A 128913-nucleotide genomic window follows, 5' to 3' on the forward strand; every position below is an offset into this window, starting at 1 on the left:
GACAAAATAATCTTTTGCGACCATTGTTCTACCATGACTGATGTAGTCAAAAGACTAAACCAGCAAAAAGAGACATTGGTTCAAGAAAAAATGCAACTCTTGGATCAGGTGAAGACATTAGAACAAAGACTACAAGCATTAAAATTCGAATTGATGCAGTCTCAGAGTTCTCCATCTCAGAAAAAAATGGATGAGACGGGTGTGCATTCCCCAATGAATGCAATTAGACCCACTGTATCGGGTAAGGATACAGCTAGTCCGGTTCAAACGGTAGCCGGTAAAGACTTATCAAATCCGTTAATGGCTGTCACTTTGCCAAAAAGTGAAGACGAGGGATGTTCATCTCTCCAAACCAGACGGAGACTACCAAAGACACTTACGCAAGGAGCGACTTCTACAAGGAAAAGCACACTTGCAAAAAAGAAGAAAAATGAAAAAATAGAAAATATAGTAAAAGAGACACTAGAAAGATTTTTTCAGACAAAAGAAAAAGATAAATATATAGTCAAAGATCCTAGTCCAGAATTATCTCCAAGACAAGGGATGTCACCAGTCCATTCAGATTTTGAAGGAGAAGATATTAATTTTCAAGACTCGCAAATGATGTAGATTCAGGCATGAGTTTTGACTCAATTGCCCTACACAATTTAGACACTTAGATCAGTTAAAAAAAAAAAAAAAAGAGATTTGAAAAGACATGGTTAGACATGGTTCAGAAAAAGATGAAAGAAAAAGACAAAGGTGAAGTAGAGAAAAAGTCATGAAAGGAAAAGACAAAGTGAAGTAGAAAGAAAGTCATGACTTGGAAGATTTAGTTCGGTGGATCATGAGGACAAAGACATAGAAAAGAGAAACAAGGACATTAAAAAAATGACAAAAGCATCAATAATTAAAGACAAAGGTATGGAAAAGAGAGAGACAAGGACATTAGTCATCTTTTAGAAAAATGAGATGAGACAAGCTCAATAATAGAGGTAGAAGACTTTTGACTTTGGACTTTGTAATTTTTCAAGACACGTTGGAGCAATAATGTTGACAGTTCAGAAAAAAGAAGACCAGATTTTATTAAAGTAGCTGTAATAAAGTAGTAGTTTTATCTAGAAATGGGACAGCTCAGCAAACGGACAAAATTATAAAGTATCTTTTGAAAAGTTTCATGTGACGATGGGGCCCTAAGAGTACCCGGCTGAACTCAAAAGATTCTTCACAAATTTGAAGTCCGTCAGACCCCTATAAATAGCAGTGTTTTGCAGAGAAGGAGGGCATCAGAAAATTAACATCGATCAAGAAGCAAGACACAATCACCAAAAAAGCCTTCAACAAATTCTCTCACCAACCACTCCATATTCCTCTTCCCTTCCAAAAATGCCCCAACTCCTTTTCCCAATAAAATCCTTTGTAATATAACTTCCCTGTAAAATAGTTTTAATCTTTCCAGTAATTTTCTTTTAGTGTGAAGTAGTTTTTCGGGTTCCCCGAAAGGGAAACCTCTCTCCATCTTCAGACATGTAAGTTTTTATCTATGTTTTCTGTACTAATCTCCCTACTATGTAAATTATTTTATGTTCAATATTATGTTGAATTAAAATATTATGTTTGAGTAATTACTTACCTGTTGTTATGAATCTATTACTCTTAGTATATGGTTATTCTCTTAATTTCTTAATGAACTCGATGGATTAACCTGTAAATTCCTAGGTGTTTGAAAGGCCGTTTTAATGTCCAAATGATAAAAGGACGATGTTGGCCATGGTAACCGGGGTGTGGTTAAAGAAGACGGATATTAAGAACCAAGATTAAGAGAAAGAGATGAACAGTGTAATAAAGATTCATAACTAAACAGATTTATTTAAAAAAAAAAAAAAAAACGAAAAAACGAAAAAACGAAAAATATAAAAATTGGGAGAATAGGCAGAAAATAAGAAAAACACCTACATGATAAGAAGATTCAAGGAGTGAGGAAGTACCGAGTAGGATTGTTTAACATATAAGTAAAAACCACATAATATTGCTATTTTTCTTTCTACAAAAATTAAAACTTATATATTTAGAACTTATATATCTATTGAAACAAAAATATAAACCCCCTATCCCATTTTGGTATCAGAAAATTAACATCGATCAAGAAAGCAAGACACAATCACCAAAAAAGCCTTCAACAAAAAATTCTCTCACCAACCACTCCATATTCCTCTTCCCTTCCAAAAATGCCCCAACTCCTTTTCCCAATAAAATCCTTTGTAATATAACTTCCCTGTAAAATAGTTTTAATCTTTCCAGTAATTTTCTTTTAGTGTGAAGTAGTTTTTCGGGTTCTCCGAAAGGGAAACCTCTCTCCATCTTCAGACATGTAAGTTTTTATCTATGTTTTCTGTACTAATCTCCCTACTATGTAAATTATTTTATGTTCAATATTATGTTGAATTAAAATATTATGTTTGAGTAATTACTTACCTGTTGTTATGAATCTATTACTCTTAGTATATGGTTATTCTCTTAATTTCTTAATGAACTCGATGGATTAACCTGTAAATTCCTAGGTGTTTGAAAGGCCGTTTTAATGTCCAAATGATAAAAGGACGATGTTGGCCATGGTAACCGGGGTGTGGTTAAAGAAGACGGATATTAAGAACCAAGATTAAGAGAAAGAGATGAACAGTGTAATAAAGATTCATAACTAAACAGATTTATTTTAAAAAAAAAAAAGAAAAAATGAAAAAACGAAAAATATAAAAATATAAAAATTGGGAGAATAGGCAGAAAATAAGAAAAACACCTACATGATAAGTAGATTCAAGGAGTGAGGAAGTACCGAGTAGGATTGTTTAACATATAAGTAAAAACCACATAATATTGCTATTTTTGTTTCTACAAAAATTAAAAAGGGTGATAGGGGGTTATATTTTTGTAGAAAGAAAAATAGCAATATTATGTGGTTTTACTTATATGTTAAACAATCCTACTCGGTACTTCCTCACTCCTTGAATCTACTTATCATGTAGGTGTTTTTCTTATTTTCTGCCTATTCTCCCAATTTTTATATTTTTATATTTTTCGTTTTTTCATTTTTTCATTTTTTTTTTTAAATAAATCTGTTTAGTTATGAATCTTTATTACACTGTTCATCTCTTTCTCTTAATCTTGGTTCTTAATATCCGTCTTCTTTAACCACACCCCGGTTACCATGGCCAACATTGTCCTTTTATCATTTGGACATTAAAACGGCCTTTCAAACACCTAGGAATTTACAGGTTAATCCATCGAGTTCATTAAGAAATTAAGAGAATAACCATATACTAAGAGTAATAGATTCATAACAACAGGTAAGTAATTACTCAAACATAATATTTTAATTCAACATAATATTGAACATAAAATAATTTACATAGTAGGGAGATTAGTACAGAAAACATAGATAAAAACTTACATGTCTGAAGATGGAGAGAGGTTTCCCTTTCGGAGAACCCGAAAAACTACTTCACACTAAAAGAAAATTACTGGAAAGATTAAAACTATTTTACAGGGAAGTTATATTACAAAGGATTTTATTGGGAAAAGGAGTTGGGGCATTTTTTGAAGGGAAGAGGAATATGGAGTGGTTGGTGAGAGAATTTTTTGTTGAAGGCTTTTTTGGTGATTGTGTCTTGCTTTCTTGATCGATGTTAATTTTCTGATGGTTTAACATTATTTAAAGGTTCTCCTCCTGTTATAAAAACTCTTCTTCTAGGTACATTTTCTGTGCTAGTATCTATAGTATATTGTTCTCCTGTTGTTCTTTGAAATGGACTAGAACTAGATGCACTAGATTCCATTAATTCTTTTTGACTTATTATAGAGTCTATTTCTAGTTCGGCATCACTGTTTTGCATGTCTTCTAATATTTTATCAAAATCGTCTGATTTTCTTTGGTTTATCTGTTCTACTCTATATCCCCAATTATCAGTTCGGGCTTCACATAATTTAAAGTGACTTATGGTTTCTTCTATTGTTAATTCTCCTAACTTACATCCTTTACATTTAAAAAGCATATTTTTATTTTCTTTTTGAAGTCTTTTTGCTTTTTCTATAGCTTCGTCTACCGCAAACTCGTCTTGCATTAATTCTATATTCATAAAAGTTGTGTCTGCAATTTCATTTTCGTCTAAAGTACTTTCTTCTTCTATGTCTTTTTGTGGCATATAATTATAATTAGTAAAACGTACAGATGTCTCTCCCTTAGAATTAGTGTACATTAGGTGGGATTTTGGATGTAAAATCTTTTTTGTATTAAAATCCTCTAGATTCCATTCCATCCCTGCATATTCTTCAGGATTTATTTTTATAGGCTTTATTAGTCTTATTCCTTTATTTCCCATTATTTCTACTACATCTTCTACCTTAATTTTAAATTTTGTATTACTATTATTAGTCATTTTTCCTAGAAATCGTACGCATATTAATAAATTATTACCGTCACACATCTCTTCATATCCCTTGGTCTGTATTCCTATTTTTATGTGCTTTCCAAATTCTGCTAAATTCATTATAAAATCTGGGCTAATATAAAATATTCCTCCATTATTTGTCATGTCTACTTCCGTTAGTCCTATTATTGATTTTTTCATGTCTGACCATCTATCGTCATAAATTACTATTAAAACTTTAGTTCCTAAGTTCTTTCTAGTTAGTCCTTTTAATCCTACTACTATTAATCCCATATGCATTAAACTTCTTCTAGTATTTTTTATTTGTCTCACAGCTACTGGGTCTATTAAATTTATGGTAGTAATTTTATTTCCCATGGCTGATATTTGTTGTTCTCTATAATGTCTATATAATTGAGCTGTACTTGAAAACTGTCTTATATTATATAAAGTTTTTGGATTTAACAGTTTCAATTGGTTTTGTTGAAAAATTTGTATATCTCTATCTACGTCTATTACCTCACTTAACTGCTGATTATTTTCTTCTGGGGTTCTTCTATTTAAAATTCTTGATAAGAAATTATTACTTATTCTATTATCTGAAAAATTTACTCTTTGTCTTTCTTGCCTTTCTGATCCTCCTTCATTTCTTTGTCTAGTTGAAAGAAGGTCCATTTTTGTGGTTTTCTAAGTACTTTAACTTTATATTTTTGAGGTGTTATTTATACCTTTTTTAATTGGTCTATTAATTCGTCAACTTCTTTATTTTTAAACGTCTCTTTATTTTTTTTTCTCTTTGTTGTTCAGTTAACCACGAAATGCGTTCGTCTAATAATTCTAACCTTGATACTAATTTTTCTATTTTCTTTATTATTTCTAATATTAATGAAATTATAGCAGTATTCTGTTGTATTATTATTTGGTCCGATTTAGCGCTAGGTATATAATCTTTATAGTCTGCTGGTAAAGGTATAGATTTTTCTATTAATTTTGAGGCTTCTTCTTGAACTAATGTTGGTCTACTCATGAAAGAGTGATTTCTTTTAGTTCTGCTACTGTCTTTTTTAATTCTCTAATGTCACTAGTTAAAACTTCTACTTGTTGTGTTATTTTAGAGACTATGTGGGTTGTTTTTAGTTCTATTTCTTTTGGTTTTTCTATAACAACTTTAACTAACTTTTCTATTTCCGTTTTTGTAGGTAATTTTTCTAGATTAAATTTATTAACTAGAGTCTGAACTTTCTTTTCTAATTCTAATTCTTGTGTTTTTAAGTAATCTAGGTTTTGTTCTAATTTTTCAAAGGTTTTCTTTTGCTTAGTCTGAGATGTAGCTACTACTTCTAATATTCTAGTAATATCTTTATTATTTTGTTGTACTTTTTCACTGAAATTTATGACTAAATCTACTAATGTATTTAATTGTTTATCTTCCATATGTAATATATGATCTCCGTTACTAAAATTACACTTTATAATACTATGGTCTGTTAATGCTCTATACTTCTTTTCTGGGTATATTTTTAAGTCTAAGTATTCTAGATTTTTTAAGATATCTATCTCTCTAGCTTTATTTATTATCCTAACGGGATTTTTATTTTACAAACTTGTTTCTGATGTTCTATACTAGTTGTAAGTCTTTCTATATCTTCTCTTATACCGTGTAATTCCCAAGTTATAGCAGAGATTGTTTCTTCGTTAATCTGACTTTGTAAAAGTCTATTTTGTATTAGTGATGACAATGTTTCTGAATTTATTATCTCTAAATATGCACTTAGGGCTTTTTCTACTTGTTGATTTTCTCGTCTTTTCTTTATATCTCTATATAAATACCAATGATTAATTTGTATTTGTCTGACAAAGGGTAGTGTTCTCATACAATCAATATGGTCTAAATCGCTTTTGGTTTTTTAAAGTCTTTCTAGATTTTATATATCGTAGTAATTTATATTCTAATCCTGATATTATATCTATTAACTCTTGTAGTCTTAACTGGTTTTCTTTGGTACTGCTTAATTTAGTATATTCCGGATATAATTTTTCTAACTCTTGTTTTACAGCTAAATAATTATCTTTCATTACCAAAAAAAAATAAGTAAAACTAGTTTATATTTTTGTCTAAAATATGGGTTTAAAATACAGATTTAGGTCCAAAAATCTTCTCGCTCTGATACCAAAAGGGTGATAGGGGGTTATATTTTTGTTTCAATAGATATATAAGTTCTATATAAGTTTTAATTTTTGTAGAAAGAAAAATAGCAATATTATGTGGTTTTTACTTATATGTTAAACAATCCTACTCGGTACTTCCTCACTCCTTGAATCTACTTATCATGTAGGTGTTTTTCTTATTTTCTGCCTATTCTCCCAATTTTTATATTTTTATATTTTTCGTTTTTTCATTTTTTCGTTTTTTTTTTTTTTTTTTTTTTTAAATAAATCTGTTTAGTTATGAATCTTTATTACACTGTTCATCTCTTTCTCTTAATCTTGGTTCTTAATATCCGTCTTCTTTAACCACACCCCGGTTACCATGGCCAACATCGTCCTTTTATCATTTGGACATTAAAACGGCCTTTCAAACACCTAGGAATTTACAGGTTAATCCATCGAGTTCATTAAGAAATTAAGAGAATAACCATATACTAAGAGTAATAGATTCATAACAACAGGTAAGTAATTACTCAAACATAATATTTTAATTCAACATAATATTGAACATAAAATAATTTACATAGTAGGGAGATTAGTACAGAAAACATAGATAAAAACTTACATGTCTGAAGATGGAGAGAGGTTTCCCTTTCGGAGAACCCGAAAAACTTCTTCACACTAAAAGAAAATTACTGGAAAGATTAAAACTATTTTACAGGGAAGTTATATTACAAAGGATTTTATTGGGAAAAGGAGTTGGGGCATTTTTGGAAGGGAAGAGGAATATGGAGTGGTTGGTGAGAGAATTTTTTGTTGAAGGCTTTTTTGGTGATTGTGTCTTGCTTTCTTGATCGATGTTAATTTTCTGATGCCCTCCTTCTCTGCAAAACACTGCTATTTATAGGGGTCTGACGGACTTCAAATGCGGACTTCAAATTTGTGAAGAATCTTTTGAGTTCAGCCGGGTACTCTTAGGGCCCCATCGTCACATGAAACTTTTCAAAAGTTACTTTATAATTTTGTCCGTTTGCTGAGCTGTCCCATTTCTAGATAAAACTACTACTTTATTACAGCTACTTTAATAAAATCTGGTCTTCTTTTTTCTGAACTGTCAACATTATTGCTCCAACGTGTCTTGAAAAATTACAAAGTCCAAAGTCAAAAGTCTTCTACCTCTATTATTGAGCTTGTCTCATCTCATTTTTCTAAAAGATGACTAATGTCCTTGTCTCTCTCTTTTCCATACCTTTGTCTTTAATTATTGATGCTTTTGTCATTTTTTTAATGTCCTTGTTTCTCTTTTCTAAGTCTTTGTCCTCATGATCCACCGAACTAAATCTTCCAAGTCATGACTTTCTTTCTACTTCACTTTGTCTTTTCCTTTCATGACTTTTTCTCTACTTCACCTTTGTCTTTTTCTTTCATCTTTTTCTGAACCATGTCTAACCATGTCTTTTCAAATCTCTTTTTTTTTTTTTTAACTGATCTAAGTGTCTAAATTGTGTAGGGCAATTGAGTCAAAACTCATGCCTGAATCTACATCATTTGCGAGTCTTGAAAATTAATATCTTCTCCTTCAAAATCTGAATGGACTGGTGACATCCCTTGTCTTGGAGATAATTCTGGACTAGGATCTTTGACTATATATTTATCTTTTTCTTTTGTCTGAAAAAATCTTTCTAGTGTCTCTTTTACTATATTTTCTATTTTTTCATTTTTCTTCTTTTTTGCAAGTGTGCTTTTCCTTGTAGAAGTCGCTCCTTGCGTAAGTGTCTTTGGTAGTCTCCGTCTGGTTTGGAGAGATGAACATCCCTCGTCTGTTTCACTATATGTTTTTATATAGTCTGCTACTACTATTCCTTTCCAAAGATCTATCACTGAATTCCATCTTTGCGGGTCATGTGCTGCTATATTTAATATTTTACCTTTATTACCTCCTTCTTGAAGAATAATGGGTTCTTCTATAGGCATTCTTTTTCCTGATGGTTTAACATTATTTAAAGGTTCTCCTCCTGTTCTAAAAACTCTTCTTCTAGGTGCATTTCCTGTGCTAGTATCTATAGTATATTGTTCTCCTGTTGTTCTTTGAAATGGACTAGAACTAGATGCACTAGATTCCATTAATTCTTTTTGACTTATTATAGAGTCTATTTCTAGTTCGTCATCACTGTTTTGCATGTCTTCTAATATTTTATCAAAATCGTCTGATTTTCTTTGGTTTATCTGTCCTACTCTATATCCCCAATTATCAGTTCGGGCTTCACATAATTTAAAGTGACTTATGGTTTCTTCTATTGTTAATTCTCCTAACTTACATCCTTTACATTTAAAAAGCATATTTTTATTTTCTTTTTGAAGTCTTTTTGCTTTTTCTATAGCTTCGTCTACCGCAAACTCGTCTTGTATTAATTCTATATTCATAAAAGTTGTGTCTGTAATTTCATTTTCGTCTAAAGTACTTTCTTCTTCTATGTCTTTTTGTGGCATATAATTATAATTAGTAAAACGTACAGATGTCTCTCCCTTAGAATTAGTGTACATTAGGTGGGATTCTGGCTGTAAAATCTTTTTTGTATTAAAATCCTCTAGATTCCATTCCATCCCTGCATATTCTTCAGGATTTATTTTTATAGGCTTTATTAGTCTTATTCCTTTATTTCCCATTATTTCTACTACATCTTCTACCTTAATTTTAAATTTTGTATTACTATTATTAGTCATTTTTCCTAGAAATCCTACGCATATTAATAAATTATTACCGTCACACATCTCTTCATATCCCTTGGTCTGTATTCCTATTTTTATGTGCTTTCCAAATTCTGCTAAATTCATTATAAAATCTGGGCTAATATAAAATATTCCTCCATTATTTGTCATGTCTACTTCCGTTAGTCCTATTATTGATTTTTTCATGTCTGACCATCTATCGTCGTAAATTACTATTAAAACTTTAGTTCCTAAGTTCTTTCTAGTTAGTCCTTTTAATCCTACTACTATTAATCCCATATGCATTAAACTTCTTCTAGTATTTTTTATTTGTCTCACAGCTACTGGGTCTATTAAATTTATGGTAGTAATTTTATTTCCTATGGCTGATATTTGTTGTTCTCTATAATGTCTATATAATTGAGCTGTACTTGAAAATTGTCTTATATTATATAGAGTTTTTGGATTTAACAGTTTCAATTGGTTTTGTTGAAAAATTTGTATATCTCTATCTACGTCTATTACCTCACTTAACTGCTGATTATTTTCTTCTGGGGTTCTTCTATTTAAAATTCTTGATAAGAAATTATTACTTATTCTATTATCTGAAAAATTTACTCTTTGTCTTTCTTGCCTTTCTGATCCTCCTTCGTTTCTTTGTCTAGTTGAAAGAAGGTCCATTTTTGTGGTTTTCTAAGTACTTTAACTTTATCTTTTTGAGGTGTTATTTCTACCTTTTTTAATTGGTCTATTAATTCGTCAACTTCTTTATTTTTAAACGTCTCTTTATTTTTTTCTCTTTGTTGTTCAGTTAACCACGAAATGCGTTCGTCTAATAATTCTAACCTTGGTACTATTTTTTCTATTTTCTTTATTATTTCTAATATTAATGAAATTATAGTAGTATTCTGTTGTATTATTATTTGGTTGTATTCTGTTGTATTAATACAACAGAATACTACTATAATTTCATTAATATTAGAAATAATAAAGATTTATCTCCTTTAAAAATCAGAACACAAAAGATTAAAACAGTAAACAACTTAGATTTCTTAAGCTTGTTATCTAAAAGTGTTCAAACCAGGAATTCACTAAAACCAGTGATCTACCAGTAATTTGCTAAAACCAATAACTTTCCGGTAGTTTATGAAAACCAATTTCTGTTTATCAAAACCAAAAAACGTTAAAGACAAAAGTTAGATGAAACAAAAAATTTCCGAATCCACAAGTTTCTTGTGTGTCCTTAAGAAATCTAATCCTCTCACAGTTGTCAAGGTTAATGGATTAATTTCTTCCAGGATAGAACAAAAAACTATTCTGCGATAGCGACAATGCAAATTGCAGAACTTCAGCCAACTCAAATGGCGGCAGCAAATCACATCACACTTCGGTATTTTTGTTTTTGGAAAAATAATGCAGAGAAGAAGGGAGAAATTTCAGAATTTTCATGTTAGAATTTTATTAATTCTAATATGTGGCCCAATTATTGTAAAGCTCATACTAATATTTAATGAAGAATAAATCTCGTCCGTTAGATCGGTTACTTGATGGGCGTACCGGATTAAGTCTCAACCCCTATAAATTGGTCCTTCCTCCACCCATTAGGGTTACCACTTATTCTATATACTTTTTCCATCACTGACGGTTGTGGTAACGTAAGACTAGGGCAAGGAGGTAGAAATCAGTTTATACAATTAACGCTTCCGCTTTCGTGATAATGTCTTCCGCATCAGGTATGTTTTTCGTATTATCTCCATGTAAGATTATTGTGTTCAAGATCCTGTGTGAATTAAGTTAATCTTACATGTGGTATCAAAAGCTTGAATATTTGAACCAATAATCTTCGTATAAGAGAGACAATATTATGATATATTGAAACATGTGCTTACTGGAAAAAAAATCCGTAAATTAATATTAAATCAATTGATGATTGGATAATAAAAGGTTTTATGGGAATTTACCAATGTTTGTTTCTGGGCGTGAATTCTTTTGTGGTATTGTATATCCAAGATAGTGTCCGTTAGTAGGTCCGGTGACATTTATTGGGTGTTCTTATATAATCTTAATTTGATTTCTTATGATTGTATGGAAGCTGATTTTGTCCAATTAATCAATTTAAATATTTACGCTCAGCTAGTAGTTGAGTTATAAAGTTTTATCAACAAAGTCACTTTGCACATATTCTGAAACTACATTTTAGTTTCACATGATGTAATGATTATGGGTTATAATGTTATGTTTACTGTCTAAGTTTTTAGACCATTAAAGTGATGTTTTCATTATGAAAGATTCTGGAATGCATAATTTTTGCGCTTACACTTATGTGATTTAATTCTTATATGTACGATCATGAAAAGGGTTCTTTACATTAAGTGGTAGTGTATGTGTCTAAAGTTGTATAGTTTGTTAGTCACAAAAGTGGCCAAACTACAATGACTAATATTTACACATACATTATATTAATGTTAACATTATGCATGTACTAATGTTCATATAGTTTGTTAGTCATCAAAGTGGCCAAGCTAGAATGTTGAAAATATTCATATGCATAGAAAGTTATGATATTTATTTTATATGTGCATTTATGTAATATAGTTTGTTAGTCACCAAAGTGGCCGAACTAGTATGTTTGAGAAAAATATGCATACATAAAATTTTTCATTTACCCATTAAACTAATGAAATGCCAATTACTGAAAATAAATGGATAAATGGGCTTTCACTATTGCTAGAACTTAAGGATTTGCCCAAAGGTGAATCAATTATTTTATGAGTAGTGAACATAATGAGGTAAATTAATATTATTTAATCAAATATGTATTGTATATCCAAAGATGTCGTATATGTTTGATTGAAAAATTTAATTGCCTGTTAAAGCTGAAAATGGCATTTAAATTATGATAGTATCTCGTAGTATCACCCAAAGGAGAATTACGATATACTTTTATTGTTTTACTGAATCCACATTATTTTCTAATTTGTGAGCATATGTATATCTATTTTGCAGCTATTCCTCTTCATTCGCTTGCTTCATCTGTTACTGTGTTCAACGAATTGAACTTCTCTGAATGGCATGAACAAATCCAGTTCCACTTAGGTGTGATGGATCTTGACTTGGCTCTGCTGAAAGAAAAACCCACTGCTATTATTAATACAAGCAGTGAGGATGAGAAGTCTTACCATAAAGCATGGGAACGCTCTAATAGATTGAGCCTTATGTTTATGCGAATGACTATTGGCAACAACATTAAGAGTACTATTCCACAGACAGAAAGTGTCATGGAATACCTGAAGTTTGTGGAAGAACGTTTTGTTCTGCTGATAAGTCTCTCACTGGTACACTAATGGCTGAACTCACGACCAGGAAGTTTGATGGGTCGCGTAGTATGCAAAATCATATCATCGAGATGACTAATATTGCAGCAAGACTTCGGACTTTAGGGATGAAAGTGGATGACTCCTTCTTGGTTCAGTTTATTCTAAACTCATTGCCTCATGAGTATGGACCATTCCAAATTAACTATAACACTATTAAGGATAAGTGAGATGTTAGTGAATTGTCCAGTATGCTTACTCAGGAGGAATCAAGACTTAAGAAACAAGGAGGTCATTCTATTAACCTCATGGGTCAAGGAGCTGGTAAAGGACTTAAAGTGAAGGCCAACAAGTTCAAGAAGAAGAAAGCACCTGCTAAATTTCAACAGGATGCTCATAAGGAACTCAAGGTAGATGTGTGTCGTTTCTGTAGAAAGGAAGGACACTATCAGAAAGATTGCCCGAAACGTAAAGCTTGGTTCGAAAAGAAAGGTACTTTTAGTGCTTTTGTATGTTTCGAATCAAATTTAGTAGAAGTTCCAAATAATATTTGGTGGCTTGATTCTGGTGCAACTACTCATGTATCCACTGTGTTACAGGGATTTCTTACGATCCAAACTACAAATCCAAATAAGGATTTCCTGTTCATGGGAAATCGTATGAAGGCTCCAATTGAAGGCATAGGGACTTATCGTTTGATCTTGGAGACTGGACATCACCTTGATCTATTACAGACTCTTTATGTTCCTTCAGTTTCTAGGAATTTGATTTCTCTTTCAAGACTTGATGTTTCTGGATTTGATTTTAAGCTTGGACATGGATGTTTCAATTTATTTAAGAATGCTGTTTTTTATGGTTCTGGTGTTCTTATTTGTTATATCCCGTATTTTTGAACGTCGGATTATTTGCTGGGGTGGGGCCCACACATCGATATTTTTTTGGAACATGTGACAAGTTATATGAATCACATATGTAAAGTTAAACACAACTCATGAAGGACCCTTGTGCCAAATCAAAGTGGAAGCCCTCCAAACGAATATTTTTAAGAAAACGTTTTTGGGTGACCTGACTTTGAGGGGCAACAACGGTATTATAAGTTTGGAATTTGAAAAATTACCAAGAAATAGAAGTTGTAGATAATTGAATTAGCTTTCCAACCATAGGTCGTGGGTTCCCAAGTGACGTCGGTACAAGGAGATATGGACGTTTTAAGGTCGAAAGGTCAGTGGGCTAGGCCCAACTCGGGCCCAACCGGGTTAGGCTCATTACCCACACCCTTTTAAATGAAATTTCAGGTCTTTCTCCTTATTATTCATACAAAGAAGACCAGAAAGTACTGGAGAGAGAGAGAAAAGAGCATTGGAAAGAAGAAAAATCAATTTTGATCAAAATCCGAGCCCCAAATCCCGAAGCCCATGAAGACAAAAGTGTTGTATGTCGCGTTGTCTTCAATTTGAGGTAAAAATCAACCAAGAAGGAGGGTGATAACGTGGTGGCTGAATTCTTAAGGTATGGATAAGGCTCCTTTTCATTGCTAACAAGATTATTTAAAGTTTTAACGGATTAGAACGGGAAAAATAGCGATATAAATTCGTCCGTTGGTATTGTGAATTATGGAATGAGATTTGAAGAGAATTTTGGATGAAAATAAATGTAGTTAACTTGTAGAATGTGGAGGATGTTGCTATTGATGTTGTTAGTATTAATTTCGACTTCATTACGGAAATAAAAATTATGAAATAGCTATATGTGAATTGTTATGTTGGTTGGTGAATTTAGAAGGATGCTAGTCCATATTAGCATGAAAGATTGGTTGTTAAGTTGTTATGGAAAGTTTTGTGATTTTATGGTAAATTTATGTAATTATGAAAAATGAAATTGTTAAGGCACGAATTATGATTATTGTTAATGAAATTGGAGGATGAAAATGTGTTATGGATATTTATGTCGAAAATTAGAGGTTTCGGATGAATTATGGTTTTGGTGGAAAGTTTGTGTATTTTGTATATCTTGTGAATATATTGTAGAAATGATATGAAATGTTTTCGAATTATATTGTAGTGATCTTGATTAGTAATGAATATGAGCATGTTGGTATTGATTTGAAAATGCGAAGTCGGAATGAAAGCTATTGCATTATGTTGGAAAGAAGTCTAATTGTGACATATTGTGATTTGTAGTGATTGTTGTTGTTGTTGTTGGTGTTGTTGTTGAATTATTTTGGCCGAGTTGAATTCTCGGGGTATCATATTTATAGGGGAGGTGCTGCCGAAATTTCGGTAGACAAGTACTAATTCAAGATTGGATGCCAAAAGCTTTATAGTAACATTTGGTAGATGTGACCATTTGTAGGTTTCGGACGAAACGGGATTTGAGGTTTGGCGAGCGTAAAAGGCAAGAAAGGTATGTAAAGCTCCACCTTTCCTTCTCTTGGCATGTCCTAGATGTATTAGGTTTGAATTTGGACCTCGGGGACTACTCTACTCTTCGAAACCTGCGTCTAAACTTGTCCTTGTTCCATTAAGTGGAATTGAACTAATTATGTTGCAAATGGTTAGAAAAGTTGTCTAAATACCTAGAACTTGTGTAAATAAAATCCGATTACCTTAAAACCCTCATAAGCGACTCCATAAAGTTTATTACACATAATTTGTGCCCGCCACCTCGGTTGACCCGAGGCGGGCCCACTATTTCCGAATCCACTTCTATTGTGCTATTGAATTGTTTCCAAACGATATCTAAAGCAAACGCTTGGCTGCTCTTCTAATTCCTAAACGACAACTGTTTGAAATATTCCATTAAGTCCTATGAAATGTTTTGATATGTACCACGAATCCGGAAGTTCTGTTCTGACATAATCCACTGTGACATCCGAAAGGTATGCACTACGATTATCGTCTGACGTCTTTCTAATGATCTGTTGTTTGGGTTCTTCGATTGAGTCTGTGTAAATGTTTTTATACTTTACCCTGCATTTGGTTTCTCACTACTCTGCTCGTGGATGCCTCAATGCTTTTTTCACTGAGCCCGGGCCAGGATTTGTTATCAAGCGTATTCCACTGCATCGTTCGCCGTGCCTGAATGTGAGGGGGCAGGTATGACATGTACATGGGTCCGGAGTATGATGTGCCATGTACATCTATGTTCTGATGTTGGTGATATGATATGATATGATATGATATGGCCATCTGATATGTTATGATATGTTACGGAGCTATTCCCTACTCTGAAGTATGATGTGTTGTGGCGTCAGTGATGGGGTGGCGCCACGTTCTGTTCACCGAGTCCCGTATTGGGGCCGGATTTGATATATGTTTCTGCATACACTATTTATGTTTTGTAAGTATGAATTTTGATATTCTGGACTTTGCACTCATTTTCTGTACTTTCTGTTCCGGTTATGATTTTGTTTACTATACTTCATGCTTTACATACTCAGTACATATTCCGTACTGACCCCCTTTCTTCGGGGGCTGCGTTTTCATGCCGCGCAGGTACAGATACCCACTTCAGAGATCCGCCCGCTTAGGATATCTGCTCTGCTGTTTTGGAGTGCTCCTTTGTCCGGAGCCATATTTTGGTATAGACTTTTCTATCACATATGTATATGTTTATTCAGGGGTATGACGGGGCCCTGTCCCGTCTTATGTTTCTGTTAGTATTGTTTGTAGAGGTCTGTAGACACATACGTGGGTTGTGTATATATGTTCTGAGAATATGTATTTTGTGACGGCCTTATCGGCTTTCGTGCGCTACATCTGCTTATGTACGATAGCTTGCGACTTCGTTTGGCTTTTATATATGCGTATCTAATTTATATGTTGGTTTGGGGTTATTGGGTACGTAAGGTGTCCTGCTCGGACACGAGTCGCGGCCTACGGGGTTGGGTCGTGACATTATTGATGGTTTATATAAATTGAAACTCGATAATGTTTTTTCTGAATCCCTTCTTGCTATACATCAAAATGTTGGAATTAAACGTAGTTTACTGAATGAAAGTTCTGCTTACTTGTGGCACAGACGTTTGGGTCATATATCCAAAGAAAGGTTAGAAAGATTAGTAAAGAATGAGATTCTCCTGAATCTAAATTTTACTGATCTTGATATATGTTTGGATTGCATTAAGGGAAAGCAAACCAAGCATAGTAAGAAAGGTGCCACAAGAAGCACCCAGCCTCTTGAAGTTATACACACTGATATTTGCAGACCTTTTGATGTTCCATCTTTTGCTGGAGAAAAATATTTTATCACTTTTATCAATGATTTTTCACGTTATCGATATATGTACTTGCTGAAAGAAAAATCTCAAGCAACGGACGCCCTCAAAGTGTACGTCAATGAGGTTGAAAGACAATTAGATAGAAAAGTGAAAATCATTAGGTCAGATAGAGGTGGTGAATTTTATGGAAAGTATAGCGAATCGGGACAATGTTCAGGTTCATTTGCAAAGTTCCTCGAGGAACATGGCATATGTGCACAATATACTATGCCAGGAACACCTCAACAAAATGGGGTTGCAAAAAGGCATAATCGGACACTTATAGATATGGTTAGGAGTGTGGTAAGTAATTCCTCATTACCCAAAACTTTGTGGATGTATGCTCTTAGTACCGTTATGTATTTATTAAATAGGATTCCTAGTAAGGCAGTTCCAAAGACTCCTTTTGAACTGTGGAATGGAAGGAAACCTAGTTTAAGGCACCTGCATGTTTGGGGTTGCCCAACGAAGGCTAGAATTTATAATCCACATGAAAAGAAATTAGATTCTCGAACAGTAAGTGGTTACTTTATTGGTTACCCAGAGAAATCTAAAGGGTATAGGTTTTACTGTCCAAACCATAGCTCAAGAATTGTTGAAACCGGTAATGCAAGATTCATTGAAAATGGTGAAGTTAGTGGGAGTGTCTAACTACAAAGTGTGGAAATAAATGAGGTAAGGGTTAATGTTCCATTGCCCATGAATGTGCCTACTTCCACACCAATAACAAATATTGTTCTCGTTGTCGAAGAACACTTGGACAATATTGAACAACATTTGAATGAAACACTCCAAGAAGGAACTAACTCACAAATATCTGACGCAAATGAACCACAAACAGTGCCATTAAGAAAATCTCAAAGAGAAAGAAAATCGGGTATTCCAGACGATTATGTGGTTTATTTACAAGAGTCAGATTTTGACATTGGACTTAATAAAGATCCGGTTTCATTTTCACAAGCCATAGAAAGCACTGAGTCTGACAAATGGATTGATGCCATGAAAGAAGAGTTAAAATCAATGGAATACAACAAAGTCCGGGATCTCGTTGAATTGCCAGAAAATTCTAAAAGAATCGGGTGTAGATGGGTCTTCAAGACCAAGTGCGATTCAAATGGCAATATTGAATGATATAAAGCCATACTTGTTGCCAAGAGTTATACTCAGAAAGGAGGCATTGATTATAAAGAGACCTTTTCACCGGTCTCAAAGAAATACTCGTTAAGAATTATTATGGCTTTGGTGGCTCATTATGATTTAGAGTTACAACAAATGGATGTGAAACCTGCCTTTCTTAATGGAGACCTCGAGGAGGAAGTTTATATGGACCAACAACAGGGTTTCGAAATTAAAGGAAAGGTCAAATGGTGTGTAAATTAAATAAGTTAATATATGGACTTAAACAAACCTCACGACTGTTATATCCCGTGTTTTCACGCATTTGGAAAATTTGAAATATCTTGAATTTTTGAGAAATGAGGTCAAATTTGATTTTATTTGACATAGGAGTTGTGCATGAAGGAATATTAATGTGAAAGTGTCGGGGAAGGTTAAGGGCAAAATTGGAGTTTCGGAAATTAGTTTCGGAAATTGTAAAACAAGGATTTAAACCCATTGGGCCAAGAAAAGGGAAGAGAAAAATTTGGGCCCAACATTAAGGGGTGGCCGGCCAAATAGGCCCAAACACACCTTATTAATGAATAATTCTCCATGTATGAAATAAGTATATGAGTCATCTTCCTTTTTAGAAAGTTCAAGAATTGAAAAGAAGAACAAAACAAAGCAAAACAAGAGCAAAAAAAATAAAGGGTTTCGGGTTTGGCCATAGAATTTCACCCACCAAAAATCTTGCTCCTAAAATTTTTCTTTTGTGGTATTTCTACTAAGTTGAGTACCCTTTTCAACTTGGTGTAGTTGCTTTGGAGGAAGGAGCCCTTGTTTCATCAATTTGATCATATATCCAAGTGAAGAAGACTAGAGAAAAAGGTAAGGATTCATTCCTTTTTATTGTGTTATGAAGTTTTGTTTGTGTTGTAGTATGTGGGAATGAGTTGATTGTACGGAAAAATGGAAGTTTACCAAGTGGGTAGGTATATAGGCATGTGGCCGTGTATATATGTATGTGTATAATTATAATGTGTTGAATTTATATCATATTCTAGTTGTGGTTGGGGTGAAATGCATATTGGAAATGAAAGTTGAATGAATTTGATAGAAGTTGGAAAATAGTGATGTAGCCGTGGGGTGTCTTTGGTAGAATGAGAATGAATCAATTTTGTTTAACAAGTTAGTAGTGTTGATGTGATGTTTGCAAGGTATATGAAAGTAAAACGATATAAGTTTGTTATGAAATGGAATGTAGAAGTTTATGTCGTTTTAGAATGATTTTACGACATTATGAAAATGAAGTTGTTAAGTTGCAAATTATGATGAGTATTGATGAAGTTGGAAGCTAGAACCATATTATGAATATGTTTGTTAAAGATTAGAAGTTTTGAGTGAATTATGACTTTGGCGGAAAGTTGTATATTATGCATATCGTGTGTATAATTTGAGGAAACGATATGAAACGCTTCTAAACTATGTTGTGATGATCTAGTTTGATAATGAATGCGAAATCATTGAAATTGGGTTGGAAATTGAAGTTGAAATGAAGGTTGTGGCATTATGTCGGCAAGTAGAACTAGTTGTGCCATATTGTGTTTCTAATGTTTGTTGTTGGTGTTGATGTTGTTGTTTGGGTTGTTGTTGATGATTTTGAGCCGAGTTGAATTCTCGGGAGTGCTATATGTATAGGGGAAGTGCTGCCGAAATTTCGGTAGACAATTATGAGTTGAATTGAATTCGTAGCATCTATAACTTACAATTGGTAATTGTGACCATTTACAGATTTTCGACGAAACGGGGAGTGGGCTTGGATAGGCGTAAAAAAGCTCAAAAGGTATGTAAAGCTACCCCGATCCTTCTTTTGGCATGCCTAAGTGTATTAGAATCGGATTCGGGCCTCGAAAGACTTTCTGCCCATCGGAATCCGCAATTGAAAATCTCGCTTTTTCCTTCAGTAAGATTGAGCCCTTTTGGTTTGTATTCTTGAAAATCATGCAAACTTTCCCTAAACTACTTGGAAAGCTATAGAACGTCCGTAGAACCTTTGTAGGTGACCCCGTAAGCTTAACATATGTAATTCGAGCCCACCGCCTTGCTTGTCTCGAGGTGGGCCCGCTATTCCCGGTTTTGCCCTTATTGTACTCTAGTCTTACTTTCGAGCGATTTTTGAAAGAAATGTTTTGACTACCATTCTAATTACCTAACAAACATTGTTTTAAATATCCCATTAAGTCTGATAAATTGTTTTGACACTCGGAACGACTTCGGAAAGGTTATACTCTGTAATTCACTATGATATCCGAAACTCATTTATTATGATCCCTTCCGACTTCATTGGATCGGTTTGTCTCTGATATGCCTCATCGAGTCTATGGAAACATTTATGATATTTTAATTGCATTAGTCTCTCACTACTCCATTCGTGGATGCCCCAATGTTTCCCACACTGAGCCCGGGCCAGGATATGTTGTCAAGCGTGATCCTTTGCATTGTTCGTCGTGCCTCGATGTGAGGGGGCAGGTATACGCGTACATGGGTTTGTGGAGTATGCTGTGCCATGTACGCTTGTTCTGATATGATTTGCTATGGACATCTGATATGAGATATTATGTGACGGGGTTATGCCCCATTCTGATTCTTCTGTGTTGTGGCACCATCGTCGGGAGGGTGGCCACGTTCTGTCTGCCGAGTCCCTTGGCAGGGGCCGGATTTGATATGACATATGTTTCTGTATACACTCTGCATGTTTTGAAAATATGTATTTGATACTTTGGATTTTCTGCTCGCTTTCTGTACGTTCTGTACCAGTTATGATTCTGTTTCTGTAATTCAGGCTTTACATATTCAGTACATATTTCGTACTGACCCCCTTTCTTCGGGGGCTGCGTTTTCATGCCGCGCAGGTACCGACGACAGGTTTGCGGATCCGTCCGTCTAGGATATCTTTTCTGCCATTTGGAGCGCTCTTTTATTCAGAGCCATCTTTTGGTACAGTCTGTCACTTCTCTATATATGTATATTCTCGTTCATGGGTACGGCGGGGCCCTGTCCCGTCATATGATTCTGTCGGTCTGTTTAAAGGTGTGTAGACATGTTTGTGGGTTGGGGTCTTTCTGTACAGATGTGTGCTTATGTTGTGTTTGGGCGATCCCATTCGCCGCGGCGGCCGGTCCGCATATATTTAAATGTTGCTTTGTTGGCCCTGTATGGCCTTTGTTGGTATTTTCTGCGTGCAGGGTATATGGGGTAGTCCGTAAAACAAAGGAAACTCTGCCGAAATTTTTCTGGAAATTATCTAAATTTGAAATAAAGCCTTGTCGGCTTCTGCTATATACTAGAATGCGTTTGAGTGCTCAGATCGGGCACTAGTCACGGCCTACGGGGTTGGGTCGTGACAACGACAATGGTATATAAAGTTTAATGATACCATAACATCTTTTGGATTTAAGGAAAACACCGTTGATCGGTGTATATAGCAAAAGATCAGTGGCAGCAAGTTCATATTCTTAGTCTTATATGTTGACGATATTTTGCTTGCTGCTAATGATTTGGGCATATTACGTGAGACGAAAGATTTTCTCTCTAAGAATTTTGAAATGAAAGATATGGGTGAGGCATCCTATGTGATAGGGATAGAAATATTCTGTGATAGATCACAAGGACTATTAGGACTGTCTCAGAAAGGCTATATTGAAAGAGTTCTTGAGAGATTTAACATGAACAATTGTTCAGCAAGAGTTGTTCCAATTCAAAAAGGGGACAAATTTAGTCTCATGCAGTGTCCAAAAAATGATGTAGAACGAAAAGAAATGGAGTAAATTCCTTACTCTTCTATTGTTGGAAGTTTGATGTATGCTCAAACTTGCACAACATCGGATATTAGTTTTGCGGTTGGAATGCTGGGAAGATATCAGAGTAACCTGGGAATTGATCATTGGAAAACTGCAAAGAAAGTTTTGAGGTACCTGAAAGGAACGAAGGATTACATGCTCACATATAGAAGATCCAACAGTTTGGAAGTCATTGGATACTCGGATTCAGATCATGGGGGATGTGTTGACACTAGAAAGTCCACTTTTGGTTACTTGTTCCTATTAGCTGAAGGAGCAATATCGTGGAAGAGTGCTAAGCAATCCGTCATTGCTACATCCACAATGGAAGCAGAATTTGTGGCATGTTTTGAAGCCACAATTCATGCATTATGGCTGCGGAACTTTATTTCAGGACTTGGGATTGTTGACACCATTACCAAGCCGCTGAAAATTTATTGTGATAATACTGCAGCAATATTCTTCCCCAAGAACGATAAGTACTCCAAAGCTGCCAAACATATGGAATTAAAGTACCTTACTGTCAAGGATGACGTTCAGAAACAAAGGGTGTCACTTGAGTATGTTAGAACTGATCTCATAATTGCAGATCCGTTAACAAAAGGTTTACAACCAAAGACATTTAAAGAACATGCACATAGAATGGGTCTTAGTTGTACTTATGATTAATATTTACTTTATGATGTTTGACACTCTGAGCTCAATTATGTGTTTCTGATATACTTTAATGAATTTCCTGTTTCTCATAACGGTGTACACATTATTGTTTTGAGATATTACAGGATGAGTCTCAATGAGACATTATTGTGGACCATAATGTTAAATGTTTTATAACTTATGAACCTAGTATGATAATTTGTTAATGTTGTAGTATATGGAAGGGAGTATGTAGCACAAAATTATGTATAACCGCCATAACTCGCATTAGTGGTTCGTCATATTATGGTATGTATGATGGACAATATAGAAGAGATTTATTTTGTGCGCTACTAATGTTTTATGTCATTTAGTATTAGTGTTATGTGGTCATTGGGCCAAGTGGGAGAATGTTAGAATTTTATTAATTCTAATATGTGGCCCAATTAATGTAAAGCTCATAGCTAATATTTAATGAAGAATAAATCTCGTCCGTTAGATCGGTTACTTGATGGATGTACCGGATTAAGTCTCAACCCTTACAAATTGGTCCTCCCTCCACCCATTAGGATTACCACTTATTCTATATACTTTTTCCATCACTGACGGCTGTGATAATGTAAGACTAGGGCAAGGAGGTAGAAATCAGTTTATTCAATTAACGCTTCCGCTTTCGTGATAATGTCTTCCGCATCATGTATGTTTTCCGTATTATCTCCATGTAAGATTATTGTGTTCAAGATCCTGTGTGAATTAAGTTAATCTTACATTTCAATCTATAAAATCTGAGACAAGGCCTCTAAATTTATAAGAAGTGTGCAATCTAAAAGGTGCCTACCTTTTCTCATTACCCATTCACACCCAAAAATCCCGACATAATTTACTTCCACCAACTTTTGCAACCATATCATTCTTCGATGTAATTTGTTTGCATTCAACAACACTAGCTGAATTATTGATTAGAACTTTCGTGATAATGTCTTCCGCACCAGGTATGTTTTCCGTATTATCTCCATGTAAGATTATTGTGTTCAAGATCCTGTGTGAATTAAGTTAATCTTACATTTCAATCTATAAAATATGAGACAAGGCCTCTAAATTTATAAGAAGTGTGCAGTCTAATAAAAGGTGCCTACCTTTTCTCATTACCCATTCACACCCAAAAATCCAGACATAATTTACTTCCACCAACTTTTGCAACCATATCATTCTTCGATGTAATTTGTTTGCATTCAACAACACTAGCTGAATTATTGATAAGAACTTCAATGAATATCGAAATCATTCAAAACAGCCAAATATTAATCAAGACATATCTGAAAATGCAGTCCTCTATTTTTAGAAGTTATAATGACAGGACTATTTAGGTATTAGAGGAATTAATTATACCAAAAACTGTTACATACCCAGTGTGTGTAACTCTATAAGTGGGATCTGGAGTAGGGTAGGATGTATGTAGACCTTACTCTATCTTTGTGGGGTAAAGAGATTGTGTCCAATAGACCCTGGGCTCAAAAAGATGAATTAATAATAGTACTATAAAAATTGGTTTGACTTTACTGTTTGGTTTATATTTTAAATTTGCATAAATAATTCATACAACATAGAATGTTATGCATGGTATCATCAGCACCCTTTCAATTTAATTAAGCTATAAAGAATAGTTCATCTTTTTCCCTCATTTTTAGTACAAAGAACCTAACACTTGATAAAAACAATTTTCTACATTACAATCCCTGCATAGTTTCTCTATATTTATAATCCCTGCATAACTTAGTTTCTCTATATTTATAATCCCTGCATAACTTAGTTTCTTTGAGTTCCTTTGAGTTTTGGTATCCCTTGAACAGGTTGCTGAGCTTTTAGAGTCAACGAAAATGCCCAAAAAATAGACAAATAAATAATTATTCCTCAGTCCCAAATAAGTTGAGATCGACAAAATAAATTCCCACTTCTTCATATAAGTTGATTCCATATCATCATTAAAATAGAAAAGATAGATAAAGATACTAGTGGAAAAGTAAAGACCAGATTTCTTTATTTCCAGAAGAGCAGTAGAAATTCTTCTTCCTTGCTTTGATTGGATATACAAGATACAAGGAAATACAGCAAGGTTTTCTTCTTCCTTGATAGATAGAGGAAAATAACAAGTGGGGTTATTATTATGTTAGTAGCTCAGCACCACCTAGTAACAGTATAGCAGTGATACATTGGCATATATGGTGCACAATTATGCCACAGGTTCTAACACAACCAGTGCCTGCTTTTCTTCTTCTTCTTCCACTTCAACCATTTCTTCATCAATCTTTTCCTCTTCATGTTGTTTACAGTATCTGAATATTACTAGACATATGAATGCTGCCAATGATAAAAAAAAAAAAAAAAAAACACTCTTTAGTTCAATCCAAGGTAGGGTAACTTCCATTTGTTAGAAAAATGCTAATTGTATAAATGGCTTATGAATGCTGCCAAACCAAGAAAATACTTTTTAGTTCAATCCAAGGTAACAACAACCGTTTTTTAGAAGATGCTACATGGCTTAGAGAATTGGTTCAATCCAATAATGAATGAATTGGTCCACGAATTACCTGTGAAGATTCGTGTTCTGAGAGTGGTGAGGTTCCAAAATGCAGTCAATGCTGATGCAGCTATCATCTTCTTGTGAGAACAAGCACCCCAACTCTCCACCAACCGATATTTCATATAGTTGACTGTATATATCAACAAAATATGCACTTTCATTCATTAAGATGCAAAAAGTAGAAGCAATCATAATGTTTCTATCAAGCTGAAGCACTTATTTACCTTTACTAGAGATCTGATATGAATAAGAGGAATAAAGTTTTGGGGCAGTAAAACTGATGAAAAACCCTGTCAACATTGAACAAACACCAACAAAGTACTAGTTTCAATTGTTATGGGACTTATCATACTAATAATGTGTATATATTTAGGACAATTGAGTGATCTTACCAAGGGCACAGAGCCTCCATACAGTTATCAAATGGCCATACTCAGCTCCAATTATCAACACTGGCACTAACTAAAAACCACAGCCACATTTCCAATCAATTACAAGAATTCCAATTTTAACATACTTCTAGTGCTAAATTGTAAGTTCATAAACATACTTTGAGGGTCATAGCAGGTTCTCCTGAAAAAAGCTCTCTTGTTTTAGAAATTGCAAGATTTGCAGCTGGAAGTATCAATTTTCCCATTCTCAAAATGTCATCTTCAGTCAGCTGAAATTCGCGCTTTACTTCTGTACCACCATCTCTGCAATTTAATAATTCCTAAACATTCAGAACAACAGTGGGAAGAACATGCAGAAACTTAATAGTGTAAGGAATTTAAAAACTTTACCTTTGGCGAATCGAATGTGAGAAGAATGAAACAACTAAAAAAAGTAACCCCAATTGCGATACCATAGAAAAAATGCTGCAAATCAAGAATGAAACAAAAATGTCATATGGAATACTCTTCTCAATAAAAAAGAAAATGTGAGATACTGTATAGGAGAAGAAAATATACCTAAAAGTAACTCCTTTTGCAAAACAAGAAGATAAGAAACAGAGAGACCCCAAACCAAACCAAAGGCTTGATCTTGCCACATCCCTCCACATCACCAAATCACTTAAAAGTATCTCAGTTCTGTTTATTAAATCACACCCTTCTCCTTCTTTTGATTCTATTACTGAAAACACAAAAAATACCCATTAAGCACAAGAGATAAAGAATGTTAGAAAGAATATAGATTATAAAGATTTCAGACATACTTGTTGATGTACTTGAAGTAACCAAGCTAAGCTTATCCTTTTTGGATTTACCACTATTCTTTTTCTTTCTTGGTTTAACCACTTCTTCAACTAACCCCGAATCTCTATCTTCTCTCATTTCTTGCTCCAACCTTCTTCTTGATCTTCGAATATTATTGCGTGGCGAAGCACCAATGTTAGAATTTCTGCTCCTTCGCCTTCTACGAACACCATTAGGCTCAACCCCATCATCAGCAAATTGATCAAGCTTATCAGCAAGACGAGTTTTGGATCTTCGAAGAGGAGAAGGAGAAAGAAGTAAAAGCTCGCGAAGTGGGAGATTGTTGGTTGGTGACATTGCTGAAGGTGATGGAGAAGCTAGTAGTCTTGGTGAAGGGATTATTTCAAGAGAGTTTCTTGGAGTGAGGGATTCACTTTCTTCATCATATCGGCGGAGTTTTGAGAGTCTTGAAGCTGATTTTGTTCGGCTTCGAGTGGAGGATCGATGAGATGGAGAAGTTGTTGTATCCATTGTTGTTGAGATTGAGAAGTTTCAAATTTTAGAGTGTTCTCTTTGGTTCTTGACTGTTTATGGAGGAGGGTATGGACAAGAAACTTTGAATGAGATTATGTAAGGAGCAAAGAGCCGTTGGAGGAGAAATTATGTTTTTTCGGCTGTTTGAATATTTTAAGTTTTTTAACGGCGGAATTTGGGTCCATTTGGGCTTTTGTTTCTAGGTCCTAACGGTAGGATAAGGTAGGGAGGCAAGTCCGTTTTGGAACTTTTGACATTTGTGGGCTTTTTTGGTACTTTATCCTAGGGGAATTTTCACAAATGACAATACTTTGGGTTTTTTTTTTCATACATAGTTATACTTTTGCTAATTATATTTCGTAGTTAGAGTAACATGTATTCAAATTCGGCTATAATCCAATTCAATTGTATTCATTCGTAGCTACTTTTATACTGTATTCAACTTATAGTATTTAAATTCAGTTGTATTCAAACAATATAAGTGCAAAAAGATATAGGGATATTCAGTTATATTCAAATTCACTGTGTTTATTTCTATACAAAAAAAAAAATCTCCTTCGAAATACAAGCGAAAAATATATAAAGAAACACTGAATTTTACACTAAAAAAATAACGAATACACTCGAATATATTTAGATATGAGATACAAGAAAATAAGATACACTCAGATCTGAGATACAAGAAATAAAATACGCTCAGATTTGAGATATAAGAAATAAAATACAACCGCCGGGGATTTTTCCGCTGCTGGCAACGACGACAATCTGCTACAGCTATGTCGTCGCATCTGCCCCTGCTTGCCATTCTCTCCATCGTCCGGTAAGGATTCAACCAGAAACCATTTCTTTCTATATATTCAACACAAACACAAATACAAATACATCTCAAGCAACAACAATGATAAATCTCCAGCCGGCAATTCCTAAACTTTTGACTTCGGCAGTACGTCACTGGAGAATACACTCAGATCGCGTCTCCGGAGAATACGCTCAAAATCCTTCGTGGAGGGCAGTACCAAGGCTGGCGACTGTGGTGGCACATATGCGGAGTGGCGAAGATGGTGGAGGAGGAAGAGGTGAAAGCGCCGGCGGCGGTTGAAAAGGAGTGGAGGAATTGGGGAAGATGGGTTTTGAATTTTGATGCAGGGAAAGGAACCGTATGTTGCTGTATTAGTTACATTGTGTAATTGAAATGCAACATTTAGCTACCAAATGTAATTAAAGTAAAGTGTAGTTACTAAATATAAATACCTCTTATATGTTTTCCATACCACATAAATTTCCATTTATACTATTTCTCTACTTTTCCTCTGTCCCAACTAGAATGTCTTAATTTGACTTGACACAGAATTTAAAAAATAAAGGAAGCCTTTTGAAATGTGTAGACCAAAATAAATTTTAGATATTTGTGTGTGTATAAATCATTTCATGAAGTTAAATAGTTTCTAAATATAAAAATGTGCCAATTTTTTGAGACAAACTAATAAGGAAAGTAAGACAATCTTTTTGCGACGGAGAGAATATATTTTACTAACATCTTTTAGGCGTTCATTTCGTAAAGTCTGTTTATGGCATCATAGTATTCTAGTTCTCAGCAATTGATCGATCAACTACGCCTTAATCTTAAAATGAACTGGAACCAACTAAATGAATCCTCTGTGAATTCTTATTGACCTATTCAGATTCATTTCATTGAAATGTTAAAGAATTTGTCTTTAAAGCAAATTAAGGTGCCGTTTGGCCATAAAAATTATTCATTTTTTTCTGGAATTTTTTTTCACTTTTTTCACTTTTGGGCGTTTGGCCATAAATATTCCGAATACAACTTGAAGTTGTATTTTAGAATACCAAAAACTCAAAAAACTCGTATTTCAAAAAAAATTCACTTTTTTACAACTACATTTCACCAAAACTACAATTTCAAAAACTATGGCCAAACAAAACTCCAACTCCAACTTCAAAAATTCCAGAAAAAGTGAATTTGTTTTTGGTATCTATGGCCAAACGCCTACTAAAATTTCTTCTAAATGGGAGTTTTGTAAATCTAACATTTATCTTGAAATTAACATACAAGCGTCTAATAGAATGAAAAAACTGTGCTTTTGGTAAACAACTCTTAACAGCACCATGTTCATTTGAAGTGTAACATACAAGTGTGTAATAGAATAGAAAAACTCTTGTTGTTATTAGCACGTTAATTTGACAACTTAACTGCATAAAGAACCAGCACATTTGCAGTGTTAAACAGGCCTTCTGAAGTGTATCTTGCCAAGAACGGGGTTAGAAAATACTCTAATTTTGGATGAATTAAGTTCCACAACGTGATCAATAACATTGGACAGTGAATGCAGTGAAGACATTTATATATTTCACAAGCACTGATCCTCCTTTCAAGGCAGTATTACAAGCAGTAACAACCATATACGAGCTATAAAGTTGGGGATGTAGCCCAGCTTGATATTGTACGAGTATCATCTACAACAACCTAATGAAATCTCACAATACAGTACTATATTACATTTGCTTCAATAATTGACCCTGACGTTCAATGAGCAGCTTCAGATCACCACATTTCACTCGCTTATAAGATGAAATCTGCTTACTTTTTCTCAAGGGGCATGCCTTTGTAAGAAAAATAAAATAAAGGTACCAATTTTCAAATGACGGGGAGGGGATTTACAATCTGGAAAGGCATGAACATGCCTTTGATCAGAATGAGTTTATCCTGTATAGACCATTAACGAGCTATGATGGCTTAACTGCAACAGTTATTAGGAGCCAATTGTCACGTCCAGAGATGCAACTATTTTTATTTGGTTTTTGCTAGACTTGAACCAATTTGTCAAAGTTGACAAAAAAAAGGCTTATGTTTGTTTAGCATTTCTGAAACAAAAAGCTCTGATCCTGCCGAGGCCATCCTCAAGAGCTGAAATTTCCACAGCAAAAGTTACTCTTACCCAATTCTTCAATCCAAGTGCTTCCCCTGCAATGCATTCAATTTATGAACATGCACAAATCCCGCTGCCTGCAGTTCTATATCTCAATAATGTTGTAAAGTAATGCAACTTAAAAAATTACCGGGTAGAACAACTACAGATTCCTCTCTAGCAAGTCTGGTGCAGAATTCCAAATCATTGTTGATGCCCTCCAGAAGTGACATGTTTAGTTTTGCCTGATAGAAATAATCGCAATAAGACTACTCAGATTCTTTCTCCAACCAAATACTCATATTTTGACTAAGGTGTTTATAGCAATACCATAAGAAACATGGATCCTTGTGGCTTGTATGGAGTAAAGCACGGTATCTCCCTTAGACCACCATAGCAAGTGTCTGCTGCTTTTCTCAGTAGGTTTATGGTATTAGAGTAGAAATCTTCAGGTGTTTCAACAAGAATACGAATAATAGCACCCTCAAGAATGAAAAAGTACTAGGTTAGATACTTAGATTTAGTTTCATTTGGATGATAGTAATATAATCCAAATAGCAAAAAAACACTTCATGAAAAATAATGTGCATCACGAGAAACACTGCATGATAATTCAGAAATATGGAAAAAGGTATCTGTCCCTTAGACTAGTTTTCCAGGCTTTTAAGGTGATAACATTTTGCTTGGTTTAACATTTCAGTTAATGGCACACTACATCAATTGTTTTGCATGAACGTTTGTATAATATACCAGAGTGAGCGTAGGAGGTACAACACCGATGTTGAGGTAGTTCTTGATAGACTCCACAACCTGAGATCAAAAGACACAAAGTATGATGTTTAACTCTGCATATGGATGTCTGTATTTATGAATGATAAATGAACACCCTTATATGGAAGTAGAATCGCTGCTAGTGGGGCTATGTAGTTTTCGGCATGAATGAAATCTAATACTTTCTATTTTGTGATTTTGTCCCTTATTCATATATTTTTCTCACTTAAAACAAGAAAAAAAGAAAGAAAGAACAGGAATAAGGTAAAGTTCTTCCATCAGAATTCCCCCTTTGCTTTCCATTTCAAAGAGAGAAAAAGAGAGCGAACCCCATGTTTTTGAAGGATGCTATTGGGATCACAAATCACGATCCAACCAAATCGCCAACCAGGAACCATCCATCTCTTTGATATTGAGCCAATTGTCAGAACAGGTGCAATTTCTCCAAAGACACCCATTGGCACAAATGGATTACTACCAAACACTAGATGACCATAGGCTTCATCTGATATTACTAGCATTCCAAGCTTCCTTGCAGCCTCTGCAATCTGTTAATTACTCTCATTCAAGAAACCAACATTTCATGAGCAAATCTAAAAACCACATTTAACAAAATAAACACGTCTAATGCAACGATGAACCGACCTTCTTCAAATGTTCTCGCTTGTACACATTCCCACATGGGTTACCAGGGTTTATAACAACCATGGCAACAGTTCTATCATCTGCTAGGGCTTCAAGCCCATCGATGTCAGCCTCCCAATCCTGCTCAGGGAGAAGATCATAGTGCCTCATTTCGAGACGGTTATACGTAGCAAGTGCTTCATACGCTGGATACCCTGGTCTAGGAAGCAAAATATTAGCACCAGGTACAGCAAGAGCTGTAATTAGGACATCTATTGCTTGCTTTGCCCCAGCTGTGACATGAACATCATTTGGTGACAATTCGTATGGATAGTCGCGAGATAGATATTCTGCAATTGACCTGGTAAATATTTGAAACATCAACATTACTCGACTCCTTTCTTGCCCTTCCGGAGTACAATTACATTTTGAAAAGATTTTAAGTTATAACTAACCGTGTAACACAGTCAGGTCATAAATATCAGCATTACTAATCATTAGTAACCAGGTTAAAATGATTTCTAACTTGCTATTACAGGTTGTGCATATACCTCAATTCCTTTTAATAACAAACCCAGTGTAATCCACAAGTGGATTGGGGGGAGGGTAGGATGTACGTAGACCGTACCCCTACCTTTGTGAGGTAGAGAGGTTGTTTCCGATAGGCCCTCGGCTCAAACTCAATCCCTTTTAAAAGGCGTGTAATTAATACTGTGGTGCAGTTTCCTTATCCTACAACCTAAAATGATAGTCTAATACTCCCTCCATCTCATTTTAGTTGTCGCTTTAGCTCATTTCAAGTCCATTAAGAAAAACAATAAATACAAGGCATAATTTTCTAAGTTATCCCTATTTACTAGACGATTTTTGAATTAAGCAATATTAAAAAGAACTACTTCTTTAATATTAAAGGTATAGTTTGTAAATATTTGCCAACTTTAGTCTTGAATTCCTAAGCTGGCAGTTATTTTGGGACGACTTTTTGAACTAAAACGGCAGTTAAATGTGACAGAGGGAGTATCGATTAACAACGTCAATTATACTAGTCAAGGCCAATCCCATATTTTCGGTCAAGCCTATGTCAAAGTAAACGAAAGTCAATACAAAGTCAACTCCCAGTAAAAATAGTCAAACCCCGAAACAAGATATACAAGCTGATCCCCCATAAGCATACAATCCCAATTCTATAATCAAGTACTCCTTCCATCCCAATTTATACCACACTTTTTCCTTTTTCTGTGCCAATATAACTCTAAATATCTCATTTGACCTAGTTTCTCAATCAATTAGGAAACTATTCTTGACATCTATTCAAAAAAAGGGCAAAGGCTCAAACATGCCCCTGAACTATACGAAATTGCACATATTTGTCCGTCGTTAAAAGGTTGGTGCAAAGATGTCCCTAACGTTTTTTTTTTTGCTATATATGCCCTTGAGTCAACGGAAAATATTGGAGGGCATATTTGTTCAGTTTCGCATAGTATAGGGGCATATTTGATCCATTGAAATTCGTGAATATTATGGCACAAATAGTTCTCAGATTTATTTGTAGTGCACTTTATGCTAGCCAATGATTTATTGCAACTGCATTTTGAAACTACACACTTATCGTACAACCCCTCACTTTTCTCTCTTATTCTTTCACTTGTTTATGAAATGTCGGAAGCTTCGAGTTCTTTAAATAGTTGTGGAAGGGTTTGTGGATATGGAGCTGTGGAAGGGTTTGTGGACATGGAGTTACTGCACTCCATCTCACTTATGGACTTCAAATAATTCTACTAAATTTCGATTATGCGTGAAATTCGCGAAAGGGCCAAACCACATTGAATGTTATGTAAGAAATCGTATAAATGCTTAAAATGTGATACTCTTTCTATTATTATTATTATCACAAATTTTAGCACTGCGGGAGACATTTTTTCATGTGTCATAAGTCTAATGTAAGTTATCTCCTATTTTATGTTTATGTTTTATTGCGGCAATTGTTGCATCCATTATCGTGTAGATATTGGAACTGAGAAGACGAAAAATATCCAGATCATCAACAAATTGAAAAATAAAAATGGTATTATCATTAGTAAAAAAAATCTTTTGAAAAGGGGAAATGGTGCTCTTGTTTGTAAAAACAGTCTTTAAAAGATGGTTGTAATTGCATCTGCTCTTTTAGTTGTATAATTTTGATGTAATGCAATGGTGGATAGATTGTAATTACAAATATTTTTTTATGTTTTGGAATGCAATGATATTTTGTGCCATAATATTCACAAATTTCAATGGATCAAATATGCCCCTATACTATGCGAAACAAATATGCCCTCCAATATTTTCCGTTAACTCAAGGGCATATATAGCCAAAAAAAACGTTAGGCATCTTTACACCAACCTTTTAACGATGGGAAAATATGTGCAATTTCGTATAGTTCAGGGACATATTTGAGCCTTTGCCGTTCAAAAAAATCAGGACTTTAATTTAAACAAACCCCCCAAAGGAAAAAGACTTCAAAAAAAAAATCACAGAAGAAATAAATACGAGAAAGAGTTAAGAATTACCTAGAGGCGAAAAAAAAAAAAATTACCTAGAGGCTTGAAGAAGATCAGATTTTTGGGGATAGCCATTGTATTTACCAGATTGAAGTGAATCAATTAGAGCATCCTCTGATACTTTAGTTGTTCTAAAATTAGGGAATCCACTAGGATCGCCATGGCTAAGTGGGATTACATTTCTTGTATCATTTTTGTTGATGTTTTCATTTAAGGTGTTTAGATAGCTTCTTATTGTGCAAGCTGATGCTTTCTTTGCTTCTTCTTTTCCTTGAAAATTCCATCTTGATTTTGTTGAGCAAATTTCCATTTCCACTTTACTACTTTGTAGTATGATTTTGAGCTGAAGATAATTGTGACTGGCTTTTGAGAGTCTTTCTTTCGACTAAATCTGACTAAAGTCAACGACTATGTCCTAACTACTGAACTGAATGTAAGTCACTGTTAGGACCGTTTGCCATGCAATTTGTACCACAAAATTGAAATTTGAGAAAAGACATGATTTAATCCCTAAATTTGGCATGAAAATTCAGTTTAGAAATTAAACTTAACTTTTATTTATTTATCCCCTTAACAACTTACGTTTTAATTATTTTTCACCCCAAATGCTGACGTGGCAAAAGAAACAAAAAAATAATAATTAAGAGAGTGAAAAAACAAAAAAAATGAACCCGCTTATATATATATATATATATATATATATATATATATATATATATATATAAATTAAAAAATAAAATAAATGTTATACAATTAAAAAATAAAATAAAAATAAAAATCATTTTCTTTACGATCCCCCTCCCACTCCACAACCCCATCCATCATCTTCTTCCCACTCAACAGCCTCGCCCCCCCCCCCCCCCGGTTCCCGTCGCCACAACCCCGCCCCCAGTTGCTTGTTCTTCTTCTTCTTCACAAATCCCTCTTTCTCTTTGTATTCTCATCATTCTTTTCTTTTCATTTTCACCATTTTTTGATTTTTTGATTTTGATTTTTATTTTCTTTCAAAAATAAAATTATGGAAGAAATGAGTTTGCTAATAAAAATACTAATAATGGCCAACAATAACAATCAAAATAATTAATTTGGATGAATTTAAGTGTAAATGGAATTAATTTAAGAAGGAGTTGAATGAAATTTGTTGGGAGAGATGATGGTGGTTGTGGATGTGAGTTTTTTTTTTTTTTTTTTTTTTTTGCAAAATTATGGTGATTAGCAGCACTAGTCCTTCGACACCACATTGACAACATCAAGGATGATAAAGTCTCTTTCTTTTTTACACTCAAAATATATAAGCAAGAGGACACTGAACTGTTTCCCTATGGTACTTCATTTCCTGTTGTTGACCACCTACTCACAGCTTATAAATTTCCACGTCACATCTACAAATGCAGCTCCAACTGAGAACAGAGGCTAAGCGTAGTCACCGTAATCAAATAGGCAATGACGATGCTGTCAGTTTTTACCCTCTCGAGAAAATTTGTCAATACTTCCTTTATTGCAGTGCACAGTGATAAGATACAATTTGCTGCTGTTTTTCATCCAGTCTTGGAAGTTTAAGGGCATTTCGTCCAAATTAATGATGGCCAATAATAACAATCAAAACAATTAATTTGGACGAATTTGAGTATAAGTGGGACTAATTTGAGAAGGAATTTGATGAAATTTGGTGGGGAGATGATGGTGGTGGTGGTGGGTGTGGGTTAAAGATGATGGTGATGATTTTTTTTTTGAAGGGCAGTTCGTCCAATTTGGACTGATAATAATAATGATTTTTTTTGCGGTGGTGGCGGCAGGGGCGGCGGTGGCGGTAGCAGCGGCGTAGTGGTCGATAAAAGTAGGGTGAGGATGAGGAGAAAGGAGAAGAAAGAGAAAGAGAAAAAATAATAAAAGAAAAATAAAAAATGAAGTGTTGGTAATTTTGACATGGCAATGATGTGATAACGACGTGGCAATGATGTGGCATTGACGTGATAATGACGTGACGCGAGTGTAATACACCTCACATTGTGAGAGTGGTATTATTTTTTTAGGGTGGAAAATAATTGAAATGAAAGTTGTTAAGGGGGTATATAAATACAACTTAAATTTAATTGCTAAAGTGAGTTTTCGTGTCAAGTTTAGGGGTTAAAATATGTCTTTTCTCTTGAAATTTTGATCTGCAACCAGTGTTTGTAAAATCATATGTGTTTAAAAGTTTGTGAATAATACTCACTTTGTTTCAATTTATGTGAAACTATTATTATTTAGGAGTCTACGAGCTGGTTCTTTGTCCACTTTTTTGCTTAGAGTTTTTCTAATTATTTGAATTATAAATTATCATAACTTATACTCCCTCCGTTTAAAAAAGATTGTCCTCTTTTGATTTGACACAAAGTTTAAGAAATAAAAGAAGATTTTTGAAATGTGTGGTCTAAAACAAGCATTAGATATTTGTGTGGCTATAAATAATCTCATAAAGTTAAATTATTTCTAAATATAGAAAGGAAATAGTCTTTTTGGAACAGACTAAAAAGAAAAGGAGACAATCTTTTTGGGACAAAGGGAGTAGTATTTTTCATGTAGTTTTTAAATATATAAATTTTATTTTTATAAACTTAAAAAATTCATGTCAAAATTTACGGTCAAAGTTATAAAGTTTAACCTCCGTATTCAAAAAAGGTTCACATAAATTGAAACGGAGAGAGTAAGTAATTGCAATCATTTATTTTATAAAAGGATTATGAAAATATGTAATTTGTTTGTCTATGAACTATCATTTGCTCATTTGCTAAGAATTAGGAAAATTCTGATAATTTTCACAAATTGTGAGATCTTCATGTTGACTAGAAATAATAAAACTTTTGAAATCTAAATTGTTTGTCCTAATAAAATTTGAATTCTAAAATCTAATTTCAAATCTATATATTATCAAATTATGATTTAAAATCATATCCAACCGTCTAGTTTTGTGCGTTCTTCACTTTGATAACCCAAATGCCCAATAAACTGGCATAAATCAGAAACATAATTTTACCAACTTCTTTTTAGGCCAAAATTCTCATGCACTTGGTGTTTAATACTAAAAGGATATTTGGCTAAGCTTAAAAGATGATTGAATCAGTTTATAAATAATTTGTGATTTATATTACGTTGTTAATATTAAAAATGCTTATAAATCAAATTCAATCAAAAGTCATAAGTTAGTCATATCTAACTTAGGATTTTACCTCTTAAACAATTTTAAGGACATTTAAGTTATTTTAATATAAAAAATGTATGTTAGTGCGTTTTTATCAAACCCACTAATTATTTAGTAATAATTTAGCAATTCTATCCACACACTTAACTGTTTACTTTTGTTTTAGCTTCAACACCATAATTAGATGATAAACCTCCTCAGTGAAAATTCTACATATCCGCTGCTACTGCTCATATGTCCAATTGAATTACTTGGCAAATTACGAAATAAGATCAGCATAACCCACCACATTGGACAATGACGTCTGCACATTTCACAAACACTTTGTTTCTAGCTTAGCTAGTTAAAGGTTTATCTTACAAACAGATGCACTAGTAATGGTGCATTATGGATATTCTGTAGCAGGAGTTTGGAAGATATTCCCCAGAATGATATCGTCTATGATAATCTGGAAATGGATACCATTTCAAATAACATATTACATTCCTCTCATGACTCGAGGAAATTGTTGAAAACTTAGCCAACTTATCTATGAGCTATGGTACGTACACCAAACGAGATCCAACGACTAGTTGAAGATCACATTTGCCAATCCATAATGCAGAGATATCAAGGTCGTTTCTCGGACAGGAGCTTATTGTTTCTTGGCATGCCTTTGATAGAATGCATTTAGTCTATTGAAGCCATCTTCCAGAGATGATGGCTCACATGCAAAGGTTATCCTGAGCCAATTCTTGAGTCCCACAGCAATACCTGCACAAGGCTTTATTGTCAGATACCTATACAACATAGCATCCCACAAGCTTTTATGCATGCAGACAGGGGCGGAGCCAGCCCTTCGGATGTGGGTTCGGCCGAACCCAGTAACTTTTGTCCGAACCATATATTTGTATTAAAAATTTTGTCAAATATGTACAAATTGTTAATTAAGAACCCAATAACTTTAAAAAATTAGAACTCCGAACCCACAAACTTCGGATCCTGGCTCCGCCTCTGCATGCAGAACACACAAACTTCATATTGATATACTAGCTCTTTCGAGTGACAGTCTAGTTTCGTGCATCATCATCAAACAACAATGCAAACGATACATAAATCAAATTCATATAACAAAGTTACACCCATGGAGTCCCAATAAAATTTGACAATTGCCTGCCATCATCATCAGCTGCCAATGATACCCCAACATTTATGTTCCTCAGTTTTTATGGGTTAAACTGAACTAAATATCTCAAAAGAAGTGATCACTAGCTAGCATGGCAGATTTAACGACTAAAAGCGTATGAGAAACATTTCAAGGCTTAAAAAAAAGGACTTTGAAAAGATAGTTCTCCAAGAAAGAGACATTTGTTTGAGTGAGAAAACCTGTGTTTTTTATAGAGTTTGATCAGCTTCATAAGACATTTGTTTTCTTTTACCTGGTAAAATTATCAAAGATTCTTCCTTAGCAAGCTTGAGACAGAAGTCCAGGTCATCTTCTATGTCTTCTAGAAGGTTCAAATGAAGTTTGACCTGCAAGGGAGAAAGACCTCCATTAGACTATTGATTAAATCTTCTAATCTCAAGCTAATGGCTAATTAAGCTTCTATTTTTATTTTACCATCACGAACATGGATCCTTCAGGTTTACTTGGGCATGTGATGCAAGGAATATACTTGATTCTGTCGTAAACAATATCTGCATCTTCTCTTAACATATTTACTACTTTAGAGAAGAAATCATCTTTTGTTTTCTCAAGGATTTGAGGAATTGCCCCCTGTCAAAGTAAGAACAAAAAGAAAACAGATACCTCAGTAAGAGATGTGGAAAATTACACCTATACTACTAAATTCTTGACTAACAATTCCATTATCTTATAAAAATAAGAACGTAGAATCTGTTTAATAATACACAGAGCTGTTAGACCAAAACAAATTTCACTCCTTTAGCAACTCCATTTCATATTTCAGGGGGGACAATACCACCAAATCTGTGGCGTAAAGGAATTACTGGTACTAATTTTTTTATACAACGCAAGCAGAAGAGAACATTATAAAGAGCAAACCTGAACAAAGGTTGCGGGGTCAGAAGATATATTGAGATACCCAATGATGGAATCTATGACCTGCAAATAAGAAAAGCATAATGTGACAACGTGTGGACATTGTTTTGTGATAAAATATTTGTCTTCCTTTCACAAGAAAGCTAGTCAGCCTCCATCTAAGATCGATATATACGTATATAGCCCCTATAATATACTTCTACATTTCTTTAATGTACCCTAATCCAATTTTAATGCACTAATAACCTGACACAGATTACACTATTTCTCAGTCCTCCTTTCAGCAGCACCAGTGTTTTAGATACTAAAAGGAAATTCATCAAAATATCTTTAGCTTCCCCTTGTATTCCATTCCTGTTCCTCCTCCAAGCAACTGCATCCCATTATCTCAACTCCCAACCCATGACAGATGCCATTCACTCAACACATTGCTTTAACAAAAGCACAACACACTCGAGTAAAAGTCCTGGAACATTCACCACGAAGTGAAGTGCATCAACTTTTATGTTTGATTAATGTGTTTCTCTCTATTATGTAAATTCTATGTCATTCTGTTTGACTTCTAGTATAAGAGAATCAAACGTCGGTCTGATTGGTTTTTCTTTTCATGAAAAAACTATTGCAAAAGGCACACCAAATTACAATAGGAAAGAGCTTAGGGGATAAATAGCAGTTCATGGGGCTAAGTGCACTTCAACACCTAAATTGGCATTTAAGTGAAAGCTACATTACTTTCTCCAGAAAAATAAACATATAAAGCAGTAGAGAATGACCATCTTTAAAAAGAAAGTACCCCGTGTTCTTTTAGTATGCCGTTTGGATCATTTGTAACAAGCCAACCAAGTCGCCAACCAGGGACAATCCACCTCTTTGATATGGATCCGAGTGTAATAACGGGGGCAATTGATCCAAAGATTCCCATAGGCACAAATGGTTTACTTCCAAAAGCGAGATGAGCATAAACTTCATCAGCAATAACTAAAATTCCAAGCTTTCTTGCCATCTCTGCCACCTGAGAGAAATTAAAGCACCTCTTTATATTCATAATGACTTAGAATGTCAACATATTACCACAAAAAAAAAAAGGAAGTACATGTATGACATACCTTCTTCAAGTGTTGTTCTGTGTAGACATTGCCACAAGGATTCCCAGGATTAATAATGACCATAGCCACAGTATTTTCATCTGCCAAAGACTCGACTGCGTTAAAGTCCACCTCCCACTCCTTCTCTGGGAGAAGATTAAAGTGACGCATTTCGATATTGCTAAATCCAGCCCACGCTTCATAATAAGGGAATCCAGGAGTTGGAAGTAGAATATTTGCGTTTGGGCGTGCAAGAGCATTCAAAAGTACTTCAATTGCTTGATTACATCCAATTGTCAAGTAAATATCATCAGGGGACAACTTGTACGGGAGATATTGAGAAAGGTATTCTGCTACAGCCCTTTTCAGAGAACAAAATTAAATTAATTAATTCTGAATTTGAAGAACGTGAATGACATCTCCAAGAATCAATCAGGCATATTCCCTTTTGAAATAGCTCCATAATTGCTTCATATTCTTGTATCCCATAAATGTAGATCAGGGGCGGAGCCAGCCCTTCGGATGTGGGTTCGGCCGAACCCAGTAACTTTTGTCCGAACCATATATTTGTATTAAAAATTTTGTCAAATATGTACAAATTGTTAATTAAGAACCCAATAACTTTAAAAAATTAGAACTCGAACCCACAAACTTCGGATCCTGGCTCCGCCTCTGATGTAGATCACAATGAGATGCAGTTAAGATCAATATTCACAACTGAGAAAGAGGGTGCAGGAACCATATGACAAACAAAAGTGAAAGGTATCTCAAAAATAAGCAGGTACATAACAAGAACCAATCAAAGAAATAAGATAATAGAAAACTTACGAACAACATAGGATAAATCATACACATTAACCGTACGGTTCTTTTAATCAAGACACATTAACCGTACAGCATTAACAAAAACGCACCTAACAAGTAGTACTACAAAGAGAAGTTACCCTCAACTATTGGAACAAAATTAGCTTTAGACAGGATAATCTAACCTCGCACTACACTTAAATGTGATACATATGCCGGGGGGGAAAAAAAAGCAAAGAGTACCCATGCAAGATATTCTACAATTAAACAGATTAATGGAAGAATGCACTGTGTAAGACATGTAACCAAACACTTTGAAATGAGAAACACTACAGGCCCGTTTGGACGTGCAATTTTTTTTTTTTTGTTTTTTTTTTTTTTGCTCTTTCATCTTTTTTTCCATAAAACTACATTTGGTTATACATTGTAGTCAATTCTTCACTCTAGCTTGAAGTTGAGTTTTTCAAGTTTCAAACTGATTTTAACAATTTTTTCAAGCTAAAAAAGAATTCCCTCACAGTACTTGAATATTTCTTCAAGTGAGATGCATGTCCAAATATAACTCCATTTTCCAATACTCCTTTTCAACTTAACTTCAAATATACTGTTTTTATTCAAATATCACCAAATTCATATCAAGGATCTCAGATTCAACACTTTAAAAGACGAAATGTGACAATAGATTGACACTGATTGAGTAAGCAATGCCAGTAGATGGTACCTTCTAGCAGGAATGATGCCAACGGTGGATGAATAACCGTTGAATTTAGCAAAAAGTATCACATAAGTTCAGACGGAAGGATTACCTTCTAGCAAGAAGGATGCCGGTGGTGGATGTAAATTTTTTAAAGTGTTAAATATTATGACTTATAGTACTTTTTATGTAGTTTCTAAATATGTAAATTATTTTTCGAAAAACTTATATGTCCGAATTCCCGGTCAAAATAAAGAAATTTGACTATCAAAACCAAACTGTCTCACATAAATTGGCACAGCGGGAGTACATTTTTCAAATTTCGCATTTTTTATGTCCAAACACCCACTTAGAACTCCACGGTCTCCTATCCAAACACTTCACTAGACGAATTGAGTAAAATTTTGAGTACGAAATGCCAGTAAATGGTACCTTCTAGCAAGAAGGATAAAGTGTATAGCTTTTGTATATTCGGCCTACTGCGGTTATTAAGTTTGGCCGAATGGACATAAACAAAAGAATCTCATTAACAAATTCATTTTTAAATGTTGATCAAGATTCACATAGATATGAATCTCGAGAAGCAAAAGTATCACATAAATTGGGACGTAATGAGTACCTTCTAGCAGCAAGAATAATATACATATCAGTGTATAGTTTTTGTATATTTAGCCTATTGCGGTTATTAAGTTTGGCCGAAGGGACATAAACAAAAGAATCCCATTAAAGAAATTCATTTCTAAATGTTGCTCATAATTCACATAAAAGAATCTTGAGAAGCAAAATATATCACATAAATTGGGACGTAATGAGTACCTTCTAGCAGGAAGGATAATATACGTATCAGTGTATAGTTTTTGTATATTTGGCCTACTGCAGTAATAAGGGACATAAACAACAAACGAATCCCATTAAAAAATTCATTTAAAATGTTGACCAAGATTCATTAAAAAATTCATTTAAAATGTTGACCAAGATTCACATAGATATGAATCTCCAGAAGCAAAAAGTATCACATAAAATAATATATGTATCAGTGTAGAGTTTTTGTATATTTGGCCTACTGCGGTTATTAAGTTTGGCTGAAGGGACATATTAAAAAAATCATTTTTAAATGTTGGTCAAGATTCACATAGATATGAATCTCGAGAAGCAAAAATTATCACATAAATAGGGAGATAACGAGTACCTTCTAGCAGGAAGAATACCAACGGTGGACGAATAACCGTTAAATTTAGCAGACCGAACTGCATTAGAAACAGCATCTTCAGCTACGGGAGTTGTCCGAAAACAAGGGAAAGCAGACGGGTCGCCGTGTCCGAGAGGGATAACGGGTCGGGTATCATTCGGGTCAAGACAAGACATCAACTTGTTAAGTACACTTCTTACTGTCAGATCAGATACACTCGCCAATTTTTCGTTCTCTTTGAAATTCCATTTACTTGTTGTTGTAGTAGTATCGTTCTCCATGTTTGATGCTATTTACTTTTATCTGATTATGAATATCAGCAGATATGGAGGAAATTGGAGAGATGGATATCTAGTCTAGTGCAAAGATACTACAACATATAAAGCCAAACTATAGGAACGAAAAAACAAATATACAAAAGAGGTGGCAAAATGACCCTACACAGTTTTGCTTTGTCATAATCAGGTACAGTTTTCTACATTTTTATTTATTTATTTATAACGTTTAATGTAATTTTTTCCATTGAAAAATATTCAATGGCCATTCTTATATATTGTGATTGAATTAGTGAGAAAAGAAAAATTAGTAGTAGTATTTTTACACGGGAAAATAGAAAGTTATCAGCGTTTTAATGAGAACCTGTTTTCCGCAATACATTTTTTCAATGAGTTGATTCGGTGTGAATAAGGTGGAAAATTATGTTTAGTAATACAAATTTCTCACTGAATATCAGTGAAGACCTCTGTTTCTAGTAGTGTCTGGGAGTGTACTTTTTATTACTCCTATTTTCTATCTATTCAAATGGTATAGATTAGTGTTACGGTTTTTAAAATTTGACAACATTTTCTTGTACTTATAATAAAAAATAAAAACAAATCTGAAATTTATATTAAAATTTATTAAAAATTTGATAGAAATCAAAAGTGTTCAATTTGGCCAACACAAAAAAGCTAAAACTGCTCAAAATTATTTTAAATCCATGCTTGATGCTCTCCACTTCTAATTTCCTCTTTGATAATGAACTTCAGCATATATGGATTTCTACTGTTAACATATTTGCAAACATATAAAGCCAAGCTGTACAAAAGAATAGAAAAGAGGTGGGAAAATGACACAAAAACAAAAAAATCTGGTTTAAAATAGTGCCTCAAAAATATACCACTACGTTTTGCTTCTTCAAATTTATCAAAAAATATTATTTTCTTTTATTAATATTTAACAAACTCTAATCACCAGCTATAAGGAAACTTATGAAAAGGTGTAATTTTTATTATTTTGAACTCCACGGTCTCATATCCAAACACTTCACAAGACGAAAATTGAGTAAAATTTTGAGTACGAAATGCCAGTAATGGTACCTTCTAGCAGGAAGGATAATATATGTATCAGTGTATAGTTTTTGTATATTTAGCCTACTGCAATAGTTAAGTTTGGCCGAAGGGACATAAACAAAAGAATCCCATTAAAATATACATTTCTAAATGTTGATATATGAATCTCCAGAAGCATAAATTGTCACATAAATTGGGACGTAACGAGTACCTTCTAGCAGGAATAACATACATATCAGTGTATAGTTTTATATATTTGGCCTCCGGCAGCAATTAAGTTCGGCCGAAGAGACATAAACAAAAGAATCCCATTAAAAAAATCAATTTCTAAATGTTGATCCAGAAGCAAAAAGTATCACATAAAATAACATCAGTGTAGAGTTTTTGTATATTTTGGCCGCAACGACATAAACAAAAGAATCCCATTAAAAAATTTAGTTTTAAATGTTGGTCAAAATTCATAATCACGAGAAGTAAAAAGTATCACATAAATTGAGACGTAACGAGTACCTTCTAGCAGGAAGAATACCAACGGCGGACGAATAACCGTTAAATTTAGCAGACCGAACTGCATCAGAAACAACATCTTCAGCTACGGGAGTTGTCCGAAAATAAGGGAAAGCAGACGGGTCGCCGTGTCCAAGAGGGATAACGGCTCGGGTATCATTCGGGTCAAGATAAGACATCAACTTGTTAAGTACACTTCTTACTGTCAGATCAAATACACTCGCCAATTTTTCGTTCTCTTTGAAATTCCATATACTTGTCGTTGTAGTATCGTTCTCCATGTTTGATGCTATTTACTTTTATCTGATTATGAATATCAGCAGATATGAAGGAAATTGGAGAGATGGATATCTAGTCTAGTGCAAAGATACTACAAACATAGAAAGCCAAACTATAGGAACGAAAAAACAAATATACAAAAGAGGTGGCAAAATGACCCTACACAGTTTTGCTTTGTCATAATTGAAGGTACAGTTTTCTATATTTTTTATTTATTTATAACGTTTAATGTAATTTTTTTCATTGAAAAATATTCAATGGCTATTCTCGTATATATTGTGATTGAATTAGTGATAAAAGAAAAATTACTAGTAGTATTTTTACACGGGATAGGAAGTTATCAGCGTTTTAATGAGAATATGTTTTCCACCATACATTTTTTCAATGAGTTAGTTCGGTGTGAATAAGGTGGAAAATCATGTTTTATAACACAAATTTCACACTGAATATCGATGAAGAAACCTCTATTTCTAGTAGTATTTGAGAGTGTAATTTTTATTATTTTCTATATATTCAGATGGTATAGTTTTTGGTGTTACGATTTTTAAAATTTGACAACATTTTCTTGTACTTATAGTTAAATAATTTTTTTCTGAAATTTATATTAAAATTTATTAAATATTTGATAGAAATCAAACGTGTTCAATTTGGCCAACACAAAAAAGCTAAAACTGCTCAAAATTATTTTAAATCTATGCTTGATGCTCTCCACCTCTAATTTCCTCTTTGATAATGAACTTCAGCATATATAGAGAGGAAAGACTAAGGAGATGGGTTTCTACTGCAACATACTTGCAAACATATAAAGCCAAACTATACAAAAGAATAGAAAAGAGGTGGGAAAATGACACAAAAACAAAAAAATCTGGTTTAAAATAGTGCCTCAAAAATTCTTTAAAATTATTACATAGGGGGTAGGAGAAGGGAAAATGGAAGAAGGGGTTACAACGTAGGGATTCGAACCCTCACCAATAAGGTGAAAATTTAGATAGTCAACCAACTGAGCTACTAGATCGCTACAGTGCCTCAAAAATATACCACTACGTTTTGCTTCTTTAACTTTATCAAAAATAATATTTTATTTTATTAATATTTAACAAACTCTAATTACCAGATATAAGGAAACTTATGAAAAAAGAATCTAATTGGAGCTCATTTTTAGAAGTGTACAATGTCTACATTTTTTGTCATTTTTCGATCTATTTATGATGTTAAATGTATTTCCTTAATGGTGTAATTTTTATTATTTTGATCTAATTGGGTGATGCAGTTTATGAGATTTGATAAGCTCTTTCTGATTTTTGAAGTTTTTTTTTTTCAATCGATATTAGAGTTTGTTTAATATTTAATGAAAGTTGTTCAATTTTGACAAACATAAAAGATTAAACTATTTAAATTTAAATCTATAATATAAAACAAAAAGGGACCAAACATTTCTGTGTTTCTATATAGTAGAGATAGTCGTCCCCCTCAGAGGACCCGCATGTCTATGTTTCTATATAGTAGAAATTTTAAAAAAAAAATAATAAGGGTCCACTCTTTTATAATAGTAGAGATAAAAAAATTAAGGTAGGGTCCACGTAAAAAATTAGGAAACAATTGCGCTAAACCAAGAATATTCACCAAAAATTAAAAAATAGTAGTTCTTCGTTTAAATAGAAAATCAAACTTCTACTTTGTTTCGTTTTAAATATGTAAAATTAATTTAATAATTTGAATTAGAATTATCCAAATTAAAATTTGATAAAAAATAATAAGTATTTTTTAGGACCAATCTACATACATGAACAATAGAATATTTTACACCTTTAAATTAATCGAATTAAAATTCAAAGTATCAACTTATGCTTAAATATTGCTATTGTTTTGTCTCAAAGAGAGGAAAATAGTTTCCTTTTAAACAAGTCTTCTCTTTTAAAAAGTATTAATAAATTTTTGCAAACTTTGTATTCGTAGCAAACACTAATATAATAAAGTTTTAGATATGGAGCACAAACTACAATGTTCTATTAATCGTGTTTTGAATATAGTATATATATATATATATATATATATATATATATCATAAAAACTGTGCAAACTTATATATATTATCCCTACGCAAACACAACTACATACACATAGATAGGGTTGTTCACGGTTTTGGTTAAAACCAAAACCAAAACCAAACCGAAAATTTAACCAAACCGAATAAAAAAATCGACATTTGGTTTGGTTTGGTTTTAAATTTTAAAAACCGATAATATTTAGTTTGGTTATGATTCTATTAAAAAATAACCGAACCAAACTGATAAATTATATACATAAATTTTATAATTATTTATATGTATAATAGTAATTTTTCATAAATAATTATAAATATTTTATACATTTTAATCATTGATTTGATTTTGGTTTACTTATTTCACATGATTGTTTAAGACCTGTGATTTCTAGATGGAAGAATGTTACTTAATGTAATGGGGGAGTTGTTGCTTTAACCATTTACTCCACTGTAACTTGAGTATTACACTATCACTAATAGTGAAAATGTTTCTATAATGTATGTTTCACCTTAAACTATAAATAAAAGTTATCGTTTGAACAAAAAAAAAAACATGTCTTTTTCAACTTTTTAATGTTTTACTGATAAGTCTCATGGCAGCTAGTCATAAACCGAAAAATCGAATCAAACCGACAATAACCAAACTGGTGGTTATTATTTTATTTGGTTTGGTTATGGTTTAGACATTTAAAAACCGACTAAATTGGTTTGGTTATGATTTTAATCAATAACCGACCCAAACTGAACCATAAATACCCCTACACATAGATACACTATAATTCATAGTATAATTTTTTATTTTTTATTTTGAAATGGAATAAATTATTTGGCTTTTACTAATTGGCGATAACAGATTCATTATTATCTAGCTTGGAAACATACACGTGAAATAGGCTTGTAAGAGCATTTTAATTGCTATAGAATCAAAAGATATAAACAAAATGAATTAACACTGATTTTTATATATTTGTACTCATTTTTAAGTGAAGAAAATTAAATATACTATCTTTAATATAATTTTTCAATTTAGTTAAACAAAGGACAAAATATATTATGTTAATAATTTAAATATCAGGCCCGTGCATAGCACGGACAAATCCCACTAGTTTTTTAGAGAAGAGTTAATGGTGGTGGGGTCAAGCTCAGTAGTGTTGTGGCGGACCCACTGAAAAACATCTATCGAGTAAAGTACGACCCACCAAAAATATATATCGAGTAAAGAAATGGACAATTGCTTGCTTGTGTCTCTCCGCATATGTGTTTGGCCAAATTTATGAAAAGTTAAATGTACTTATTTTTTCAACCAAAAAAAGAATAAATTATTTTATAGAACGAAGATATTTAGCTAACTTTTTAAATAATTAAGTGATTTTAAGTAGTAACTTAAGTTATTTTTCATCTGTGATAACCGTGAGCAGAGAAAATTAAAATTTGAAACTCTTTCTTTGAAGATAAAATATTGATTTTTACAAGATAAATATACTTACCCTTACCAAAATTGTATACTAACCAAATTATTCTATCATCCATTATAAATACAATTACTTGAAAAGCAAATATTTATTGAACTAATGTATATTTAGTAATATCTTTAATTTATCATATCTTGACATTAAGTAATTATATACGTCCAATATTATTGCTTTAATTTAATTACGTGGTAGCTAGTAGGTGCTTTCTTTTGTTTTTCCTTTTCATCGTGTTGTAGTTACTTTCTGCATTATATACGTTACGTGGTAGCTCTATTCTTTATTTTATGTGTCACGTGGTACCTCCTTTCTGTGAGCCTCTCTCATATCGGATTATTTGTTATTTATTTTTATTGTATTCTACATATATGGTGTTTCCGGTACGAAGTAAAATGTTTTGCAGTTTTTCCATTTTTCTTTGATCAAGATTTTTAGAATTACTTTCTTTAGGAAAACAAGTTCCTTATAAATGAGGAAAATGGTTTTCCTAATGAAAGTAGAGAAAACAAATCCACAAGTACAACAACAACAACAACAACAACATACCCAGTTAAATTCCACAATGTGGAGTCTGGGGAGGGTAAGTGTATGCAGACCTTACCCCTACTGTTACAACTCAAAAAAATTCGCGTCGTTTGCGTCGTAAGTAAACTAACGTAAGTCCGGAGAGGTCATGGAACCCTTATAAGGTTAAGGAAGACATTTAACAAGTGCTAAGCAAGGGTCTTAAAGGTTCCGGGATCAAGCGAATCGAAGGAATTAAGTTTGTCAAAATTTTGGGAAAATTTGGCAGAATTCTGGACATGATTTTTGGTCCAACTTGAGGGCGATAGATCTCCTGGCATACGAGGAGTTATGGAATGCATAGCCTATGTAAGTTCAAGTTCGGCGAGTCTTCTTTCCAATACAATTGACAGATCGTAAAACTGAGAAGTACGGGATAATGTAAGGTCCGTACAAAATTGTACGTCCCGTACCTCATTTTCCAGAAAGTTGAAAAATTGACATCCCAGATACAGGATGGAAGTACGGGACGTACAAAAAAGTACGGCCCGTACATGGAGGTCATACTTTGAGTCAGTGGAAAATTGTCCTTGTCCTATAAATTGATTTCCACGACTTAGGGCTCATTTATTCCACAAAATTAGAACCCTAATGACCCTCTAAGCTCTCTCAATCATCCATAATCATCCCAAACCATTGTAAGAGAAGATCAAGCTCTAAATCCGCAACTAGTTCATAGAAGGTGATTGTTCTTGTTTCTACTCGATATTGTGGTGAATTGGATCTTGAAGCAAGTTGTGTGGGTTGAAGTTCTTCAAGTTATAAGGTATGTTCTTCATTTTATTTCTTATGATGAGTTGATTTGAAGGTGTAACAAGTCTTAAAAGGTGAAAAGTGTTATGGTGGAAAAGTTATAGGTGTTGAATTGAAGTTATTGGTTATAAACTGATTTTGAAAGGAAGTTTTGGACTGATTTGAGTCTAGTTTGAATGTAATCTCTTTGACTATGGTATTTTTGATGTTGTTATTGATGTTTGGGAGTTGTTTTGGAGTTGGGAGGATGTATATGATACAGGAGAAATGCTGTCCAATTTCCGTTAGCTCACTTATTAGTTTAATTTGACCTTATAAGTGTTTCAACGACTTAACCCTAGTATGAACCATCTTAAATGTAGATTTGCAAGCTCGGAAAAACAGACGTTGAGTGGTTAATTGGATGACGAGGTATGTTAAGGCTGCCCCTTTCCTTCTTTTGTTATCTCTAGAAAGTCTTTCTTTAGATCCAATGTGATTTCTAGAATTACTTGTTGATGAAAACGCTATCCCATAATGATGTTCGAAAGTATAACGACATTATGTCACTCCAATAGATTCATAATGTGCTCTTATCATGTTTATGCATTGGATTTCATTTATATACATGCATATATAGACCTGTGAGCCCTCAGGTATGTTTTGAGAGATATATTCATAAATCATTTCATGATAAGTTTGTGTTGAGAATGGTGTAGGTTCAGGATGAGTTTGATGGTAAGTCTAAAAGGTGGTGCTCGGTGGGCTATCTCCGGGTACCCGTCATGGCCCTCTAGTTGGGTTATGACAGTCGCGATCATAATTGATTTGCTATTAAACTTGTTTAAATCCGTGTAAAGTGTTATAAGTCATTCTATCATCTTATAATTAGTAATTCATTCTATCATCTTATATTTAGAAGAAAATAGAGATTTTATAGTTCAATCCAGTTAATCTTGACCTGCACTTATGTCTTTGCTATAGCAATACATAAGACGATGAAGAGCAACTCCTGGACTGGATAGAAGGTGATCATATCCTGTTGTACTGTATATTTTTATTTGAACCTTTTTAATAGTCCTCATAATTCTTATTCTACCATCTCTTCTTTTGGCTCTGTTTTATTGGCAGCAAAATTAGAATTTTCAAATTTGTTGTGTTTTGCCGATATATATTTATACTCTTGGTTTTGAACGATAAATGGTTACAAATTTAAGACAATTAAGACAAGAATTTTACTCTTAACAGAGAATAGAACCACGTCTTGGCATCTAAATTCACTTTAGCACAATCTCTCTCTCTCTATATATATATATAATTTCTAAAATATGTATAGAAAGTTAGTTTGGTTCGGTTCGATTTTTTTCGACTCGAAACCAAAACCAAATCAAATATAGTCGGTCTTCAAATTTAAAACCAAACCAAATCAAAGCAAATAAATATCAATTTTTTTCCCGGTGTGGTTATTGATTTGATTCGATTTTTCGTGCCCACCCTAGGTAGTGGTACCGTGTAATTTTTGGAAGAAAAAAGAATGGGCCCATATTTATTTACTAAACGAAACCAGATATCCAGCCCATATTTGCAAGAGAATCCCCAACCTCAATTCAACAAATCTGAACCGTCCAATTTAGGTCATGGAATCCTGGAGCACTATATATACTCTTCATCAGCCTCAGTGTATACAATAAGCAAACTAAGGTTTAGGGTTTTTTGTTTCTACCCTTTTCGAGCAAACCTGAGATCTGAATAGAAGAGGTTAAAGTGACGGCTCCTTTGCTGTCCGCCTTGGCTGAAGTTTGAAAGCAGTCCTGGCCCTCATTTTGTAACTCTTCCTTTCACTTTTAGGGTTTTGTTAGGTCTGTCTATCTGTAAATTGGAAATAGTTAGTTGTTAGATCGCATCAATGGCACCAAAAGCAACAAAGGCAGAGAAGAAGATAGCTTATGACCAGAAGTTGTGCCAACTTCTGGATGACTACACACAGGTGTTGGTGGCTGCTGCTGATAACGTTGGATCCAATCAGCTTCAGAACATTAGGAAAGGTTTGAGAGGTGACTCTGTTGTGCTTATGGGTAAGAACACTATGATGAAGAGGACCATTAGAGTCCATGCTGAGAATTCTGGCAATGAAACCATCCTTAATCTCATCCCTCTCCTTGTTGTAAGTTTTTTTTTACTTTGTCATCTGCTCAACAATGATATCTCGTTATAGTGAAACCTGCTGCAAAGTTCTAGTCTTCAAATAGCTTTAGGGCTCTTTTGATATTTTCTCAGCAGCCCAGGTTGGGTATTCCACTAAAAATAGTTGGCCTTTCATTGATATATAGATTGATCAATTCAGTAAAATGTGCAGGTGTAATCCATTCATGTAAAGATGAAACTTTTCCACATTATATGTTCAATGTATATATTCACATCGTGATTTTTTGTTTTTCATTGTATCAGTTAGCTGATTAGCTGTACTGAATTTATTGTTAATTATGTATTAGGGTAATGTTGGACTGATCTTCACCAAGGGTGATTTGAAGGAAGTGAGTGAGGAAGTCGCTAAGTACAAGGTAAATTAACTAATCCACATGTTCTGTTTTCTCTGTGCTTTTACGTCATTGGTTTCTGTGTGTTTTTGAGAATCACAATTCACAGTTTGTTAAATAAGACATGATGTGTTTTAAGTAGTACATGAATTCCATTTTGGTGTCAACTTTTTATATGTAGCATTGTGAGTTTGAATAAGGTCTTTTTTTCATTTTAAACTTTTCTGATCCGTGTATTGGGGCCAAGTCATTCTACTGTTTGTATATGCTGTTGCCCTCGATATTATTCAATTGGATTTTGTCATTTTTCTTGCTGTGGAGCCTCTAGATTAGTGATGGATAATAGTAGACATTATCTTGAAGCTAGTACTGGATGGTGTTTTCTTATACAAATTGTTGAAGGCATATTTTATTCTAGACTTTTGTCTGGTTCGATGTTCCACCCTCGTTCCAGCCTTAATTATATTAATTAATGCTTGTGTGGTCCTCCATTTATGTTGTAGGTAGGAGCACCTGCTCGTGTTGGTTTGGTGGCTCCAGTTGATGTTGTTGTCCCTCCTGGCAACACTGGTCTGGATCCCTCTCAGACCTCTTTCTTCCAGGTTCTGATCTGATGCCTCAAGACATTTCATTTTTCATTTGCCTACTGAAAGTTATTTGTGCTTACGCTACCATATTCTTGCAGGTGCTCAACATTCCTACCAAGATTAACAAGGGTACTGTTGAGATTATCACTCCTGTGGAGCTCATCAAGAAGGGTGAGAAAGTGGGTTCCTCTGAAGCTGCTCTGCTTGCCAAACTTGGAATTAGGCCATTCTCATATGGTCTTGTTGTTGTCTCTGCTTATGATAATGGATCCGTCTTCAGCCCTGAGGTTCTCGACCTGACAGAGGATGATCTCGTTGAGAAGTTTGCCATGGGAGTTTCTATGGTTACCTCCTTGTCATTGGCCATCTCTTACCCAACTCTGGCTGCTGCACCACACATGTTCACCAATGCCTACAAGAATGTGTTGGCCATTGCTGTTGAGACTGAGTATTCTTTCCCTCTGGCTGACAAAGTGAAGGAGTACCTGGAGGTATGTAAAAATGAATGGTTGAAAGATATGATTATTTACAGTTTACCTTAGTCTTAACTATCCTTGTGCCTGCCTGCAGGATCCTAGCAAGTTTGCCATTGCTGCTGCCCCTGCTGCTGGTGCTGGTGCTGGTGATGCTCCTGCTGCTGCAAAGGAGGAGCAGAAGGAGGAGCCTGCTGAGGAGTCGGATGAAGACTTGGGTTTCAGCTTGTTTGATTAAGTCTGTTGTTTGTGATGTTCTTTTGTTTGCTTTCAAAAGATATTTATCTCCTTTATGTTTTCAAGTATCTGAACAATATTTAAATTCAGTTAAAGACGTATTAGTTGGTGGATTTGTTTTGGACCATTTGCTTTATTAGATTCTTATATTAGTTTCGTGTTTTACTCTTAGTTAACTTTTCAAGAACTGAAAACTTTCACTACACGGCAACAAAAAATTAGGGGCATTATGTCCTCATATTTTGTCGTTTACACTCGTTACCTGTAGAACACTATTATTAAGTATACTTATCCAGTTTTTCATAAGTCGGTTTATAACAACGCTCTTTTCATAGACATTATATAAAAAATAGGCCTATGTATGAGTGACATTCGGTATTTCCCTTTTTCCTCATGATCATTCGACATTTCTTGTTTTAGCTTTGGGGTCTCTTTTCGGGCAGTATCAGGGCAACCAATGTTAGCATCTGTCTTAATGCAAGTGTCGAGTGCATATTTAAGCAAGCCTTTTTGTTTCATGGTGAATTGACATCAGGTTTAAACATTTTGAGAAAAAGCTTTCTTGTTATGAAACATTAACCGTTATATACTTCTACTTCATCTCTCTTTTGTTTTAGATCGTAATCCACTTCTCATTCCAGCTGCGTAAGCCAATAAACAATGCAACGATATGACAGTATTAGCTTTAAACCTGGCAAAATTATGACAGTACCTAAAACAACGGGATAGAACTTTTTTGGTCAGCGGCAAATTTTTTAGAACAATCAACCAAGGGTATATTTCTTTTAGTAATAATGAAATTTGTGATGCTTGAGCTCGAATAGGCTGAATGTGCAGCGAAACAGGGTAAAGTTCACAAATGGGGAAGTTGTGAACATAAATTAGTTTCAGAAAACGCGGAAGTTGTGAACATAAATTAGTTTTGCCTATAAGGTCGAAGTTCAAGATATTCATGACTTCGAACCTGCTACATTGACTACAAGTTCTGGCTTATAGACGAAAGCTAGAAGCCTGATGGGCAACATAGGCAAAATTTTTGTCACCCATTGGGCGTAAGTTGTGGACATAAGTTACTGTTGCTTATAAGCCAAAAGTTCAGGATATTTCAAGATTGTGAACCTACTCAATCGGCCAAAAGACTGCATTATAGGAAAAAAATGAAACTTATGCCGGATGAGCAACAAAGGAAAAACTTTTGTTGCCCATCAAGCATAAGTTGTGGACATAAATTAGTTTGCCTATAAAGCACAAGTTCAGGATATTTTATGGCAGTCTTGCCTTATTTGCAAAGGCTAGAACTCATGCTTGATGGACAACAAAAGTTCTTCCTTTTTTCAAATGTTTTGTTAACTGGGGACAAGAATTCAAGATCGGACACTTTCGAAGACACCACACGTCATTTTCTGAGTAAAACAACCCAGTGACGTATCATATGTATGACTAGAATTGGCACATTATGCAAGTAAGCTGATGACAAGGGCGTATGATTAAGCTTATAAGCTTGTCAAAGAATTCAGCTCCTTTCCACTTCTCATTATCTTCATTTCCCCAATCTTCTATTTGGATGCGGGACACATTATATATGTTAAAATTAATGGCTAAGTCTTAATTGACTAAATCAAAGCCCTAGCCATAGTTAGAATCATTAATATTTCATATATTTTCTTTCAATAATTTTAACAATTCTCCAATTATGTATATATATATATATATATAAAAAAACTTTCCCCTCTCTCTTCAACAGTTTATTGTCATATTCAATATTTTTGTCCATCCACATAACTACCAATTTATTTTTTGTTGTAAAATAATGGATAAGAAATAATAACACAGAGAATTGACAAGAATATGTAGAGAGAGAGAGAGAGCGCGCTTTTCTACTTCGTCCAAGTGTATGATATATCACATCTCACGCCTATATTTATAATCTATCTATATCTATATCTTTATCTTTGTTATATCAAGCAGGAAGCTCCAAATTTAAAAGTTAAATTACTAAAATACCCTTCTTATTATTTAACTAAATAACCTATTTAATTTAAATTTTTAAAAGTTCTCCAAATAAAGGCAAAAGGTTCCTCTGCCGAAAAAATACTAACAATTCCAACGGCTTCACACCCCTTTATTAAGACACTAATAGTCACTGCCCTTTCACCAAAGCTATTTTCTTTGCAATTTTTCACCCCCTTCAAACATTCATTTTCTTCTTCCAATTTTAACTATCTTGTGCAAAGATGAATCTAGGATTTCTAAAAGATGGGTGCAGTGTTACAGAAAAGAGAAAAAAATGCATCAAGGGGGGATTGATCCTTGAACCTCTATGTAATAACTTAACTTTCAACAAGTGCACCACTAAAGGCATTGAACACAGAAGATAATACTAGATATATTTTAAGAATTATACAAATAATATATCGAGTATAGTCGGGTGACCATGGTTCATGTGACCTTTTTTTAATGCATAAATTCGCCACCGATCTTGTGTATTTGACGTTAGAGTTCCACCCATGGCTATGTCGGGACAACTCTCATTATATATACTGTGATCAGTTCTAATATGTGTGTCAATTGATAAATATGTTACTTCTTTGAATCTATGAGTATTCTTTAATTTTCTTTTTATGTTCTTTTTCATCCTTTAAACTACTGTCGTAGGGTCTGGTTTGATCTCCGCATGAAAAATACATTGTCCATAAATTCAAAAGCTTTTTCTAGGTTACTGCTCCATTCTTTCATTATTAAATTGATAGAGTTGGAATTTATTGAAAGAGTTCAAAGAAAGCTTTCCTATATTAATGTTAAAATATGAAACATTTATATAATGCTTGTAATGTAAGTATAGATGATGGAACTTAAGTTAAGGTTGAACCAGAAAGGTTCTCTCTCTAGAAAGACTACTCTCCTCCTTCTCACTAAACTTAACACTCTTCTGTCAAAATATGGACATTAACTCCGATACCCACACAGAACCTTCTCCGAAATTTTTCCCCCCAAAACCACCTGACAAAACATTAAATGTTGCCATCCCACACGAAGGAAAAGCAGCAATTAGCAATTTTAAAGAAAAGCTTTTATCCAATGAGTCATTTATTGATACAGATATGAATAATTATGCGTGTGAGAATGAAACCCCCATACCGATATATTTCGATCAACAAGGAGTTAGTGCATTAATGGATGGAATCAAAACCATTCATCTCACCGATGAAGATAAAGACCGTCTCCATTCTCCTTGGAGATTCTCTCTAATAATTAAACTCATCGGAAAGCGCATAGTTCATCAATACTTGAAGACCAAAATCCAAGACCTATGGAAACCAACAGAAAATTTTCCACTCATAGACTTGGGTTTTGATTACTTCATTGTCAAATTCGCCAAAGAGGAAAATATGTCCTTTGTCCTAAGAAATGGACCGTGGTTCATCAACGGACATTTTTTGTCGAAAGGTCATAAATAGTCGCTTATCTAGGTCTAAAATGGTCCCTTAACTATACACTTATCGGTTTTAGTCTTTTAACTATCCAAAAACTTATCAAAGTTGGTCTCCGTCTATTTTTTTATACAAACAGCGTACAAACTCATAAACTTTCGTGAGATTAATCGTTAAATCATTCCTCAGACCTATATTTCTCTCTCCCTGCTTCTTTTTTTCCTCTTGTTTAAAAAAAATATAAAATAAAATAAAAAATAAAAAAAGAGCATTCTAGCATTGGTGTCGCTCTCGAGTCTCTAAAATTCGAAAAGACAAACCCAAGCACAAAATTTCTGTAACCACTCTTCTCGAACACTACTAAAAAACTGGTAAAAATCGATGGAAAAGACCGACGGATTCCGTCGGTTTTTTCAATGATTTTTTTAAGAAAATCGACGGACTGCGTCGGTTATCTTTTGCACAAAAATGCGCGAAAAAATATAATTATTTTCTAAAATAAACCGATGGAGTCCATCGAATTTTTTATTTTTATTTTTTATTTTTTTTATAAAAAAACCGACGGAGGCGGACTCCATCGATTTTTAGAGCGAAAAAACAGTATAAATTAAATCAATGTAAGTATATGACCAAAAAATATCAGTGGTCTAGTGGTAAAGCCCTTTAATGCCAAGGAACATACCCGGGTTCGATTCCAAGTTCCTACATTTCATTCTTTAATTTTCAAAAAAAAAACTGACGTGAGACCGTCGATCTTTTGGAAAAAAATTGAGGTTAAAGAATGAACTTAAGGAAAAAGAAGCAGGGAGAAAGAAATATAGGTCTGAGTAATGGTTTAATGATTAATCTCACGAAGGTTTATGAATTTGTACGCTGTTTGTATAAAAAAATAGACGGAGACCAAATTTGATAAGTTTTTAGATAATTAAAGGACTAAAACCGATAAATGTATAGTTAAAGGACCATTTTAGACTTAATCTCATAGATAAGAGACTATTTATGGCCTTTTCTCGTCAAAAGATGGGAGCCTAATTTTGTACCGAGTGAAGCATCGCAAACTCACTCTGCTGTCTGGATCCGTCTTCCACAACTACCAGCGGAGTTTTACGTTGGAGTAATTTTAACAAAAATTGGGAACTCCATTGGTAAATTATTACAAATCAATGCTTGCACTAGTTCTACACTTCGGGACAGATATGCAAGACTTTGTATCCAAATCCCTTTATTGTTCATCATCTCCAAATAGGTTCTCATAAACAACAAATTCTATATGAAGGAGAAGGCTTCCTGTGTGAGGGCGTCGGGGACATGTCCAAAACCGATGTTCCTATAAATCCTCTACTACCACCCCGAACCCAACAACTCAAAACCAAACACCTACGATACGAACACATCAAACAACTACCAGTGAGTGGCAAACAGTTTCATTTACTAATCGGAGAAAGGGGTTGCCTAACGCACAAGGAAGATCCAGTCATTCCAATGACAACAGAGCAGCAGACACCGTACCCAAGTAAGGGGGAATCTTCGCAAACTGCTAATATGCCGGCCCAAGATACGCCCAAAACAGGTGGTAATGTAAAGATTTTTTGGGCAGAATCAGGTAAGTTCCTCTCTACTCAAAAACTCTCTTTTCAATCTATTCCTTCGGCCTTCTCTTCCCCTGTTCCCCAAACACCTGTCAAAAAAAATAATAATAAATTTATCAGGAAAAACAATTCCTCTCGTCATCGCCACTCAACTAGTTGTTGATACCTAATTTTCATCTCATAAGACGCGTATTTTAATTTTTAAAATTCCCGAGTCAAAGACGGAGCAAGGATGCTCCCTCAAAAAATTAAAAAATCCCGAGAAAATTGCAAAAATTGACATTTAATTATTATTCTGTAAAATTGATAATTGCAAGAAAATTACGAGTTATTTACTTTCATAAATATAATTCAAAAAGAAAAGAAATACATATCCCGCTCCGTCTAATTCGGGAAAATTGTTAATTAAGATGACGTATAAATTACCGCTAATTTTTTTACCGCATTTTTTCATATTTTAAATATTGCTCAGGACTAGTCAATATTGGGCTCGTTTTAAAGCTCACATTTTAACTTTACGAGCTATAATTTTTATTTAGTCTGAATAATTATTATATTTAGTATTTAAAGCAATATATATATTTATAACATATGTTTTATATTACAAATTGGATAGGGAGGGGATCTTTTGATATTTTAAATAAAAAGGGGGGTTATATATGATTTTTCTTTTAACAAAAAGGAGTGGGGAAGTTTAATGAAATAAACTTTACCCCCCCCCCCCCCCCCCCCCCCCTCCCCGCCCATAATTTCATTTTTTCACCCGTTTCTCTCTCTCTCTCTTCATTTCAATGGAAATTTTAGGGCCAGGGTTTTTGGCTTTTTGCCACCGCAATACAGTGGTTTCACGGTTGTTTTGACTGAAATTGAAAGGGCTTTTATGTCCTTTCACCTGTTCACGTCGATTCTAGGTTCAATTGCGTTTAATTTTTCATAAAATTGCACTAGTTATGCCATTTTTATAGATGTTGCTCGGGTTACCCATGCGTGTTGTCACGACCCGACTAGGGGCCGCGACGGATACCCGGGGCTAACCACCGAGCATCCTTCGTTCTACTACTTATCATACTCATTTAAAGCTTTTTTATTCAATACTATACTAGAAGCATAAATAAGTTCATCTTTTGTTTCAAAAACATAACCACCTTTCTTTGCACAAGCCTTTTGGTCATTGAAATAACATATGCTTATATATATATATATATATATATATATATATATATATATATATATATATATATATATATATATATATATATATATAGAACAATCTCGTGAGACCATACACCATACAACCCACACTGCGTATCTACGAGCCTCTATTAGAGTACTAGACATGTGGACGGGACAAGACCCCGTCGTGCCCAAAACATTTATATACATAAGGGAATAACCATAAGCACCTACGGGACAATGGAGTGCTCTCAAATCCGCTAACAGCTCCTACAAATCTCGATCAAGATCACCTCCCTGTCTACCTGTGGGCATGAACACATCGTCCAAGGAAAACGGACGTCAGTACGAACATTGTACTGAGTATGAGAGGCATAAACAATAACAATACATCAATGAAATAAGGTGACACCAATGAAGAGCAATCTGTAACTGACTATGAAACATAAGGAATAATGCATGCCGACTTACTGTCATAATCATAATAATTTCAGGGATGCATAAATATATATATGTACATGCTGCCCGACCATATAGGTACGGTTTAATAATCAATAACATCATCCCGCGTCCAGGCCTCCCGCGTCCGGGGTACCATCTCATGCCGCCCATAGTGGTGTCTGCCCATGCCATCTGGCCATGGTGTATAGCTGCCCGCCTTAGTGGTGACTGCCCGGCCAAATAGGCGCAGTGTAATCTCATCATCATAATGCCATAATATGCCCAATATAATGCATGCAAAAGACTTAAAGTTAACTATGCTTTATCGGAGTGACGTAAGGTCGTGTTTCCCCGATTTCCTTATGGATCACACATTAACATTCTGCCTCACCTTGAAGGGAATAGTGTATGAGGTGAGTGTAACCAATAAAAGACACCATGAACGGTTTGGGAACATCATATCATGAATATCAAAATTTAATATACTCTAACTCATTACCTTGTGTAGCAATTTAGGGTCACAGGTTCGTAACTTTTCCGGAATTTAAGAGATTCATGGAGAAGAAGGAAAGTCATACTATAGGATTCATACCATAGAAGGAAAGGACTAGCCTCACATACCTTTGTCGTTTAACTATCTTATCCCTTGATCGTCCTCCTTCGATGCTCGCGTTTCAACCTTCAAGAGGAATCGTATTAACGTTAGTTACTCGGCTACTAGAACAATTTATCATTTCTAGGGAAACATTGGGCAACACTTCCTTTGTTTATACTACTTTTCCCACATTCTATATCAACTCCCAACGTTAGTAACAACGTCTACAATATAGCATCAACAATCATCATTTATCTACTTTTACCACAATTCACCATTTCTATCCAATTTCTCCAAAATTTTGATTATAACTCGTTATCGCGTTTTCTCATATATAATACTTATTTCATGGTCTAAATGTCACTTATAACATTTTCACAATCTCAGCATACCAACATTCATAATTCACACCAATCACTATTCACATATTCATGACCCAATTTCTATGTTTTGCCACAATCCAAGTGTTTCAACTTTCAACCACTCAAACCATATAAAAAGGGCCATAAAACTCACCTAATGATGGATGAACAACTTTTGAGGGGAACTTCCTTTCTTGCACCAAAACCTTAACTCACTCTTCTTGAGTTTCCTTGGCTTAGATGAACTTTTAATGGGTTTCATAAACTAGATTTCATGGATTTGGTGTTGATGACCATGGTTTTCCTTTGATTTCTTGTGGATGAATGGTGGAGAAGGTTCTAGAGAGTTCTTGGAGAGAAGAGGGTAGAAGATGAAATGAAATAAATATGGAGGAGGGGTCTTATATTAATTCAAGAAATCAGTCCCGTCCGAGATGTACGGTGCGATCGACGGGGCGTCGATCCAGGTGTCGAAGTCATCAATTTTCCAGTGAGCAATCTGTCATTTCTTCTCATTCGACGGTAAGAAGGACGGTCCGTCGAACTGATCGACGGAGCGTCGACCTGTTCGTCGAGTGGTCTTTGCTCCAGCTCAATTTTACGGCGCCATCGACAGGGCGTCGACCTGTTCGACGGTACAAAGGACGACCGTCGAACCCCCCCCCTTTTCCCAGAACTGCGGCGAGGTTTCATTTAACAGACTTTTCTCTCCTGGCCTTTAACTTCTCTGAAAGTTTACGTTAGTCCCTTCGTCGCTTAGCACCCTAAAGTTCCGAGGTGTAACAAGTGTGGTGGCTATGGGCGGGACCTCGACTCCTTTGCCAACTTGTGCACCACACACAATTATATGGGCGCCTAGGTTAATTTCCATGATGGTCCGTTGGGGTTTGGTGCGAATTTGAGGAACTTTATCCTCTTGGTAAATTGGTACAATTGTACCGTTAAGATTGCACAATATACGTGGTTCATGCTGGCATTTGTACTATCCTCATATTTATCTGATTTTTTATGGATTTTATTTGAAATTTAGTGTACAATTAGTGTTACACCTCGTAGTTTTGTACGTTGAGACTCGTTAGGTGTTAGTTGTCCTAATCGTGGAAACTGGAGTTATCTTCTAGGATATATGAGATTATATGTGTCTATCTTATGGTTATGAGGGTTTAAGTTCATGAAATAAGCTATAGAAGGATTTGAGAACAAGCGAATTAAGGAAATTAAGTTTGTCGAAACTTTGGGAAAACTTGGCAAAATTTTGAACAGAATTTTTAGTCTAACTTGAGAGAGGTATATCTCCTAGAATATGAGGAGTTTTGGCGTGTTTTATCTATCCAAATTGAAGTTCATTGAGTCTAGTTTCCAACACAACAAACCGTTCGTCAATGTGACATCAGAGTAAAAAGTTATGTGTGTTCTAAGATAGAATTCTCAGGCAAAGAAATTTGACGGTCTAGTTTGACGGACAACAAAACTTTCAGCGGGCCGTCAAATGGAATTTTTCCCAGCATAAAACAGTTCTAGTGAGGCCATTTTGGGTGGTCCGTTTAATGGAGCGTCAAATATTCTGCGGTCCGTCAAAGTGGGCGTCAAAATGCCCGACGGGATTTTAAGTGACGCTTTATATATTTCGTTTTACCTCATTTGGACACATTACTTCCCCAAATCAGATCCTAGAGCTCTCCAAAACCCCCTCTCCAAGTCCATAAACTAATCCAAGAGATTCAAGTGCTAAGAAGCTTGCTAGGGTTTGTGGAACTCAAGTTTTCCTTTGGTGTTGATGTTGGAGACTTCACTTTAGTGGAGTAAGTTGATCCAAGGCTTGTTCTTGTGTGATTAAGGTAAGTTTTTACATCTTTTGCATATAGTTAAGGTTGTTTGATTGTTATATCATGTAGTTGAAGGAAGAAAAGTGAAAAGAGAGTTCAAGTATGAATTTGAGGATATTATGAGCTATAAGTTAACTTGAATTATGATTCTTGGCATGTTATGAGCATAATCTTGTTGTGGATGGTATTAATGATGTTGGGGAAGTGTTTTATACAAGTGTATATGGAGTTGTGTTGAAATTATTATTATGAATGATTATGAAAAGGGGTTGTGGGGATTGAATGGAGCCAAATTTGCATGAAGTCTCTTGATCATGGTATTATTAATAATGTCATTGTTGATTGGGAGTTGTCTTGGAAGTTGGTAGGAGTAGAAGAAATAGGGGAAATGCTGCCCAATTTTCGCTAGCTTATGAATTATACTAGTTTGCACTTAAGAGTGTCTTTGAGACCTAACCTTGGTATGAACCCTCTTGAATGTAGATTTCTCGGGCTTTAGGGGTGAACGTAATATAAAGGTATGTAAGGCTAACCCTTCCTTCTCAAGGCATGATTCCATTGTTGTACACCTATTCATGAAATTCACCATGTCTTCCATGACGCCTCCATTTCTAGAAGTGCTAAAGCTCATAAGTCTTGATACTCTCATGATATCGTTGATCTCATCCTACGATAGTTGACCCTCTAAGGAAAGATATAGTGATGATGATGATGTTGATACTTATGTACTCCTATGGATATATATATATATATATATATATATATATATATATATATATATATATATATATATATATATATATATATATATATATATATATATATATATACGTATGGCTATTATGTAACACCAAGCTGATGTGATCGGGTATGATATCTACTGCGCGCACACCACTACAGTCGGGTACGGATAACACCGAGCCTTGTTATGGCCAGGTATGTATGACACCAAACCTTCATGGTCGGGTATGGTACTACTATATATGTATGCGTATGTATGGAAGGTTCTCATTAGAAAAAGGGTAAGTAAGTGTGATGAATGTCTCAAGAGATATAAATGGCTTTTCTACATCGTGTTATTCTTCGTGTTTTATCATATTACTACTTATGCCTTACATACTCAGTACATTGTTCGTATTGACGTCCTTTTGTTTGTGGACGCTGCGTTCATGCCCGTAGGTGGACAGGGAGACAAACTCGACCCTTAGGCTGCTTATTCAGAGACTGCTTAGAGGAGCTCCCTTTGAGTTGGAGCTACAGCTGTTGGTAACTATTCTTTTGTGTACATATATGGGCATGACGGGGTCTTGTCCCATCTTTATGATGTTACATACTCTTTCTAGAGGCTCATACACAGTTGTGTATAGCTAGATGTCTCTTAGTCTTGTCGGCTCATATTTTTGTATATCATTTTGTTAGCCTTGTCGGCTCATATTTTTGTATATCATTTTGTTAGCCTTGTCGGCTTGTGTATATGTATATAGGCATAGTTGATGATGTTGATATAAAAGTGCCTTAGCCCGATGATATTTGTATTATTGATGCATAGGAATTGCGAGTTAGCCATGTGGCTCACCTATATATGATTGTGAAAGTATGATGAAAGGTACCTGGTGGGTTAAATCCGAATGCCCGTCATGGCTCTCTGGTTGGGTCGGGACAATTATTTAGCATTTCATTTTGTCCTATCTGATTTTATTTTGAAATCTAGATAAGGTGCGAATCTTTCATGCAAATATTAAAATCTTTCACAGTATACATTTAGATCTATCATGAGCAAAACTTCATTTTTCCTTGATCGGATCTTAATCCTAAACTAGCATACGTTCTTCATGTTTATGTTCTATACTTATTAGAGTTGTTTTATATTTGTTTGTCTCTTTCAAATGTGTATAATATTTTTCTTGTTAGCTTCAATGTAAATATTTTGTAATCTTCAATAAAATAGTCCTAAGAGAATGGTACTTTATGTCCTCTATTTTGATAAATATAAAAGCTGTGATCCACTTATAGTGGGATTTGATTCAAATTAAATTAGCAAAGAAAACATAGAAAGAATATTACATACTCCCTCCGTTCCAAAATAAGTCTCTTTTAGCTCATGCACACGCCTTAAGAAATTGCTCACTCCTAAAAAAATTAGGAGTATTTTTACCAGCTTAACTCTAATTAATGCTTAGAAAAAGAAAAGTTATTTAATGATTCTTGATTATAAATAAGGGTAAGTTTGAAAGAATTGGATTAATTTCTTCTTGAGATCCGAAAAGGACACTTATTTTGGAACAAAATAAAAAGTCTAAAAGGACACTTATTTTGGAATGCAGGGAATATATAAGAAGGTCTGATCTTACACCTTGTAATTTTTCTCGAGCTATGTGACAATTTTTTTGAGCTTGTGAAAACGGAATTTACTGCAATGCAAAAAGTGCTTCACAGATTATGGTGTACGGGATATTCGTGGGACCTGTGAATTTTCTAGTATGTAGCATGCCAAGATAGCTCTAATATATCAAACATGTGGTAGTCCTATAACTCGACTTCACCAGAAGATCTAGAATCATTGCCATGCCTTTTGGATTGCAGCTTTCATGTTTAAAATCTTGAATTCATTAAATTTAAATTCCTTAACCCATATCTACCAAATAGGGCATGTCAAATGTAGACCTAGCTTTGCGGATTCCTAAGATTTTCTCTCCCTTGTCTCGCTTCTTAAATTCTTAAAAAGTGATATATCACATGGAGCTCCTTCAAATCTAAGTTATCATTATGTCTCATCCCAAATCTATCGTGAGATGTGATTGACATCGACATTAATTGTCTGTCAAGTATCGTGAACTGGCTAACATCTAACCAATTTCCTTGGCCAAGTTCTTATATGCCCCATTAGGGATTTCCATCACTTTTCCCTCTCAATTCTTACATATTCCAATCTCTAGACACTATCCGTCATAAATTAAATTACTAACTTTGATACCAGGTGTTATACCCCATTTAAACGGGTTAAAGTAGAGTACAACATTTTGGTGATTCCTATTTGTTTTATTTTAAGGAGTCGCCACCTAATTAGTTTAACGGTGAATTAGGACACCTAATTTATTAACTAAGGTAAAACCTAACTAAACCTCTGTTAATGGTCTGCTCAATTAGCGTGATTCTAGATAAGGGTTCTAGATTATCTTAAAGGGAAGGGGTTAGACATCCTCTAGGATCCGTTAACTACGGTTATCCGACCAAACTTAGGTTAATTAATTAAGGCTAAATATAGTGTTTAAAGTTTAAAAAAATGGCTTACAAAGATTGCTAAAGTTTCAAAGGAAAATAATGTTAACTAAAATAAGATTTACAGAAAATATAATAATTTGTATAAAAGGGGAACTTTAAAGGCTATTTTAAAATAACTTATAAAGGTTGTTAAGGCTTTGAAGAAAGAATATAATAATGCTATTTAAATAAGACTTGTAGAATAATTCGCACAAAAAGAGACTTCAAATGCTATTTAAAATAAATTATAAATATTGCTAAGCTTTAAATAATAATGTTATTTTAAAGATGAGACTTGCAAAATATAATAACTTGCGTATAAATAGAAGCTTTTAATAGAAGACCTGACCAATTTAAACTTGGAATAAAATTACATTATATGTAGAAAATCTAGACTTATTTTATAAATAGAATGCAAAAGTTGATAGAGTTTTCTTTCTCTCTTTACTAACTTTATTTAACTATGTTCAGTTTGAAAAATATGTATAATTTGATAAATCTTGAAAAATTGTATATAAGATATGTTTGGGTCCATATTTGCACATTGATGACATTCTAAATTTCTAAAATATCAAGAATGAGTCATAATTCCCTTTAGCTCAAAATATATAGTTATGCTCGATTATTCTAATGAAGATAAATACTATAGGTATTATAAGTAGTTTTAACGAAATAAAAGAGAATGAAAATTATGGAATTAATTATTAATTTCCTTTAACTTAACTACTCCTTACTAAAAGTAAATCATAGATACCACGAGTAATTTTAAAAGAAAAAAATGAATCTGACGGAACTAATGGTTGATTCCTCCTTTAAACTAACTACCCATTATCCCAAAAACTAAACCCACTAATTCATAATTAGGAATCATTTAACTAAAACAAAGAGTTAGTCGCGTATAATAAAAAAGGGAATAAATGTAAGGCAAATAGATCTGCCCATTCGGCCACTGCTGCAATTATTTCTACCGCTGGGCTTTGGCCCAGAATGTCAACATTGCTGCCAACGGATCTGGCCCATTTAGGCCACTGTTGCAAATTCTGTTCCTGCTATATGGACCTCGGCCCAGTAGTTTCGTGTTTTGCTGCGGATAATGATTGATGGGGGAATGACTCGAGATGATTGCGTTGGGCTTTTAGCCCAACATCGAATGCGAAAGGGGACGAGTCCCTCGGACTCGTATGCGACAGTTCTTTTTCGAGTGCAGCGAACTGAGGTCGAGGGCTCAAATCTACACTCGATTTTAGAGCAATAGCAGAATTGAAAAAGAAGTAAGCCACTCAGTATTTCAAACGACTATGCTGGGATATAGCAATCGAAAAGTATGGATATTTCAAATGGGGGTTCAGGCGGCTGCCAGACTCTTTTTTTTAGGGGGATTTCAGTGACCAAAAGAACTCGTATTTTGTAGTAGATTATGAGGCGGCTGAAAAACTCTTTAAGGAGGAAATTTTGTGATTTTCGAACTCTCCTTTTTCAACTCCGAAAACGATTATTTATAGGGTTTTGGCTAGGGTTTTATCACTGAAAATTGGGCTGGATTTGAAATATGGATTCAAAATTGAATCAAAAACCCGTGCTCATCTGAACGTTGAAGGGTTTTCGAGCAGATCCTCACGTGATTTGACTTGAGTATTACCCGAAATGGTTCAACTACCCTAATCTTTGAGGATCGTCGGGTGTTTTGAAGCAAAAATGGGAAACCCTCTCCTTTTCAACGCAGAACAGCGTAGGAGAAGCAGACGTAGTGACAAGTCTTGCGTGGAAATGGAGTGACACAACTGTCCAGGCTAAAGTGAGGGTGAGATTTAGCCAAAAATGGAGGAAGGAGAGAGAGGGGGAGGAGAGAGAGGAAGAAGGAGAGAGAAAGAAGAGGTGGAGGCGGAAAGAGAAAGAGACGAAACCCTACCTATTTCATTTTTGTTGAAAGATAATCGGGTCGGGTCCGGGTTAATGGACCGGGTATTGGGTTAAAATAGTGGGCTGGGGAATTTAGAGTAGGGGCTGGGTCGGTTTGGCTAATGGGCTGAATTCGTGAACTGGTCCGTAAAAAATACTACGGATTGATTGAACTCGGATTTGGGCTTCTAATTTTAAATAAAAGGCCTATTTTAATAACTATATACTAATGTGTGCTAAAATATCACTTAATAATTATTAATGCCCAGATAAAAATAAAATAAAATTATACGACGTCATAATAATCGTGCAATAATGTTTTTTTGAAAGTCAACAGTAAATGAACGCTATTGTTTAATTGTATGAAATAAACGCGATGCGTGTGCGTAAGCTGGTAAAAAATGCTGAAATGATAAAAATGCGAATTATCATGATGCCGGTAATAATAAAATAACAATAATAATAGTATTATTATTATTATTATTAATAATAATAATGGTAGCAGTAACAAAAAATAATAACGGCTAGTGAACGAAACGCCGGTATTAATACAAGGTTGATAATTATAGTAAAATATAAATAATTATTTTAAAGTTGTCAAAACATTAGAAGTGTGAATAAATATTTTAAGGAAGGCGGGACAAAATTGGGTGTCAACACCAGAAAGTAGCGAAACTTATCCTGAGCAATGTTTTCACGAATTCTAGATTTTGAGTATTGAAGAACTCTTTGATTATTGGGTGAAAACCTAGGTTTTAGGAATTAAACGGTGTTGAACGACGGTAATATATTTTTTTTGACATGAGTTCGTGGTAAAAACTTACCATGGGCAATAGTGTAGAACCCTAACTTGTTTTCTCCTCAAAAGCTCTCAAAAAGTTGTGAGAAAGAATGATTTTTCCCTCTCTGGCGACCCGGATATATCAATTTTCTACCCAGGCACTTTGTCCACAGCTCTGTGCTCCACATAACACTCAAGGACCAACTCCTTCTGGTTTGGGCATTTTGATCGCAGGCGTCCGTGTTTGTGGACTATTTTTCTGACACGATAGCCTTAAGTAAGATATTCATAACTTTTTGTAGAAATGTCTAAACGACGATTTGAAGTTTTCAAAACTAGACAGCAAGAGATTTAATTTCATCAATAGTTTATATAGCTCAATTCATTATACACTAGGAGATATGATCGTTTGAAGTTAGGTCATGTGCGTCTATGAACGACTTCTTCCATTAAACATTTTAAACTTATTCCAAGATTACCTCTCCTATCTTACAAATGTGCTTACAACCTTCCAAACAAAATATTTAGGTATGATACACCTTCTTAACTCTCTGATCAACCCTGTGCCCAATTTAGAGCCCAAGCGAGGATGTAATACTTAGCAAAACCTTTCCGGGGCGTTAAACATTCAAAATCCCTTGATGCATTAATGTTCATGTGAAACCACATTTAGATAACATGGGTTAGAGACAGAATCATGCATGAACTGCTCCCCTATGCTTGATATGAATTCAGTCAGTACCATTGTCACAAATTAATCCAAAGTCTTTGACCTTTACAGATAAGTCATCACAGCTTTTAAGGTGATAACATTTTGCTTGGTTTAACATTCCAGTTAATGGGGCACCATATCAAACTTTTTTGCATAAACGCTTGTTTAATATACCAGAGTGAGCGTAGGAGGTACAACACCTATGTTGAGGTAGTTCTTGATAGACTCCACAACCTGAGATCAAAAGACAAAAAGTATGATGTTTAACTCTGCATAAGGATGTCAGTATTTGTGAAGTAAAAAATGAACACCCTTATAAGCAAGTAGAATTGCTGCTAGTAGCGCTGTGTGGTTCAGGGTGGCATGCAGGGGCGAATTTATGTAGAAAAAATAGGTCACGTGAACCCATGATCACCCGACTAAACTTGGTATATTATGTATATAATTCTTAAAATAGTATCTAATATTAACTGAAGAAACTCATGGTCAAACAAGACCGAGTGGAGCACTGGTTAAGTGCTTTGTTTAATCCCTTAAGGTCGGGGATCAAACCTGACTAAATGCATTTTTGCGTGCTTTAAAAAAAATAAAAAAAATCTAAGATGGAAATCTAATACTTACTATTTTGTCCACGATTCATATATTTCCTCACTTAAACAAGAAAGAAAAGGAAAAAGTAAAGTTCTTCCATCAGAATTCCCTCTTTGCTTTCCGTTATCAGCGAGAGAAAAAGAGAGCGAACCCCATGTTTTTGAAGGATGCCGTTGGGATCACATATCACGATCCAGCCAAATCGCCAACCAGGAAGCATCCATCTCTTTGAAATGGAACCAATTGTCAGAATAGGTGCAATTTCTCCAAAGACACCCATTGGCACAAATGGATTACTACCAAACACTAAATGACCATAGGCTTCATCTGATATTACTAGCATTCCAAGCTTCCTTGCAGCCTCTGCAATATGTGTTATTCTCATTCAAGAAACCAACAATTAATGAGCAAATCTTAAACCACATTTTTAACAAAATAAATACAAGTATAATGCAACGACGAGACGACCTTCTTCAAATGTTCACTCTCGTACACATTCCCACAAGGATCACCAGGGTTTATATTAACCATGGCAACAGTTCTATCATCTGCTAGAGCTTCAAGCCCATTGATGTCCACCTCCCAATCCTGCTCAGGGAGAAGATCATAGTGCCTAATTTCGAGACGGTTAAATGTGGCAAGTGCTTCATAAGCTGGATACCTTGGTCTAGGAAGCAAAATATTAGCACCAGGTACAGCAAGAGCTGTAATTAGGACATCTATTGCTTGCTTTGCCCCAGCTGTGACATGAACATCATTTGATGACAATTCGTATGGATAGTCACGAGACAGATATTCTGCAATTGACCTGGTAAATGTTTGAAATATCAACATTACAATTACATTTTGAAAAGAGTTTAAGTTCTATGCACTAACCGTGCAACACAACCAGGTCAAAATTATAAGTATTACTAGTCATTAGCGACCAAAAAATCAAGTGCATATAACTCAAATCCTTTTAAAAGGCGTGTAACTAATATTTGATGGTGCAGTTTCCTTATCCTGCAAACCTAACATGATAGTCTAATATCGATTAAACAACGTCAATTATACTAGTCGGGGCCAATCCCATATTTCAGTCAAGACTAGGTCAAAGTCAACAAAAAATCAATTCCCGGTAAAACTATTAAAACCTCGTAACAAATTATAGAAGTTGAGATCACCCATAAACATACGATCCCAATTCTATAATCAAGTACTCACTCCATCCCAATTTATATGACACTATTTTCTTTTCTTTTTTTGTAACAATTTAACTCTAACGAGCCGTTTGGCCATGAGAATTATTCACGTTTTTTTCTAAAACAGTATTTGGTTACTTATAAAATTTTGAAACCCAATTTGGAGCTGGATCCCAAATTAAAAAAAGTGCTCCAAACCCGTTTTACAACTCTATCTTCATAAATTCTAAATAAAGTGCTCTCATTTCCCTTTTGAGAAAAATATAACCAAACGCAACTTCATCCTTGACTTCAACTTCATAAATTCCAAATAAATATTTTTACTTGGAATCTATGGCCAAACGCCAACTAAATTTCCCATTTGACCCAGTTTCCAAATTAGGAAATTATTCTTGACATCTATTCAAAAAAATCATAACTTTAATTAAAACAACATGCCCAGTAAAATCTCACCAGGTGGGTCTGGGGCCTACCTTGTGACGGATAGAGAAACTGTTTCCAATAGACTCCGGCTAAAAGAGAGATGAAAAGGCATCACAAATAATAAATAGTAATAGCAGCAAAATAATAAGATAACAGAGTGAAAGAAACAGTCAGATAGTACTAGGAATCTAATAATAAGCAGACATGACAAAGATACTACTATTCCTAGTACGCAGACATGACAAAGATACTACTATTCCTAGTACGGAAAAGAAAAGTTTAATTAAAGAAACCCCCAACAGGAAAAAAAAACTTCAGAAAAAACATAGAAGAAATAAATAGGAGAAAGATTTAAGGATTACCTAGTGGCTTGAAGAAGAACAGATTTTTGGGCATAGCCATTGTATTTACCAGATTGAAGTGAATCAATTAGAGCATCCTCTGATACTTTAGTTGTTCTAAAATTAGGGAATCCACTAGGATCACCATGACTAAGAGGGATTACATTTCTTGTATCATTTTTGTTGATGTTTTCATTTAAGTTGTTTAGATAGCCTCTTATTGTGCAAGCTGATGCTTTTTTCGCTTCTTCTTTTCCTTTAAAATTCCATCTTGATTTTGTTGAGCAAATTTCCATTTCTACTTTACTACTTTGTAGTATGATTTTGAGCTGAAGTTATTTGTGACTGGCTTTTGAGAGTCTTTCTTTCGACTAAACCTGACCAAAGTCAACGACACTCGTGTATCAGGCCTAAGTCACTGTGAGTCACTGTTAGGACCGTTTGCCCATGCAATTTGGACTACAAAATTGAAATTTTGATTTGAAACTAGTGTTTGTAAAATCATGTGTGTTTAAAAGTTTGTGAATAATAAGTTATTGCAATTATTTTTTTATTTTATAAAAGGAATATGAAAATATGTAATTTGTTTGTTTATAAATTATGATTTGCTCATTTGGCCAAGAGACTTTGGGAAACAGCCTCTTTATCTTCCGAGATAGGGGTAAGGTCTGCTAACACTTTACCCCCCTAACCCCATATTGTGGGATTTCACTAGATATGTTGTTGATTTGCTCATTTGGTGAGATTGTAAAAATTGAGAAATTTTAATAGTTTTTACAAATTGTGAGATTTTCATGTTTACCGGAAACAATACAACTTTTGAGATCTAAATTACTTGTCCAAATAACAACAACAAGATACTCAGTTGAATCTCACAGTGTGAGGTTTGGGGAGGGTTAAGTGTACGCAGACCTTATCCCCACCTTGGAAGGTAGGGAGACTGTTTCTGAAAGCCCCTCGGCTCAAAAGAAAACAAGGGAAAAGAGTCAGATACAGACAAGTAAATCAAAACAATGCGAAAATGAAAACTACTTGTCCAATTTTTTTTTTTTTTTTTAATTCCTATTCAACCTAATTTCAAATAAGTAATATCAAATCATGATTTAAAATCATATCCAACTATCTAGGTATGTACGTTCTTCACTTTGATAACCCAAATGCCCAAGAAACTGGCATAATTAGAAACATAATTTTACCTTCTTTTTCGGCCAAAATTCTCATGAACTTGGTGTTTAATACTAAAAAGATATTTGGCTAAGCTTAAAAGATGATTGAATCAATTTATAAATAATTTCTGATTTATATCACGTTGTTAATATTAAAAATGCTTATAAATCAAATACGGTCAAAAGTCATAAAGTTAGTCATTTCTAACTTAAGATTTTACCTCTTAAACAATTTTAAGGACATTTCAGTATATTTAATAGAAAAAATGTATGTTAGCACGTTTTTATCAAACTCATTAATTATTTATTACTAATTTAGCACTTTTATCCACACAATTAACTGTTTACTTTTGTTTTAGCTTCAACACCAAATTAGATGATAAACCTCCTTAAGTGAAAATTCTGCATATCCGCTGCTACTGCTCATATGTCCAATTAAATTACTTTGCAAATTACGAAATAAGATCAGCATAACCCACAACATTGGACAATAACGTTTGCACATTTCACAGACACTTTGTTTCTAGCTTAGCTAGTTAAAGGTTTATCTTACAAACAGATGCACTAGTAATGGTGCATTATGGATATTCTGTAGCAGGAGTTTGGAAGATATTCCCCAGAATGATATCGTCTATGATAATCCGGAAGCGGATACCATTTCAAATAACATATTACATTCCTCTCATGACTCGAGGAAATTGTTGAAAACTTAGCCAACTTATCTATGAGCTATGGTACTATGTACACCAACCGAGATCCAACGACTAGTTGAAGATCAGATTTGCCACTCCGTAATGCAAAGATATCAAGGTCGTTTGTCGGACAGTAGCTTATTGTTTCTTGGCATGCCTTTGATAGAATGCATTTAGTCTATTGAAGCCATCTTCCAGAGATGATGGCTCACATGCAAAGGTTATCCTGAGCCAATTCTTGAGTCCCACAGCAATACCTGCACAAGGCTTTATTGTCAGATACCTATACAACATAGCATCCCACAAGCTCTTGTGCATGCAGAACACACAAACTTCATATTGATATACTAGCTCCTTCGAGTGGCAGTCTAGTTTCGTGCATCATCATCAAACAACAATGCAAAAGATACATAAATCAAATTCATATAACAAAGTTACACCCATGGAGTCCCAATAAAATTTGACAATTGCCTGCCATCATCATCAGCTGCCAATGATACCCCAACATTTATGTTCCTCAGTTTTTATGGGTTAAACTGAACTAAATATCTCAACAGAATTGATCACTAGCTAGCATGGCAGATTTAACGACAAAAAGCGTATGAGAAACATTTCAAGGCATAAAAAAAAAGGACTTTGAAAAGATAGTTCTCCAAGAAAGAGACATTTGTTTGAGTGAGAAAACCTGTGTTTTTGATAGAGTTTGATCAGCTTCATAAGACATTTGTTTTCTTTTACCTGGTAAAATTATCAAAGATTCTTCCTTAACAAGCTTGAGACAGAAGTCCAGGTCATCTTCTATGTCTTCTAGAAGGTTCAAATGAAGTTTGACCTGCAAGGGAGAAAGACGTCCATTAGACTATTGATTAAATCTTCTAATCTCAAGCTAATGGCTAATTAAGCTTCTATTTTTATTTTACCATCACGAACATGGATCCTTCAGGTTTACTTGGGCATGTGATGCAAGGAATATCCTTGATTCTGTCATAAACAATATCTGCATCTTCTCTTAATATATTTACTACTTTAGAGAAGAAATCATCTTTTGTTTTCTCAAGGATTTGAGGAATTGCCCCCTGTCAAAGTACGAACAAAAAGAAAGCAGATACCTCAGTAAGAGACGTGGAAAATTACACCTATACTACTAAATTCTTGACTAACAATTCCATTATCTTATAAAAATAAGAACTTAGAATCTGTTTAATAATACACAGAGCTGTTAGACCAAAACAAATTTCAATCCTTTAGCAACTCCATTTCATATTTCAGGGGGGACAATACCACCAAATCTGCGGCGTAAAGGAATAACTGGTAGCAGAAGAGAACATTATAAAGAGCAAACCTGAATAAAGGTTGCTGGGTCAGAAGATATATTGAGATACCCAATGATGGAATCTATGACCTGCAAATAAGAAAAAGCACAATGTGACAACGTATAGACATTGTTTTGTGATAAAATATTTGTCCTCCTTTCTCAAGAAAAGCTAGTCAGCCTCAATCTAAGATCAATATATACGTATATTACCCGCTATAATATACTTCTACATTTCTTTAATGTACCCTAATCCAATTTTAATGCACTAAGAACCTGACACAGATTACACTATTTCTCAGTCCTCCTTTCAGCAGCACCAGTGCTTTTGATACTAAATGGAAATTCATCAAAATATCTTTAGCTTCCCCTCGTATTCCATTCCTGTTCCTCCACCAACCAACTGCATCCCATTACCTCAACTCCCAACCCATGACAGATGCCATTCACTCAACACATTGCTTTAACAAAAGCACAACACACTCGAGTAAAAGTCCTGGAACATTCACCACGAAGTGACTTGCATCAACTTTTACGTTTGATTAATGTGGTTCTCTCTATTATGTAAATTCTATGTCATTCTGTTTGACTTCTAGTATAAGAGAATCAAGCGTCGGTCTGATTGGTTTTTCTTTTCATGAAGAAAACTATAGCAAAAAGCACACCAAATTACAATAGGAAAGAGCTTAGGGGACAAATAGCAGTTCATGGGGTTGAGTGCACTTCAACACCTAAATTGGCTTTATAAGTGAAAGCTACAATTACTTTCTCCAGAAAAATAAATATATAAAGAAGTAGTAGAGAATGACCATCTTTAAAAAGAAAGTACCCCATGTTTTTTTAGTATGCCGTTTGGATCATTTGTAACAAGCCAACCAAGTCGCCAACCAGGGACAATCCACCTCTTTGATATGGATCCGAGTGTAATAACAGGGGCAATCGATCCAAAGATTCCCATAGGCACAAATGGTTTACTTCCGAAAGCAAGATGAGCATAAACTTCATCAGCAATAACTAAAATTCCAAGCTTTCTTGCCATCTCTGCCACCTGATTGAAATTAAAGCACCTCTTTATATTCATAATGACTTAGAATATCAACATATTACAAAAAAGGAAGTACATGTATGACATACCTTCTTCAAGTGCTGTTCTGTGTAAACATTGCCACACGGATTCCCAGGATTAATAATGACCATAGCCACAGTATTTTCATCTGCCAAAGACTCAACTGCATTAAGGTCCACTTCCCACTCCTTTTCTGGGAGAAGATTAAAGTGTCGCATCTCGAGATGGCTAAATCCAGCCCATGCTTCATAATAAGGGAATCCAGGAGTTGGAAGTAGAACATTTGCATTTGAGCGTGCAAGAGCATTCAAAAGCACTTCAATTGCTTGATTACATCCAATTGTCAAGTAAATATCATCAGGGGACAACTTGTATGGGAGATCTTGAGATAGGTATTCTGCTACAGCCCTTTTCAGAGAACAAAATTAAATTAATGAATTCTGAATTTGAAAAACGTGAATGATATCTCCAAGAATCAATCAGGCATATTCCCTTTTGAAATAACTCCAAAATTGCTTCATATTCTTGTATGCCATAAATATAGGTCACAATGGGATGCAGTTAAGATTAATATTCACAACTGAGAAAGAGGACGCAGGAACCATATGACAAACAAAAGTGGAAGGTATCTCAAAAATAAGCTGGTACATAACAAAAACCAATCAAAGAGATAAGATAATGGAACACTTATGAACAACATAGGATAAATCATACACATTAACCGCACAACATGAACAGAAAAGCACCTAACAAGTAGTACTTCAAAGAGAAGTTACCCTCAATTATTGGAACAAAATTAGCTTCAGACTAGATAATCTAACCTCGTAGTACACATAAATGTGATACATATGCCGGAAAAAAAAAAAAAAAAACAAAGAGTGCCCATGCAAGATATTCTACAATTAAACAGATTAATGGAAGAATGCACTGTGTAAGACATATAACCAAACACTTTGAAATGAGAAACACTACGGCCGTTTGGACATACAATTTTTTTTTCTTCATAAAACTAAATTTGGTTATACGCTGTAGTCAATTCTTCCCTCTAGCTTGAAGTTGAGTTTTTCAAGTTTCAAACTGATTTTAACAATTTGTTTCAAGCAAAAAAAGAATTCCCTCACAGTACTTGAATATTTCTTCAAGTGAGATGCATGTCCAAATATAACTCCAATTTCCAATGCTCTTTTTCAACTTAACTTCAAATACTACTGTTTTTATCCAAATATCACCAAATTCATATCAAGGCTCTCAGATTCAACACTTTACAAGACGAATTGTGAGATTAGATTGACTCTGATTGAGTAAGTAATGCCAGTAGATGGTACCTTCTAGCAGGAAGAATGCCAACGGTGGATGAATAACTGTTGAATTTAGCATCACATAAGTTCAGACGGAAGGATTACCTTCAAGCAGGAAGGATGCCGACTGTGGATGTAAATTTTTTAAAGTGTTAAGTATTGTGACTTATAGTAATTTTTATGTAGTTTCTAAATATGTAAATTATTTTTCGAAAAAACTTATATGTCCTAATTCCAGGTCAAAATAAATAAATTTGACTATCGACATCCAAACTGTCTCACATAAATTGGCACAGCGGGAGTACATTTTTTCAAATTTCACATTTTTAATGTCCAAATGCCCACTTAGAACTCCACGGTCTCATATCCAAACACTTCACAAGACGAAAATTGAGTAAAATTTTGAGTACGAAATGCCAGTAATGGTACCTTCTAGCAGGAAGGATAATATATGTATCAGTGTATAGTTTTTGTATATTTAGCCTACTACAGTAGTTAAGTTTGGCCGAAGGGACATAAACAAAAAGAATCCCATTAAAATATACATTTCTAAATGTTGATATATGAATCTCCAGAAGCATAAAGTATCACATAAATTGGGACGTAACGAGTACCTTCTAGCAGGAATAACATACATATCAGTGTATAGTTTTATATATTTGGCCTCCGGCAGCAATTAAGTTCGGCCGAAGAGACATAAACAAAAGAATCCCATTAAAAAAATCCATTTCTAAATGTTGATCCAGAAGCAAAAAGTATCACATAAAATAACATCAGTGTAGAGTTTTTGTATATTTTGGCCGCAGGAACATAAACAAAAGAATCCCATTAAAAAATTTAGTTTTAAATGTTGGTCAAAATTCATAATCACGAGCAGTAAAAAGTATCACATAAATTGAGACGTAACGAGTACCTTCTAGCAGGAAGAATACCAACGGTGGACGAATAACCGTTAAATTTAGCGGACCGAACTGCATCAGAAACAGCATCTTCAGCTACGGGAGTTGTCCGAAAACAAGGGAAAGCAGACGGGTCGCCGTGTCCGAGAGGGATAACAGGTCGGGTATCATTCGGGTCAAGACAAGACCTCAACTTGTTAAGTACACTTCTTACTGTCAGATCAGATACACTCGCCAATTTCTCGTTCTCTTTGAAATTCCATTTACTTCTTGTTGTAGTAGTACCGTTCTCCATGTTTGATGCTATTTACTTTTATCTGATTATGAATATCAGCAGATATGGAGGAAATTGGAGAGATGGATATCTAGTGCAAAGATACTACAACATATAAAGCCAAACTATAGGAACGAAAAAACAAATATACAAAAGAGGTGGCAAAATGACCCTACACAGTTTTGCTTTGTCAGGTACAGTTTTCTACATTTTTATTTATTTATTTATAACGTTTAATGTAATTTTCTTCAGTAGAAAATGTTTAATGACTATTCTCGTATATATTGTGATTGAATTAGTGAAAAAAGAAAAATTAGTAGTAGCATTTTTACACGGAAAAATAGAAAGTTATCATTTTAATGAGAACCTGTTTTCCGCAATACATTTTTTCAATGAGTTGATTCGGTGTGAATAAGGTGGAAAATTATGTTTAGTAACACAAATTTCTCACTGAATATCAGTGAAGACCTTTATTTCTAGTAGTATCTGGGAGTGTACTTTTTATTACTCCTATTTTCTATCTATTCAAATAGTATAGATTTTGGTGTTACGGTTTTTAAAATTTGACAACATTTTCTTGTACTTATAATAAAATAAAAAAAAATCTTAAATTTATATTAAAATTTATTAAAAATTTGATAGAAATCAAAAGTGTTCAATTTGGCCAAGCTCTTTTTTGATATTTAATTTTTTTTTTCCAATCGATATTAGAGTTTGTTTAATATTTAATGAAAGTTGTTCAATCTTGACAAACATAAATATTAAACTATTTAAATTTAAATCTATAATAAAAAACAAAAAGGGACCAAACATTTTCTGGAGAAGATGTAATCGTGGTGGGGTATCCAGTTGATGTCAGGCTCAGTAGTATTGTGGTTGACCCACTGAAAAACATGTTTCAAAAAAATTATCTTCCTTTTTTTTTTTAATTTCAAAAAGATTATCTCCTTTCTATATTTAGAAATAATTTAATTTTATGAGATGATTTATAATCACATAAATATCTAAGGCTTGTGTTAAATCACACATTTCAAATATTTTTTTTTATTTCTTAAACTTTATATCAAGTCAAAAGAAGACGACTTTTTTGGAACGGAGAGAGTGTCAAGTAAAGTACAACCCACCAAAAATTTATATCGAGTAAAGAAATGGACAATTGCTAGCCTGTGTCTCTCCACATTTGTGTTTGGCCATATTTATGAAAAGTTAAATGTACTTATTTTTTCAACCAAAAAAAGAATAAATTATTTTAGAGAATGAAGATATTTAGCTAACTTTTTAAATAATTAAGTGATTATTTTTCATCTGTGATAACTGTGAACAGAGAAAATTGAAATTTGAAACTCTTTCTTTGAAGATAAAATATTGGTTTTTACAAGATAAATATACGTAACCTTACCAAAATTGTATACTCACCAAATTATTCTGTCATCTACTGTCAATACAATTACTTGAAAAGCAAATATTTATTGAACGAGTGTATATTTAGTAATATCTTTAATTTATCGTATATTGACATTAAGTAATTATATACGTCCAATATTATTGCTTTAATTTAATTACGTGGTAGCTATTGTTGTTTACCCCAGATTTGGTAACCAATTGAATTTGTATGTGGATATAGGATATGTGCTTGGGCCTAAATATGGATTACAAAGAGTGGATAAGAACGCTTTTTAATACACAAATAAGGAGCATAAATACCGGCTGCTTACACATATGACGAGTTGATTGAAGAGGTTCAACAAGAACTGGATATATATATATATATATATATATATATATATATATTGTGTTACAAATGCTCTTGAAAGTGAAAGAAGAATCAACCGACCTAAGGGAGGTGGGAGTACTCTATTTATAGTAATGAGCCCATGAGCTTTCTCCAACGTGAATCAATAAAATAGTAATAAAAGGGACAGCTCCTGCACGAGTTTGGTGTGATGTGACTGACGGCGCCGTCTGACACACGCATAGTTGGTAGCTGTCCATGATGTGATACCACTGACGCGTCCCAGCAACGGTCACAACGAACAACGGACTCACGGAGGCCGGACCAACGGTGATAAAATCCCGGAAAGAGATACCGAACCCTCGGTGGCTTAGAGACCGGGTCAGATGGCGCTTCCACTCGGCTTCGATCAAAGTGCTTATCCGGAAAGGTGATGTCCTCGTACGAACTCTCGCCCCTTTTCCCTCTCCGATCCATAGTTGCCCCGGATTTACCCGTATCCGGTTTTTTACCGTATACAGATAGCTGATAAGTTGGTATTTTACCAACTTATCTCTTCTTTAATCTTATATATTTGCTATATTTGTTTGAGAAAATAGTGTATTTAATATCATTTACATCTATTTTACAGGTCTTATGTGATTTAGAAGTGATCAGAAGAAACCAAGTGAAAATTTAGTCAAAAAGAGGCCAAATGGGTCACTTTTTTCGATCTGTCCTCTCTTTTCCTCTTCCCTCTGTGTTCCAGATCCGTCCTTTCTATTACAAATTTGTTGTCAAGTCTTCTCTTGTTTATACGAAAAAGAAGGGGGGATTAATTTTGTCATCATTCTTGCCAACTGCTCTTTGCTTCTGCAAATCGTTATTTCCTTCGTTTCCTTTGCGTTGTTTCCCAAAATCCTTTTCCTTCCATTCCTTCAACATGTCTGAAACCACTTCTACCGAAGTTCCTTCAGTTTCATCCCCGAGGGCCGAGGCTGTGTCCCCGACTAAACAAAAGAGTAACCCCGAAACTACGGCCTCGGATATTATACCGGCCAAATTTAACTTCAATAAAGACCTGGAGGCGGAAAATCCCTCTGCCGTCTCAGACCGGGGATACGACGTGAGGCGATATCCTTCCTCCATAACCGAGGATAAACTCAACACAGTCCGGGCAGACTGTGGGTGGGACACACGCCCGGTTGGGGTTTTTGCACCCGGGCCAGACGAATCCGTTACCGATCACCGGGAAGGGTTCTTGTACGTATACACTTATTCCTTTACCCTTAAGCTCGATCCCCTGGTTGATCCGGTCATACTGGATATGTGCCGGACCTATGGCGTGACTTTGGCTCAGATCGGCCCAATTGTTTGGAGGGTCGTTGCTTGCCTCCGGTTGCTAGCCAACAGAGCTGAGAAAGAATTCTCACTGGGCCACCTAATACGCCTGTATTCCCCAAGAATATTCCGGGGCGGCGTCATAAAACTAACCAAGCGCAGCCGGAACCCGTTCTTCTCGAAGATGGACGAAGATCGGGACAAGGGGTGGTTAGAACGCTACGTCCGGGTAAAAACCGAGGACATAATCCCGGCCGCCCATCTACCTTTTCCGGAGAAATGGAACCACAAACGTAAGTTCTAACCTTTGAGCAATCGCACTTACCTGTTCAGTCGCTTATGGTATTGTTTTCTCACCGCCCTTTCCTTATTTTTGTAGCAAATGGGTTTGTTCCCCCGGTTATCCGAGATCTGAGCGAGTGGGTCACGACGCTCCTCAACCAGCTTCCCTATGAAGACCGGACTTGGGCCCACTTGTCACGCGGTCGATGGATCGCTCAAAATCATGGTAACATTCGACTTTCCTTCGATCTTGCTGCATCTTTAGCCATTCGAGGTCGTCAGTTTTCTTAACCTGCCAACGTTTTGTCGTTCAGGTTTGCCGAAGGGCTCGGTGGCATCTAGATCGGAGTCGGGGGCCGCTTCCCCTGCACCGGCGTCCGCGTTCGATACGGCGGGTTCCTCCCGTGTTCTTGCCGAAGCCACCAAAAGAAAACGGCCCTCAGAAAAGGGGCAGTCGTCCAAACGAAAGAAGGCAAGAAGCGTTTCCCGGCCCCAGAGAGAGGAAACGGAGCCCGACATCATAGTTCGGAGGGTCGACCCGGCTCCGTCAACAGCCCCAATACCCGAGGATACTGCCTCCGAACCGCCCTTGCCTTCTATCAACGAAGGTATCTTGATTCCCGTTCTTCCTTCAGGTGCGGATGAAATCCTTTCCCCGGCTCCTCTTCGGTCGGTTGACTTTGTCGATATTTTAGGTGAAACTTCCTCGGAAGATACTCCCCTGCAGAGGAGTAAAGGAGTCGGGAAAACGGCTGTCACTGCAACCGATCAAAGGACCGTTCCAGTTCCGGAGACCGAAGCCCCCATTCAGGCTCGCCCATCGCTCGGCCACGAACCTGTTTCTACTCCGAAGCCCCCGGTCCTTGCCCGGAACATCGAGTCTACGCCAAGCTCGTCTACCCCCGCCCCGAGGGTTGAAGACTTTGAAGATATGTTTTCCACTACTCCTCCTGCTACCGGTGAAGCTGCGGGTTTTGGCCATCTTCCAATTCCTCGGGTCACGAGGTCAGCCCACCGACAGTCAGAATCTGGCTCTAGAGACAACCTGGTGACTATCTTCCCAGCCCCGAGCGTAGAACCAAGAAGGACCAGATCGGTCGTAATCACCGTCCCCGAGGAATGTGGCTTTCTATCACGTCCGGTAGGAGTAGCAAGTTATTTGCGTCCTCTCGTCTCCGACTCGGACAAGCGTAAAATGACCGGGGTCACCTGGCAGTGCCTTATGAACGAAGGCATGCACGCGGACAACCGGGTAAGACTCTCGGCCATCTTTGTATATCAATAGACCTTATGCTCATTTCGTTTGATTCTTTACGTTTGCTTTCTTTGCAGAGTGTAGTACTGGCAAACGAAGCCTTCATTCGTGCCCAACACGAGATGGATGATCTTCGAGGCCAGCTAGATGCCCAAGGCCGAGAAACGGAGAAATACAAGCATCTCCTCCGAGAGAAGGATGAAGAGTTGGGTCGGGCCGCCGTTCTTGCCAACCTTCGTCCCGAGCTTGATGCGACCAAGGACGAAAATCGTCGTTTGAAAAATGAGTTGGCCGCCATGACTGATTATAACCGAAGCCTCGAGGCTGAGAAGATTTGTCTTAGCCGAGACAAAGCTCAATTTTCGTCGAGGCTGGATGAGCTGGAGACCACCGTGTCCCAACTCCGGGAGGAACTTGATTTGGTGAAAGCCGATGCAGCGAGCTTAGGCGGGAGGAACCGGCTACTGGAATCTGATACCGCTCTGTATAAAGAACACATGAAAGTTTTCGAAGAGAAAGCCAAGGAGCGGTCTCGGATAAGTGAGGGCTTAAAAGCCGAGCTGGAGGAGGCGGTGAGTGCCAACGATGTTCTTAAGGCCGAGCTAGAAGCTGCTGTCCATATGAGGACTATTGCAGTGGTGGGTCGGGCCGAGCTGGAGACTAAGTTGGCTAAAGTTGAGGCTGATTTGGAAGAAGCCTGGAAAGACGTGGAAACGGCCGAGGCCCATACTGCCATTGTCGCCGAGTATGAGAAGTGGAAGTCTCGGCGACTCACCCTCGAAGAAGACGATCGCGGATTCTCCGATCTTCCTTCCCTGATAAACCAGGCCAAAGAGATGGAGGAGGAGGCAAACCATGCCCTCGGGTCCGACTCGGATGATTCCGAACGAACCGAGTCCGATCATTCTGCCTCTAGCCATGCCGAGTAGCATAGGATTTTTTGATGTAAACGTACTCTTTTGATGTAAATGTACTCTTTTGATGTAAATGTACTCTTTATAAAAGTATCCTTTGCGTACATGAAAGTTGCACTCCTCTTGTTTCTTCGTTTGAGTGCTTGTTTTTATTTTACCTTGAATTATTAGTCCGTTTTTCGGAAGAGATGATCCGTAGTCATTGATTAATTCTGCCCGTAGGACTTACCAAATGTTTTGTGGGCTTCGGACCTTTCTGTGCCCATGATAAGGGCTTCTCTAGGACCGATGTTTTTCATGGCCGGTTTGCGATGACCTCATTGTCCTTGTCTAATATCGGCCATAGTGTCCGGTACAGGGCGTATCAATTGAGCAATGCCGAAATACGGTCATTGTAATGGTTTCTGTATTGCAAGTGTTTATACATATGAGAATTTTCATTTCTTGTATCTTTGCCGTAGCAAACATTAAATGGGACACGATTCATTATGATCGTTTGGTCCTTACATCGGAGTAGGTGGCTCGTGGCCGGCCTTTGTTTTTGCCGTGGAAAATGCTGGATGGGACAGGATTCATTATGATCGTTTGGTCCTTACATCGGAGGAGGTGGCTGGTGGCCGGCCTTTGTTTTTGCCGTGGCAAATGATGAGCTTCTTTCTTTATTTCTCTTTATCGTTTCATGCTCCGATGTGGGTACTGTGCCCCCCTAACACTTGTCCGAGCTTCGGGGTCGGGTGAGTGTTACCAAGCCCCCACTCGGAAGATGTAACCTCGGGTGTCCGAGTTCTGACCCTTTATCTTCGTTGCGTAGCACGTTGTACTTGTTGCCTCATTAAAAACCTCATCGGAAAACCCATTTTGGGACAAAACCGCACTAAGGAAAAGAGTGCAACACGTGCTTTCTGTCCCTAAATTCTATTTTTGTGCCGTCCTCGACTTCCTGTAAAAAGGCAGTACGGTTAACAAAAGGTATATGAGAAGATCATACCTTAGCAGTAGTATCTTTTTAGATGGGCTACGTTCCAGTTGTTGCGCAGGCATTGCCCATCCATGGACTCCAGCTGGTATGACCCTTTGCCCGTTACACCGGTCACCTTGTACGGTCCTTCCCAGTTTGGTCCTAGCTTTCCCTCGTTTGGGTTCTTTGTATGCAAAGTGACCTTTCGAAGTACTAAGTCCCCAACTCGAAAATGCCGAAAGTTGGCTCTCCGATTGTAGTATCTTTCCGTTCTCTGCTTTTGGGCCGCAATTCGGACCAATGTTCTTTCACGCATCTCATTGGCGAGGTCGAGTCTTACGGCCATGGCCTCCCCGTTTAATTCCTCGCTTGTATACCTGAACCGGAGAGTCGGTTCGCCGACCTCGACGGGGATAAGGGCTTCGGCCCCGTACACCAATGAGAAAGGGGTCTCGCCCGTGCTAGACTTGGCCGTGGTTCGGTACGCCCACAGCACCTCGGGTAATACTTCTCTCCAATGGTGCTTTGATGCTTCTAGCCTTTTCCTTAGGTTTTGGATTATTGTTCTGTTTGTGGATTTCGCTTGTCCGTTTGCACATGGGTGATATGGGGTCGACACAATCTTCTTGATCTTCAACCCTTCAAGAAAACTGCTGACCTTGCTACCCACGAACTGAGGACCGTTATCACAAGTTATTTCGGCCGGAATGCCAAAACGGCAGACGATGTGATCCCAAATGAAGTCAATAACCTCATTTTCTCTGATTTTTTCAAAGGCCTGTGCTTCGACCCACTTAGAAAAATAGTCAGTCATAAATAAGATAAAGCGTGCCTTACCTGGTGCCCGGGGTAACGGACCCACGATGTCCATTCCCCACTTCATGAACGGCCATGGTGAGACCACCGAATGCAGCAACTCCCCGGGCCGGTGAACCATCGGGGCATGCCTCTGACACCCGTCACACTTTCGGACAAAGTTTCTCGTGTCTTCATCCATCCGATTCCAGTAATATCCGGCTCTGATAAGCTTTCGGACCAGAGCTTCCGCACCGGAGTGATTGCCACAGGTTCCTTCATGTACTTCTCTCATCACATACTCCGTTTCCCCAGGGCCCAAACATTTAGCCAAGGGTCCGTGGAAAGAGCGTCGGTATAATTGGCCGTCCACTAAGCAAAAACGGGCTGCCTTTGTTCGTAACGAACGTGACTCCTTTGGGTCGCTTGGGAGCTTATCATCACGCAAGTAATCAATGTATTTGTTGCGCCAATCCCAAGTCAAACCTGTTGAATATATTTCGGCGTGTCCGCTTTCTATGGCCGTGTTTGATAGTAGCACCGTTGACCCGGGGTTGATTTCGGCCCCTTCGACCGCAGATCCCAAATTTGCTAATGCATCGGCCTCGCAGTTCTGTTCTCTTGGTATATGCTGCATGGTCCATTTTTTAAATCGGTGAAGCACCACTTGGGTTTTCTCGAGGTACCTCTGCATCCGTTCGTCCTTGACTTCAAACGTGCCATTCACCTGGTTTGCGACCAAAAGCGAGTCGCACTTTGCCTCGATAGTTTCTGCCCCCATGCTTCGGGCCAATTCCAAACCTGCAATCATAGCCTCATACTCGGCTTCATTGTTAGTTAATTTGGCAGTTTTGATGGACTGTCGGATGACATCACCGGCCGGGGCCCTAAGGACAATACCAAGCCCGGAACCTCTAAGGTTCGAGGCCCCGTCTGTATGCAGAGACCAAATGCCTGTGGCCTTTCTTGAGGTTAGTAGGAATTCCTTTTCGACCTCGGGGACCATGGCCGGGGCGAAGTCTGCTACGAAATCGGTCAAGATTTGGGATTTGATGGCCGTTCGGGGTCTGTATTCGAGGTCGTAACCGCTAACCTCTACAGCCCACTTCGTTAGCCTACCCGACAACTCCGGTTTATGCATGATGTTTTTCAAAGGATAAGTAGTTACTACACATATGGGATGGCTTTGAAAATAAGGTTTAAGCTTTCGGGAGGCGCTCACCAGTGCTAATGCCAGCTTTTCCAAATGGGGGTAACGGATCTCCGCGTCCCCCAATGTTCTACTCACATAATAGATAGGGAATTGCGTACCTGATTCTTCTCGGACCAAAACGCCGCTTACCGCCACTTTGGAGACAGCTAGATATAGAAATAGTGTCTCACCCGCCTTCGACGTGTGCAGTAGAGGGGGGCTAGACAAGTATTTCTTCAAATCTTGTAGAGCTTCTTGGCACTCGGGTGTCCAGACAAAATCGTTCTTCTTCCTGAGCAAGGAGAAGAACCGGTGACTCCTGTCCGAGGATCTCGATATGAAGCGACTTAGCGCTGCGATTCTCCCGGTGAGTCTCTGAACCCCCTTTATGTTGTTCACCACCTCGATATCTTCGATGGCTTTGATCTTGTCCGGGTTGATTTCGATCCCTCGGTTTGACACCATGAAACCCAGGAATCTGCCAGATCTTACTCTGAAGGCACACTTCTCCGGGTTGAGCTTCATGTTGTATTTGCGAAGCACATCGAAGGTTTCCTGCAAATGCTTTACATGGTCCTCTGTTTCCAGGGACTTAAAAACCATATCGTCAACGTAAACTTCCATTGTTTTCCCTATTTGTTCTTCGAACATTCCATTAACTAGGCGTTGGTAAGTTGCACCGGCATTTTTTAAACCGAAAGGCATGACATTATAACAGTAGGTCCCGTACCGGGTGATGAAGGATGTTTTCTCTTGGTCCTCCGGGTACATCCGGATCTGGTTATACCCGGAGTAAGCATCGAGAAAACTCAACATCTCGTGCCCGGCCGTTGCATCGATCATTCTATCGATATGGGGCAACGGAAACGAGTCCTTCGGACATGCCTTGTTTAAATCTTTGAAATCAACACACATTCGAAATTTGTTACCTTTTTTGGGTACTACCACAACGTTAGCCAGCCACTCCGGGTATTTCACTTCCCGTATGGAGCCTATTTTCAAAAGTTTTATTACCTCGTCCTTCACGAATGCGTGTTTAGCCTCCGCCATGGGTCTTCATTTCTGCTTTACCGGAGCAAACCTCCCGTCCAGGCTGAGCTTGTGAGTTGCTATGTCTGGTGATATACCTATCATATCTATATGCGACCATGCAAAGCAATCAGCATTAGCACGGAGGAATTCAATTAATTGACGCCTGAGCTCCGGGGTGAGCCCCGTGCCCAGGTATACCTTTCTTTCCGGGAGATATTCGAACAGGATGACCTGCTTCAGCTCCTCCACTGTCGACTGGGTTGCATCCGAGTCATCTGGCATGACGAACGATCTGGGTACCTCGTAATCTTCCTCTTCATGCACCGGATTAGACCCGGCGCACTTTGATTGCTATTTGGGAACTTCTCCTCCTATTGCACATTTCTCTTCCGGCCCCTTAGGCCGATGTGCCACTTCCTCTACTGCGAACATTTCCCTTACAGCGGGCTGCTCGCCTCGGATGGTTTTCACTCCTTCCGGCGTGGGGAACTTCAACAGCTGGTGTAGTGTTGAAGGCACGACCCTCATGTTATGTAACCAAGGTCTGCCCAATAGTGCATTATATTTCATGTCCCCCTCGATCACGTAGAACACCATTTGCTGAATGGTGCCACCCACATTTACAGGCAGTGAGATTTCCCCCTTTGTGGTTTCGCTTGCCATATTGAACCCACTTAATACCCGGGCCACTGGTACGATCTGACCGAGCAGTCCCATCTGTTCAACCACCCTCCATCGGATGATGTTGGCCGAGCTACCTGGGTCAACCAAAACGCGTTTGACCTTAGTTTTAAAGACCAGTATAGAAATTACCAATGCATCATTGTGGAGTTGGATGATGCCCTCCGCGTCTTCATCATTAAAGAAGATAGATCCCTCGGTCGAATGATCTCCAGTGCGCTTTTCACGGACAATAGAAATCTTTGTCCGTTTCATTACCGGCCCTCGAGGGGCATCAGTGCCCCCCACTATCATGTTGATCGTATGTTGGGGTTCAACAAGCTCGGGCATTTGATAAGATTCTTTCCTTATAGTGATTTTTGGCCCGCTCACTCAGCAGATCTCGGAGGTGACCATTTTTCAATAGCCGGGCTACCTCCTCTCTCAATTGGCGGCAATCTTCAGTTCGATGACCGTGGGTCCCGTGATATTCGCACACTACACTTGGATCTCGCTGACCCGGGTCCGTCCTCAATGGTTTAGGCCATCTTACATCGGGTATACGTCCAGTAGCCGAGACAAGTCCCGAAGTACTAACGTTGAAGTTGTACTCCGAAATTTTTGGAGAAACTTTATTACTGGCGGAACTTCCGGTGTCGCTCCTAAACGAGAGTCCCCGACTGTTAGACGGGCGTTCAAACCGCTTGCTGCCCCGTCCCGAGAAATGGCTCGAACTCTCTATTGCCTTTTCTGACCTGAAATTTTGCTTCTCCGTATAGGGATATGGCTGAAACCTCTCTTTCAATGATTCAGACTTGCCTTCATATCCCTTCCTCGGTGCCTCGAAACCTCTATTTACTTTGGTCCTTACCGGAGGGAGCTCGAATTGATCATCCTCCACCCGGATCTTTGCCTCATACCTGTTGTGGACGTCGGCCCAAGTTACGGCCTCATATTCTAACAAATTCTCTTTCAGTTTGGCCGACGCCACGGAACTTAGCATGTTGAGTCCTTTTGTGAAGGCCTGTGCGGCCCATTCTTCTGGCACCGGAGGGAGCTCCATCCGTTCCTTCTGGAACCGGGTGACGAATTCCCGTAGCAGCTCATCGTCCCTTTGGGTTATCCGAAAGATATCAGCCTTACGGGCTTGCATCTTTATCGCACCAACATGTGCCTTTACGAACGCATCAGCGAGCATTTCGAAAGAAGTGATCGAATGCTCGGGTAGATGGTCATACCACGTCAATGCCCCCTTCGACAGGGTTTCCCCAAATTTCTTTAACAACACCGACTCGATCTCATCTTCTTCCATATCATTGCCTTTTATGGCACAAGTATATGAGGTCACATGCTCGTGTGGGTCTGTGGTGCCGTCATACGTCTGTATGTCGGGCATTTTGAACCTATTCGGGATCAGTTTCGGGGCCGCACTTGGCGGGAAAGGCCTTTGGATGTACCTCTTCGAATTCGGCCCTTTCAGTAGAGGTGGAGCCCCCGGTATCTGGTCCACCCGAGAATTGTACGTCTCGACCCTCTTCTCGGTCGAATCCACCCGTTTTGCCAAGGTCTCGAGCATTTTTAGGACCTCAGTTGAGGAGCCGGCTCCGGAGCCGTCGCTCTCGATCATTCGTTCTCCGTTTCTTCCGGTTTCAACCGTACCTTTTGACTTTACCGGCCCTGCTTCACCCTTTCCGCTCTGCAGTTGAGCAATCGCCAGCCCTTGCTCGACGATTGCCGCCCTTTGTTCCTGCAGCATTTCAAAGATTAAACGCAAGCTAACACCGTCGTTTGGCGCGTCTGGCTCTCTCCGGACCCTATCCCGGGATAACGTAACGGAATGGTGAGTGTTTAGAGGATCGGTTGCCGGCGGAACGGCATTCTCTTGATCTACGGTGTTTTGCCGGTTAAGTCCTTCCCTTGAATCAACGGGGTTCGGATCAGCGGGGTTCGGCAATGCCCGCAGTCCGCTCCCTTCGTTTTCCGCCACTATCTCGGCATTATTGACATGACCGGATTGCTCGACGTCAGCCATTTGGACCGTTTTCATAGAGACGGAGAGGGAGTTTTTGGTTTCGATGAATACGGTGGAAATCAAGGCCAAAGACCACTATTATCCGTTGCCCCACGGTGGGCGCCAAACTGTTTACCCCAGATTTGGTAACCAATTGAATTTGTATGTGGATATAGGATATGTGCTTGGGCCTAAATATGGATTACAAAGAGTGGATAAGAACGTTTTTTAATACACAAATAAGGAGCATAAATACCGGCTGCTTACACATATGACGAGTTGATTGAAGAGGTTCAACAAGAACTGGATATATATATATATATATATATATATATATATATATATATTGTGTTACAAATGCTCTTGAAAGTGAAAGAAGAATCAACCGACCTAAGGGAGGTGGGAGTACTCTATTTATAGTAATGAGCCCATGGGCTTTCTCCAACGTGAATCAATAAAATAGTAATAAAAGGGACAGCCCCTGCACGGGTTTGGTGTGATGTGACTGACGGCGCCGTCTGACACACGCATATTTGGTAGCTGTCCATGATGTGATACCACTGACGCGTCCCAGCAACGGTCACAACGAACAACGGACTCACGGAGGCCGGACCAACGGTGATAAAACCCCGGAAAGAGATACCGAACCCTCGGTGGCTTAGAGACCGGGTCAGATGGCGCTTCCACTCGGCTTCGATCAAAGTGCTTATCCGGAAAGGTGATGTCCTCGTACGAACTCTCGCCCCTTTTCCCTCTCCGATCCATAGTTGCCCCGGATTTACCCGTATCCGGTTTTTTACCGTATACAATTGTGTGCTTTTTTTTCTTTTTTCCTTTTCACCGCGTTGTAGTTACTTTCTGTATTATACACGTTACGTGGTAGTTATATTCTGTATTTTATGTGTTACATGGTACCTCCTTTCTGTGAGCCTCTCTCATATCAAATTATTTGTTATTTATTTTTATTTTATTCTACATATATGGTACGTTTGGTACGAAGGAAAATGTTTTCGAAAAATGTTTTGTAGTTTTTCCATTTTTCTTTGATCAAGCTTTTTGGAATTATTTTTTTTTGGAAAAACAAGTTCCTTAAAAATGAGGAAAATAACTTTCCTAATGAAAATAGGGAAAACAAATCCACAAGTACAACAACAACATACCCAGTTAAATCCCATAATGTGGGGTTTGGGGTGGATAAAGTGTACGCAGACCTTACCCTTCCCTCGGGAGGCAGGGAGGCTATTTCCAAAAAAATCCACAAACGACATTCCATATTAATGGTTTCCTCCCCACCCTCGAACTCACACCCACCCCTCCATCCTGCCAATACCATCCCACCCACCACCCCAACCACCCCACTCCGCACCCATCACACCACCCGAATTTTCTATTTTTATTTTATTCCTACAAAACCTTTAAAAAATTAGTCCCCACCACTAGGGGTGTCCATGGTTCGGTTCGGTCGGTTTTTTGCAAAAATTTATACCATGCTAATTTTTCGGTTACTCTACTATATATAACCAAAATTAAACTTTTGAAAACAGTCTCAATGAGATAGTTTTTTTTTCGGTATCGGTACGGTCCGGTTAATTTTCGGTATTTTTTTAAAAATCACCTAATGCAATACAAAAAACAAGGATTAAAAAGTTATGGAAGAAACAAACTGAAAACACTACATTATCGATGCTCGCAAATACAACGACATCTACTTACAACTTACAAGGAGCACACTACACGATAAATTTATATATTCGTTGCTTCTAAAAGAATATTAAAATTATTAAAAACTAGAACTATACAATGGATTGATGGATCCTGCAGCTAGCAAGGCGGCAAACCAACAATTGTATCAAGACATAATAATTGGTATTTAAAGATTATTTTTATCATAAGAAATTATTGAAAAGTAGAACTATATAAATCAATTGTCATATAGGTTCTAATGGTAGTGGAGAAAGAGTAATTGTACTAAAAAAATTAGTTAAAGAATTTGCAATACGAATTTATATGTAGTTACTTCCATTGCTAATTGTAATAAGAACTTTAAAAATTTAGAAAAAATATAAACAAAAAAAAGAGGAGGAGAAACCAAACCTTTACTTCTTTTGGAGCAGTTGATGATATTATCGTGTAGTAGTGTTCGAGACTTTATGTATCTTTTTTCAATAGGGTCAACGGGTTTAAGTTTTAGTTATAGCCCTCTCTATTTAAATTCATCCCAGGCAAAATATCTAAAGCTATGTATTTTAAATTATGATATATAAAATATATTTCTACATATGTATTTATTCGGTTCGGTTCGGTATTTTTTATACAATAAAAAACCCACCCTAATTATTCGGTACGGTTATTGATTTATTTTAAAACCTTCGGTTTTATTAAAAAGAACCTAAAAATCAGTTCGATATGGTACGGTTCAGTCAGTTTTTGAAAAATCATTGACACCTCTACCCACCACCCCTCCCCTACCCACGAACTTTCTATTTCATATATTTTTTTACCTTTATAAAAATTTACAAAAAAAAAAAAAAAAAAAAATTACCCGTCCCCCCACCTCACAAATTTCTATTTCAAATTTTATTTTACATTTATAAAAAAATAAACTCATTTGAATTTTTTCCTTACCCCACCGCACCTTCTACCGCTACCCCCACTACCCCTCTCCCCCCCCCCCCCCCCCTCCCCCGGCCCTTAATTTTATATTTCATGCATTTTTATTTTACTTTTATAAAAAAAATAAAAAAATCTTACCCCTCCCCTTTGGATGATGGTAGGGTGGGTGGTTGGGGTGTTGGTGGGGGAGTGGGTGGTAGGTGGGGTGATGAGGTGGAGTGGTGTTGTGTGGGTGGATGGTGTGGTAGTTGGGTGGGTATTTTCCACTAACCAATCGAACATGAGAAAATAAGTAAAAATTCACTTATTTTTCAAGAACACATTTTCTATGGAAAATATTTCCTCTTTAACAAACACACACCCATAAAAGTCACTCATTCTGAAACTCCAATAAACATGAACCTAACCCAGCCTAAAAAAAAAGGGGGGGGGGGGTAAAAGTCGGCCAAAGCATGAATCATAGTCATCTATTTCCCCAGGGCAATTACAGACAAGCCCTTCACCAGTAGAAATAGATGGTTTTTCCACCGATATTCATTGGGAAAACACATGGTGGGAAATAGGTTCACATTGAAACGTTGAAAATTTTTCTAATTCTTTTCAGCGTGAAAACATTAATATTTAGGTTTTTCCCACCGACATTTAATGAAAATAGCCACTGAACATTTTTCAGTGGGAAAAGAGAGATTTTTTAGTAGTGCTTATACTTTAGAGTAGTGTCACACAAGTCCTTTCACTGTTGTTTGTATTTTAATAACATTAAACTGACTTATAATAACTTATCAGTACCTTCCGTTAATTAAGTAGGCATTTGGCCATAAAAATCATATATTTTTCACCAAGCACTTTTCACTTTATTTGGCATTTTGGAGTTGAAGATGAAGGTGTGTTTGGTTATAGTTTTTGCAAAGAATATTTGGTTGTTTGGATGTATTGAAAGTGAAAACGAGTTTTTTGGTGTTTTTCAAATTCCAAATACAACTTGGAATTTTTATGGCCAAACGTTAATTTTCAAATAAAGTGAAAACATTTTCCGGAAAAAAGTGAAAAAATGTCATGGCCGAACGGGCCCTCAACTTTAACCATGAATATTGCTAATAAAGAAAACATCAAAGTCACTATTTAACATAGTACGTCTAGTCTGTGGAGCAGGGGCAGATGCAGAGCATATCGTATGAGTCTGTAGAACTAAACATTTTTTACCTAGAAAATTTTTACCCAAAATTTATGTGGTTAAAAATTAATAAATAGGTATATATAATAAAATGGGAGGAGACTCAGAGCACTTTCCAGTGATGATGGGGTTGTACCGAGATCAGCTCTTAGCCCTTTTTTGTTTGTCTTAGTAATGGATGGGCTGACGCAGCAAATCCAAGGTGAGGTGTCATGGTGTATGCTATTCGCGGATGACGTTGTTCTGATCAACGAGTCTCACAGGGAAGTTAATGCTAAGTTGGAGGTGTGGAGGCAGACCCTAGAGTCTAAAGGGTTCAGGTTGAGTAGGACCAAGACTGAATACTTGGAGTGCAAGTTCAGTAGCGTAAAGCATGAGGTTGAAATGCAAGTGAGGCTTGGTACTCAGGCCATTCAAAAGAAAGGAAGTTTCAAGTATCTTGGGTCTATTATTCAAGGAAATTGAGAGATTGACGAGGATGTTACTCATCGTATTGGTGCAGGGTGGATGAAATAGAGGCTTGCATCCGGAGTCTTGTATGATAAGAAGGTATCACCAAAACTTAAAGGCAAGTTCTACAGAGTGTTGGTTAGACCGAGTACGTTGTATGGAACAAAGTGTTGGTCAGTCAAGAACTCTCACGTTCAGAAGATGAAAATTGCGGAGATGCAAATGTTGCGATGGATGTGTGGGCCTACCAGGAGAGATAGGATAAGAATGAAGATATCTGGGATAAGATGGGAGTGACTTCTGTGGAGGATAAAATGCGGGAAGCGAGATTGAGATGGTACAGACATGTGCAGAGGATATGCGCAGATGCCCCAGTATGGAGGTGTGAAAAGCTGGCTAGGGATGGTTTTAGGAGAGGTAGAGGTAAGTCAAGGAAGTATTGAGGAGAGGTGATTAGACAGGACATGGCTCAAGTCCAACTTATCGAGGACATGACCTTAGATAGGAGGTTATGGAGGCCACGGATTGGGTAGAGGGTTAGTAAGTATTTGAGTGTTGTCTTACTTATCTGTGCATACTAGTAGTCGTAGTATTACTCTTGTAGGTCCTTATATTTCGATAGTATTTTGTCATGCCTTTCTACATTGCTTTGGATTGCTTGTTATTACCTCTAGCACTATCTGATTGTTTCTTTTACTACGGCTCCTATTATCTTTCTGCTATTTCGGCTTATTATCACTGTCTATTATTACTAATGCTTTTTATATCTCTCTTTGAGCCGGGGTTTTATCGGAAACAGCCCCACACCTCACATGATGACATTATACTAAGTATGTTGTTGTAGACTAAAATGTGAATCTCCGATAACATAAATAAACGGTGGATTCGCTAATAAATAAGGAATTGCCAGAATCAATGAACTTTAAATCCGGAATACATTTCTAATTAGACCACAGTTTAAATAACAAGAAGGTCCTTGGTGCTTGACTACCCAAACATAACAATTTGACAAGGCTCCCTTTGAGAAACAAGAGATACGTACAAGTACATAGGAAAGGAAATTAGAAGAGTTGAGAGAAAGAATTTGTTCTCTTCTTTCCTAATTAGAAACTTGTGAATTTGGCCACGCTTCACGCGATTATGAAAGATATCATTAAATTTTAAAATAATATTTTTTATAAATTAAATAGTACCAAAATAGATGAAAATTTCTTGTCATGCATGTGAAGAGTGTGTGTGTAAATTAATTCACAAAGGCAATATTTTCCTTGAAATTAGATGTTATAAGGTTTGAATCTTTCATTATCGTTTTAAAAAAAAATTATGAAAATTTGTTCTTTAAAATATGCGTGTGTGATAAATAAAATGAAAACTAAAGTAAACAAAACTACCAATTTAGTGTTGGTTATACTCACTTACATGTCTTCAAATTTAACAATTTCTTTTGGGGCCAAGTGAACAATCCACGTACAGCTAACTTTATAATTTGTTTGTTTCAACTTCAGATACTTTCAAAAAAATTATGTGACTTCAACTCAAATACTCATTCATAGATTTATATTATCTACCTTATGTTTAAGCCTAAAAAGACCTTTAACATTCATGAAAATGACAATGGCCATGAGAACGTTACTTTGAGAAAATAATTGTGAGGCTAATGTGCTAAGAGAGAATAGTCTCATTACTATTAATCATTACAAGTAGCATGTGGTACAATAATTTAGGTGCCTCATCAACAATTAGTTCTAGAGGTAACTGTTTTACCAAATGTGGAGTAGATCATGGATTTTTAATAGGTCAAGAAGAAAGTAAAAAAGGTTCAAACTTAGAAAGCAAAAGGATCAGATGCTATCATGTGGTTACCTTGACATGCAGGGGCGGATTTATCTGGAGCCCGGGGTTCATCCTCACCCACTCGTCAAAAAATTATACGGTGTATATAAGATTAAATTTTTGTTTCATGTGTGTATATTAAATGTTGAACTCCCTTAACACAAACCAAAAACTTAGCTCCTAACCAAAAACTTAGCTCTATAGTAAAGGGGAATCAGTGGAAAGATTATTTTGTGCATATAATTATTTGAATGGAAAATGAAAGCTAAAAGAGAGAAGAGAAAGAGGTACTGGATTCTCCACTTATGCAAAAGCTAAAAGAGAGAACAGAAAGAGGTACTGGATTCTCCACTTATGTTTTTTGTTAAAAGAAAAATGGACATAGAAATAAGACAATGACAAAAAAACTAACCTAAGTGTTTCCTCCTCCGTGTCTTCACAGCTCTCCAATTTCCATAACTGCAACTTCCCAATCACCCTGCCATGAAATAAAGTTAAGAAGAGGACAACTAAGAAAAATGCATACTTGTCAATAGTCATCATGGTAATTTTAATTTTTTAATTCCATGCTCCTTGAAAAGCTGCTCCTGACACATAACATTATCAGGGTGAAAATTACCGGAACAAATCATCTGACCCTGCAAAGATGTCAAAGACTTTGATAACATGTAATTCTAAGGTCAACAATAAAAGGGTTAAATCACACATATCCCAGATAAATGCATAATAGGCGTGTATAGTAAACTGTACTCCCGTTCCAATTTATGTAACACTTTTCATTTCCCGAGATTCAAACTATATGAACTTTGACCAACATTTTAAGATGTATTTTTTCACAAAATTGATATGAGAAAAGTTGCAAATTATAGTAATTTTCATTTAGTTTTCAAATATATAAATTTTAATCTTAAAATATTAAATTAATCTAATCCAATTTAGCTTCAATATTTAGTCAAATTGACTCTCGAAAAGTGAAAAGTGTCACATAAATTGAAACGGAGGAAGTAAATAGAAACAGAAAAGTATTTTAAAAGGCACATTATCCTTAATGCTTCAGCCTTAGCTCAAAATCTCTTTGATAAACTCATTTTTTATCGTTATTTCTGTTTTGTGCTTCAAGCACATGAGTCTTTTGTATTTAAAAAGACAACTGTTGTGGAATATGAATACCTTGAATACTAAAAAGTCTTCAAAACTAACGTCTTTAGTTTTCTTCTTTCGTTATTTGAGTAACTGCCATTCCGTAATTAATTAAGTAATTATTTACGCATTTTTAGACTTTTTAAATTAAGATAAACCAAAAAATAATGAGAAATAGGCAAAAAAAAAAAGGAGAAAAAAGGAGAAAAAAAGATAAATGTGATTCTAGGCCATAGAGAGCTACCACATCACTTTGTCTATGCCTAGCTTTATTATATATATATATATGGATTAATGTTGATTTAGGGTTGTAGCACTAGGTGGGTGCATAACATCATCCATTTCCAACACTAATTCTGATCTTATGTGCGTGTATATATAATACTAATGAGCCGCGGTAAATTGGAGCTTGCTTGATCCAACACTCAAGTCAATAATATCCAATTATTATCAAATAATTATAAGAAAAGAATTGTCAATAATGTAAAAAAGAAAAGGTTATGAGCATTTCTGGCGGTGGTGGTGTGATTGCATGGGTGCCAATAGTAGGTTCGGCCCAGTAACAAGGAAAAGGAAGAGAAAAGAGTGTGTGAGCAAAAAGATGGGCAATTCGCAGGATTGCCCTTCCTTTGGGATGGTCATTAGTTTTTTTGCCCCTCAAAATGTTGGTCTTTAATTTTTGCCCTTGGCATTGTAATCCTGAACTTCGCGTAGAAATCATGAGGATCTAGGTTCGAACCCCCGCTCAAACATAAATTAAAAAAAAAATCGCAAAGCAAGGCTTGGGTCGCGTGTATGCCGAACCCAGCATACACTTGTTATACCCCATTTTAACCGGAGTTAAAGTAGAGTACAACATATTGGAGATTCCTATATTGTTTTGTTTTTAGGAGTCGCCACCTAATTAATTTAACGGTGAATTAGGACACCTAATTTATTAACTAAGGTAAAGCTTAACTGAACCTCCGTTAATAGTCTGCTTAATCAATGTGATTCTAGGTAAGGGTTCTATATTATCCTAAAGGGAAGGGGTTAGGCATCCTTTAGAATCCGTTAACTTACGGTTATCCGGCCAAACTTAGGTTAATTAATTAGGGCTCAATATAATGTTTAAATTTTTAAAAAATGACTTACAAATATTGCTTAGATTTTAAAGGAAAAGTAATGATAGTTAAGATTTATGAAAAAAAAAAAATCACAAGAGAGGACTTTAAACGCTATTTTAAAATAAGACTTATAAATGCTGCTTGGATTTTTAAATGGAAGCAACAATAATACTATTTAAAATAATACTTGTAGAAAATATAATAGCTTGCGTAAAAGAGGATTTTAAATGCTATTTAAAATAAAGCTTAAATATTACTAAGACTTTATATGAAAAATATAATAAATGCTATTCAAGATAAGACTTGCATAAAATTATGATATTTTGCCCATGAATAATAGCTTTTGAGAAAAGATTTAGCAATTTTGAACCTTGAATAAGTTATGTTACATGAATGTAGCAATATAGAAAAATCTAGACTTATAAATAGAATTCCAAATATGTTATATTAATTATGCTTAGCTAAAAATATGCATGTTGTTTCAACTTGAATGAGTTATTTATAAAATATACTTGAATTTATACTTGCATATTAGTGACGTTTTGAAAGTTTTAAGATAGTAAGTATGAAATAGGATTCCCTTAACTCAAAATATATGGTCAGGCGATTTTGTAAATCAATTATTCCGCATAAAATAAATATTAGACATTATAAATAGTTTTAACATGAAAAGAAGGGAATAAAACTTATGGAATTAATTGTTAGTTTCCTTGGATTAACCACCCATTACTAAACTAAACCCACTAATTTTGCTAAGGTTCATCTAAGTTTATCTAAATCAGGAAGAACACAGTAAAATGTTAGTCACATAATACAGATCAAATGAAAATGAAATAAGAAAGAGTAAATCAAATGGGCCCAGCCCGTTTTGGGACTGTTGGGCCTATTCGTTGTTGGGCTTCGGCCCAGCAGCTCTTTTTGTATTGCTATGGATCTGGGCTGCTGTTGGGCCTCGGCCCAGCAAAGATTTATGCACTGCTGCGGGTCCGGTTGCCATTGGGCTTCGACCCAGTAACACCCTTATACATTGCTGTTGTCATGCCTATTGGGCTTTGGCCCAAAATTTATGTTTCCATTTTTTGCTGTAGACAGAGGGCTGGACAGAGAGAGGGGTCATGTTGGGCTTTGAGCCCAACGCCAAATGCGGAAGAAGAACGAGTCTCTCGGACTCGTATGCGATGGTCATGCACAAAACGAAAGAAAAGGATTAGTACCTAATCAATGAGTAAAGGTTAAACATGTAGAATATAAATTCAAAATAGATCAGTAGACTCTGTATATTTTAAGTATACATCATGTATACACACTCAATTAGGCATATCTGTTCACGCAGTAACATATAGGACTCACGCAATAACATACAGGACTCAGCATAGATATAACCCAGACAAGGCATACTTGTAATTTTTCGACACACACAAAACCAAGTAAAAAAAAATGTTGCGGTATATAACATAACAGGACTTAATCTGACTGTATTTATAACATTCAAACATGCACTGGACTCAACCGAGGTGTACTTGCAACATTCGGAATTTATGCGAATCTTAACCGGACATATTGGCATATTTATACAGGTACCGAATCAGATAAAGCACACTGGCAGCATACAAAAACAGGTACTGATCTGAGGCAGGCCACAGTTGTTCACATATGGGTAAACACATAATTAGCAGAGACCCTTCTGAATTTCACAGAAAAGTAAATAAGTGGAAAGAAAATAAAGCAAGCAATATTCCAATTAAAGCAAATTAAACTGGTTTTTAATTACTGATTATTTGGAAAAGGAAGAATTGTTTAAAACTTTAATATGGACAAAATCACAATCAACTATTATCTCAAAACCAATTGTTTTTAGAAAAAGATAGGCTAGACCTTAAAGCTGGTAATTAACAATGGAAAACTAAAACAGGCCCGGCATGAATCCCACCATTATAAACTGAAGCAAGCTAAGAATGGCATGCATCTAAGCAAAACTAACAAACAAAGTCTCTTTTCCCAATTTCAAGAAACACCATTGTTTATGTTCTTGAATTCGCCAAGTCTTACTGAAAACACCCTTCTTGAACTGATAATACTATCTAAATCCTCATTTGGTTTTGGCCTAACATGTTCGGAAACCCCACTACATTCATCATCACTATCAAAGCAAAAGATTGGATTTTCAGTACAAAAATCAGGTGTAAAAAGGATATCTCTACAAAGCGGACAAGTTGAATTTGACAACAGCCGTGTATCTATACAACTTATATGAAAGCATGACTACATAAAGGGAGCAACCTTAATTTATCTTCTTCTGAAAACTCACATAAACAAACAGCACAATCTAATGGCTCTTTCAAACCAACTAAATCTTTGTAGAGAAATACTGGAAGAGAATCAATTAAGGTTTGATCTAAACCTGAATCATGAAGATTAAAAAGTTGTTGCAATTGCCTTTCAGAGTCTCTATTAGTTTGAGAGATTGATGAAGTGGACCTATTTTCCATCAAATACCTAACTAATAAATGCAAGACACCAGAAATAAAGAATATGATAGCTAATATTACTATGATAACAAGAACAGCTAGACTAATTTTATTTCCAGATGATGGTGGTGATGAGGATGCTTTATGGGATAGATGAATATGGTGGTTCATTTATTTTTAGTATGACTGAAATGAGTAACAATTTAAAAAGGGAGAAAAGGGGCTATGTAGGTATGGGTGACCAGCTCAACATAATTTTTCACAAGCATTTACCCAAATAGAAAATAAACAAGTTGGTGACTATTTTAGTATTCCGCATGCAGCTTGTTTCAAAAGAAAAGAGATTCACCCTTTAAATATAATGATTGAAAAGGGTACATTTTTAGATGAGAAGCATTCTAACTAAACAAAATCCCAGCCAACTACAGTTTTGAAACAACCAAACAGCAGCTAATACTTAATGTTGACACAAGGAAAGATTATCCAATTCAAATTGTTATTACGAAGAGGAAAACTGTTGACAGGTTCAAATAAAGAGGTTTCAAAACTGGACATTATCTAACACATAAAGGATCCCATCAACACCCTCTTATGTTTTAAAAGTAGCTTTGGGAATAATTATCTCCACTGAACTTAGCAAAAGGATTCAACAGGTATAAGGTCACGCATTTTAGAGTTAAAGTCTATATGTGGATCTAAACACATAAACATGCTTATTGATCAACAAAAAGAGTAGGGAAGGGACAAGCCCACACGAACAGATTCAAAATGTGCAGAAAGAGGGAAGAAAACTCATGGGCATCTCATATATTCCGAACCAAAACATATATACCAAAGTTTTAATTTTGGACAGAACATCTGGAGGAAAATATGCATTTGGCATGTTCATGTGACACTTTAAGGATAACGACTATATGCAAGAACGAAGAATAGATTCAGATTTAGTAGAAGGTAACAGTTTCAGGTTTAACATGGTGTTGCTCATTCAAACAAGTTGTGATTAGGAAAACAATAAGGTCTAGATAACTTAATCATATTTTCAAGCATGTATGTATGGCACAGTATCTTAACCTTAAAACATATCACACCATTCTCAAATTGAACAAACGAGTTAGACCACCTTGAGTGTAATTTTGTACTAATTACAATACTAGGCAGAACAGACTCAATGACTAAAACATGGTTTCATGCCAACTACAACACTAGACGAATAAACTAACTGACTAAACACAGTTCCCTACCAACTGCAACACAAAGCAAAACAAACTAAACAACTAAACACAGTTCAACTACAATACTAAGCAAACACAAACTAAATAACTAAACACATAACAAATTACTCATGATTGCGTAGAAACTAAAACCAACAATAAATAAGAGGATGGACCAGATCTGGTCAACTTTAGCGAACTTAAGGGATGATATGTATGCGGATACCTATTTGGATGACAATAGACTCATTTGAAATATAAAGGACAATTTGGATTAAGAACACATTAAACCATAATAAACATCAACTTCTAAACTTCATCAGACCAAACTGATACTTGATCTTGCTAGACATGCTTTCAAATGCGTACAACAGTTAACAGAGTACATTATACACGTATAAATAACTGCCAACACATTAAGAACATAAACCAGCCTGAAACAGAGAAGGTAATGACCACACACAGTCTTAAAAATGCTAACCACATGCTTGTATTATTCAAACGACATAACGAGGACCAAATTATCCACTAAAGAGTAAAACATACTAAACTTAAACTAAACAAAAACTAAACCAAATTAATCTAAGCAGAACGGGAATTACATCTATCAGCATTATCACACTGCCTAACTAACAAGCATGTAAAGCATTATAAAACACATAACACCAAGCAGAAAGTGCTCAATTCATGGATAAATAAATAAAAGGGGTGTTGACTGACCTTCTTCGGGTGCAGCGAAGTGAGGCGAAGGTTTCTCCGATTCACGCTCGAACACTTCAAATCTCCGAGTTTGCGGAGACTCGGATGTGAAACAATAACAAGGCCAAAAAAGCGAAAAAAAATGACTCGACACTTTGAATATTAAGAAAACAGTGGGTTAATATTTTAGGGGGAAAACAAAGGCGGTTGGAAAACTCAATGTTTTCAGGGGATTCCCACCACCGAAAAAATTGTTATTTTCCGGCGACTTCGAGGGTTCAAGATTGGTTTTGTAAGGGGATTATTTTGCGATTCCAGGGCTTTCCAAAACTTGTCCTCAAACGATTCAACCCGCCCCTATTTATAGGGTTTTGCTTTGTGTTGAAGAAAAAGCGAAGGAGGAGCGGGAGAGAGAGAAGAGCGGGGGACAAAGGGAAGTGGGGGACAGCGGGGAACAGGGAGAGAACGGCGGTGGTGGGGATGGGATGATGATGAGAGAGGGAGAAGGGAGAGGAAGAAGAGGAGAATGGAGCGGCGGGCGAAAGGGGAAAAGAGAAATGAAGGGAAACCCTATTTTGAACGAAGATGGGTCGGACCCGGTCCTTTGTGGACTGGGTCAAATTTTGGACCGGGTATTAAAAGAATGGGCTAGTGAATTAGAACATGGACTGGCCTAAAAATTGGAATCAAAATATGGGTTGGTCAAAAAATATTTATGAGTTGATTGGACTCTAATTTGGGTTCCGATAAATCAAAATATGGACTGAGCGCAAGAAATAGTTTGGCTTCTAAATTTGAATAAAAGACCCATTTTAATTAACAATATATTGAGTGCGACAAAATATTACCAAAAATACAAAATATGTAATTATTAGGGCTCAGGTAATAAAATTATATGATATTGTAATAGTCGTGCAATAATATTTTAAACAACGAATAACGCCATCCTTTAATTGTGCAAAAATAAAGGCGATGCGTATGCAACAGTTGGTAAAAATGTTGAAACGTAAAATAATAATACTAATAATAAATAAAAGTAACAAATAGCGGTAATAATAATGCTAATAATAATAGTACTAATAATAATAATGATGATAATGGTAATAATAAGAATAATAATATTTAATAATAATTAATAATAATAATAATAATAATATATTAATAATAATAATAATGATAATAATTAATAATAATGGTAATAACGGTAGTAGTGACGTCAGCAAAGATAAAGACAGGATAATGAAATGCTGGTATTAATAAAAGCTAATAATTATAGTAAAAAAAAAATATGCAGATAATTATTATTTTTTGGCAGTCGTCAAAATATTGGGAGCGAAAAAAATGGGTATTTCGAGGGGACAGGCGGGACAAAATTGGGTGTCAACAACACTTCTTAAGGAAAAACTAAAGTTATGTCGGACCCGACATAACTATAAGTTCCGCCTTATAAGGCAAAGTTTATGCCTTAATGAAAAGTTCCGCCTTAGGAGCATACTTTTAGTTATACCTTAACTAAAAGTCTGCCCCAAAAAGCATAACTAAAAGTATGTCCCATAAGGCGAAACCTTTCCTTAAGGCATAACTAAAAGTTTGCCTTATAAGGCAAAGTCTATATCTTAAGGAAAAATTATGCCTTATGAGGCATATTTTTGGTTTTGTTTTCTGCGAGTTTCTGCGAGTATCTGTTGGTTATAATGGCTTATTTACTTTTATTGTTTTCATTTTCATAGTTATTTATAGCAGTTAATTCCCCTTTTACCATGACTTGCTTTGTTATTCCTTGCTTTCATATTGTTTCCGGTATGCTTGATCATATCTAACCTTTTGTCTTGTCTTGCTTTTTTTTTTTTTTCTCTTTCTCCTCCCTTGAGCCGAGGGTCTTTCGGAAACAGCCGCCCTACCTTTCAAGGTGGGGGTTAAGTCTGCGTACACTCTACCCTCCCCAGACCCCACATAGTGGGATTATACTGGGCTTGTTGTTGTTGTTGAGACATATTTTTGGTTATGCCTTAACTATAAATCTGCCGCATAAGGCATAACTAAGTTATGTCTTAAGGAAAAGTTATGTCTTATGGGCAGACTTTTAGTTAAGGCTTAACTAAAAGTCTGTCCATAAGGCATAAGTATGCCGAGTCCGGCATACACGCGATCCAAACCTTGCCTTACGATTTTTTTTTAATTTATGCCTGAGCGGGGATTCGAACCCAGAACCTCAGATATAAGACCATTTTTCAAGCGAAGGACAAAACTTAAAGACCACAAATATGAGGCGCAACATTTAAAGACCACCCCAAAAGAAGGACAATCTGCGCAATTTTTGCAAAAGGATAGGCCTAGTGAAAGAATGGACCAATCCTAATGTGCATTAGATCCAACACAGCATGGCCCAACTAAATATCTCAGTTATGAAAGGGAAAATGTGCAAGTTTTCTTTCCCTTGTTTGGTGTTGAGGAGTGTCTTTAAACAACTTTTTTTAGTTCAATCTCACTGCCAATTTATATCCTAAGCAAATAAGGAAATTGATTTAAGATTATTTTTATATTAGTATGTATAACTATCTTACATATTGGAACGAATTGCTCATGTGGTTATATTCTGAAGTAATTTGGTGAGGCGCACAACCCATTTAAAATGAAGTCACTTGTTAAATTTTTCTGTATTTTTGTCCCGTTAGGGGTTACTTTTCCTTTTCCCCTTGTGTTTCTTTTTGGGATGTCGAATCTTTTTTCTGTAAGGGGGCAAGGCATATTTCTTTTGCGTTACTGTGTTGCCTACAAGAAGTATCACACTATAGTGTGCAAAAGGTATTTTGTTAACTTTTTTTTATGGGTTTTTTTGGTACCCAAATTCACTTTTTGGGTCATTTAATTTGCGCAAATCATGCAAAGATGCCAAAGACTTTTGATAACATGAAATTCTAAGGTCATCAATAAAAGGGTTAAATCAAACATATCCCAGATAAATGCATAATACGCGTGTATAGTAAACAATACTGCCCTCTGTCCCAATTTATGTAACACTTTTCGTTTCTAGAAATTCAAATTGTACGAACTTTGACCAACATTTTAAGATGTAATTTTTCACCAAATTGATATGAGAAAAGTTGCAAATTATAGTAATTTTTATGTAGTTTTCAAATATATAAATTTTAATCTTAAAATATTAAATTAATCTAATCCAATTTAGCTTTAAAGTTTAGTTAAATTGGCTCTCGGAAAGCAAAAAGTGTCACATAAATTAGGACGGGTGAGTAAATAGAAACAAAAAAGTATTTTAAAAGGAAGATTATCCTTAATGCTTCGGCCATAGCTCAAAATCTCTTTGATAAACTCATTTTTTATCGTTATTTCTGTTTTGTGCTTTAGCACATGAGTCTTTTGTATTTAAAAAGACAAGAGTTATGGAAAACTGAAAAGTCTTAAAAACTAATGTCTTTAGTTTTCTTCTTTCATTATTTGAGTAACTGCCATTCCCTAATTAATTGAGTAATTATTTAGGCATTTTTAGACTTTTTAAATTAAGATAAACCAAAAATTAATGAGAAACAAGCAAAAAGAAGGAGAAAAAAGATAAATGTGATTCTAGGCCATAGAGAGGTACCATCACTTTATCGATGCTTAGCTTTATTATATATACAGATTAGTGTTGATTTTGTGTTGTAGCACTAGCTAGGTGCATAACATCATCCATTTCTAACACTAATTCTGATCTTAAGTACGTGTGTATGAGCCGCGGTAAATTGGAGCTTGCTTGCTCCAATACTCAAGTCAATACTATCCAATTATTATGAAATAATTATCAGAGAAAGAATTGTCAATAATGTAAAGAAGAAAAGGTTATGAGCATTTCCGGCGTTGGTGTTGTGATTGCATGGGTGCCAATAGTACCAGTAACAAGGAAAAGGAATAGAAAAGAGTGTATGAGCAAAAAGATAGGCCTAGTAAAAGAATGGGCCAAGCCTAATGTGCATTAGATCCAACACAGCATGGCCCAACTAAATATCTCAGTTATGAAAGGGAAAATGTGCAAGTTTTCTTTCCCTTGTTTGGTGTTGAGGAATGTCTTTAAACAACTTTTTTTAGTTCAACTCACTGCCAATTTATATCCTAAGCAAATAAGGAAATTGATTTAAGATTATTGTTATATTAGTATGTATAACTATCTTACATATTGGAACGAATTGCTCATGTGGTTATATTCTGAAGTAATTTGGTGAGGCTCACAACCCATTTAAAATGCAGTCACTTGTTAAATTTTTCTGTATTTTTGTCCCGTTAGGCGTTACTTTTCCTTTTCCCCTTGTGTTTCTTTTTGGGATGTCGAATATTTTTCCTCTAAGGTGGCAAGGCATGTTTCTTTTGCGTTACTGTGTTGCCTACAAGAAGTATCACACTAATAGAGAAAGAATCATATCTATTTATTAGTAGTAGAAATTTAACATCAAGTGCATTTAGGCATATATAGTTTGAACTTCATGGAAAAATGATGAAAGTTCAGTCATATATTGCCAGAACAAAAGTAACTAAAATTCATGACATGAACCTCTAATGGCTGAAGTTCAGTCATACTTGGCTTGAACTTCATGCAAAAATGGTTGAAGTTTAATCATATATGGCCTAAACTTCATGCAAAAATGTTTGCAGTAGCTTGCTTTTAAATTGTCCGAATTTATGTTTTGGCAAGCCAAACTTCAAATTTATATGTCTGAACTTCTCATTCGCGCGTCTGAATTTGATAAGAAGACTAAATTTATAGAATTTTGAACGGCTATAACTTAAATGGGGTTTAAGAATGTCTGCGCACTTCACCCTTATATTATTCTGGATCAATCAAAGACCAAATGAGTTAAAGAGTCCAATACAAATAGTCAAATATCCAACAAGCTGTGGTTTACAGAACAGCCCGTTAAATTAGTATAATTGGTTTGGTAGACTCCAACTTTTTTCTACAAATAATTTGTCTAGTCTACGCAAAAAACTGAATGAGAAATTACATGAACAGATGAAACACTTGAGCATAGGAAATTTTAATTTTAGCTAACTTCAAAGACAACAGTAACAATTATATTTCCGGAATAAGTTTGAGTCAAACGATATGAATTCTCCCTATTTCATTGAAATTTCAATTCATGTCATCATCACATCAAATAAAATAAAAGGTAAAAAAAATTATATGCAATCATATATATCTTCAACCAATAAAATAACAATCTCTCCGTTTGCATTTACTTGTCTACTATTTCAAAAATAAATTTTCACTTACTTGTTCACTTTTGCATATTAAGAGAAAAATAATTTATTTTTATTTTTTATTTTACCCTTATTATTAATTACTCATTCCAAATCATTTTTCAAATCCAATACAATTATACACTAATTAATATGGATATTATAGTCAAATATACACTTCATTTATTATTTCTTAAGGGATATGCAAAATCTATAGTGAATAAGTAAAAGTGAACGGAGAGAGTAATTTAATTTCAGTATTAGTCCTGAATATCTCACATTATCTCGTCAAATTTGATGTTATGTTATTGACCTTCCAAATAAAATAAATTCATATCAATAATTATAATCCCGAAATAATTTATTTCGCTCACCAAACGAGCCAAAATCTAACTCTGCCGCGATCACACGGGGCTTTTACTTTTTATTTACTTTAACATTTATAGTAGGTAGAAAATGTGTAGTGAAGTGCAGGTTGCCACGAAACATAATCAGTCACAATGCTGCAAGTATATTGCTTACTCAACAGCTGTTTGCTTCAATTAAATTTTTTTGTAAAAAAACAAGAGTTTACTTGGTCAAGGCACATAGGGACAAGAGGAGCCTTGTTAAAAAAAAAAGACGCGTAGAGCGCGGAAAAGGACGCGTGTCTGCTTAACATACCCTCACTAATCTGTCGGTCTGAAAAGTGAATAGATTGATCTTTAGGAGCCAACGACTGGCTAATTACATTAATTCACATAGCAAATTATACTCCTTACATCGATACGATTTGACTTCACACATTTCTTAAAAGATTAATAAATCAGACGATAAGTTTATTATATCATTCCTAATTAATATAAATCATTTTAATATTAAAAATAAATAAAAATAATTAAAGCATTAAAAATATTAGTAATAACAACATATTTCGCATAATCTCATCAGGTGGGGTCTGAAAAGGGTGAAGGTACGTAGACCTTATCTCTACCTGATAAATAAAAAGATTATTTCTCATAGACTCCCGATTCAAAAGAAAAATAAAAGTGGACTTTATTGTTAGTATTGTGGATAAATTAAAATGGCCGGATAGAGTAAATTACTCACTATAAAAATTATGGTAAATTGCTAAGTACTCCTTTATCATTTTTAAAAAATCTCAAATTCGACCTTGGTATGAAACCGTTCTTTATAAGAAACGCTTCACCATTAAAATGAGACATTTCAACTCAACTCTGGATTAATATGCCCTAAAAACTAATATCTAACACTGGACGGAAAGAAAAAAAAGGAAAAAAAAAACTTAAACTACTCCGATTAGTAATTATTCCCTCTGTTTCGATTTATGTGAACCCATCTGACTGGGCATGCCATTTAAGAAAAAAAAAAGACTTTGAAAACTTGTGGTTCAAAATAAGTCTTGAATATTTGTGTTGCTGTAAATCATTTCATAAAGTGAATTTATTTTTAAATTAGAAAAAAGATCATTTATTTTGACATAAATTAAAAAAATAGATTTATATAAATTCAAACAAAAGGATTATATAGTTTAGTAATATTAGTACCCCTACTACTTAGAACTACGACATGTCGACATGTAGTACTCTACGCGTCATAACATGTGTTATGATAACAATATAGAGCCCGTTTGGATTGACTTATAAGTTGTTTATAAGCTGTTTTCAGTTTTTTTGAGTGTTTGGCTGGTCAGTTTAAAGTCATTTTGTATTTAAAATAAGCTCAAAAAAATAATTGATCCCATTTAACTTAACTTATTTAAAATAGCTTATAAGTAAAAAAATAAATAAGTTAGATTACTCCGACTTATTTTTTTGTCACAGCTCATAGGCAAAAGCCCATCCAAACAGGCTCATAGTTGGCGGCTATTGGTAAGTGAAATGTGGCGCTGCCGTATATGTATTTTTCTAAGTAATATTAGACGGCTCTCTTTTTGAATTGGTCGTCATCTATTATTCCCTACTACAATACAAAATTCCTTTTACTCCTTGCTCTTTATCGTTTGCCACCCACGCTCCAATAATTCTCCCTTATTTCATTTTCTGAAAGTTTCCAATTTTTTTCTTTTCCAGAAAACATAGTAATGTTGGATCGAAATTATACTTTACACTACTAAATTGTTAATAGATTATTTTTATGCTAAGTTACTAAAATTTGGTATTATGATTACAACCAATTTTGGCAAAGGTAAAATCTAAATGAATCTTATGGTACAAAATTACGCAAGTTGTAGTACAAAGCAGTAGCTAACACGTGTCCACAACATGCGTGGAGTAGAGAATAAACAAGGATTACATCACTCCTAACAAAACGGCCGTTTAAAATCTGTAAATCCAAAGCCGGCAGGCCCGGCAATCAACACCTCTAAACCGCTTTTGTCTACCGCGTGCCACGTAACATAACCATTTCTCAGTTGTTATTATTACTCTCTCTATAACTTGGGCGGCGCCTTCTCACCTCCAGTCAAACCCCTTGTTGACCGTGCCCCTGCCCCTGCCCCTGCCCCACACCCCCGCTTTACTCTCCCTTCCTCCCTCCATTATTATATAAACAACTCCTAATGGTTCAATGTTAAAAACAAACCATCCTTTGTCTTCCACATAGAATTTTAAACAGTATTGCAAAAAAAAAATATATGGCTGTCAAGGATAAGACTAGTAATAATGTGAAGGCGAATGGAGTTAAGGAGGTTCACTTTAGAGGTGTAAGAAAGAGGCCATGGGGTCGATACGCAGCTGAGATCCGTGACCCGGGTAAGAAGAGTCGGGTCTGGTTGGGTACTTTCGACACTGCTGAGGAAGCTGCGAAGGCTTATGATGCGGCGGCCAGAGAGTTCCGTGGGCCTAAAGCCAAGACGAACTTTCCTTTGCCGTCTGAGAATCAGAGCCCGAGCCACAGCAGCACCGTGGAGAGCTCTAGCGGGGAGACTGGTGAGGCGCGTGGTGTTCACGCTCCGCCGGAGCTGGATCTCGCGCGTCGTCTTGGTGAAGGCGGCGTCTGTGCTGGTGGAAACGGGTACCCGATTTTCCACCAGCAGCCAACGGTGGCCGTTCTACCAAACGGCCAGCCGGTTTTGCTTTTTGATTCTATGTGGCGGCCAGGTGCTGTTAACAGAGGTCAGTTGGCTTACCAGGTAGCGCCTGTAGCGATGGAGTTTAACGGTGCTGGAGCTGTTCCTAGTGTGTCGGACTCGTCTTCTGTTGTGGAAGAGAACAGTGTTGTTGGGAAAAGAGGACTTGATCTTGACCTTAACCTTGCGCCACCCATGGAAGTTTAGTTTAATTTGATGACGACGATAATTAATCAGATGTAATTTTGTGAGAGAGTGAGAGTACTAATGGCTGATTTTTGTATATACGCTAAAAGGATCTGTTTGCTTTTTGCAGCTGAGGGGTTGTTATGATGTTCTCTATGCTGTTTCTACCATTTGTAACTCAAAATCCTTTTTTAGACCTTATGATTAATGAGAAATTCGTGTTTTCTCAATTTTTATCTAGTGTTTATCTTCACTCTATTTCTCAGCTACTAATGTGCAAGCATGTTTTTTTTTGTCTTTGTTCTGTTTCTTCCAGATCCGGCGACCTATTATTAATATATTTCATCATTCCAGTTCTTTAAGATCTTTTAATTATTATTAAATGAAGGCAAGTAATGATGGATAAGATTCATTAAAACTGCACAAGCTTCAAATTTAGAGGTGGGTGGTGAAGTTTCCCCACTAGATCTTAAAAATGGCAATTTTTCAATTGAGAAAAATACTTTTAAGTTGCCGGCCAAATCCGAAACCAATTTAAAAAGACATCAAAAAATTGTAAAAACTACGTAATATTTTGTGAGATAGAAAAACTGGAAAAAGCATTTCAACTTCCATCCAGATTCATATTTTTGGTTGCAATGTCAAAGTAGGTGGTGTTTTGGCCATCTATGAGACTAATGAAGAATTTGATAAATAGAAAAATACAGTTTGTTAGTAGAGTTTGGTACAATATGTTAATGTCCAAGAGTAGATCGATATGAAAGCGCCATTGTAGCAGGTGTCAATCCTGAGATGTGAAGTTGCTCCACGAATCTGACGGCAAGAAAGAGAGGTGAACAGATAGCGAATTTTATAGAATTAAGTTAAACTCACATTTATAAACTATGTTTTTTAATGCTACGTTATACTAAACCTGTCAACCGGTCCGATTTTACCGGTTTAAATCGGTAATCGGATCGATAAAATCAAAACCGGTTCAACCGATTCCGATTAATCGTATATTTTGTATCGATCCGGTTTCAATACTTTTTGAAACTGAAACCGGTAAACTGGTGGAATTTAAAAAAAAAAAGTTTGTAGCCGTTGCGGATTGGACTCAAATTGGACCGCTGGGCAGCGGTTCATTTGCAAAAATGACCGTTGCCAAACGGTCCCCAACTCTTTTTTCCCCCCAAATTCTCCAAACTTTTTTTTTAACACTTTAACCATCCCCTACCTCTATATAAACCCCTCTCCATTTCCATTTTAATCCACACTAATTCATTTTCTCTTTCTCTCAAATTTTAATCAATCAATTATAATTATTTTGCAATAATTAGCCACTTTAAATTTCTCTCAAATAAATATTATAAAGTCTTATTATAGTTTCAATTATTAATTTTGCAATTATAATATTGTTGGTGATTTTGCAACAATCCGAAGTAGCTTTGGTGGATTTGCAATTATAACCGCCTTCACTTTGTTGGAAATTAGTCCGACAATTTGGTACCTTCGTTCCAACTCTATCTTTATTTTTCGCAATTTAATTCTAGCAATTTAATTTGTTAAAATTCATTTTCTTGTGATTTATTTGAGTGTGATTTAAATTAATTCTATTTAATAATGGCAAAGAGATTTAGACGTGGTGCCGGTAGTAGTGGTATTGTTAGGCGTGGGCTTAATGAGGAAACATTTGTGGAAGAAACACCTAATTTAGGTATTGATATTGGTGGAAATAATCCACTTTTAGGTCATGAGGCAATGCAACAACATTTTACCGACACTTTTAATGAAATTGATGATGATGATGATGAAACACAACCCCCCGAAAATTCCATAGGAGATACATGTCCTGCACAATCACATACACAAGACAAACCGTCTAGAACTCGTAAGCCAACCGCTAAAATTTGAAAATTTATGACTAAGGATAGGGAAAACCAAATAGTTACATGTACCCTATGTGGACAAGTATTTGCTTTTAGGCAAGGAACTAGTAAGGATGGTGGAACGGGTACACTAAATGGTCATATGAGAAAGAAATATATGGATGTTTGGGGAGAGCAAACGGGTTCAAATGTGGGGGTATTCAAGTGACGATAGACCCACGAACCGGTAGAAATTTTAAGTATGACAAGAAAAAAAAGTGTGTAGAAATAGCTAAAATGGTAGCTTATGATTGTTTATCATTTTCCTTTCCTTCGGGTTTGAGATTTGTTACTTACATTCAACGTTGTTATAATCTGTTATTTTTGGGTATTCCTAGAAGTACTTGTAGAGCGGATGTTATAGATTTGTATAAAAAATATAGATTTTATTTACGCCATGTATTTAATTCTTTAAATTGTGATGTTTCTCTTACCGCTGATTTGGGTCTTAGTCTTAATAAGTTAGATTTTTTTGCTATTACATGTCATTGGGTTGATGACAATTGAGTTATGCAAAAAAGAATTATAGCTTTCTTATATGATGAAGGAAAAGGTCGTCACGATGGAATTTTTTTTGCAGATTCAATGTCTACTATTATGAGATTTTTTAACATTTATAGAAAAACACTTTGTATTGCTTTAGATAATGCTTTTAATAATACAAAAGCGATTGGTCTTTTAAAAAGAGAACTAAACCCTCCGTTAAGAAATATTTTTCATGTAAGATGTAGTTGTCACATTTTAAACTTAATTGTTAGAGATGATCTTATGCGTTTTGACGATTCTATTTAAAAAGTTAGAGACGTGGTTGCGTTTCTTTTTTGTAATGCTAATAGGGGAAGAATTAGAGATTAGAATGCTTGTGTGGAAAATAACCTTAGACCTAGGAAAATTCAAATAGAAATTGAGACTAGGTGGAACTACACTTACATTATGTTACAACAAGCATATGAGTATAGGATTCCCATACAACAAGTTCACAACAAATATAATATTAATAGTGATGATTGGTTAAATTTTACGGATTGGGAAGATGTTAAGGAATGTGTTGAACTCTTAGAAAATTTTTATAACGCAACTCTTGCTTTTTCTAGACAATTCTATCCCACGATAACCGAAATTTTAGCCTACTTTGCAGAAATAGCTAGAGTTTTACAAGAATATAAATATAAACCCGGTTATCAAGCCGCTATTTTTTATATGACAACAAAATTTAAGAAGTATTTTTTTTTCATCCCAACTTTATTTATATTGAGTTCTCTTTTAAATCCCTGTTTAAAAGTGTCTTATACTAAAGCATTGGTTGGTCAAATTTATACATTTTTAGAAATTGAAGAGGGAGTTCAATCATTTTTAGCTGAATCCGAAACCGCTATTGATGATGAGTTTAGAAAAGTTTTTACTCATTATTCTAGTTTGGAAGAACATGCTACATCCGTTGCTCCACGCCCTACTACTTCTCAAAGTAGCAAAAAGGGCTTGTCGGGTTTAAAAGTTTACATTCACATCCAACTCCTTCTTGTAATGCAAACTTTGATGAATCCCTTTTGTTTGATGCGGCCAAATGTGGATATCAAGGAACTAGATGAGCTGGACGTCTTAGCATGGTGAAAGAAATACAAGGCAAGTCATCTGATACTCTCAAGAATGGCTCGAGATATCCTTACGGTTCAAGTATCAACCGTGGCTTCGGAGAGTGCATTTAGCCAGGGAAGACAACAAATTGGAGATCATAGACACTCATTATCCAGCTTTAGCTTGCAAGTACTAGTGTGCATTCGCGATTGGATTAGATCGGAGAGACGCAACCAAAACTTAGAATTGGAGGAAGGCAAAGAGGAAGAGATTGAAGATTTGTTAGCAAGTGGACCGGACCAAATGGAAGACTTTGAAGATATCTCCATGGCCGAATATGATATGAGGGAAATTAACCAAATGATTGAGAATTGGTGATTTTATTATTCTACTATTTCTTTGCAACTCATGTATTATTTACAAGTTAAAGAAAACTACAACTTGCAAATAAATGTTATCCAAGAATGAATAAAATATATGGCTCATTGAGCTTTTTTCTATTTACCTGTGTTCATATTTTTACTTATATTAAGTTAGAAATATACCTAAAATATACTAAGAATATACTTATAATATATATTAGACATATAACTTAAACATATATATATATATATACCTAAAATATACTAAGAATATACTTATAATATACATGATACATCTACTTAAATTAAAAACTAGAAAGTTATATACTTGAAAAATAACTAAAATATACTAAGAATATACTTATAATATATATTATACATATAACTTAAACACACACACACACACACACACATATATATATATATATATATATAATATACATGATACATCTACTTAAATTAAAAACTAGAAAGTTATTATACATATAACTTAAACACACACACACACACACACACACACACACACACATATGTATATATATATATATATATATATATATATATATATATATATACATACTTATAATATACATGATACATCTACTTAAATTAAAAACTAGAAAGTTATATATTTGAAAAATAACTAAAATATACTAAGAATATACTTATAATATATATTATACATATAACTTAAACACACACACACACACATATATATACTTATAATATACATGATACATCTACTTAAATTAAAAACTAGAAAGTTATATACTTGAAAAATAACTAAAATATACTAACAATATACTTATAATATATATTATACATATAACTTAAACACACACACACACACACACACACACACACATATATATATATATATATATATATACTTATAATATACATGATACATCTACTTAAATTAAAAACTAGAAAGTTATATACTTGGAATATACTTATAATATATATATATATATATATATATATATATATATATATATATATATATATATATATATATATACACGTATATGCTGTATTGCTGACTTGCTGTTAGCCTGTTAGTTAGTAAATATATAAACTTTACTTATAAACTTATATAACATATGTAAATATACCTACAATATACTAATATATATATATATATATATATATATATATATATATATACTATACAAAAAAAAAAAGAAGTTTTGGACATTTTGAACCGGACCGGTTCCGGTTTGGGCTTTCAAACTAGTAAATCGAAACCGGTGTCACGTTTCGATTTTTAAACCGGAAACCGGCCAATTTTATAACCGATTGCCGGTCTGGTTCCGATTAAAACCGGTTGACACCCTTACGTAATACGGTCAATTAAGTTGTAAAAGCTACCAAATGAATCCAAACAGGGCTGACACATTTTTTTAAGATCAAAATAAATGAAAAGGGAGGGGGGAAAAATGTTAATGTGCATATAAATAGTTATTTTTTTTGGGTAATAAATAGGTTAAAGTTTACTAGCAATGATTGCACAATATTTATAATAGCACTATATATGATTTTATTTGACATATTGTATTTACTTAATTATAGTAAAATAATTATATATTCCAGTTCAATTTTTAATTTGTATTTATAAATCTCTGTCTAAATTTTCGTGTCATATTTTCTGTTTAGCTTGTTAAAAAAAGAATGTTATCTTTATGTAAATAGAAATAACTTAATTTTAAATTTGTTGCCTTTAACTTTAATAAAATGTTTAGGCCATCTCCAACCCACCCCCATTTTTACCTCCGAACTCCATTTTGGAGTTAAAAATGGAGGAATTTTGATCCAACCCAGCTGCAAATTTGCCTCCATTTTGGAGGGCGAACAGTGTCATTTTGGAGTGACACTATTAATCCGCTCCATCACTATTCCTTATTATTTTTTTTTATTTAACTCTTTTAATTTATCATATTATACATACCTAGTTATGTTTATGTAATATCTTTATAATATTAATTTTACATCTTAACTTTGATGTATAATTTTGATAAATTAATTTTCGTGCATATATTATTTTTATGTAAAATTGAAAGTTAATAGATCATTTATGGGAGCATACTAGATGGAAGTTGAATATTTAAGTAGTATTTAAACTAAATTTTACCATAGTGTAATATATATTGAATTATCCTGTATCTCAATGATTTCACTTTTATTTGAATTATCCGTTAATATGTATAATCTATAATATTTGTTTAAAAATTATATTATTTAAAAATTTATGGTATAAAATAATTTTATTTTCAATGGTTATATAAGAAAGAAATATGAATTATATAGGATGAATATGTAAAAAATAAAAAAAGATAGAATTTGTTTAATGGAAATAAGAAAATAAAATTTAAATAAAAGATAATAATATAATATAAAAGAGAGAGAAGAGTATAAAAAAAAAGTTTTTTTTTGGAGTAAAAAATGGAGCAATGGTTGGAGTTAGCTTACTTCATGTTGGAATAAAGTTTTAAAGTGAATGATTGGAGATGGCCTTATAGCTACACGAATATTTAAGATTTATTTTAAATTATAAATTTTAATTATTTTTTAAAAAGAATAAATTGTGTCTACTCAATAGTGACATATAAATTAAGACGTAAGAATTTAACTCCTCCAATTGATGAAAAAATAAATATTTATCATAAAATATACTCAATCTGTTTCAATTTATGTGAACTCATTTGACTGAGTACGACATTTAAGAAAGAGTGAAGACTTTTGAAACTTGTGGTTCAAAATAAGTCTTGAATATTTGTGTGGCTGTAAATTATTTCATAAAGTAAATTTATTATCAAATTAAAAAAAAAATCATTTATTTTGACATAAACTAAAAAAAAAATTCACATAAATTGAAACAGAAAAGAGTATATACCTATTTCCTCAAACAAATGTAACAAGTCACCGACGAAGAGATAAGGAGTTAAAGGCAGACAGAATATGCGTCCCCATCCCAATTGCAATTGGTGGTGGCAGTAGTAGTATTAGGTAACAAAGCAAGTAAAACACTGTAATATGAATTCCGTGTGGAAAGGGTACATGTCGTGTCTAAGGTGGACGGCACGTGTATTATTCCTGCCGTCCATCTTTATTTTAGTTTATTAATTAAAGAAGAATCATTTGGATATTGGGGAGGGAGCGTCGAAAGTGTGGATAATACTGTATGTTCGTAAGAAGCAAGGAAGGAACGAGACAGCGGGTTAATAGGTCCCACGTTGTTGGACTTTGTTACTTCCTTCGCCGCCGCAATTTGTGGAATATATTTATCTCTTTTCTTTCTTTTATGAAACCGTTTCCCCATGGGTGCGCCATGCGGCGGCCATGAGGAGAGTGGTTATTATCATTTTTGTATTATTCGTGTACAAGTTACGATTTCAGGTAACTAGCTGGACAGTAAATAAATGGTTGGTGAGAATATCCTTCAACATATATATTGGCATATTCCAATAAATGTGTCTTCTGATTTACTCGGCCCTTTTGGGTCTGTTTGAAAAGCTACAGCGTAAGTAGATATGAGTGTACTTATATAATTTTAATACATTTGTCTAATCAAATACAGTAATAATTTAGTTAATACTCTCTCCGTTTTAATTTATATGAACTCATTTAACTGGGCATGACATTTAAGAAAGAGGGAAGACTTTTAAAACTTGTGGTTCAAAATAAGCCTTAGAAAATTTGTGTGGCTGTAAATCATTAATAAAGTGAATTTGTTTCCAAATTAGGAAAGAGGTTATTCATTTTGGCACGAACTAAAAAAAAATAAGTTCAAACAAATTGAAACAGAGGGAATATGTAATTTGATGTAATTAAAGAAAAAATAATTACACTTTTCAATTTTCAATGAGGTTGAATTTTTTTTAGATAATGTACTTATTTGTTCAAATACCACGATCAATCCACTCCGACTATATTATGGGTGCGAAATACAAATAACTCGTAGATTATAAAATGTTGACAAAGATCCCCAGCAACAAGTTTTGTAGCCATAAAAATTAGGATGATGATGACATAATGATTTTCCAAGCAAGTCCATAAGTGTTAATGATGGTGATATGGCACTTAATTCGAATAATTAAGAGATTGTTGGATATATTGTGTGCTGACAAATTAAGTTTTTTGTGTGTGTTGGTATTGTTGTGTTAATGATGGTGATATGGCACTTAATTCGAATAATTAAGAGATTGTTGGATATATTGTGTGCTGACAAATTAAGTTTTTGTGTGTGTTGGTTTAGCGTAACAATACGTGGATTGAAGAGAAAGGAAAAAGAATAAAATTATTGATAAAATTTGGATCTAACACAACATATGCGTAAGGTGAAAGGGTTGAAACTTCAATCATAAATCTTAAAATCAACTGTGTATTCGACAAAAAATCTTTTTGCAAAATGCAAGGTTCTTGAAGGAAAATTCCAGGAACTCGCTCTATCATAATTTATGTAGAATTTTTTTCGAGATTTAAATATATAAATTTTGATTAATATTTAAAAAGTTATATATCAATTTAACTCTAAAAATTAGCTAAATCAATTTCTCAAAACAAAAAAAGCGACATAAATCGATACAGAAGGAGTAATAAAATTCGTTAATGTATCAAACAATAATTTTTTGCTCATCTGAAATTTCATTTAACTCTAGCAATTTCTAAAAACTCTTTTAGCTAAAATACCAAAGCGGTGACAAAGATGCTTACAACGACACGCCCGCTCGAGTGCGTGAGAGAAAGGGAAGTGGGGGGCGGGGACAAAAAGAGGTACAAGAAAGCACGTGGGAGGGTGGTGGGTACGGCGCAGAATCGCGTGGGTCATAGAGGCAACGTGTCGACACATTGAAATCAATCGCCGCCTTGCCACCTTTGTTTTTTTCCTCACAAAAAAGGTACGCAGCACGTGGGTCCCACCACCAGGGGCAGAGCTAGAATAATGCATACTCCTTCCGTTTCAATTTATATGACATTAAAGTGCGAATTTATTTTTTAAAAAAATCGAAATGTTATCTAACACAAGCCATAATATTTGTGTAGTTATAAATTATTGTCTTCGTCTCAATTTATGTTTGATTTGTTATAGAGTTTAAAAAAACAATACTTTTGAAATTTTGATCCAAAACAACCTTAAATATTTATGTGATTATAAATCATTTTATAAAATTAAATGGTCTTCAAATATTAAAGATGACATTCTTTTTAATACAGACTAAAATAAATGTGAAAATAGAAAGAGTATCTCATAATGTTATATTATTTTTAAATATAAAAAGCAACATTTTTTTTTAAATCAAATTGAAAGAAAAACATGTCACAAATTGAGGCAGAAAAAATACATGTCTAGAGTCTAAATAATTATTAAGGGTGAATATTTTAAAAATCGGAACTTATAAAATTAATTTTCTGTCTATACATATCAGCGGTGGTGGGGGTTTAAATGAGACAATTGAGTATTTAATCGACACGTCTCACGTGAACACTGCCATTAAAAGACTGCCATTTGCATTGAGTGAGAGAGGCCGGGCGGCTACGGTTGCCCCCACACCTCTTTTTCTTCCTTTCAAACTAAAGTGCTGTCTGTCAGATGGATATATATTGTTTTACTTTTTTGAAAAGTAATAGTCAATGTGCTATCACATTGACTCGATCCAATCAAATAAAGTTTTGTTTTTTTGTTAAATGAAATGGTTAAATAAAGTAGTGGGTAATATCAGATGAGCAGATCATATCCACATTAATTATTACTTACTCCGTCTTAATTTGTTTGATATTTTTAGATCTTCGATAATCAAACGAGTTAATTTTTCTTTGCAGTTTTTTCTCGTAATTTAATATGTTATCGATCAAACGAGAATCTTTTCAATATGTTAAATTATTACTTATGATGACTTATAATGCTTTTACATAACTTTCAAATATATAAATTTTATTTTGAAAATTTTAAAGATTCTATGTACAGACACACGATTAAAATTTAAAAATTGACACTCAAAAAACGAAAAGTGTCAAACAAATTAGGATAGAGGGAGTAGTAGTATTTTATTTAGGTAGCATTTTAAACCCTTAATTATTGTTAAATTCTGATTTTGACCCTTGTGAATATTTGATTAAGTACGTTTAATCTTCTTTGCAGTTTTTTTTCCCGACTTGTTTTGAGTTGTTTTTCTAAGCCTAGGGTCTATTAAAAATAACTTCATTACCTCACAAGATAGGGATAAAATCTGCGTACACTCCATCTTTTCCAGATCCCACTTGTGAAATTACACTGAATATGCTATTGTGTATTTAATCTTCAATTAAAAAGACGTATGTGTTTTTAGATCTTTTATGTAGAAAATATATATGCTATATCTAGAATGTTTTTAAAATTATATTATCCTCAAATATTTGTAACAATACAAGCTTAACATTATATATGAATAATTAAGTAGTGCAATGGTTGGTAATTCGATAAACTTGTGTAGAGTCATAGGTCGAAGGTTTAATGTGTTTAGCCAAATATTATAATGATAAAAAATAAAAAATAAAAAAATAAAGAATTTGTCAATTATTGAGGGACGACAAGTGCTATTATCCCACTATATTGTTATCCTATCTACTCTGAACACAACACTCTTCACTCTAATATCTGATACAAATGGATTTAGGTTGTAGTCCTTTGCCTAGCTCGCAGTCCTTGACTGGATCCAAAGTTTAAATGTGTTAAACTTTGAATTATATAGAGTTTTTATTAGTATCTTATTTAAATTTTATCATTATTGTGTTTTACTTCAAAAGAGATTTATTAGTAGAAAAAAAATTCTTTTTGAAAAAAGATTCTATTATATTATTTCTTTTCTGTAAGAGAAGATTTATTCTTCTCATTCACAACACAATAGCATCTACAATGTAATCATTGAAAAGTCTTGTTTAGAAGGAAATTATTTTCTCAATAGGATTTTATGCTTTATATTAATTTTTTCAATATGTAGGTCATTTGACCAAATATTAAATATTATGTTTCTTTAATATAGTTTTTGTGTCGTCTGATTTATCGCTACTCAAGTTTTGCAATTATTTGATTCCGCATGACACCCTGGTTTTTTTAATCTAACAATATATTAGAGTAACAATGGTAGAAGAAATATTAAAGTAAAGATTGAAAAAAAAAATATTGAAAAATTACATCAAAAGTTAAAAACTTGTACAGTAACAAACACCATTTCTAGAAAACTACGAATATTACTACTATATATAAAGGGCAATGTAATGAATTTTGTAGTGTTTAGTTATATTATAACTATTTGGCTGGCCTAACCAAATTGATTTGCTCTTTCAAAATATCCTTAGAGTTGTCATTTATTATTTCATGCATCAAAGTATATCCCAATAAATCAAGATACTTTGAAACCCTTTTTGATAAGCACATCTTTTTTATTTGTCTTATTTTTGTCCCTACTTTATTTCATTTTTTACTTAGGTTGACACAATCAATTTGGTCAATTTAATCAATTTTGAGCCCTTTAAAATGCTAAAAAAATTGTTAATAGTGATGATGTCATCTAATAAAAATAACTATGCACAAAGATAATCTAAAATAGTAATAATAATAACTTTGAACAGAGACGGATCTAGGATTTAAATTCTAGGTGTTCAACATATTAAATTTTTAGTACTAACCCATTATATTTCTAAAGTTATGGGTTCAAATTTACTATTTATTGTAATTTTAGTAAATTTTTACACATAAATTTATACCCCGTATTGAAAGTTTGGGGTTCAATTGAACCCCAAGTTATATAGCTCCATCCACCTCTGACTGTGAAGAACACATTTGGTACCAGAAGAGTCCTCTATCGATCAAATTTTCTTTAGTAATTCTTAAAATACCCTTAAATTTCTCTTGATCTTATTTTAGTAAAAAAAAAAAATATTCTGAAAATGTAAAGTTAGATTTAACACAACTGTACAATAGAAACTAATTTTAAAACTTTTTAACAATTAATAGATTAAAATCTTAAAAAATAAAAGAAAAGGAACCTTTAAATTTTATTCAATTTGTTTAATTAAGTGGGATATAAAAGAAAAAAGATGCTTACCAAGTTATAACCTCCTCAATTCCAGAATTATTAAATATTGATAATCACATCTTTCTTTTCTTGGAAATAATTTAATTTGTCAGAAATCTTGTAATCCTTAATTGGTTTAGTAAAGAAATTTTCTTTTAAGAATAAAGCATCAATGAGTTAATGACAAACTAAATCAATTCTTAAACTAAATCAAAGAATTCAATTTATTTTGAATTTCATCTACATCTAGACTTTAGTCACCATATTTGTTTTAGCATAAACCATCGTCACATGGAATTATGAGTAGTTAATCAATGAATAGCAAAACATGCTATTCCTACCTCTAAATATGCTCACAAATTCATAAAATATAAAAATGTCCATCTCAATTTATGACTATAGTCAATTTGAAATCATTCTGCATACTTTAAATTATGTTATTAAACATCAAGTTGTCTATGTCTCTTTGATTCCTGTTTATCCCTAGCAAACTTGCTTTCTTATAACAATTCTTTTAGTAAATTATCTAATTATATGATCAAAAAGCTTAACTAATGAATAATACATGATTAAGAAGCGATCATTTTAAAAGAGTTGGGCCTAAGAAACGTACACATTTTTTTTTTAATTAAAAAATTATGAAGTGCATTATTATCTTGATCTTGGGCCTGAGCTCAGCACGGGCTTCACTGGACTACTATAGATATATAATGGCGCAAATCATCTTATAATAGTTGAAATAGTACAAAAGGTGAGAGCGAGCACTTGTTCATTTTAACCAAAACCTATTGTCTAGTGATAATGGTTCAAATCTTTTACATAATAGGTGTAAATTCAATTCTGATTGTCTCTCTTTCTTAATCCCCACAATCATCCATGAAGTTCTCCTAGAAAGCCAAAATTTAGGCTAAAATATTGAAAGTTAGGGTTGTTGTCAAGTGAAACTTCAGAAAAAATGCTTGAAGTTTAGAATATACCCTGAACTACATGAAAAACTATCTGACGCTCAGTCATATATAGTTTGAACTTTCGTGCAAAAATGGTTGAAATTATTTGGTTCCAAATTGTTGAAGTCTGACTTTGATAAGCCAAACTTCAAATACGTACATCTCAACTTAATACCTTTGCTTCTCTAGTTGATTTAAAAGCGGTTGCAAGTCTGGCCATTGTTTAATTGAGAGTCTTGAAATCGGCTATTTGTGCATTTGTTCTCTCTCATTTGTCCTTGTAGCCCATTGTTCCTATTTTCATAGCCCATATTCAACCTATTCAAAGGGCCTCCTCTCTTCGTAGACCGGCCCAAGATAGTACCTACCTGCCTACATTAGTAAAAGAGATGGTTCTAGATTTGGGCTTGGGCTTTTACCACCAGCTTGATACGTGTTGATGGAGCAATTTGCACGACTCTCCCTATTTTGGGGTGGTCTTTAATGTTTGTCCCTCAAATTGATGGTCTTTAATTTTTGTCTTTTCCCTAAAAAAGTGGTCAAAAATATTCTGAGGTTTTGAGTTCGAAATCCAGCTAAGTAAAAAATAAATAAAAAAACAAATCGCAAGTCAAAAGTGTTGCAAAAATTATGCCTTAAGCATAACTAGGCAGAGGTTATGCCCAGTTACGCCTTAAGACATCACTAAGTTACGCCTTAAAACATAACTAAGTTAAGCTTAAAGACATAACTTTTGCCTTATAAGATATTACTTAGAACTACTGAAGTTATGCTTTATTAGGCATAATTTGCCTTGAGACATAACTAAATTCTGCCTTACAAAGTAGAATTTTTGCGAAATCTCACCTTGCATTTTTTTTTACTGAGCTGGGGTTCAAACCTGGAATCTCAGGATATTTTTGCCATTCTTTTAGGCGAAGGGCAAAAATAAAGACCAGCAATTTGAGGGACAAAAATTAAAGACCAGTGCCTTTGAAGGGAATTCCGCACAAAAAAATGGGGTTGATGGTCTAGGTTTGGAAGCCCAAAGTAGGTTATCCAAACGTTTTAGGCCCATACGGAAGCCAAGAAAATATTCGTTTACGTAGATAAATTCTCCAAGGAACGAAACAATGATTTTTTGGGTAGTTTACGTAATTTATTGCTGATGTCCAAGTTGGTTCCTTCAATTATGAAGCCACGTTTTACACATTCAGTTACAACATCTTATCAACAACTATATCCTTCAGAAGTTTAATACAAGATCATCAAGCAACTGTTCATACATTTTGAGCTGCAGTTGACGTCAAAAACATGACATTTCCACTGTCTGGATCATCTAGGAATTCATTTATTTCTTATTGGATAAGTTTCAAGCAAAATCTTTAGTTGTATCACACCACCAACTTTCTTGACCTTCCGGCAATTGGTAAAAGTGGCGAAGTCATGAATTTCGTCAAGAATGTTCAAGATTTAATTTTGTCAAGGGTGTGCACGATTTAATTTCATCAAGGTGTTCACAATTTAACATATATTCATAAAAAGTAATTTTTAACATGTATGTGTAAATTTTAAGATGCAATATACACAATTTAATTTTTCGATGAAGGATGTTCAACTGACCACCCTTTGGTCTATGTTGCTCTGCCACTGCTGGGCTTATGTCAACCGCCATACATATTTAATCTTACGACTTTGCATGTACCTATTTTTTTTTGTAAACAATTTCCCTGGACTGATCAATGCGATCTCCTTTGTGAGGAGGCATCCCTTCTCCCGAAATTTGGCACTGGTTTACACTCATCGCTTTTAAAATAAGTTCATGTGCAGTACCATTAGAAAATCTTGTAAGGAAAACCAATCTGCTCGTTAGTAGAAAGAACAAATGGTAACATGATGGTTCCTCAAATTCAAATTGTTATATATGTGCTACTAATGCAAGTATATATTTTATCAAGACAATGTACGTGCTTTAGTCTAAACTTTATATGTGCTTGCTGAAAGAAGAACAGGTATAAAATAATTATAGTTGTTGGCTGTTTAACGAGGTTGGTATTTTAAGACTTATTTCACTATATTTCTTTCTTTTATCACTATTCAGAATTCTAGCCGCGAAAAGATTTGTAAATTAGTGGAATCATGGACAAGGACCAACCAACTCAATAGGAATTAATTAAGATCCATAAACAAGTGTTAGTAAGAATTAGTAGTAAATACTTCTCTCAATTTCTGAGGTGATAGCAACTAGCCAACTACTATTGAACTAGTACTCGACTTTTTTAGTTTTTGCATTTTTTTCTCCTTTCATTTGTACGTCTACCCATACTTTTGCTATTTTATAGAAGTCCGAAAAAAATATTCTATGATAAGAAATGTGAAAAAGTTGATTGATTCAATCTTCATGAATCAAGAAAATAGGTAGGAACACATGTATAACAGAAATTCTCGAAATCCCGGGATTCTTGAATATTGGTGCTGAGCTAATTATATCGCAAAGTCAAATCTCTTTGATTAATAACTTAAAATCAAATAAGTTTATCGCTTCCACATATTCATAATAGACAAATAAATTATTGTACAATAAATAATACACCTCAAAAGTGTTGGTTTCAGAAGATGGAATATCTAATACAATATTGTTTTCTCACCAGAAAAACTCATTGAATTGTTGCGAGCTGAATAAATGGGGCCCGCGTTTTGAAAGAACCGATCTGTTACCAAGTCATCTTATTGGGAATAAGAAGAGTATCTCTCAATACTCAAAGTTTCACATCTGAAGCTAGTTGTCTACAAACGGCTCGAGTTTTAGTAAACGCGACATGAAAGAAATACCATACAAGCGATATTTCCAAAGGTGGCTACACGTAAAATTATACACGAGCAGCGGTGGAGTAAATACATAAGAGGTGTTATCCGACATCCCTTCGTAAAAAGTTTTCTTTATATATGAGTAAACAATTTTTATTTCTCAAAAAATAACACACACCAGAGATCTAGATTCAATCTCATTTACAAGTCGAATTGCAATTATACATTGCTTGTCTAAAATTTCATGCGCCACTGTATATGAGAAGACTAGTGTGCAAACTAAGGCAACTCAAGGAATATTGAGCCATGCCCCAGCATAAATTAAAGTTTACTTGAGTGCTATAGTAGTATAGTATGGGGCTATTGTCCCGTTGGCAGCACTCATTCATATCTTTCATAAAACCAACAAACGAGAATGAACATCTCTCTAGTGATGGGGATGGAGCTATAGCTTGGAAGTGAATATATATGTGATTGGATGAGTTAGTAGGTCATAGAAATGGCATGTGGGGGACCTCTTAATTATTATACTATATTACATACATCTACATAAAATTAAAAAGCACAGGTCACTTTTAGTATAGGCTGGCTTCTCCCCACTTCACATACCATTTCTTGTGAATCTATGACAACAATTCACCAAACCCTAGAAAGAATATTGGCAATTAGGGTAGCAGCTCTACCCTATATAGATCAAGCTCAATTATAGTCCTTTATCTACCCTACCCCCCTTGCTGTATTAGTACCCTTCCTAGGAAACATAGAATATGAACATACAATGTGCAATCATATATACAAATCAGCTCGCTTACTCGTGCTATGTTTGGTATTTTTTTTTTATGAGCATGGTGTCCGGGTAGCTTACACGCACCTCAACTAATTTTAAGAGATGTATATACCTGTTATTTATCACAAGCACAAGTATCGGGTAACTCTGACCACTAAGCTTAGACAAATGAGAAGTGTTGGAATTTGAACACAAGACCTCAATCGTGATACCAGAGACGGACCCAGGACAGAGTAGTGGGGGCACTACTGTCTATGGCTACATAAATATCGAATTTTTTTGAGTGGAGATGCTGGAATGGGAATCGAACCCCGCATTTAAGGATCATTTGTGCACCCGATACCCATTTGTGCAGTTACCCAGTCTTTGTGAATGAGGGTGCCAATCAAAATACATACCTCGTGTTTAAGATACTAGTTTCATGAGGCCCGGGCCCAAGTTCAAGATATAAAAATAGACATTTAACTTAAGAAATATAATTTGTATTACACTTTTTTGTGAGCATATAATTTCTTTACTCATAGATAGAAATATGTTTA

General features: G+C 35.1%; 8 protein-coding genes and 1 pseudogene across 10 annotated transcripts; 3 read left to right on the plus strand and 6 right to left on the minus strand.

Annotated features, from left to right (window-relative positions):
- Positions 1 to 21787: 21787 nt before the first annotated feature.
- On the plus strand, positions 21788 to 22438 carry LOC132619452 (secreted RxLR effector protein 161-like). Its single transcript, XM_060334356.1, has one exon. The coding sequence runs from the start codon at positions 21788 to 21790 to the stop codon at positions 22436 to 22438; it is 651 nt and encodes a 216-aa protein (XP_060190339.1).
- A 1982-nt stretch (positions 22439 to 24420) lies between these two features.
- On the minus strand, positions 24421 to 26837 carry LOC132619070 (reticulon-like protein B17). 2 transcript variants are annotated; one of them, XM_060334042.1, is made up of 8 exons: positions 26182 to 26837; positions 25937 to 26093; positions 25769 to 25843; positions 25537 to 25681; positions 25379 to 25448; positions 25211 to 25276; positions 24994 to 25116; positions 24421 to 24763 (listed from the first exon to the last, which is right to left on the minus strand). In XM_060334042.1, the coding sequence occupies exons 1-8, from the start codon at positions 26690 to 26692 to the stop codon at positions 24636 to 24638; spliced, it is 1275 nt and encodes a 424-aa protein (XP_060190025.1). In that variant the 5' UTR covers positions 26693 to 26837; the 3' UTR covers positions 24421 to 24635. The 2 variants fall into 2 exon arrangements, with proteins under 2 accessions (XP_060190025.1, XP_060190024.1); XM_060334041.1 differs by having other exon boundaries at positions 25937 to 26099; positions 26182 to 26835.
- Positions 26838 to 29041: 2204 nt separating this feature from the next.
- Positions 29042 to 34047, minus strand: LOC132618985 (tyrosine aminotransferase-like). Its single transcript, XM_060333970.1, has 7 exons — positions 33594 to 34047; positions 31039 to 31378; positions 30723 to 30941; positions 30373 to 30432; positions 29953 to 30105; positions 29774 to 29867; positions 29042 to 29678 (listed from the first exon to the last, which is right to left on the minus strand). Exons 1-7 carry the CDS (start codon positions 33866 to 33868, stop codon positions 29560 to 29562), a joined length of 1260 nt encoding a protein of 419 aa, XP_060189953.1. The 5' UTR covers positions 33869 to 34047; the 3' UTR covers positions 29042 to 29559.
- Positions 34048 to 37029: 2982 nt separating this feature from the next.
- On the minus strand, positions 37030 to 42930 carry LOC132618165 (tyrosine aminotransferase-like). Its single transcript, XM_060333226.1, has 7 exons — positions 42553 to 42930; positions 39887 to 40226; positions 39574 to 39792; positions 38784 to 38843; positions 38340 to 38495; positions 38158 to 38251; positions 37030 to 37492 (listed from the first exon to the last, which is right to left on the minus strand). Exons 1-7 carry the CDS (start codon positions 42831 to 42833, stop codon positions 37374 to 37376), a joined length of 1269 nt encoding a protein of 422 aa, XP_060189209.1. The 5' UTR covers positions 42834 to 42930; the 3' UTR covers positions 37030 to 37373.
- Positions 42931 to 51156: 8226 nt separating this feature from the next.
- LOC132616857 (large ribosomal subunit protein uL10) lies at positions 51157 to 53427 on the plus strand. Its single transcript, XM_060331604.1, has 5 exons — positions 51157 to 51642; positions 51971 to 52039; positions 52519 to 52617; positions 52701 to 53093; positions 53173 to 53427. Exons 1-5 carry the CDS (start codon positions 51385 to 51387, stop codon positions 53311 to 53313), a joined length of 960 nt encoding a protein of 319 aa, XP_060187587.1. The 5' UTR covers positions 51157 to 51384; the 3' UTR covers positions 53314 to 53427.
- A 15870-nt stretch (positions 53428 to 69297) lies between these two features.
- LOC132617657 (tyrosine aminotransferase-like) lies at positions 69298 to 72376 on the minus strand. Of its 2 annotated transcripts, XM_060332710.1 has the most exons (4): positions 71940 to 72375; positions 70442 to 70781; positions 70004 to 70336; positions 69299 to 69616 (listed from the first exon to the last, which is right to left on the minus strand). In XM_060332710.1, exons 1-3 carry the CDS (start codon positions 72212 to 72214, stop codon positions 70310 to 70312), a joined length of 642 nt encoding a protein of 213 aa, XP_060188693.1. In that variant the 5' UTR covers positions 72215 to 72375; the 3' UTR covers positions 69299 to 69616; positions 70004 to 70309. The 2 variants fall into 2 exon arrangements, with proteins under 2 accessions (XP_060188692.1, XP_060188693.1); XM_060332709.1 differs by having other exon boundaries at positions 69298 to 69616; positions 70004 to 70781; positions 71940 to 72376.
- A 1191-nt stretch (positions 72377 to 73567) lies between these two features.
- Positions 73568 to 78748, minus strand: LOC132617934 (probable aminotransferase TAT2). The gene is made up of 7 exons (XM_060332998.1): positions 78366 to 78748; positions 76223 to 76562; positions 75918 to 76136; positions 75119 to 75178; positions 74697 to 74852; positions 74515 to 74608; positions 73568 to 74033 (listed from the first exon to the last, which is right to left on the minus strand). Exons 1-7 carry the CDS (start codon positions 78644 to 78646, stop codon positions 73915 to 73917), a joined length of 1269 nt encoding a protein of 422 aa, XP_060188981.1. The 5' UTR covers positions 78647 to 78748; the 3' UTR covers positions 73568 to 73914.
- Positions 78749 to 99750: 21002 nt separating this feature from the next.
- Positions 99751 to 104004, minus strand: LOC132619000 (RING-H2 finger protein ATL46-like; annotated as a pseudogene).
- Positions 104005 to 111239: 7235 nt separating this feature from the next.
- LOC132617765 (ethylene-responsive transcription factor 4-like) lies at positions 111240 to 112185 on the plus strand. Its single transcript, XM_060332839.1, has one exon. The coding sequence runs from the start codon at positions 111335 to 111337 to the stop codon at positions 111974 to 111976; it is 642 nt and encodes a 213-aa protein (XP_060188822.1). The 5' UTR covers positions 111240 to 111334; the 3' UTR covers positions 111977 to 112185.
- The last annotated feature ends 16728 nt before the right edge of the window (positions 112186 to 128913 follow it).

Source organism: Lycium barbarum, chromosome 11 (assembly GCF_019175385.1).
Source record: "Lycium barbarum isolate Lr01 chromosome 11, ASM1917538v2, whole genome shotgun sequence".
Taxonomy (NCBI): domain Eukaryota; kingdom Viridiplantae; phylum Streptophyta; class Magnoliopsida; order Solanales; family Solanaceae; genus Lycium; species Lycium barbarum.

What these genes read in the sequence shown, in the direction of transcription:
- LOC132619452 (XM_060334356.1), top strand. Translation starts at nt 21,788, where the DNA reads ATGTATGCTCAAACTTGCACAACATCGGATATTAGTTTTGCGGTTGGA.
- LOC132619070 (XM_060334041.1), bottom strand. Translation starts at nt 26,692, where the DNA reads ATGGATACAACAACTTCTCCATCTCATCGATCCTCCACTCGAAGCCGA. An exon ending in TACTTCAAGTACATCAACAA is followed by an intron (nt 26,100 to 26,181) that starts GTATGTCTGAAA and finishes TTGTGTTTTCAG; the next exon opens with TAATAGAATCAAAAGAAGGA. An exon ending in GCAAAAGGAGTTACTTTTAG is followed by an intron (nt 25,844 to 25,936) that starts GTATATTTTCTT and finishes CTTGATTTGCAG; the next exon opens with CATTTTTTCTATGGTATCGC.
- LOC132618985 (XM_060333970.1), bottom strand. Translation starts at nt 33,868, where the DNA reads ATGGAAATTTGCTCAACAAAATCAAGATGGAATTTTCAAGGAAAAGAA. An exon ending in AGCGAGAACATTTGAAGAAG is followed by an intron (nt 30,942 to 31,038) that starts GTCGGTTCATCG and finishes AGTAATTAACAG; the next exon opens with ATTGCAGAGGCTGCAAGGAA. An exon ending in AAGGATCCATGTTTCTTATG is followed by an intron (nt 29,868 to 29,952) that starts GTATTGCTATAA and finishes TATTTCTATCAG; the next exon opens with GCAAAACTAAACATGTCACT.
- LOC132618165 (XM_060333226.1), bottom strand. Translation starts at nt 42,833, where the DNA reads ATGGAGAACGATACTACTACAACAACAAGTAAATGGAATTTCAAAGAG. An exon ending in GGTATTCTTCCTGCTAGAAG is followed by an intron (nt 40,227 to 42,552) that starts GTACTCGTTATC and finishes TTCTCTGAAAAG; the next exon opens with GGCTGTAGCAGAATACCTTT. An exon ending in CAGAACAACACTTGAAGAAG is followed by an intron (nt 39,793 to 39,886) that starts GTATGTCATACA and finishes AATTTCTCTCAG; the next exon opens with GTGGCAGAGATGGCAAGAAA.
- LOC132616857 (XM_060331604.1), top strand. Translation starts at nt 51,385, where the DNA reads ATGGCACCAAAAGCAACAAAGGCAGAGAAGAAGATAGCTTATGACCAG. An exon ending in AGGAAGTCGCTAAGTACAAG is followed by an intron (nt 52,040 to 52,518) that starts GTAAATTAACTA and finishes TTTATGTTGTAG; the next exon opens with GTAGGAGCACCTGCTCGTGT. An exon ending in AAGTGAAGGAGTACCTGGAG is followed by an intron (nt 53,094 to 53,172) that starts GTATGTAAAAAT and finishes GCCTGCCTGCAG; the next exon opens with GATCCTAGCAAGTTTGCCAT.
- LOC132617657 (XM_060332709.1), bottom strand. Translation starts at nt 72,214, where the DNA reads ATGGAAATTTGCTCAACAAAATCAAGATGGAATTTTAAAGGAAAAGAA. An exon ending in GTTCTTCTTCAAGCCACTAG is followed by an intron (nt 70,782 to 71,939) that starts GTAATCCTTAAA and finishes AACATTTACCAG; the next exon opens with GTCAATTGCAGAATATCTGT.
- LOC132617934 (XM_060332998.1), bottom strand. Translation starts at nt 78,646, where the DNA reads ATGGAGAACGGTACTACTACAACAAGAAGTAAATGGAATTTCAAAGAG. An exon ending in ACCCAGCAACCTTTATTCAG is followed by an intron (nt 74,853 to 75,118) that starts GTTTGCTCTTTA and finishes GTACTTTGACAG; the next exon opens with GGGGCAATTCCTCAAATCCT. An exon ending in AAGGATCCATGTTCGTGATG is followed by an intron (nt 74,609 to 74,696) that starts GTAAAATAAAAA and finishes TCTCCCTTGCAG; the next exon opens with GTCAAACTTCATTTGAACCT.
- LOC132617765 (XM_060332839.1), top strand. Translation starts at nt 111,335, where the DNA reads ATGGCTGTCAAGGATAAGACTAGTAATAATGTGAAGGCGAATGGAGTT.